The sequence below is a fragment of the Miscanthus floridulus genome, chromosome 18 (assembly GCF_019320115.1).
Source record: "Miscanthus floridulus cultivar M001 chromosome 18, ASM1932011v1, whole genome shotgun sequence".
In the NCBI taxonomy this organism is placed as follows: Eukaryota; Viridiplantae; Streptophyta; class Magnoliopsida; order Poales; family Poaceae; genus Miscanthus; species Miscanthus floridulus.
Window position 1 is genome coordinate 135882833 of NC_089597.1, and position 123196 is coordinate 136006028.

The 123196-nt window shown below is 45.0% G+C and overlaps 9 protein-coding genes, 1 long non-coding RNA gene, 1 other non-coding gene and 1 pseudogene across 20 annotated transcripts; 4 read left to right on the forward strand and 8 right to left on the reverse strand.

Annotated features, from left to right (window-relative positions):
• The first annotated feature begins 11489 nt into the window (after nt 1-11489).
• Nucleotides 11490-18454, forward strand: LOC136522416 (protein argonaute 1D-like). Its single transcript, XM_066516236.1, is given in 29 exon segments — nt 11490-11563; nt 11565-11684; nt 11686-12121; nt 12220-12428; nt 12580-12729; nt 12815-12948; nt 13787-13896; nt 14195-14301; nt 14437-14452; nt 14454-14537; nt 14539-14577; nt 14711-14725; nt 14727-14804; nt 14806-14829; nt 14932-15039; nt 15343-15414; nt 15823-15945; nt 16040-16048; nt 16050-16206; nt 16297-16418; nt 16505-16642; nt 16730-16872; nt 16951-17013; nt 17112-17175; nt 17264-17399; nt 17514-17545; nt 17548-17684; nt 17812-17843; nt 17952-18454. Coding segments are annotated over 29 exon segments (3150 nt in total). The 3' UTR covers nt 18170-18454.
• Nucleotides 18455-18633: 179 nt separating this feature from the next.
• Nucleotides 18634-23425, reverse strand: LOC136522415 (sucrose synthase 7-like). Its single transcript, XM_066516235.1, is given in 17 exon segments — nt 18634-18916; nt 19023-19046; nt 19146-19237; nt 19346-19484; nt 19574-19818; nt 19924-20245; nt 20337-20561; nt 20649-20815; nt 20909-21025; nt 21179-21355; nt 21466-21778; nt 21874-21974; nt 21976-21993; nt 22106-22301; nt 22410-22564; nt 22647-22779; nt 22872-23425. Coding segments are annotated over 17 exon segments (2850 nt in total). The 5' UTR covers nt 23252-23425; the 3' UTR covers nt 18634-18870.
• A 426-nt stretch (nt 23426-23851) lies between these two features.
• LOC136520283 (putative disease resistance protein RGA4) lies at nt 23852-27884 on the reverse strand (annotated as a pseudogene).
• A 2805-nt stretch (nt 27885-30689) lies between these two features.
• Nucleotides 30690-34403, reverse strand: LOC136520927 (uncharacterized protein At2g02148). Of its 3 annotated transcripts, XM_066514612.1 has the most exons (9): nt 34166-34403; nt 33689-33812; nt 33571-33595; nt 33257-33486; nt 33014-33176; nt 32269-32389; nt 32106-32168; nt 31612-31878; nt 30690-31272 (listed from the first exon to the last, which is right to left on the reverse strand). In XM_066514612.1, exons 2-9 carry the CDS (start codon nt 33804-33806, stop codon nt 31171-31173), a joined length of 1089 nt encoding a protein of 362 aa, XP_066370709.1. In that variant the 5' UTR covers nt 33807-33812; nt 34166-34403; the 3' UTR covers nt 30690-31170. The 3 variants fall into 3 exon arrangements, with proteins under 3 accessions (XP_066370709.1, XP_066370708.1, XP_066370707.1); XM_066514611.1 differs by having other exon boundaries at nt 30691-31272; nt 33257-33595; nt 34159-34403; XM_066514610.1 differs by having other exon boundaries at nt 30693-31272; nt 33257-33595; nt 34166-34402.
• Nucleotides 34404-35442: 1039 nt separating this feature from the next.
• On the reverse strand, nt 35443-42440 carry LOC136521160 (uncharacterized). 2 transcript variants are annotated; one of them, XM_066514858.1, is made up of 8 exons: nt 41867-42440; nt 41611-41740; nt 41439-41495; nt 40216-40308; nt 39569-39647; nt 38691-38815; nt 36506-36649; nt 35443-36100 (listed from the first exon to the last, which is right to left on the reverse strand). In XM_066514858.1, the coding sequence occupies exons 1-8, from the start codon at nt 41902-41904 to the stop codon at nt 35861-35863; spliced, it is 906 nt and encodes a 301-aa protein (XP_066370955.1). In that variant the 5' UTR covers nt 41905-42440; the 3' UTR covers nt 35443-35860. The 2 variants fall into 2 exon arrangements, with proteins under 2 accessions (XP_066370955.1, XP_066370956.1); XM_066514859.1 differs by having other exon boundaries at nt 41907-42202.
• A 221-nt stretch (nt 42441-42661) lies between these two features.
• On the reverse strand, nt 42662-44355 carry LOC136521161 (putative 4-hydroxy-4-methyl-2-oxoglutarate aldolase 2). 2 transcript variants are annotated; one of them, XM_066514861.1, is made up of 2 exons: nt 44158-44355; nt 42662-43367 (listed from the first exon to the last, which is right to left on the reverse strand). In XM_066514861.1, exon 2 carries the CDS (start codon nt 43347-43349, stop codon nt 42843-42845), a length of 507 nt encoding a protein of 168 aa, XP_066370958.1. In that variant the 5' UTR covers nt 43350-43367; nt 44158-44355; the 3' UTR covers nt 42662-42842. The 2 variants fall into 2 exon arrangements, with proteins under 2 accessions (XP_066370958.1, XP_066370957.1); XM_066514860.1 differs by having other exon boundaries at nt 42662-43370; nt 44158-44354.
• A 2185-nt stretch (nt 44356-46540) lies between these two features.
• Nucleotides 46541-64171, forward strand: LOC136519460 (uncharacterized). Of its 2 annotated transcripts, none has more exons than XR_010774925.1 (4): nt 46541-46647; nt 62658-62736; nt 63595-63670; nt 63753-64171. It is a non-coding gene; the product is annotated as an uncharacterized lncRNA (long non-coding RNA). The 2 variants fall into 2 exon arrangements; XR_010774926.1 differs by having other exon boundaries at nt 63767-64171.
• A 27022-nt stretch (nt 64172-91193) lies between these two features.
• Nucleotides 91194-93713, reverse strand: LOC136522589 (uncharacterized). 2 transcript variants are annotated; one of them, XM_066516395.1, is made up of 5 exons: nt 93268-93713; nt 92938-93060; nt 92117-92207; nt 91828-91991; nt 91194-91718 (listed from the first exon to the last, which is right to left on the reverse strand). In XM_066516395.1, exons 1-5 carry the CDS (start codon nt 93637-93639, stop codon nt 91491-91493), a joined length of 978 nt encoding a protein of 325 aa, XP_066372492.1. In that variant the 5' UTR covers nt 93640-93713; the 3' UTR covers nt 91194-91490. The 2 variants fall into 2 exon arrangements, with proteins under 2 accessions (XP_066372492.1, XP_066372491.1); XM_066516394.1 differs by having other exon boundaries at nt 92108-92207.
• A 110-nt stretch (nt 93714-93823) lies between these two features.
• On the reverse strand, nt 93824-93895 carry TRNAP-AGG (transfer RNA proline (anticodon AGG)). The gene has a single exon. It is a non-coding gene; the product is annotated as a tRNA-Pro (tRNA).
• An 11162-nt stretch (nt 93896-105057) lies between these two features.
• LOC136520386 (delta(24)-sterol reductase-like) lies at nt 105058-109114 on the forward strand. Its single transcript, XM_066513887.1, is given in 5 exon segments — nt 105058-105207; nt 106958-107234; nt 107236-108216; nt 108354-108761; nt 108763-109114. Coding segments are annotated over 4 exon segments (1686 nt in total). The 5' UTR covers nt 105058-105207; nt 106958-106973; the 3' UTR covers nt 108799-109114.
• A 1980-nt stretch (nt 109115-111094) lies between these two features.
• On the forward strand, nt 111095-112144 carry LOC136519845 (gibberellin-regulated protein 8-like). The gene is made up of 3 exons (XM_066513225.1): nt 111095-111461; nt 111606-111693; nt 111829-112144. Exons 1-3 carry the CDS (start codon nt 111360-111362, stop codon nt 112017-112019), a joined length of 381 nt encoding a protein of 126 aa, XP_066369322.1. The 5' UTR covers nt 111095-111359; the 3' UTR covers nt 112020-112144.
• Nucleotides 112145-112190: 46 nt separating this feature from the next.
• On the reverse strand, nt 112191-119456 carry LOC136519844 (uncharacterized). Of its 4 annotated transcripts, XM_066513220.1 has the most exons (8): nt 119271-119456; nt 119025-119124; nt 117597-117710; nt 117446-117489; nt 114019-116871; nt 113663-113764; nt 113383-113542; nt 112191-112769 (listed from the first exon to the last, which is right to left on the reverse strand). In XM_066513220.1, exons 3-8 carry the CDS (start codon nt 117696-117698, stop codon nt 112560-112562), a joined length of 3471 nt encoding a protein of 1156 aa, XP_066369317.1. In that variant the 5' UTR covers nt 117699-117710; nt 119025-119124; nt 119271-119456; the 3' UTR covers nt 112191-112559. The 4 variants fall into 4 exon arrangements, with proteins under 4 accessions (XP_066369317.1, XP_066369319.1, XP_066369318.1 ...); XM_066513222.1 differs by lacking the exon at nt 119025-119124; XM_066513221.1 differs by lacking the exon at nt 119271-119456 and having other exon boundaries at nt 119025-119244.
• Between the last annotated feature and the right edge of the window lie 3740 nt (nt 119457-123196).

Sequence of the window (123196 nt, forward strand, 5' to 3'; positions counted from 1 at the left end):
AATTAGAATATTTAAGGTTTTCTTAAAGAAGAACTTAAATCATGTGCTTACAAACTTGTTTTGTCTTTGGAATTACTATCCTGAAGTATTAGTGGTGGCGGTGCTTTAAGTTTTGATTCCCGTTGAATTAAGTGGATAGATTTTGTAAACTCGTAAAAGAGTTAATGGTTATTTTATTAGCTTGAAGATTAATATGAAGCATTTAATATTCTTAGTTGCAATTCTTACTTGCAGTAATATGTGTTAACTTTGTATGGAATAAATAAGATTATATGTTTCGCATATAAATAATTGCCTATTTTTTCCTATCTAATATGAGTTTTGCATTAATTTTATCCACAAAGAAGTCTCAGTTAACCATGAAGGTTATAGTTCTTCGTGCACTACTACCATGTAGGTAGAAGGGAAAATTGAATTTCTTAAAAGCACATGAATAATTGGACTATACTGGCATATGAATTGATCTTAGAAGTACCAGTTTAGCCAAGAGATAGTATAATCCATAAACTAATTATTTAATACTTCAACCCAGAAACTAGAAGTTTATGTCTTACCCTGAATTGTTGTACATTGAATAGTATGCTCGATATGTGAATTTCATGCCACAACCAATGAATACTAGAAGTATGATTGGATTCTATGGAACATTAGAAATGATTATTTATAGATGATGCATGAAGCACATTACTACTTGAAGTAATAATGGCATGGAAAGGGGAGGAATTTTGGGTAAAGGCATAAAAAATGTGGATAATATATATTTAATAGGCATAGCCTTTCTAAATCCATCTTTAAGTGCATGTATTAGGATTTGAAGTCCTAGCCGCGTCCCTTCCGGCCGAGTTAACTTTCTCTACATTGCACTAATTTCAAGCAAGCTTATAGCTTTGCATTTGTTGTTATCAATTATGTTGGATTGAATACCAACATTCTACATTACACATGAATGTGTATCACTATGTTATGCTCTCGTCGAGCTGCAACTACATATCTCCACTCCTACATCAATATTAACATAGAAGCTATATTCGTAGCTTGTAGCTACTACTTTTTCCCCTCGTAATCAAATTAGTTAACTAGCATGTTATGCCAAAATAGTTTCTATTGAAGTAATAAATATGTTGCTTTTTAATGCATTGTATACATAAGCAATATGATTGGTCTAAGGCCAAGCAGCCTACGATCAGAGGGAGTGAATTAATATGAAATTAGCTTAATGGAGACTAACCCAATTAATGGGATGAATAATTAGGGAACTAAGATGGTGGATAACACACTTATGATGATTTAGGATTTAAAAAGAAAAGACATTTAGGGATTTTTGCATTAATGGCAATTAGAAAATTCTAGAAGAAATTCTATGTGAGTTTGAATGTTGCGTATTTTATACATTTGAAGTATATGATCTATTTTTTTATTATGTATGAGTAATTGGATCAATTTTTTGGCTAAACTATAAAGAAGCTAGACAATGAAATAGTTCTCTAAACTATGATATGTGCAAATCAGGGGGAGAACATCTCTGAATTTATAGGAATGCTGAATATTCTTAAGTGCACTTTATGTATTCTAGCTCGCTGCATAATAACCTCCTATATTTAAATATATGTGTGGATATTTCCCATAAAATTTCATCATAGCATACATGAATAGGCCTCCGCTTGTAGTTGGAGATGCATGAATTTAATTATTTTAAGACCATGATAGGGGATATCTTTTGAAGTATGCTATAAAGATCTAATATTGGCATTAGGGGGAGAGAAAGTCTATTTTAAATGCCAAATATTATTTCCACAGAAGGAAAATAATCTAAAGAAAATATTCCTCGAAGCTTGAAGCAGGAATATTATCACGCACTAAATCAAACAATAGTTTGACAAATGCTATTATGAAGCATGAAGAGGAGCATATGCCAGATATTTTTGAAAAATAAGAGGAGTAACTTGAAGTTATAAACCAGAAATTTTTACTAGTAGTAAACTAAGTATTATATACTATTAAGCTAAAATCTACGGGGGCGCATGTGGATTCTAGTTTAGTGTATACTTGTCAAATGAAATAAGAACAAACTCCTTCATTCTCATGAAGAGAATACCTCATGAAGAAGGTTAAGCACCTCATGAAGAGGATCATCATGAAGATGAAATCCAACACACTAAGAGCACGCATCATTAGGTGTTGGGTATGCAGAACAACAAATCATCTCTTGTTTGAGAAATAACAAAGAGATAGAATAATCTCATATTGTGAGAATATTGGAAGAAAATAATAATTGTCGACAACGCTACCTCTATAATTACAAATGTTTCTCTTATGAGAAGCCGGATCCGGAAAATGAAGTCCATGGCAATGTCGCCTATAGCGATTATATCGGGTCAATGAAGAAAGCAATTGAGGTTGAATCTCCTACTAAGAAGAAATAAATGTTCTGCTATATCTCTGGCAAATGAAATGAATGAATATGAAATATGCAGTTAGTAAGTGGATTATGAAAATCCATATAGCTCCTGAAAAATACAAATCACAACATATGGAAATTAAATCTTATACTAAGTATTAAAGAAGTCTAAAGTATAATATATTCCTGAATGAATATCGAAGTCTCAAGAAGGGTATGTCCTCAAAGGAATAGAGTCATTGAATGACTTTGTAGTGAATAACACTATCATTGTGTATATCTCATAATAATCTGCCATGCAGTAGATAATATATCTCATAGAAGAGAAATATAACTCACCCAAAATGAGAACATCCTTGAAGGAATTAATCCATGAAGGATTTACCAGTTGATTCTTGAATAAACACCATTAATCCCTAAAGTGAATATAGACCCGAGTGAAAGAAAATGAGGAATCCTAAACACCGTGAAGATGTCATATGAACACTCAGAAAGTGCATATTGAAAGCTAGCAATGAAGTGTTGATATCCTCTAAATACCATAGAAGATATAAGAATAATGGTGATTTTGGCAATTGAATTATCCCCTCAATGCCAAATGCAAGACTGGATTTATTATTTAGTGATACAATCAAAGTCCTGAAGATTTGTAGAACATATAATTTAAAAATTCACTAAGAAAGAATTATCAGTATTCAAACTCTAGTATAAGTTTGAAACACTATCTAGAAGATATTGAATATTAACTTATTTACCCCCCATAATCCTCTGAAAGGATTTATTACCCTAAAGGATAAAATTTATTTGTTTTGCACAACTAATAAGTGGTTATTATGCATGAAGCATATTGCTCTTGTTTATACACATATAATTCATAGAAGAATTATGAGCCAACTTTTTGAAAGATACAGTACTGGGTGCTGCATACCATTAATTAAGCACACATTTGTGAAAAGTGTGGTTTGAACAATGAAGTTTAAATTTTGGCTTTTATGAGGGGGATCATATTTTTATTAAATCTACCTCGAAGGTAAACCACTAGAATTACAAAGATCAAGTAGATCATTTTTGCTAAAACATTGAAGTTTATGCATTGATCATGAAGATAAAAATCTATTCACGAAGAATAGAATATCCTGAAGTATACATGACCAAGAATGTTAAATGTTGTACTCTTTTTCCCTATTTGAGTTTTTACTTGAAGGTTTCTCACACAAGGTTTTTAACGAGACAAAATGTGCAATGCAATTAACGAATGCGATGTACTCTTTTCTTCGAGAACCGTTTTTCACTGGATTTTTGGATGGAGTTTTTAATGAGGCATGTGCATATCGTGGTAATCGCCCAAGGGGGAGTGTTGTAAAACATTCGAACTCTACCCTAGAAGAAAAGGAGAAGGAGGAATCATAATCCTAGTCCGTTTGTATGTGGGCTCTTACCAAACTCTTAGGCCTTGGCAGGACTATATATATACGTGGGAGATCCATGTTGTAATCACCAATTTTCAGAGGAATAAACAATAGTCTCCCTATCTTGTGTCTACTTGTTCTACTATTTTTATCTACTATGTTGATCATGAGAGACGGAGAGGAGAAGATCCTAACCGCTGGCAACATGTTTTATAACAAAATCAAATCAAACAAAAATATATGGTCCGGAGTAACATAAAACGTGTAGGATTTGGGTTTTGGTTTTTCATTATTGATTGACTTGGGGTGGACTCCGAGTACCGCTGCTAGTAAAATGCATGCATGTGTCATATGTGTTGTGTGATGACAAGTAAACAGTTTTTTTTAATGACAAGTAAACAGTCCTACCTCTGACTTTTCAAATATGCTTTGTCATGTAGTATGTATTGACTGATTTTTTTTTAGGAAAAACACTGGTTCAATCGCTTGCTCAGACTAACTTAGGTCTACTGGAGAAAAGTTTGCAATAAAGATGTCAATTATTTTTCGCGACCGTGTCCTGTGGGTAAAGATGTCGATTATCTAGACACTCACATGCATTGACACTATATTTGCTAGACAAGGCAAGATTGCCATCGGTGTTACTTAAGAAACCTTGCTGCTGACATCTAGTTTGGTATGTAACTTGCTCTTACACATATTCCTATCCATTGGCCAATAGTCTTGCATAACTACTTATTGGCTAACTTCTGTGTTGTACAATCTGATCAGTACATCACGTAGGGAACATTTAGTTGGATGTGATCAAATCAGTTTATTTTGGCAGCTCATGTGCTTGTGTTGCGCCCCCAAATTGGGAGCTGTATTGCTCGTGTGCCGGGGTCATGCATGCTGGTGTGGTGGACGTTGTATTGCTGTGGCATGTGGGAGAGACGCCATCGCCAAGGACACAGCGCAAGTCAATGCCTACCCGCCCATAAATGTTTGGGTCAAAAAGAAACACGGCAGGTGAGATAGGCATGGTAAGCCCCTTCCTCTCTTTGCTCTCTGTATCCCAATCCCATCACACACTGGAGAAAAAAGAGGGCCATAGTCTTCTTTAACTGCAAGCAACAACTTTCTAAAGAATCTGAAAAGACCAAAATTGAGCCCTCCTTATATAGTCAAAAAAGAGAGAGGAAGATTATACTCCATTCATTCTCTTTCTATTTAGAATAGCCATCTGAACAAAAGGGCCAAATGTTTTTGATTGGGCAAGGAAGTGCAGCCCACGTAGGCCCATGACCGTAGCTAGTGGCTTGGGCCTTTTCTCAAAACCTATACTAATCAAATATCATGTCAGTGTCTAATAATCTTTCCCTCCTGCTTCCTTGTGATGCAATATACATACACACAAAAAGGGATATGAGTTTGGGATTGCCTAGAATTCCTTAGAGAGCACCAAAGTACTATGCCAGCTCAGGTAGCACTGTGGCCTGGTCAGTAGTCACTAACAAACCGCTGGTGCGTTGTCTTATTGCCTTCATATACATCCTTAAAATTCTTGATTTATGGTGGTGGGGATGGCCTATTATGGTGCATGGGCTACAAATGACATACCAGAAACATGGCAACCGATTCATCAGCGTTCCATCCAGCTAGACGACCCTCGGTCGCATTTATATATTTTTCAAGACCGATGATATCAGGGTTGAATCACAGGAGATACCAAAATGAAAATAAAAGCTGCTCCAAATCAAGTGCGCAATGAAGTTTCATCAGTTAGTGGATCCCTCTCTTGTGGCAGTGATATATGCATCAAAAGTTTTGATCTCGTAATGAACACTAGGATAACACAAGCAGGTCGATCAATCCATGGCTAAAAAGGTACTTTTTCTCTCCCTACTGATACAATATCGGAATAAGTTAATTCGGCTGATCTCCTGACGAGGTAATGAGATATGCTCGCATATGTGTAGTCCAGGAATTCATCTGCTCCTGGCTCCTGTCACGTGCTACAAAAGATTGTAGACTTGAGTGATCTGATTCTGACTTCATGGCTTTGCATGAATTTGTTCAGAAGCTGCATGAAAGGTTGATTAGAGGAAAATAAATTCCTTTTTTTTTAGGCTGCGTAGGTATGGTTGTCTATTGCTTAAAAATCAAACAATGATTTTGACTGACATGCCATAGGAGACAAGAGACAACAACTATAATAAATTCTAAACGACAAAAGAAGGAAGCCCCTAGATTCAGGGTCTCTTTAGGGGTGTTTGGTTTTCTGAACTAAATTTTAGTCTATGTCACATCGGACGTTCGGATGCTATTTAGGAGAACTAAATATGAGTTAATTATAAAACTAATTACATAGATAGAGGCTAATTTACGAGACGAATTTATTAAGCCTAATTAATCCGCCATTAGCACATATTTACTGTAGCACAGCATTGTCAAATCATGGACTAATTAGGCTTAAAAAATTCGTCTCACAAATTAGCCACAATTTGTGCAATTAGTTATTTTTTCGTCTATATTTAATACTTCATGCATGTGTCCAAACATCCGATGGGACAGGGACTAAAATTTTCCTGTAGGAACCAAACACCCCCTTAGCCTGTTGGCTTGAGCGCGTGTTTAGTTTCTACCCCAAATTCCCAAAAAGTGCTACAGTATCCATCACATCGAATCTTGCGATACATGCATGGAGCATTAAATGTAGACGAAAATAAACTAATTGCACAGTTTGGTTGGAAATTACGAGACGAACGTTTTGAGCATAATTAGTCCATGATTGAACACTAATTGCCAAATAAAAACGAAAGTGCTACAGTAGCCCAAATTCCCAAATTCACCCAACTAAACGCACGCCGAGTGTTTTTCTCTCATAACAAACCAGCACCAGCTGGGCTTATCAGCCCAAAAACCAACCAGCGAATAGGCTCTTTTAGCATAGATCCTGGCTTCTTGCGGCTCTAAACATAGCGTACCAAACAAATGTCTAAAAATAGCTTCTTGCAAGGAGCTGGAGGAGCTGAAGCCTCAAAAACATGACTTCTCTAGGCTCCTCACAAATTTGATATAAGCCAAAAATGTTTTTTTGCTAATTTTTTTCTAAAATGGCTTCAAATTGACTGGTGAGATCTCATGTTCACAGTTTATACTTTTATATATAGTTATGCTGTTGGGACTGGGAGATGAAATTGAGCGGTGAGATCACCCTTTTATTTTTGCAGAAAAAATGTTGAGGCAGGCATGCAATGCAACGCAAATGGATAATAAAGTGAAGCAAAGATGAAAGGACGAAGAGGTGGAAAGAAAGGTGGGTGAGCACGTACCGGGCGTGAGATTGGCAGGAGGTGCGGTTGCGGCGCTCGCTTGCTCTCAGTAGTACTACTATCCACCTGCCTCGCCCGCCCGTGACTCGTGGATTGCACTGCGTGTACGTATACGCCGCCACGTGTTGTGTGAGGCTTGACCGGGTCGGGTGAAGGTGAATGATTCCCTTCCTTCAATTTTCCTTGCACAATTGCACTTGCACTGCATTTCTCTTTGTGCCAGGTGCCAGGTGCCAGGTGCCAGGTGCCAGCATTGCCAATTTGGGGCAAGTTTGGATGCCAAAATTCTTGGCAAATGTTACTGTAGCGTTTTGTTGTTATTTGATAATTAGTGTTCAATCATAGTCTAATTAGGCTTAAAAGATTCGTCTCGTGGATTTCGTCTAAACTGTGTAATTAGTTTTATTTTTTATTTATATTTAATGCTTCATGCATGCGTCCAAAGATTCGATGTGACGGAGAATCTTGAAAAATTTTACATTTTGGGGTGCAAAGCCTTGCATTCATTCGTTCCTTCCTCCCTCAGGCCGTCTTCTGCTGCATTCACTCAAGATTGTACTCCGGAGAACAAATCCAAGGAGATGGATGGTCGATCGCATTCATGTCATGAAGATGATGATGGAGCTGCTTCGTTAGACTGTCCACAGCGTGAGCGGTGCTGAAAAAATTCAGTCTGACATGAGCACCGATACTTCAGCTCTCCAATTCTTACAGCGTGGGCACCGATGCTTTACTGTGCTTGTGGACCTCATCGTAGCGGCTGCGGAGGCAGAGGCGAACGAGCAATAATATTTTTTAATGTTTAAAGCACTGATGAACGAACATGTATTGGTGCCCACTTTTTTTTCATCTCGATGCTTAAAATAGGAGAGAGAGTGCTTGAACACCGATAAAAAGCAACGCTGTGGCCAGTCTTACGATGCATGATTTCCTGCGTGGCTGCATGCACTGCCCATGCTTTCTCTCTCTTAATAAATGCCCGAGGTACGCAAGGCACCTCTAACATCGATTTCTTTTATTGGCAATGACTGCTTCTGGCTTGTGCTGGAAAGAAAATACAAATATATAATCTGGATGCACGCGTTGCTCCTAGACAGTGGTGATTTGGGGTGTGTTTAGTTTCTCCTAAATTTCCAATTTTAACATTATGTAAAAAGAAGATTTCTCGTCACATCAAACTTACGGTACATGCATGGAGTACTAAATGTTGACGAAATAAAAATTAATTGCACAGTTTAGTGGTACCTTACGAAACGAACATTTTGAGCCTAATTAGTCAACGATTGAACAATTATTACAAAATAAAAACAAAACGCTACTACAGCAACAGTGTAGCTACAGTGAATCTGCTGCCACCGAATCGGCCAAGTAAACGAGGGCTTGATTGGTGTTGAAACATAGGCCAACCTGCACCGCTAGGACTGGGACTCAGGGAGATGATTCCAAAAAGTTTTTTCAAAAAGTGCTACAGTAATCATCATATCGAATCTTGCGATGTGTACATAGAACATTAAATGTAGACGAAAAAAAACTAATTACACAGTTTGGTTGAAAATCGCGAGACGAACGTTTTGAGCCTAATTAGAATACTAATTATCAAATAAAAACGAAAATGCTACAGTAGTTAAATTTCTAAATTTCGTCCGACTAAACCCGGCGCAAATCACAATCACAGTGCGTGCTGCGACTGTGGTCTGGGCCAGCCGAAAACACTGTTTATTACTTAGCGCATTATAGCATTTTGTTTGTATTTGATAATAATTGTCCAATCGTTGATTAATTAGACTCAAAATGTTCGTCTCGCAAAGTACAACCAAACTGTGCAATTAGTTTTTGATTTCGTCAACATTTAGTACTCCATGCATGTACCGTAAATTTGATATGACGGGGAATCTTCTTTTTGCATAGTACTAAAATTTAGATTTGGGGTGAACGCCCTGTTTGAAGCAGCGGAGGAGACGACGGGTCTAGTCCTGTAGCTACTTTTTTAGGGGCCCACTCCCACTGCCTCTGCCTGTAAGGAACACTGGTGCACCACAGTCCACAGGACAGAGGACCCGGATCCGGAGTAGCCTTCCGGTCCAAGCTCCCTGTCTATCGAATCTAATCTAATCATTGAAGCCTGGTCTTCGGTTCTTGGGCCTTGTTTTGTTCAAAAAAAAAAAAAAACTTTTTCTAAAAAGTGTTATAGTAGTCATTATATTAAATCTTACGATATGTGTATGGAGCATTAAATATAGATAAAAAAAAATTAATTGCACAGTTTGGTTGGAAATCGTGAGACGAACATTTTGAGCCTAATTAGTCCATAATTGAATACTAATTGCTAAATAAAAACGAAAGTGCTACGGTAGCTAAATTCTTAAATTTCACCTAACTAAACACTACCTTGATTGCCATGAACCCGTCGAATCGTCCTGTCAGTGTTGCTTTGTCATTTAGGACGCTTGCCAGAGTCGATGGTAAAAAACACATGTACACTTGCAGTTGTTGCATAGGCAGGTGACAGAGCGCACCTGTTGTTAATGCTTGTGTTAAGTCCTTTGAGTAAGATTTACACCATTTTTTCTCAATTGTTACGTGATGTCCTTCAAAAAAAAAAAGATTTACACCATTTATTTAAGGAAATGAACTACAAGTTTTAGTTTTACAAATATTCTTTTTTCTTATATCCCCAAGGCAGATATTTCTGAGGTGTAGTGTAGGGAGATTTTTTTTTCCCCACGGTTCACACACACATCAATAGCACGTCATTACTCTGCTCTACTCCCTACTCTACCCATTCAAGGCAGAATGCATTTCATAGCAAAAAAAAAAAGGCAGAGTGCATTTCTGCACTATTGCGGCCTGTATATTACTCAATCAAAAGTAAACACTTGAAAATACCCAGAGTTAAGTATATATTATATTATTATATCTCCTGACCAAACAACATAATATTCCTCCAACCAACCCAAGTACCCAACCAAGACCACCAGAGAAGAAATTGAAGATAGCAACACAGCAGGCCCACACAAGAAGGGGAGCTCGTTGTCTCTGTGCACTCCCTGCTGCTTAAATAGATCCTCTTGGCGTTTCCCCCTGTTCTCTCCACATCAATCACTCGCATTCTGCTCCGCTCCGATCCACTGAAAGAAACAACAGGGAGGGAGGGTCCTGCTCTACTTCCCCTAGCTGCTGCATGTGTTCTTCCCCAAGGTGATCACAAGCGGCCTTCTGCTTCTTCCTCCACGAGCATGCTCCCTCTAGTTTCCTTGCCCTCTCCTTTCCCAGTTGCTTTCCTCCCCTCCGCTCTGTCGTCCTTCTCCCCGGAGAATCACTCATGTGTTCTTCCTCCCCTCTACTTCCTGCGTTTCACCCGTCTTTTCTTCTCGTCTTCTGTGTTTCTCCATGTGTTTTGGTGTTGATATACAACAGGATGCCCAATGCGTTTAGCCGTTTACTTCTCTTGTCTTTTCCCTTCGTTTCTACGTAGTTTCCCATAGTGTGTATGTTCTTGGTCCCATGGCTGCGCGTCGCAAATCTTTGCATTGTAATGTGGATCTGTAAGGTTTATGTTAGGGCCAGAAGCTGAGGCCTTCAGCTTACAACATTCAATCTTATCGGATATTTCACTGTGGAAGATGTCACACTTGATTCCTTCCTCTCCTGTGCATATTTTGTTGGGTAAGCATGCGGCAATGCTCTGTAGTTTTTGTCCTGTAGGAAAGGTACGATTTTTGACACAGTTTCTGGGTGGGTCAGGTGTAATGAAACTATTTTCTCTGATCTATGATAATTTTTGTTTGGTCTATTTAGCATGCATCTGGACTGTAAAATAGCGTGCTTCTTGATTAGTGGGCAGAGCGTGTTTGGCTCGATTTGTTTTAGCTTATTCTTTCTCATAGAACACTGTTGAGCCGGAACAAATTAGTAGTAGCCCTGTGTACCAGCCGAACGAGGTCGGCGCCTAGTGTTGTCTTCTTCCCTTCAGAGTTCAGTCTTCTCATGCCTAGCTTTGCTACTGTTTTCTAATACTGTAGTAATCTATCTTGTTTCAGTTGCTCTAGATGGTTTAGTAAGCTCATTAAGTTATTTTTTGTTTAGTTTTGTATAGCCTCGATCTATAAATCCTTGCAAGAAAAATCCTTTCTTGTCTAGGTTCATTGAATTGTTCATGATAGCTTAGCCACTTTATATCCTCATGTGCTACCCACAGGATAAAGCTGAGTGACTCTGTTAAACACTAACAAGCCAAGTTTTTATATGAACATCCTTAACTTGTTTAAGTGTGCATTTTTCACAGTGATGATCAAATCCTAAAAACTGGACTTTCCTCTCTTGGCAGCACATTGAGTTTGTCAGCCTCACTGTTTCACTGCCCACGGCATGGGATCTTGGAGACCGAAACTGCCTGGGTTTGGCGAGGGCTCACAGGCTGCTGAGCCCGGTGGTGGTGGGAAGAGGTCCTGGAAGAGGTTTCCGTGGCCGCGGTGGCTCCTACCATCAAAAACTCCCACAAGGTGGTCGTGGAACTGGCTACTACCAGCATGGACAGGGTTCCATGTCACAACCTCGCGGAGGCCATCATGTCGCAGAGGTGGCAGCCTGCTGGCCCTGCTGCAGGATATATGGGCCAAGGTCAGGCTTACAGAGAAGTGCAGCCACCACACTACTATGGTGGTGGTAGAGGTGGACGTGGGGCAGGCCCGTCCACCATAGCTCCCGAGCTGCGCCAAGCAATGGAAACTTCACATGAACCTGATAACATCTCACCAGAAGCAGGCTCTCCGGATCTGTCACCAAGAGCTTCTACTGTAGAAGTTACGGATCAGCTGAAAGATTTGTCTGTACAGGACGAATCAAGCATGTGCCAAGACATTGTGCAAGCATTTCCAGTGTCGAGCAATGCATATAAGTTTCCTCACCGCCCAGGAAGTGGAAGTATTGGCACCAGGTGTTTGGTGAAGGCAAATCACTTCTTTGCTGAATTACCTGACAAGGATCTTCATCAGTATGATGTACGTTGGTCTATCCCTTTCAACATTCTCTTGAATCTTTATAACCTTACCTAAATGTTTTTTACTTTGATTTTTAATCATGTGGTGTATCCTATCAGGTTTCAATCACCCCGGAAGTTACATCGCGAATTGTGAACCGTTCTGTCATGGAAGAGCTGGTGAAGCTGCACAAGATGTCATACTTGGGAGGGCGGCTTCCAGCCTATGATGGTAGAAAGAGCCTATACACGGCTGGTCCACTGCCATTCATTTCAAAAGAATTTCACATCACTCTAATTGAGGAAGATGGTGGTTCTGGAGTAGAGAGGTATCCTTGAGCCACTTTTGTCAATGTTTTCCCGACCTAGAAAATAGCATATTCTGTTTGACATTTCCTATCGTCTTTTGTATGTCTAGGCGTTAGCCTACCCCAACTTGCTTGGGACTGAAAGGCTATGTTGTTGTTTTTCTATGTCTAGGCGTAAGAAAACATACAAGGTAGTGATTAAATTTGCTGCAAGGGCTGATCTCCGTCGTCTGGAGCAATTTTTAGCTGGAAGGCAAGCAGAGGCTCCTCAAGAAGCCTTGCAAGTTCTTGATATTGTTCTGCGGGAGCTGCCAACAACAAGGTAATTAAAATTAGCCTCTAGGTTTCAGATAATAGGATACATTAGTGTGAATCTTACAATGATGATTGGACTCTCTTTTTTAAAGGTATGCACCATTTGGGCGATCATTTTTCTCTCCTGACCTGGGGAGGAGGCGATCCCTTGGTGAGGGAATAGAAAGCTGGCGTGGGTTTTACCAGAGCATTCGGCCTACTCAAATGGGCCTGTCATTGAATATTGGTAAAGCTCTGTCCCTCATGGATATATGTATGAGATACATGGTTAAACCAGGGTCCTCTTTGTTGAAGTGTATAAGTGGATTGCCTACCTCTTCCCAAAAGCTTGGGTTGAATTGGTTGGTGCGTGCAACTCCGCCCCCTTTATTTCCACGTTTGCGCCTTTGTCTCTGGCTGCACGCGGGCTCACGTTTGCGCCTTCTTCTCTGGTTGCACGTGAGTGGGGGTGTTGAAGTGTATAAGTGGATTGCCTACCTCTTCCCAAAAGCTTAAATCTTTTGGGTTGAACTGGTTGGTGCGTGCAACTTAACACTCTTGTTGTTACGCTTTACTATGTCCGTCCAATACCATATATAATTTGGGTGATGACAAGCAACTGCTTAATTCCATGAGCAAGCTCCCTGTTAGGATCACATCTCCGATGGCTGCAATACTGTCTATTAGGCACTTTTACTTACGACTAACTTAATATTCATGAATCATCAAGTGCCTCACAGCTAAATCATAGACTGGTAGGAATGGTCATTTTCTCTTGATGAAAAAGCCACAGCAAACATTCCATCGAATAAGATTGCAGATGATTTGGTAATGCATTTTCAAGTTGCAGGCAGTATCAGTCATGACTTAAGGTTCTTATATAACTTTTTTGCAAAGCATAAACTGAGGCATGTGCAGATGATATCTTATCATCCTTTGAGTTGGTCTTTCTTTGAAGTTCACAAGATGGGGTTCTGTTATGTTGAACTTTTCTTATTCAGTTCCTTTTTTTTGTGCTGCTAAATTAGCAGATTATTGAGTTGTTATCACTCAATTTACCTGTTAACCCTTTTCTGTCTTTTCAGATATGTCGGCAACAGCTTTCTTTGAGCCATTACCTGTGATAGATTTTGTTGCACAGCTTTTAAACACCGACATCCACTCAAGGCCTCTCTCAGACGCTGAACGTGTCAAGGTACAGTAGCAAACATTTCACATTCACATTTTATCAGTTGACTAGTTCTTAAATGGAACTTGGTACATTTCTTTCTGTTAGGCAGAGTGCTAAATTCATCAAACAACAAATGTCTAGCATACTGCTTCTTGGAAACAGACGATTATTTGCCACATATGTTCCCACTTTCCAGTTCTTCATATTGGCCTCAGCAGTTTCATTTTGTCTTACATATCTAAGCTGCTAGTTTTCGCTTTTTGTATGTCACTTTACTTAATATTTTGATGATTAATGTATGTGTTATTGTGCACAATTTCAGATAAAGAAGGCCTTAAGAGGAGTGAAGGTGGAAGTTACGCACCGTGGTAACATGCGACGGAAGTATCGAATTGCTAGTTTAACATCTCAGGCAACTCGGGAGCTAACGTATGGCCATTCCTTGTTTCTTCATGCACTCCTATGTTTACATTTTTCCTCTCTGGATCATTTGTTCAGAGAAAAAAAAATCCCTGGGATAATCCTTTCAGTTTCCTAAAAGAAGCTGATGTTATTTGCCAGCAGTTTTCCTGTTGATCAATGGTGGCGCAGTGAAGTCGGTTGTACAATATTTTCAAGAGACCTATGGCTTTACCATCCAGCACACCTACCTGCCCTGTCTGCAAGGTTGGCAATCAGCAGCACCCAAATTACCTTCCAATGGAGGTAAGCTTAGTGGCTATAGCTGCTGCCTCTTGCTCTTTTCTAGCAAAGCTCTACACCTTGACTTATCCCTGTCTAACCTTTGATAGCAAAACCTGTGTTTCTAATGTGTGCTTAAAAATCTGAGTTTATCCAGGTCTGCAAAATAGTAGGAGGGACAGAGGTACTCTAAGAGATTAAACCAGAGTCAGATAAGAGCTCTTTTAGAGGAGACATGCCAGCGCCCACATTGATCGGGAGCGTGACATTATTCAGGTAATATGTTTCTCCCCCTTGTTTCAGGTTCTACTTGGGTTCTCCTTTCCTTCGTGACTTCATATGCTTATGCAAATGACAACCTTTTTTTTGTGCCCACAGACGGTGAATCATAACTCTTACCATGAGGATCCTTATGCTAAAGAGTTTGGCATTAAGATCAGTGAGCGTTTGGCTTCAATTGAGGCACGGATTTTACCTGCTCCTCGGGTAGGCTGAAACCCACTCATATGTTTCTTTTAGCGAAAACAGCAGGGGAAGCCCCTGCTGGGTATATAGATAAAATATAGAGAAAAAGAACAATATAAAGGGCAAGAGGTCCAAGGTTGCTCCACTCTTATTGCAGCAGTGGCTTGTGAAATATTTTTTATTGTTCGTATCACCCTTCTGTGTCATAATTAATATAACTCCTGTTTTATAAATTGAGGCAACTTTGTTTGTGGGTTTGATAACTAACATCAGTCATATTTCCTCGCAACATATTCAACATTTTATATTTTACTTATGATGCAGCTCAAGTATAATGAAACTGGCAGAGAGAAGGACTGCTTGCCTAGAGTTGGGCAGTGGAATATGATGAACAAGGTACTAAACATTTTTCTGAATAGTATTTTGTATTTTGTAAAAATGTTTATAACCAAATAGTTAAAAATATTGGCTATATCTATATGAGTAAATGGTATGCATAAGTTGTTCTGTTCAGAAACATGAAATTTTTTAAGATGCCGTCCACTTGATCAATTTCTCTTCACAGCGCACTATGACTAGAGTTTTGCTGGGCATTCATGTTCAGATAATTGTTTTTCCAGCTATTGATCCTCCAGTCGAATTTTTGGCTTGTGTTAAAATGTCGTTCAATCAGTAAAACCACTGTATTAATTCCACTGTGTTTTTGCCTAACTATTAGTAGTAGCTTTATACTTTGCTAATAAGACACCTATGTATGTACTATGCCTCAAGATTTACCACTTAGTTTCGTTTTGCCTTATCTAGAAAATGGTAAATGGTGGTAGAGTGAGGAGCTGGATCTGTGTCAATTTTGCTCGAAACGTGCAAGAGAGCATTGCTGTTGGATTCTGTCGTGAACTTGCTCGCATGTGCCAAGCCTCGGGAATGGCAAGTATCTCTTAAAACAATTTCTGAAATGATAAGTATCCACTCCATCTACTGGTTTATGGAAGTAAACTAACAACATAAGGTGGCTCTGTAGGACTTTGCCCTTGGAGACTATTCTTCCGCCTATATATGCACATCCTGATAAAGTGGAGAGAGCTCTGAAAGCCAGGTTCCATGATGCAATGAACATGCTCGGACCACAGCGCAGAGAACTCGATTTGCTTATTGGAATACTTCCTGATAATAACGGTTCTCTTTATGGTACATGAACTTAAAACCCTGTGTAGTCTCTTATATTTATTCCTGCTGCCGTGCTCATGATTGGTGTTAATTGCTCTGTGTTGGTCTCAGGTGATTTGAAGCGTATCTGTGAAATTGACCTTGGATTAGTTTCACAGTGCTGCTGTGCAAAGCAAGTTTTTAAGATGAACAAACAGATACTGGCAAATCTCGCTCTGAAGATAAATGTCAAGGTTGGTTTTCTATCAACTATGCTTTTGTTGTGTTGCATTTTTTTCAGTTGTCGAGTCCAAAAAGAAAATTTTATTTGTTTTCAAAGGTTGGAGGAAGGAACACAGTGCTGGCTGATGCAGTGTCAAGACGCATTCCTTTGGTGACTGACAGGCCTACCATCATATTTGGTGCGGATGTGACCCATCCTCATCCTGGTGAAGATAGCAGCCCTTCCATTGCTGCTGTAAGTTGAACTATTGGACTCATGTTTTGTGACTGTTCATTCGCACATACACTGGCAATTTGTTTCATTGTTTGTATTACCCTGCAGGTTGTGGCTTCCCAAGATTGGCCTGAGGTGACAAAGTATGCTGGTTTAGTTTCTGCTCAATCTCATAGGCAAGAGTTAATAGAGGATCTGTATAAGGTCACACATGATCCTCAGAAAGGAACCATTTGTGGTGGCATGATCAGGTATGCCAGCAAGGCCCATCTCCTTTTGTCCTTTTTACCTAGAGCACAAGTAATACATGCTGAGCTCCACATTTGCAGGGAGCTTCTTATATCCTTCAAAAGATCAACTGGTCAAAAGCCTCAGAGGATACTATTCTACAGGTGTGTGTGCGTGATTTCTTACAAGACTTTGCATTTGAGCTGCTGCAACTGGTTAGTTACTCGAAGCCTTGGCCAATTAATGTGGTTACCTTTGACAGGGATGGTGTGAGTGAAGGGCAGTTCTACCAAGTTCTACTGCATGAATTGGATGCAATCCGAAAGGTAACTTTCTTCTTTCCTTTTCCTTTTGGAGACAATAGGGTTATTGCAACTTGCAAGTTATAGTTGATGATGTTAATGTGTGCCTTAGGCGTGTGCATCGCTGGAAGCAAATTACCAACCGCAGGTGACTTTCATCGTGGTCCAGAAACGGCACCACACGAGGTTGTTCGCACACAACCACAATGATAAGAATTCAGTCGACACGAGTGGGAACATACTTCCTGGTGGGTATTAATTATTGTTTTCGAAATGGAAATGATATACATACTGCTGCAGTCTTTTGGAAACTTAACTAGAGAACCCTTTGGGCATTTGTTTTGGTTTGGGTGAAATTGCAGGTACTGTTGTGGACTCGAAGATCTGCCATCCCTACAGAGTTTCGACTTCTTCCTGTGCAGCCATGCTGGCATCAAGGGCACGAGCCGTCCTGCTCACTACCATGTCTTGTGGGATGAAAACAACTTCACAGCTGATGCATTGCAGACCCTTACCAACAACCTTTGCTACACGTAAGCTTCTCTGCCTGGCCACTCTTATACTTCCTATACAGTTCATCTATCTCAACTGTCTCAGCTGCTTAAAGAGGTGTGAGTTCCCTGAACTGTGTACTAATAACTTGTCAAATTGCTGGTGCAGTTACGCGAGGTGCACACGTTCTGTATCCATTGGTAAGTTGTCTCGATTTTTCTGAAAGGGAGTTGAATTTAATCAGAGTTATGCATTACTGAATTGATGGGGGAGCAACAAATAAACCAAAATGCATATATGCCTTGCAGTCCCACCAGCCTACTACGCTCATCTGGCTGCATTCCGCGCCCGGTTCTACATGGAGCCTGACAGCTCAGACAGTGGATCACTGGCGAGTGGCGCCCGTGGAGGCGGAGCGCCGTCCAACTCGTCGACATCCCGCAGTACCCGTGCCGCCACCGGCGGAGTTGTTAGGCCCCTTCCCGCGCTCAAGGACAGTGTCAAGAACGTCATGTTCTACTGCTGATGAACCGGAGCCTGTGTCTACAAGCAGTAGAGGCGATGCTTTGATTGCATGACTCCTAACAAGATAAGCAGGCAGCCTGCCTGAAATTTGATTTGCTTGGTGTTGTAGTTTGTTTGGTCAGTAATAATCTGCTTGCTATTAGCAAACCGTGTTCAAAGACGCTGTGTTTCAGTGCATTTGCTTAGTGTTTGTTTGAAGAAGTCCGGCCAGAGCGGATCTGCCCTAGGCCCTGCTTGTACTGGAGGGATCCCATATGTTATTTTGAGACTATTATCTTTCGGATCATATCATTTTCTTCTTGTGAGGTGCTATTCACATATTTCTGAACGTCCTTTTCGAACTGTGGCTTCTGGGTTGTAGTTGTCAGTGTTTGTGACTTGCATTTGGATTTTCAAAAAAAATCTTGCTATCTGGGGTGCAGCACATTTGGATTTGCATCAGCTGCAGCACATTCTTTTGACACAGCATTCTCAATCCTTTTCATATATTATTATCAATTGTAACCATGTACACTTTCACTCTCTTTACAGCATCCATCTCTCCAATCAATAGTCAACAAATGAAAACTACACATGCATACACAACAATCACTTCACAATATACACTGATCTGGTCCGGTATCAGTGGAATGAATATGTGCAGCCACCAGGACCTTGGATTCAGGAGATCATGCATATTCATCATATCTCTGGCTCTATATATTATTCAGAAGTAGAAGACTTCTGCCCCATCAAGCTGGTCATGATCCTGACAACAACACAAGGAGCAGGCATTGAAGAATCAGTAAGCAACGTACACTCAGTCAATTTATCGCTAGGTTTTGCAGTTAAATCTGCAGGGCAAGAAGCCTCACCTCTGAATCCTAGTCTGTGGCTTTCTGCAGCAACCAGATTTGGAATTGTTAAACAACAAATTGGTCAGTCAGTTGCTTCCCCGGTCTCTCTTCAGTAGAGTTCTTAAGAGTGGGCACACTTGCCTTTCTTTCGGCCTCGTTACTGTCATTGTGCTAGGCCCTGCGCTTGCTGGGGCTTGCGGAGGATGTTCGAATACCCTTGGGACAGTCTTTGCCTGCATGGATGACATATAACATCATTCATCAGACATCGTTTTACTGCAACCTTGATGATTGCAGCATTGTCGCGTTCCATCAGATAACCAAATGAATTATCAGCTCACCAGATTCCTGAACTGAAGATTGTAGAACATCTGCAGGTAGCGCTGTTTGGCTACTCTCTCCTCCTTGTTCAGAGTCTTCCAGAAGCCATACGTTGAACCCATGTTCAGGACTTTAGTTGCATAAATCTTCCATGTGTAGCTGCCGAGCAAACAACATATGTTTAGCTTTCTTTTCTCATCAGATGTGTACAAGAGGTAAGGTCAATCATGTTATGGTATGGCACCTACCATTCGTAGATGCGCTGGAGCCCAGCAGTGGACACCTTGTTCCAATAGCTTGGGTCTTCCTTGCACTTTTGGAAGAAATCGGCAATCTTGTTGCTTGCCTCCCTGCCATTCATTGGGTTTATGTGGAAACCAGAGACACCGTCCACAATGATCTCTGCTGGCCCTCCCTGATTTGTCGCAAAGGTTGTCAATCCACAGTTCATCGCTTCAATGACCGTCAACCCGAATGCTTCATAAAGTGCAGGCTGAAACCACAGCAGGCATTAATTATTATACAGTTATAGTTGAGTTCCATTCTCTGCAAAAAATTTCTCATGATCAAACAGCATAGAAGCCGGTCCGTTGCATACCTGAACAAATGCACCCTTTGTATCTGCAATGCAACGGTACAGCTCACCGTTGCGGACACGGTCAGTCTGTGCCTTGATCCAGCGAATCTGTCCTTTCAGCTGATACTTGTCGATCAGGCTATGCATCTTGTTGATTTCTTCAATCTCTTCCCGGTCCTTGGACTGCGATGCTTCCAGCAGGCCCGCAACGACAACAAGGTTTACCAGGTCCCTCAGTCTCTTGTTCTGGCCATACCACTCCACTAGTCCAGTGATATTCTTCACCTTGTCCAGCCTTGCCATCGAGAAGATGATTGGCTTGTTTCTGTCTGCCAGATATCCTCTGATTTGATGGCATCAAAGCAGTTAGCAAACTTGTCCTATGAATAAGAGTCTGTGTGTGTCTTTCATCAGTTCATGAGAGGAAAACTTACATGTGTTCAGTGGTGTCCTGCTTGCTGTAGAGCAACTCCTCAATCTGTGGGTGCAAATCTGTCAGCCGCTTCTGCTTCTGTGTGAAGGGGAAGTAGATGGACTGGTCTGCACCGGGTGCAGCAATGTTGAACTTTGGATCAAAGACATTGATGCCTGTGGCGTAGCGACAGAGCCCGGGCATTGTGAATGCGTAGTGGTGCTCATATTGGCCAGGCTTCTCTTTGCTGCATCACATGTTCATGTTTCAGGCCTTCCAGGAGTCGAAGTAGTTGTTAGTGTACTGAAGTTACAGTTAGATACATTCTACGAACCTTCCAGCAATTTCTTGGTATGTGCTAGTGATGATAAAGTCACTAGTATTCATGGCAATCATATCTGCAGTGAATTGGCAGGAGAAATGGTACTTCTGGTCCAGATCTCTCCACTTGACATCTGAATCTTCATACTTTGTCTTCTCTAGAGCGTGTGCGATTGTCCCCTGTCAATAAGATCATTTTCTTGTCATACCAAATTTTTGTTGGTAGCAAAAAAGGTAATCTTTCAAGACTACTTGATGACCCCATTATTTCACCTGAGTGACCCCTAGCTTGCTTGACATGAGAGACGCCACTAAGTTGCCATCGGTATAGTTGCCGATGATCAGGTCTGGCTTGCCCTCCAAAATGTCAAGAATTTTGGCACACGAATCCTGAAATTACCATGGTGACATGGTGAGCAGAGCAAGCCACCTACTCAAATATTACATCCTACATATATATGAGTAAGAAGGTGATAGTTGGCAATTCAGTAGGGGTAGCTGACCCCTCCTGTTCCCTCAAAAAAAAAGTGATAGTTGGCAAACCTGGGCATATCTCTCTAGGTAAGGATAGATGTCAAACCGGGACACCCACTGGCGCAACTCCTTGCCGTCTTCAGTCTTGAATGGCACACGAAGTATGTGGGAATGTTTTGTATTTTCAACTGGCTCGAGCTCCACATTGCATTTTGTGCCCTTGGCATCTGGTATCAGCCTAGTCAGCTACATGAACAAAATTAACAGTCATTAGGGCATTTGATATACATATATAAAGTGAGCACTGAGCAGATATGAATCACGAATGGCCAAGATCATGACATAGTTAACTTTACCACAAGAATCTTTGGTGTCACGTTCAGACCCTGCAGCTTGATTCTTTGCAGCAACTCCTCTTCAAGGGCCCTGACTTGGTCCAGGATGTAGACCACCTGGCCACCGGTGTCTGGCAAGCCAAGAACCTTCTCTTGGCCAAAGTAGCCGTGGATGGAGAAGATGACTATGTTGAATATGGATGGAACTCTGCTGAAGAACTTCTCCATGTTGATAGGGTCCGGCGCTTGTAGCACTTCAGAGAGGCAATTCAGCGTCTCTTTGCACCTTTCAGCATTGTCACCCCACCCTTTCTCCAATCCCCACTCTTGAAATCTGAAAACAGCGTTGTGTTCAGAAACCTTAGGTATAATGCATATCTGGTATCTGCATAAACAGATTTTATCTCCTTGATATAGTAAGTGTATCACCTCTGTTCAAACTTCAGGAATGGCGTGTATCTTGGCAACCCACTAACAAATACCTCTGCAAGTAGCAGCGCTGTCTGAAGCTTGTTCACTGTATCGATGGTAGTCGTTAACCATCAGCTTCTGCATGTTCATCAGATGATCAGGGATATAGTTAGGTTCGCTCGGTTGCTTATTTTTAAACTTCTGTCAATATATGCAACATGGATAGGTGACTAGATTGTCATTGCCTTACCTCGCCACGGTAGTTTAGCGAACGCAAATAGTCCAGCAACGGTTTCATGCTAGTTTCAGGCTTGTCGCCCAGCTTCGAAGACATGAATTTGGACACAAACTGGAGCCCATTTCCTATGGACGATGGCAGTGTCAGATGGGGTGTTGAGAGGTCCAGAGCACCGAAATCTACTTCCAGTGAGTTGTCATCCTTGGCCCTGAAAGTGGTGAGATAAGAACACATACATTTTTTCAGTTGGCATCAACACATCTGTGATCAATGTGTAAAGGCTCCTAGTAGTATTAGATTGGTGAAGAATGCAGACCAGTTCTCATCATATAATGTCTCCTTGAACTTGAGGTACTCAGACGGTGTGATTCCTTCGACTGACAGATCATCAGAATGAACTTTGACATACTCCCAGATGCCAGGATTCATCCTGACAGCAAATGCAACATAAGGTGGTAGCACCACTGCTTCCTGCAGAGATAAGAGTTATGTGAGTTTTGTTAATACAGGTTTAATGTTTGCTGCAAAAGCTGTTAAGGTGAGATGAGATCACCTGCGTGGAACAAATAATGTAACCCAGGAAGCCTTCAACAAGCTTTTCCTTCTCGACTTTGTCATCCAGTGATTTCTCCAGCTCCTCTATGAGCTGCTGGTTCTTCAAGAGCCTCTTTCCCTTGGAAACATACCTGAAATATTATCACATCCGAAATTTTGTTTTAGAACTGCAAATGAGAACCCTTGAATTCATAGATGATGCCTTCTTCTAAGTTAGGTTTACCTCTGGAAGCATTTCTTCATCTGGTACCGGCTCTGCCTTAGTGCATCGGGCATGCTTTCCGCGATGCTGTCTGTCCTCTTGAAACTCAGCTTGGAGGCCATGGTGGCTTGGAAAGAAACAAGGTGAAGAAGAATGCTCTGGTTTCTGTATGGAGGAGGAAGAAGAAGAATGCTGTGAAGCTGTGACTGGCTGGGTGTCCATGGGCAACATTTTATAGAAGGAAGGGAGCATGATGAAACAAAACTTTGGCCTATTGGCAGAGTTTTCTTTGTGTGGACGCCAGCTGGAAAATGAAATGGGAGATGGCGCACAGGGAAGAAAGCACATTGATTTGCTTGGGAGAAGTTATGCTGAAGAAACATGCAAGGCAAGAAAGGCATGAATGAACACCAATGAACGGCGTATCCCTGCAAAGATTCCTTATTCCTTGGATGGATTTCTTACCATGACTTTTCCATTTGAATATATGATACTAAAAACGGAAAGGGACTTGAGTTGTTTAAGATTACAAGAAATTAGAGTGCAGATTAACCTCCTTGGAACACTAACAGTCAAAGATGTCAGATTTGTATAACTTACTACATATGGCAACGTACTCATCCTGATCACAACACATGTGGTCTCATGGTTAATACTTTCTGCCTGCAGCTGCAGGGCAACGCTCTGATTTGATTCCAGATTTTCAGTAGCTGGATTCAAGATTTGGTGGATTTCAATTGAACCTGACCTATAGGAGTGCATTTTGACGCACATTTGGCTAAAGTTCCAGTCGCAGCTGCCATGCTGTAACTTCAAGAATTTTAATCCAACTTTCTGCAGATTATGGGCACAATAATTTTGCTTCTGATTTTTCCACTGTAGCTTACAGAGATATCAAGTACGAAGCGTGTTGTCTTGTATATTCTGCTAGCAGCATTTACATTGACTAGTTAACAGTAAAACATAAGTATCATTTTTGAGCCAGGAAAAAAGGCTGTGTATTTAACTGCCAATACTTAGCACTCCAAAGTCAAAATCCATCAAACCCAATGTTTACAATTTACAGACCATCATAACCAGGAAACAGAAAAGAATCATACATATTGAGTCCTGGTGAAGGATACCCATATTCAGAGGTAACGAAAACGGAGCATCTGCATTGATCCACCGGAGAACGAGTGCATATATCGGTAGAGCTGATAAAAAGAGAAACCACGCAAAACAGAGGAAAACTCCGGAATCAATCGTGAACAGAATACAAGCTCTCAATATAAACACAAACTCCCGGAACAAAGGACAACGACAACTGAAACGCGTGGCTGACCCAAAACAAACCAGTGTCTGCAAGATAAACGAACACAAGCACGTGTAAGCTGTTGTTATTACCATAAACACATAATGTGATCATTTATACAGGATGAGCAATATTGTGAAGGGTGTAAGGAACATACCACGCCAAGATTTTCATGAATGGCTTCATTCTTCTGACTGTGCATTAGTTTCGTAAATGCGACGACTCTTGTTATACCGAAAATACCTCTTGCCATCACAGCTTATGATGCGCACCTCAGGGACCTGCTGCACGAGGGGCCAGTTCTTGCCACCGTCGAGGCAGCTCCTGAGTAATGACAGACCGCACTGCAACTCGAACCGTCTCAGGCCTTTGCACTTTTGAATCAGTAGCTCCAGCCACCGTGGGAAGGCAATGCTCCAGAAAATGATTAGCTCTTCGAAATAAAATGTCTCGGTGGACGGAGGAAACACAAGTCTGAGGCGCTGCAGCGCAGTCAAGACCTGCCACATGCTTCAGCTTTGAGCAGTCATCAATAATGATGGAACTGAAGCATGGGCAGGTTGGAGATCCTCTGGAGCACCTTGTTATCTTTGAGATGGAGCTCATCAGATAGTTTTGGCAGGTCCTTGATTTCAGTTAGGCTATGTGCACCCTCCACATGAAGTTCACACAGCGCTACATGCTTCAGGCCTTCTGGTAGAGCTTTCAGTTTAGGGCACCACTGTATCTGCAGTGACTTCAAACAAGGTAACAGTACCTGGTTCTCCTCCACAGTTAAAGACCACTCTTCAAGTTTCTTCATGTTTCTGAGCTTTAAAACCTCAAGCTTGGGAAATGAAGTGGCTGGTGAAAGTACAGTGGTCCCAAGGAATTCTGAACCAATGGTGATGACTGAGTCCGCATTTGAGATTTGCAGGGACTGGAGTTGACTCAGGAGGCCAAGTGAAGGCAGTTTAGTGCATGCCATGCAGTTTTCAAGATCCAAAAACACAAGGCTGGGGAAGGAGGCTCCTAGCTTGGGACCTCTTATCCAATTCGGAAACTTTACACCTTTGTAGTTCTTGATTACCAGCTTCTCGATGCTATGGGGTGGGGTGAGCTCATTCCATATCTTTTCACTAGCTTTGGCTGATTCATCTCCCCTGCATTGGTCATTGCTTCCTTCCTGCTCTTCCTTCTCTTCTTTTTCTGTTCCATCTTCTGTCCTCCAGACTCTCCTGGTTTTCTATTACTGGGGCTTGCTCAGAGAGGTACAGATCCTTTAGGAATGGCTTGTTTGCGAGTGCAGCAGCACCAGAAGTAGCCCTAGTCCAAACTCTCTACATGAAGGTGCCTTAGTTCTGACAAAGCTTTAAGGTCATCTAAGTCACAACCCTCAGGAGCATTGTTGTCATGACCGATGATTAGACCATCTAGATGATTGAGATGCTTCAACTTCACCAACACCCTTTGGTACATAGCTTAGGGAAGTTCCCTCGAGACAAAGGCATCTAAGCTCTAGCAATGCCCTGATGGACCAAGGAAGTCTCTGTAAGCTTTGGCAACCTTGAAGGCTCAAGGTCTGCAAGTTTATGAGAAATCCAATGGAAGAAGGTATGTCTCTGACCTGAGTTCCATCAAGATTGAGGTACCTTAAATGTACCAAGTTGCCAATGGATTTCGGGAGGGCCTCCACTGCTGTATTGCTCAAATCTAATACACGCAAGCATGAAGCTGACTCGATGAGAAGATCAACTGCTCTGACAGTTGGGCTTTTGAAGAGCATCAGTGACCTTAAGCTCATCTGCTGCTTCAGTGAAATCGGACCGTCCAAGCTGTTTTCCATGTTACACAATGTGAGATGTCCGGGGCTTTGACAATGAGGTGTTCAATTTCTGCTGACCTATAATTAAGATACTCTCATCTGCTATCAAAAGGCGGGCTAGTGAGCGGAGAAGATGGTGTGTTATCCAGCATCGCTCAACACTTTCAGGATCAGGCTGTAGTAGGTTTCTGCTTATCAATTCTACATAGTACTCTTCAGCTGATTCTTCGAGCAGTTTGTTGTCTCTGGCATTTACAATTCCTTCAGCAATCCAACGCCGCACAAGATCAAAGCGCTGAATGGGGTATTCTTCTGGATACAGAGAGCAATGGAGGAAACACTCCTTCAGCTGAGAAGGCAGGTCAACATAACTCACATACACAGCTTGTGGTACTTCTGGAAGGACCGGGCTCATGAACCAAGAATCATTATTCAGAACCATCTCCCATTCAGCCTTGCTGTTGCCTCTTGACCTTAGGACACCTGCAATGACCATTGATTGCTAGAGGATGGCCATCACATTTCTCTGCAATCTTAATCCCAACATCCTTTAATGTTGCAAGCTCTTCCAAATTGCATTCTGGATCAACTTGTTTGCACAATAATGCCCAGGCATTCTCAGGGTCCATTTTGTCAACACGGTGGATAGTTGCCTTCATGCTTGCCGCCACTTCCTCATTCCGAGTTGTGATCAGTATTCTTCCTCTCGGCGACACCATCTCCCAACAGGATCTTTGAGCAGATTGTCCCATATGCTCGGGCTGTCCAAGTCATCCAGGACAAGGAGGAAACCTTTTTGAAAGGGCAGAACCGAGGAGGATGAGGAGTTCCTCCTTGTTTTCTGTATCCCCAACATTGGCACCAGCACCCCTGATGATCATTTTGAGGAAATCTAGCTTCCGATAAATCCTTGGACATGTCGACCCACACACAAATGGGGAAATTTTCAGTCATCCTGTCATCATTGTAGATCTCCCTAGCAAGCAGTAGTCTTGCCAATCCCCACCGCACCAACTGATGGCGAAGACATCCACCTTCTTCTTGCCCTCTCTAAGCATCCTTGGCACAAGGCCACCCACAGCCTTCTGGACCTGCGACCCAACTGCTTGGGGCTTCATCGGCGTCATGAACAGTTCTTACAGACAGTTATGGCTGAACGAGTCCCTTTTTGCATCAGAGTGAACTGATCCAGCAGGAAGCCTAGGCATTTCCTCCTCTACCTCCCTGAGCCTGAGATCAATGTCCCTAATGGTGAAGCCGATCTCATGGCGGAACTTCCGAGGCCCTGAAGGCTTGAAGCAGGAGAAGCATCGGACCTTTGGCGTGGGTGGGCGGTCATCAGCGAGGATCTTTGCACCCTCGATCATGCAGACATCGATGACGTCGTCAATCTCATACATGGCGTCTTTCACCTGCACCACCCACGCATCAGCTTTGGCGCTAAGGACCCTCCTCCGCTCCTCATGGGAGATGATGGCGTCGATTTGCGACAGCGTGGCCAGGAGGCCCCTGACGTCGTCCCCGATGCCGAGGGCAGCGCAGGCCTCCTGGCCGGCGAAGTTTTCCAGTGACTCTGTGCATCGCTTGACGAAGGAGTCGAGCACCGCCGCCATGGAGGCCCCCCCTGCTTGCCCAGAGGTATCAGGCCCCTGAAAAAGTAAAAAATTTCATCAGCACATGGGCAGAAAGCTTGCAGATTTGAACGGAATCCATCATTTCAAGCAGACATTAGCAGAATCTGACGATCAAATCACTGATTCCTTTGCAGTATCGGTTTCCAAATAAGCAAGAGCTCAGAGGCTCTGCACGGATCAGCCAACATGAAAAGGTCGCTGGTTGGTTTCATTCATGGAATTTACTACTAGTAGTAATTAATCAATTATTGATTGGGGACGCTGATTTTGCAGAAAGAAATCGTTTTTTCCTCTTTGGAAGTTGACACCGTCAGGTACATACAGGAAATTAATGCAAGAATGCCTCATAAAAGAAATCCTTGGATCATTCATGGAAGCATAGCAGAATATATTGATCAAGTCCTAGTCCTGTAGAAAGAAAAAGAGGCGAGAAAAGATGGCAATCATCTATCCCAATCTAATCAGATCAAGGGGGAGGGGGAGAAGGGGCTTGCTTGAACAACAATCGACACGGAGTCGACATAGGAAAAGATGTAGAAACAGAAGAGAAAATCTGACAGAAAACAAAATTGGGAAAAGGGCGATGGATTGGCCGTACCTGTACTGTAGGTGGGAACGAAGGTTGGGGCGGCAAGCAGGAAGGAGGAAGAGGAAGAGAAAGGCGATTGAGCCTAAACGTGGCGGCGACAGCGAATGCCACCGCCTCGCCGGCCACCACCTTCCTCCCCTCCCCTCCTCTCCCTGTTGCTGTTGCTGTCAAAAGGGGACCTCGACCTTCCTTCCAAATGCAACAAGGAAAGGAAGGAAGGAAGAAGCTACAAAAGCCTAGCTTTTGGATCTGTCGCTGTCACGAACGGCTCAGCTTCGATGTGATGAGATCAATGATCCCTGATGCCGGCGGACCTGGTATGGTAGGTGCGTTATTTTTGGCAAGGAGCAGTGGAGAAACGGCGGGGATTGCCTTCCACAGGGCACGTCAGGTGGCGAATCGCCGAGCCAGAGCCAACTCAGCTCAATCGGCCGACGCCATGGAAGGCAAAGCTTCAGACGGGAAGTGAGTGCTTTGTTGGTGGCGGGACCGATTTGTAATAAATAAGAAAATTATTATAAGATTTGTGTATAAATAAAAAAAAACATACTAGTACATAAATAAATGAGCACTGTGGATTGATATGAATTGATGTACTGGTGAAGTGGTTTTGTCTTTGGAGTGAAAAGTTGCTCTTAGCTTATCAGGCTTGTACCAACAATAATTACAACCTTCTTCACATTCAAGAATCATGACCCTAGTGAATTGGGCCCCGTTCGCTTATCAGTCGTACCGTTTCAACGAAATAACAGTGTTTTTCTCTCACAACAAATCAGCATCAGCATCAGCCGTTTTTCAGCTAGCCGAACAGGATCATGTTTGTTTCTGATTAGTGATGTCGATCACCAGCAGGGATGTTAATGTTGTGTTATCACTTGGACTGCAGATTATGTTAAACAACTTTTGAGGTGGCATGACAACTGGATAAATTTTAGAAAGAGATAGTAGGGCTCAGTATACAGCTAACAAAGTTCTGGTGAAATGAACAATCTCTTAAAAAACAGACAAGTTCTGGTGTGCTACATGCTACATGGCCAGGACAAGGCGTGTACAGCTAACATGAGGAAGACAGAGGACAGCAGCAAAACCATGTATGGTGGGGGTGGGGACATGTTCACCAGCAAATTTTGATGAAAGAATATAACACAAGGGTCAAGGAATTTTGGTACACAAGGGAATGGATAGTCATTTGGTAAATCGATACTAATAAAGCAATGAGTAGGGTCAAGGTATTTAGTTAAAACAAAAAGACTCTTAGGCTAGGCTTATACGATCGTGGATTATAAGTTGGAATAGTATTTTTCTCTCACATCAAACCAGCCAAACCAGCCAGCAGTAAATAATCCACGATCGTATACGATGAAACGAACAGGCTGAAAACTTCCATACAAAATCAATGAATATCTAGATCCATCCATAGCTTGATGTTTGTACAGTACATAATGATATTCAACTACAAACAAGAATCTGCCCATCCATACAAAATCAATGCAAAATCAGGGAACAGCAGCCCAGAGAAAAAGAAAGTATGCATTATTAGGTACTCCTCCTGGTTGTTTAAGAGATGGAATGGAATGCGTAGTGGCAAGCCTCAACGCAACAGTTCAAAGTCAAGAATCTCTGCCGGCCTTTGTTTCTCTTGTCGGTGCCCCATCAATCAATCAATATTAAACGAGCTAAGAATTTTTTTATTACCGAAATACCAGTACATTACAAGTAGAAGCTGCCAGGGCGATTACGTTTATTTATTTATTAGTCCAAAGACAACATCTCCATCAACAATCCGGTCAGTCGAGTTCCACACGGCTCGAGCACGACTCTCTATAAATAAGGGGGTGTTTGGTTCCTCGGACCGGATTTTAGTTCCTGTCCTATTGAATGTTTGGACATATGCATGAAGTATTAAATATAGATAAAAAAATTAATTACACAGATTGCGACTAATTTGCGAGACGAATTTTTTAAGCCTAATTAGTCCATGATTTGACAATGTGGTGCTACAGTAAATATGTGCTAATGACGGGTTAATTAGGCTTAATAGATTCGTCTCGTAAATTAGTCTCCATATGTGTAATTAGTTTTTTAATTAACTCATATTTAGTCCTCCTAATTAGCATCCGAATATCCAATGTGATACGGACTAAACTTTAGTCTCTGAATCCCAACACCCCCTAAAAGCCTCCTGTCCACCTCCAACAAGACTCCTGATAGTTCGCCGTCCTATTTTGTATCTTTTGCCGTCCTATTTTTTCTCTTTATCAAGCAATTCTAGTCTAGAGAGAGAAGCTTTTTTTCCTTCTTGCTTTTAGCAAGCAATCTAGTCTAGAGAGAGAAGCTTGTGTCAACAGTATCTGCATGCTAGTAGTACTCTACAGAATTTTACAGTAATAAGGATTATATAAAGGTGGCAAACCAAACAGTCCACTGTTCAGCTCTTATACAAGGCAAATTTTAATTTGTTCTGCCAAAAACTAGCAAATCATTTCGGTAAACAAAGGAGCTTTGTGGCAAGTACAAAAAAAAATCTGTATAATAGTTTCTATTCTATACAAGTGAAAAGTAAACAAAGGAGCTTTGTGGCAGGCACTGAAACTGAAAGAGGCCGGCCTGCAGAATGAGGGATGATACATTCACACTCAACTGCAAACCTCAAAGGAGGATGCAAAACAGATCTACCATCTTCAAAAGGATTTGATGAAATTTATTCCTGACCTTGCGCACAAAAACCATCAGAAATTATCAAATTAAGATGAATGCAACCGCAAGACCCAAATACTACGTAAAACTCTTATGAAGAAATGGAGAATGATGGGAGCTCGAGTAAAGGTAAAAACTACAGATGCTAGAGGTTGCAATGCAAATGGTTAGTAAAGGTGGCTGCATACTATCTATTGAGTCATCTCAAGGATACACTTCCCACACAGCTTCAAGGTGCACTAACTATATCAAACATAAGACTACAACACTACTACATCAGACTTGTATACACATTGACCAAGTCACATCCCTAGCCTCTTGGTACCACACTCTGAGCAGAACTTCGATGTCGCCCTTAAATATGGGGAGCCACACTCATCGCAGAACTTCGCCGGGCTGGTTGGCTGAAATCGAAAAGATACCATCAAGGCAATGGATAAATAAGGTAAGCATTAGCTAGCACGGTAATACAGCTATGAATCTACTGCAACTCCTGCAACAGTGGGATGCAGCACAATGAGGATTGTGGACAGTGCAACTTATGCTCAATTGCTAATCTTTTGTTCAGTACTTGAGCCATAGCAGGTAAATACAAGATTCATCTCCAAGCACAAGCCAATATGACTCTTTGTGAGAAAAAATAAAGTTCGAGTGCAAATCATGATACTCAAAAAAAGGACGAAGGAATTGATAAATGTGGCACCATGCAGTTGTTGCCAATGCTAATGAAAAAGGTTACTCACAATAATATGCATGCGTCCTCCAAGATGACCTTGCCCAACTTGCAAGCAAGATATATGCTGAGATAAATAAGCCTGCTGCTGGTGTTGGGGATTATCTGATACTAACAGATGTGGAGTGCTCGTACATTGGTGAATGGGTGGGAACTGAGTACAATGTTGAACTTGCTGCATGCTCTCATCCTCTGCTTGATGGAAAAGGTGTAAAAAAGGTTGATTTTCTAGATGTTCGATAGGTCTCTTTGATGTTGACTGATGCTGATTTTGTATCTGGAACAGAGCAAGCTATGTATTAGTCAGTGAGTTGGATTGGATTAGTAGCTAAACAAGATCAAGGCACCTACTACCTGTCACTTATATAAGAATTTACTTGATGATGCCACAACAAGAATAAGCTAATAAGAGCTGAAGAACCAGGAGGGCAGCAGGCAAAATCATTTGCAAATGCATGTAGCTACTTGTTATTACCATGAGCGAATGCAAAAACATAAAGTTACCTCATTTGGTGAGCGGAATCCTGAAGAACAAACCAATGAAGAGTTCTCATCCTCCGCCAAAGCCTAGACAAATCATAGAGGGTTAATAACAATATATTGAAGCAAGTATATTACCTATTTTGGCTGCATTTTTACATTCTCTGAAGCCCAGTATGCAACTTACACTTGTATCAGGGATGTCAAATGCTGCCTGCGGGGAGCGCCTGATCTTATGCCGGGGTGAATAGAATTTATAATCTCTTGAGCAAATAGCAACTTCACTTCGACCAGTCAATCTTTTGAACCTTCACATTTTTTGTTGCAATATAAAAAAGGAAAACAAAGTCATTATTACATATCAGAGGGTTTATGCAACCAAAAGAACAAGCAATGGTATAAAAAATAAACACAGGTTTTTCTAGGAAACTGTAATCGAATTCACTGTACTTAAGGTTTCATTTTATTGACAGTTTTCTGAATTCTTATGGTAAATTCATCCTAAACTAAATTTCAAATATTACGGGTGCAGACGCCATGTCAATCTATTTTCAATGAATGGCCTTTAACAAAGAAATCGATTCTATAGATTGTCATAGTTATGCCCCTTCCCTTACCTTAGATTTTTTTTGTTGGGGGGGGGGGTTGCAGAATTTTGTACCGTCCAAGGTAACAATTGGTCTGTCAATATGGAATATTGACAGTGTAGCATGTGATACAAGAATATGCAATTTTGAGAATAATATGCAAACACTAGAAGAATTTGTTTGCTCGAACCACCCCCCACTATCACAAATTGAGCTAACACAAATACAATCATTGTAGAAAGGGTTAATACAGGAGTTTTCAGATACTGGCCCCAGACACCAGGCCAACCTTGCTACAAGCAAAGGAAGCTAAGCAGCTAACATTGTGTGAATTAGAAGTCTTACCATTCCGCATCTTCCATTCTCATATTTTCTGGCCTCTCTACGATCGCCAATCCATTAATTACAACAAAACGAACTCGTTTTTCTTCTTGTACCACAAGTTCAGGAAACTTTGTCCTAGTTGCATGAGAAGTTGCTAACTCCCTCCTCTTGAAGCTGCAGTGGCCTATATACATCGAATCAAATTTAAGAACATAACATCAGAAAATCATGTATGGGTTAAGTATTTATGTTTAGCCATCATACCTCTCTTTGGGAACCTCTGAGTCAGTTTCCTGTACAAGCCACCTGAAGCTTCAAGAGCTAGACCTATAGTTTTCTCATGGAACCCAATCAACGCCGCAAGACGCACATTGACATCACTCACCAAGGTTTCGTACAAGTTTGCTATATACATCAATGGCAAAGCAACCCTTGGGTCACCCTCATATCGAACCTCCTGCTGCTTTCTCTTGTTTGATTTACCATCCACCTGGCTGCAGTCGGAGCCAGAGCATTCCACCATCTCAATAACATGCTCACATATAAAATAATCAACAACGAGGTCCAAGAATCTAGACCTTGCCGTTTCAATAGGGATAACATCTGCAACGAGGGGGGACACCGTTACAGCACAACTGCACAATCGTGGGAGGGAGGATGAAAAAGAATACAACAAAACAGAGCACAGGGCTGTACCTTGAGGAGTCAGGATATCAAAAGGACTAGAAGCTCTGCTGCTGTTATCAAGAGCGGACTGTCCATCGTCGACACTGACATCATGGAGGCTTATCGAGCTAGTATATGATCCATTCATGTGGTCCTAGCAAGACAAAGGAACGGTTAAATACTCAAGCTGTGACGTACAGTACAGGATACAAGCTATCCGCGGGTACATAAAAGGAAAGAAGTTCCATTTCAAGAAAACAGCCGACGGTTTTACTACATACATAACTTAAAACAGATAAAGAACATGAGTGTACAGCCGATGTACACCCGATAACTTTTGCTAAGAGAAAACGAATGCATACACTTACACTTGTGATTAGATCAGATCTGAATACATAAAGATAGGCAAATAGGTTAAATTAGGGCTGGGGTGCTCAATTTCGCACAGGAGAAGAGAGAGGGGGGGGGGGGGGGGGGGGTGGGGGGGGCGGGGGGGATACCGGATACCTGGTGTAGTGGGTGCTCGCCGGCAAAGCGTCCGAGCTCCGAGGAGGACCTGAGCAGCTGGGAGTAGTAGGGCGGCCGGCGGCGGCGGTCGCCAAGGGCAGCTGGGAATGGGGCGGCGGCGTGTACAGCTCTCGCGAGTCGGGCCAGGCGAGGCCAACCGCCGCCAACGGGAACGGGAGAAGAAAGAGGTGTAAACGCAGGAGGTGGAGAGCAGTTATTCCATGGCTATTGGTAAGTCTGGACGAAAAACTCGAACGTGGTTAGCTCGCTCGGCTTGTGGCCGGTTCAACGAGTCGAGTTAAGATTTTAGGTCGTTAGCTATAACAAGTCATCTTAAGTCCCCGCTTATGAGCTAAACGAGCCAAGTTTTCAGAAAAAAGTATCAAAACTTATATTAGTTTTTGTATTACTTCATGTCTTGCACTTTACAATTGACTGGTAACTGGTCTAAATCCTATAAATTGACTGGTAACTGGCTTAGATGCATTTCTTTTATATTATTATTATTATTCTCAAACTTTAGATAAATACAAATATTATTTTTTGTATATTTTTTATATCTGGCTCGCGAGCTTAACGACTCAAGCTTTTAACGAGCCGAGCCGAGCTGGCTTTCTGGCTCGTCAGGATAACGAGCCGAGCCGAGCTAGCTCATTATCTTAATAAGCCAGAACGAGCCGAGCCGAGCCAGCTCGTTATCCAACCTTAGCTATTAAGCTCATTTCTCTTTTCTTTTTTTTTCTTTTGCTTTTCTCCTTTTTTTTGCCACTAACCGGCGTAGGGGTCGTTTTAAATTTGTGTTCTAATTAATTTTATTAATTTATTCACATAGATGAATATGTCATGAGAATTTTTCTCCCAAATCTGTAACATTTTTCTTTTCGTGTCTGAAATGGTCGTCGATGCTTAGAAGGGTGAATAGGCAACAACCTAAAAATAATGAGAACAACTCCCGGAGCCTTTTTATATTGTTCCCGATCGATAGAAATAGAGTTTTTGATAAAAAATTACTCTCTAACATCTCCTTTATTTGGATCTCCAAGTATGAAATATAGCTATTCTCTATTATAAGTTTCTCGCTAGCTAAAATGGAGTTGTTAGGGGAAAAAGATATAGAGGGTGGATTTTATTCAAATCACTTTCTAAATAATAATTTAGAGAGTGGATTTAAAAAAGAATCTTAAAGATGATCTAAGCATTAGCATGCACTCATAATGTTTCTTTATTCATGTTATACTCAGCTCAACCCATCGATGAAGTCATCAGCATTTCACATGTCGATGGAAGATTATTGCTATTCACTTATTCATGTCACACACAATGCAATAGTATGTGGAAATCGGATTAAAAAATTGCGTGTGAAATTGTTTGAAGACGGAGGAGATCCGTAGTATTTGGTACGGTGAGAGGCGCCAAATTCATCATCAGACTGGGGACACAAGGGGATCAGATCATCAGACCCAAGATCCAGCCTTGTGCATGTTCCTCTGAGCCCAACAAAAGCCAACACGACACTGTTCGTGAAGCTATTTTCCAGGATCCAAATCTTCAGTATTTACTAATAGCATAAAAATTGAACCAAATTCCTGAACATTTCTACAGCAAATCGTCTTCTCTTCTAAGCAGCTCCCAAGGTTGAAGTTAGAACATACGAGCATTTGCACAACCAGAGCCTCTTCCCCGGTCCTTTTCCTTTCAACACTCAGCCTCTTCAGCTTCGGCAGCAGCAATCTCTGAATCCAAGAGAGAGATGAACTGCTGGCTGACATGCTTGGCGACAGATATCATATCGAAGATGACGCTTGGGTCCAGCCCTGCACCTCCCCTCTTGGTAAGCCCGCATATCTGGCCATGCCTGTTGACTGATACCGACACTGCTGAACTCATCTGGGATTCTTCCTCTGAGTTGGCGTCAACGATGTAGTGCCGACCCACCTGACATATGATGATATGAAACATGTACAGGGCACTGAATTTTATGTGAAACATAGATACTGCAGGAGAAAAGCATAATAGGGCAATTTTTGTTGCTGGTGGTGCCCAATTGCTTGCTGGGTAGTGTCATATTCTTCACGTGTCAATGAAGGGGAATTCAACTGGTACACAAATTCATACTACGATGATACTATGAGGTGTCTAAGTCTAGTGTTACATGAATAGTATTGAAGCTACTCAATATTTTGTATCATAGTCTTAGATAGCTCAAAACTCTCAAGGTACATACCCTGGAGATTGGACCACGTTTAAACACTTTGAACACAACAATCATGCAATCAATAAAGTATATGTCTACTCATACTCAACACCAAAGAATAAAGAGTTGGGTAAGAAACACATTACCTTGGTTAATGTAATAATAACAGGCACACTGGAGGTGTCGAACTGCAGAAATTCCTCATCGCTTACATCAACTTCAGGCTCCTCGTCAGATGCAGCATTAACAGAAACATTAACTTTTGGTATACCTGTATCACTCAAAGCAACCTGCATGTACATGGAATGTCAGCGCCCTACAAATGTGCTAATTGCACTGTATTGTGTCAAACTGTCAACTAATGCACTGGCTATCAGGCAGTACAACTCATAACAAGGAAATTTTGTGTTTAACATTCAGAAAAAACACTTTAACTCAAACAGAATCATCTGAGGATATGCCGAGGTTTGTCATGTCACTTGACCAGACTCTTAAAACATAAAAGTGGGATTCACAGAAGAAGAAATGCATCAGTGAATTTTGGGGTAGTAAGGCTATCTCCAACAACAACACCCAAAATACAAGACTCATTCGTCCTTTGGGTAGCGCTATAGGCAAAAGGTTCAATACCTATTCGGCATCTTCTCCAACAACAAGACCCAAAAGATAATCCTTTCTGCAAATGGGTTTCCAGGAGAGAGGATGCCCATATTTAGGTTGTGCCTCTCAGGCAACCCAAAATAGGTCTCCCGTATAGGTACTTTGTTGGAGGCTGATTTTGGGTCTCTTGCTACCCATTTTGGGTTTGGGTGCCCATATGGGTTCCTTGTTGGAGACAGTCTAACTCAATCATCTACACCGCTCACTGGGTATTGTTAAGCTAGCACAGACTAAAAGGATCTTCTCACAGAAAGAAAGTAAAACAAAAGGAGGGGGCGTAAAGTGTCACTTTCACTCTTAACTAAAACTAGACACTGGTTCCTAACTTCAAAAGTCAGAAGGGATCACCAGATCAGAGAACCTATGTAAGAATTTAGAAATAATGTTGTGGACACATTTGTTGGCCATGTCTATCGGCTCCAGAAACCAGTGTGGCAAACTGAACAAGCATGGGCGCGGGAAGATCAGATTAGGAGGGAGGAGATTTAGTTTAGTTGGTTAAGTTGTTATGGTATGTTAGTAGATGCCTGGATACAAAGGCACCCGTATTCATCTTTGTAATCATCAAAGAAATAAACTCCCCCGTTGCAGGGCGAGTTGTCTTGGACCATATTGTCCCCGGCAATCACGACAGCTCCTCGCCGAGTCCACTTCGCTACACATCCCCCCCCCCCCCCCCCCCCCCCCCCCCACCCACCCACCCACACCCCACCGTGCACTCCTCACCGGTGGCATCATATCACATAACAAAATGGGAATTGGTAAACTATGATATGCCCTATTATGGAGTTCTTGAGGGGTGAGGGACTTTTGGATACCTGACAGCTGAGAGCATAAGGTGAAGTTATACGCTTATACCCAAAACGAAACATAAATTCAAGAAAATGAGATGGTGCATGCAGTCTCCATTTGAAGGAAACATCCTTTTTTCTGATAAGGGAAGGAAACATCATCTTAAACAGCTGCATGGCGTTCAATATGTCCGCAGACTATCCGCACAAAGTTTGTTCTTCACAGTTCACACTATACATATTTGGCCTGGTTCACTGGTTATAGGCTGACGATAATAACATTCAAGAAGTAAATCAACAGACAGAATTTTACCAAAGCTTGGTCCTCGGTGGCTGTTCAACACTGGGATGTATTCATGTATAGATCAGTTTGTGTTCCCTTGCTTGGAGACACTCTTTTGAGTTTGTCAGTCGTCGGATGAAATTATTTGAAGCTATGAACCTGGTGCAAGCGGTAGAGTCTACCGCCTGTGACCGGAAGGTCCCGGGTTCGAGTCACGGTCTCCTCGCATTGCACAGGCGAGGGTAAGGCTTGCCACCGACACCCTTCCCCAGACCCCACACAGAGCGGGAGCTCTCTGCACTGGGTACGCCCTTTATGAATGACATTTGTCTAATCATGTCAGCTAAGGTAATTAATGTGTATCATGGAAGAACCTCCATCTAATGACAGAGAAAAGAAAATTATGGCATTACTTCCATTATTGAATTTCTAATCTTTTCCACATCAGATGCACCGATAACTGTCTATAGGGACACAGATGACACTTTTCTACCAATTCATTTGCAAAGTGGAAATTCTTGGCTCCATTCAAACAGTTGCAAGAAAAATATGAAATTTAAAACTGCAAGTAACAAGCAATACAAGTCAAAAAGTCACCTTTATCGCAGCAGCTAGCGCATCTAGCAAATTACCATCAGAACTGACCACAAGCCCATCAATGTACAGATCCCAGCAGACCTTTCCCTCAACAACAATTAGGGACGACAGATCAATTGCAGCACCTGAAATGAGAATGTTGTTACTTGACACTGACAGATGTGTTATCAATTCAGTGCAGTGTAGTCAATTAAATGGCAACAAAATATTGTTGGCATAAGTTTGAACTGAAAGAAAACTGTACAAGCAAACAGATGGATAACAACATGAGGAATCAATTTCTCATTAAAGATTTCTTGACTATAACAGACAATGGGATCAGAGAGGAAGAGCTGCAGCTGGTTAACACACTAATCTCTGAATGAAATCTCCCCAATAACCTGGAAATTTGAAGAACAGTCACAGATATGAAAGTTCAGCAACTACAGCGCACTAAAATCACCTTTATATGAAATGTAGGATGACTAGCAAAAACAATGGAATGGATTTTTTTTTGTCTACGTCATCCATAATAACACTTACAACATTATTATGTACTACACCTGCAACTAAATAGGCATGCAATGGCAATCAACGGTACTGATATGTGAGGCCGCTCTAGTTGGTGTATCTAAGCAAACGTGCTTAATAACATATATCCAAATTGCTAGGTATAATTCACTAGTTAGCAAAAGCTTAACCTAAGGAAGGTACATCTAATTAAATGTACTACAATCATAACGACACAAATAATGATGTCACCCATGTCCAAGTAGTAGTTATAACTGATGATAGAGAGAAACAATGAAGATATTAGGAGCATCAAACTAAAGGAGATCAGTGTACACTGACCATGTCAAATACAAGGATTTTAGGGAGGCAATAGAGTTATATCTTACCAGCACCACTTTTACCACCCAGCAAGCATCTTTGCAGGGAAACAGAGAGCTCAGCAGACAATTCTTCAGAACCTCTACCCTAGAAAACTCCAAATAAAGGAAATAAGATGTATACGAAAGTAAAACAATAGGATTTTCAATTTTCATATAGAATGAAATCTGAAAAGGAACAAAATAAAGTTTTCCTTTCTATATATATTCCTCTCTAGCAGCATCGTTTTACCAGGCAATTGGTAACCAATGTACAAAGGAAAATACTGTTTTTCTACTAACTGGAATCAAATGAGCACATCTACAAAAGGAACATATATGCAGAAGCACCTGTAAATAATAAAGGCCACTAGTAATAAAATATAAAATAACTATTATCAGAAAAACAATATGCTTCTTCAAATGCATCCCAGTGACTTCTTTATTTTTCATAGTCAAGAAGCTTTTTGCTTCTTCGTATTCAACGTCACATCATTAGCATTCAAACATAAAATTTCAGCAAAGTCTATATGCATAGTTCCATAGAAGATCTAAAAGAGTTTGAATAAAGTCCAGGGTCCAGACCACAGTGCCAAACATTGGGTATATGATGAACACAAGTAATGTATCAGACTGTTGGTTATTTTCATTTGATCCAGTCACAGCAAATCACCAACCTCAAACATAGGCTCAGCGGTTGGACTACAGTCAACAAAAATGGAAACTTTTCCTTTGTCAGGGTGAAGAATGCTTGGTTTTCCAAGTTCAGCCTGCAGATGCCAACCCATCAGAATCAAAGAAAGTCAGATAAAATGACACGGTGGAGGAGGTACAGCACACTATTTGTAACGACTTTATTTTATCGAGTTTATCTAAGTAGTAACAATATCAACAGACAGATAGACACCAACTTGTTGACTCTCTAGCGTGATGTTTATTGTCACTCAAAACGGCCCAAACAAAACTAGCATTGTGATTTCAGAGTTCACAGCTTAACATAACAAAATCGAATTAAAGCATTAGCTTTGCAACATAGGTGCCTAATGCTTAGTAACAATCAATAACTGACAGCCTCACTGTCTTGGGAACATCAGAGTTGCTTGGAAGCTGGCTGTGGGAAAAAGCTGCTGTGGGCTGTGAACTGTAGAAAAGCTGCTGTGGGCTGTGAGCTGTAGAAAAGCTTAAAGCTGTTTGGCTAAACAAGTATAAAATATACCTTTTATCTTTATCTCTCTTGAAACAACTATGGAAGAGCTTTTTATTCCACCAATTTCGAAAAGCAGAAAGCCAAAAGCCAAAAGCAAGGTCAAACCAGCTTTCAAAAATGAACTACGGAAAAGCAGCTGCTTCTGAAAAAGCATCCTCCAAAAACAGCCCCTTTGGTTGGGCTTTTGGCTTTTGGGGCCAAAAGCCAAAGCCAAAAGCCCAACCAAACAGGGCCTAAGGGGGTGTTTGGTTGAGCTGTGGCTGTGGGAAAAAACTGCTGTGGGCTGTGAGCTATGAGAAAGCTGCTGTGGGCTGTGAGCTGTAGAAAAGCTGAAAGCTGTTTGGTTAAACAAGTATAAAATATATCATCTATCTTTATCTCTCTTGAAACAACTATGAAAGAGCTTTTTATTCCATCAATTTCGAAAAGCAGAAAGCCAAAAGCCAAAAGCAGGGTCAAACCAGCTTTCAAAAATGAACTACGGAAAAGCAGCTGCTTCTGAAAAAGCAGCATCCAAAAGCAGCCCCTTTGGTTGAGCTTTTAGCTTTTGGGGCCAAAAGCCAAAGCCAAAAGCTCAACCAAACACCCCCTAAGTCGAGAATAGAAGATGGCGTACAGAGGATTGAACGAGACATAGAAAAACATTCGCCTTGCCATATTTGCAGCAAAATGCTAGTGAGGACAGACTCTTACCTTGACGCTAGCAATTATTTCAGTGGCCCCCAATCTAACACGCGCTGAGCCATTCGCCTGTAACAACCACCAATCCGAAGTAACATAAAACCGCAGGCGCAGGGGCATTCCAGAAAAGAAGGAAAAGTGAAAGGCATGCGGATGCCTGCCCCAAACAAGTTGTGAAACCTACCTGTGGAATGACTCCAGTTTGGACGGAGAGGGCCCGGAACTGTAGTCGCTTACGTCCATCAGTGCGAAGGTCCTGCGCAATGCCGCCGCGGATGAAGTGCTTCTCCCCTTCAGAGAGACCCACCATCGTCCTGGACACAGCGGGACAGAAACGAACACAACCGGTGTCAGAGGCATTTCGTCGAACACCTAGACTGCTACGCAGTTAGGCCTCGTAGCTGGATCACATCCCAATACCAATAGCCAGATAGCTTAACAAGTTAGGTCTCGAGAACTCGTGAGAAGAGGAGCGCATACGTAGTGGATGCTCGTCGCCGGCGAAGGGACTGTCGAACGGTGCACCTGACACTGACCTGGCCTGCCCACAAGAGACGAGAGAGGGCAGGGGTGAAAGGCTGAAAGCAGAGGACCTGTTTTTGTTGGGAAGTTTTGGCCACCCTACCGAAAAGAAACAGTCATGGCCCAATTGCCATCCTTCTAAAATTAAGTTCACAGAATTGCAAACCGGTGCCCTAAATTTCTTCTAAATTTGCCACTGTGTACTACTTTAAATAAGTGCCAAGTCACCACTTTGCCCATTGTATTCACAACTTCTTTTTCTTTTAAAAAGAAAGAAAAAACTTCATATGTTAATTAATGGTATGCGTCACAGCTTCTTTTCAAAAGACGAAATGCATCGCTTAATCAGGTATTCATCATTTGTTAATCACGTATCCATCATTTGTTGATTGGTGACGAAGACAAAAGAAACAAGTGCAGTTCTAAACTAATTACAAGTGTAGACCTATAATCCGTGTCAAATGTCATATATAATAAGGTAATTTTTCACAGATACTCTTTTCTTTTTCTTTTCTTTTTTTTTGGCAAAAAGAGGCATCATCATAGTCCAAGCTATACATACTTCAACAAAGGCACTAGCACCAGCCTGCCACAAGGCCAAGACACAGAACACGTACAGCTTCAGAACTACACCAACATGGTGATCTAATTTAATCATGTTGAAGAAACTTCATCACCATTCACCAGAATAGAAAGTTCACAAAGAACAAAACTTTGTCCAAGAACATCTTGTAACCATGGAAGCATTAGATTATTCTAAGTATAAATGTGTGATCCAGCAAGAATCCATTATTGCAAGCCCAGGCTTAACAGCAAGAGCGCAAGGTCAGGAGTAGCCCTGCTTTTATGCGCCCTGATTCTTATACACGCATACAGATAGGCTCCAGAACCAGTCTACACGATCAGTTCCGTCCTTGAGACAAGAATGCCATCCGTATCGGCGTAGAGCCACTCGCCGTCACAAATCCTGGTTCCAGCAATGTTGACGGGGACATGCTTCTCCCCCATTCCCTTCTTGTTTGCCTTCATAGGGTGCGAGCTCAGAGCTCGGACACCAATGTCGCAGCCATTGATCTCATCGACATCCCTGATGCAGCCGTTGACCAGAATACCAGCCCACCCATTGTTCTGTGCCTGCTGGACGGGGTTGCCACCAAGAATGGCACAGCGCATGCTCCCACCACCATCAACCACAAGGACCCTCCCCTGGCCTTTCTCCTCAAGGAACTCGCGGATCAGAACATTGTCCTCGTACACCTTCAGTGTGACAATAGGGCCGGCAAAAACCTGGCGCCTTCCGTAGATTTGGAAGATGGGCTGGAGAGCACGGAGCTCGCCGTTCATAATCAGATGAGGATTAGCATCGCATACTTCAGCGGTGGCCAACGGCAAGGCAGCCATATTTTAGTTTTACTACTCCTGCTGTCAAAAGAAGACAGGAAAATAAAACGCTGAGCAAAATGAATCAACAGAAGCAAACCATTGCATGGAAAGCAATAGCAGACATTCTCCAAAGGAGAGAAAAAAAAAACCTTTTGAATTGAACATTTAAAACCAGTAGAAGTAGGACAGCAATACGACGGTGTCCTAAATCTGAATAGCAGCAGTATAATGAACACCACGAGATAGATTCCTCGTCACTCAGCTATTAAAATGATGTGTAGTTTGAGAACCATTTTCCTATTATTACTGCATCGATTCGGTCAGGGAGCATCAACCCAGATGAAACATAAGACAATCAGTCTTGGATGAAAACAAGCCTTCTGTAACGGAAATGTCCATCCAGACATGTCTGTGTGACTATTTTACAGTACACTCTATGTATCCGTCTACCTTTGGCTCTCATTTACATACAGAGCTGAGCTGCTGGGTTCCATGAAGCTTGAGCCCCCAAAGGCCAAAGTGGAAAGAAAACACAAGATGTGTGCCTCAGCCCAAAAGCTGAGAGCGAGCTCTGAAACAGGTAATCTGCTGGATCGTGATTTTGCGAATCCGAGATTATAACTATGGGGGGCGGGATAATTATGTAGGACTGGAGTGGATAGGAAAAGGAATAGGTCTGTTTACATTCATAAACTCTTGCATTAGTTAGCGGAAATCTGTCTGATTAGATAATACAGTTCGTACTAGAATCAAAGGGCGCGTCTAATATAAACTCTAAACAAGAAGGGACAGTGATAGCGATAGGATAGGGATCAGGATGACTCACCACCAGCACGAGCACAAACGGATCGGATCGGATCTCCCCGGAGGAGAGGGGAGGGGAGGGGAGGGGAGTGGGGACGTGGGGTGGAGGATCGGCCGGATCCGGCAGGCGGCGGCAGGGAGAGCAGAGCAGAGCACGCCACACGCCAGGGAGAGTCCTCGCTTGGGATTTGGGAACTGAGGTGAGGGGGCGTGGGGTCAGGTCGTCAGGCGTCAGTGGGTGTGGGTGTGGGAGTGGGAAGCCAGACCTTCCCTTCCAACAAGTCAAGTCGACATCCACTGGTGCGACAGCCACAGCCACAGCCACAGCCACAGCCACAGCGGACGTTGTGTTCTAGCGATCCTTCACAGTGCAGTCATGCTCGCACGATCTGACATGGAATCCATGCCCCCACGATGATTTGGCGTGCCAACTCAATTAAAAAATAGTAACAGTGTAGTGTTTATTCTCTCTCCCGATGATAACAATGCAGATTTCCATGTAAAAAATGACAATCGGAGAGTTGGGATCGAGTGGCAAAGAGTTTAAGGGTTAATTGAAACCATACGCCATTACAAATGTCACTTACACAAAATCTACCATTACTATTCAGCGGTATTCGTAAACATGGCATTACAGCTGTCATCACATCTGAAACTTGCAAATTTTGTACGCGTGACTTCCCCTTGGACCCATTTGCATTTGTGGGCACCTCTATGTTGGCGTCAATTGTTCGGGCTTCACTTGAATGTTGCCTTAGTTTCTTACTTGTTTTCAGGGTTTTCAAAGGACCTTCTTTGATCTTCCTTTGAGGCGTTGATTGCTTGATCTCTGCCCTGGCCTAGCTCAAGTCCATCCTTTGCACCCTTGGAACTACCTTCTATACTATCAAACATTGATAGTTCCATTAGTTATATTATTATCACTCAATCACCAAATCACTAGGACCTTATTAGGGTCCATTTTTCTTACATTTTTTTTTCTGAACCTCACCTCTTTCTAAAACCGGACTTTACTCAAAACACTAATATATCGGTTAATGCATTCTCTTCCAAAATAAATAAATAAAACTTCAATAATAAGAAGTACTATAAATATATTTTTGAATACGTAAAATGTATGTAATTGACTAGCGATCCATGAGTAGGGAAAAAAATTCTAATTATGTTTATAATATTTGTTTTCATCGTATCTCTGTCTCTGTCTCTACCGCTAAACAGATCCAGATGTTATCGTCTCCGTCTAACCCCTCTGTAATTAGAAAAGGTACCGCAGCCCCCGCCTCGCTCCAGAGAACCGCCACACGAGCGGCACGACGCCCAGCTCCTAGGTCGTCTCGCTCCGAGGAAACGCCGCTGGAGGACCTCGCCAAGCAGCCTCGACCAGCGGGGACCAGCGCACGATTTCTGCTAAACAAACTCTGTTTTTGTTGCTTTGTCCTTGAAATAAATCTCCTCCAAAATTATACTCCACATGCTAAACGATTTCTGCGAAAACGCAATTTTCTGCATTTTACCAAACAATTTCAGGGGATACTTGCAGTGTATCCAATTTTGAAAACAGATCCATCATCTCATAATATGAATGTTGAATATCAATGCTAAAAAATCTATTGCACACTATAGGGAATATACTAATCCTCATCCTATTTAGATATCAATTTTCAAGCTCCATGGTAACTACCCCTCCGAAGTATCTGAAGATGTGTGAATGTTAATATCTTCATCCCAATTTTTATTATGCAATGGATGAAATTTTACTCAAAAACATCAGGCGAGATCAGCTACTAATTCATGTTAAATGCTTTTATGGACCCGTAAGTAAGGAAATAGCATGACAAGTAAGATCACAAAATTTGTAGAAGGTCCTCTCACTCGCTGTTGAACTGTACCTACTGAAACTGGACTCTTGATTCTTTGGTTTTTTTTTCTGCCTCTATTTTCTCCTCTTTTATGCTGCTGCAGACAAAAAGTCAGTGTGGAAGATGTTTGACAAAAAGTCAGTGTGGAAGATGTTTGAACTTAAGCATCTTATATATTGGAATCCAACCACTCAACAAATAGGAGATTCTGGTAGTGGTAGGAGTCTTTCAGGTTACCTTTTTTTTACAGAGTCTTTCAGGTTTCAGGCTGCATAGTCAAGTAAGATCCATCTGTCTGAGATTGTGTTAGTATAGTATAGATAACGACACATTCTGATCATGCTCAATCTTGGGAGTTTGAATGTGATGACACTGTCATGATTATCGATTTGGAATCAACCTTAGTGTATGTTCTGTGTGTATACATGTCCATGTGGTATTGAATCACTAACTAAATGTCTTCATTACAAGAATTGCTTTACCTGTGCATTGGTTGGTACATCAATTAACCAATTTTATGAATACAAAATCTGCTTTGTTTGAAGGAACTACGATCCACCATCGGCAACCACGTCCCACTTATCAACCCTTGTTGCGTATTAATCATCTGAAGCAAAAACTAAAGCACGGTCCACCCAACACCAAGTAGACAGGTATATGAACTACTATCAGCATTACAATGTTGTCTTTCTGCTAATTGTTCAGCCTAAGGATATTCGCTCTTCGATTTCTTATATGAAGTCATCCTCCTATGAGGAATAATCCATTTCTTTATCTACAAGTTTACTTCATATTTACACTTCTGAGTCATTCAGAATTTGTTGTTTTCATTCAGTCAAGGAACTTTAGGGAGTTTTATTTTGAGGACATGCTATTTGATTCAATCATGACGTAGACACTTTGCTTTCATTTGCTTTGTATCCTGGTTATTCCTTCTGCATTTTGTACTGTCAGTGGCAAAAACAATCTGAAAGCCAAAAAACTTCATGAATGTTGTACTGTGCATATCTGCACTAAGACATATCCACGCTTTTCTGATTTAGGCACACCCAGTACTCTACTATTGTTTGTTCCGAGTCGTGAGTTATCATTTGGATGAATTACATGATGTGCTCCTTATTACGTCATATGTATCTCTTTGAATTTTTGGAGTGTGCACATGATTGCAAACTTAAATGCAATGCTTGGCGTGATTTGGCACTCGGCTATATCAGCCAAAATCCAGTAGAATAAAGGTACCTGCCAATTTATTCCTTGCTTTCTATTGATCTTTCAAGAAAGCCTAGGCACATGTTCTCTGTAGGCACACACTTATGTCACTATGCACTCCAATGACTTACTCAGGATGTTTCTGGAAGCCATCAGTAACCTGTGTGGCTGCATGTGTTTCTGTGTAAAGTGTTGACACCGTTTTTTGTACGTGATAATGATCGGGGTGGACTAATCGGCAAGGGGAAAGTTACTGTGTACTTTGATAGCCGATAAAAGCCAGCTTGTAAAGATGGTTGCCGATAGCTGATGATGGTCAATGGAAAGGTTGGTTTAGACTCGGGCGTTGCCGATGAGGTTGGAGGTGTTATTGTCGATGCCGATGAAGGAAGGCTTGAAGGTTACTGCCGATGCAGCAGTGAGTATGCCGATGAAGGAAGACTTGAAGACTACTGCCGATGAAACAGGGGATATGCCGATGGGAAGGAAGATGGCGAGATTTTCATCGTAATTGAGGCGGACAGGGAAATAGATAGGAGTTGATTTCCTTTTCTATATTTGTTAGAGTATGGTTCATGTAAGAGTCACGTGTTTCCTTAGATATGGGCTTGGTGTCCTAGTTGTGTTCGGTTGTGTCTCTTTAGATCAGGGTATAAATATGGAGTGAGGGACAATGTAAGAACATATCAATCAATATCAAAACCAATTCTTACTCCTATTTGCATCTACTTACTTTTCGGCGACTTCGTCAATTTGCATATTTTTCCCTTTTTTTTACGAGTTCTCATTGATTCGGCGAAGCTGCATCGTTTCAGTGCGACCTTCGGCGATTCTCGAGTTCCGCGTGAGCACCTCTTGGCCGTGACTTCCGGGCGTATCGCTGTTGTCAGGACCAAAGTGCTCGTATCTTCATCCTTGTCGATTAGCAGGTCAAATCGACTGGCACGCTTTGGATATCGATTCGGGTATTAGCCCTTTGTGTTTGCAGATCCACTTTTGCATCAACACATCTTTTGGCACGCTCGGTGGGACCAATCAATCAATATGTTCAATCCCGAGATCGATTCAGGGAACATTATCGCAGTGTCAGAAGAAGATCTCAAGGAAGAACAGAGGCAGGCTATGGAAAAGGCTGTAGAAGAATACAAGCAGCTTTGTCTGAGATCGTTTAGCTTGAACAAGAGTGGACAAGTCATCCAGAAGCAAGATTTGCCGTTGCCTCGGCAGGTTACCTTTGACTCCAATCCTGGTAAACTTCAAGAGATGGTTAATTCTGCAGTAAATCATGCTTTGATTAATCATTCCAATGTGCTGTCCAATACTGTTCATAATGCTGTGGTTCGAACTCTCAAAGAAGGACAAGCGGCACCACATTACGTTGGGCCTGCCTATCATCAACCAGAGCCGGCATCTGTCAAAACTCTATCGGCTCCCTCGGCCGTTGTGGGTACAGAAGTTACTTCCCCTCCAGTATTGGCAGGCTTACCTAATATTCAATCTACACCGATACGATCAGATCAGGTACTACCAGGAGGGCGAGTTCAGCTTAATACAGATCTATCGGCATCAGCTATGTCAGGCCCTGTGTCTCAGAATAGCCAGATTCCTACTAATTGGTGGGGATATGGTATGCCTCCGGAGTCATCTGCTGTCAATCCTAGATTACCTCAAGTGTTTGATGCAGTAGGAAAAGCTCCTATACCATCGGCCGTTTCGCCGATGGCTCAAGTGCCTCAATATGCCGCAACTACTTCTGTGCAACCAACTCCAGGAGGTTTCCAGATGCCTATGGTTCAAACACTCAATTCAAGTCCATCGGCGAGCTTACTGCCGATGCAGCAGAAAGCCCCTGCTATGAGCCAAACTGGGGTTCAGTTCATGCCTCAAACCGGTTATAATTATCCAACAATATCAGCAAATTACCAGCCATCGGTAAGTTTTGTACCGATGAGTTCTAATAATGATTGGTCAGGACAGTTACCTGTTCAACATACAATTCAGCAAAATCAGCAGGGTCATATGCAAGCTGGTTTCCAGAATCAAGCATCGGCAGCTCAACCGATGAATCCTTTCCAACAGGCTAATGGACCACAAGTAACGGCAAATATGCCGATTGCTGGAGATCGTGGGCCACAAAGATATGTGGAGGGATATCAGCAGGCACCTCCTGTAGAAATTCAACCAGTTCGTCAGCAGGAGGCTGATGCTTTTTGGGCCGATAAGATAGCAGAAATTATGAAGGATCAGTTTGGGATAAAGCCCAAGGTCAATACTTATTCTTATCGGACTCCATACCCTCCTGCGTATGATTTAATTCCTCTCCCAAATCGGTACAAGGTACCAGATTTCACTAAATTCTCTGGGCAAGATGATACATCAACAATGGAACATGTCAATCGCTTCATTATTCAATGTGGAGAGGCAGCTAACAGAGATGAATTAAGAGTTCGATTATTTTCATCATCTTTGTCTGGATCAGCATTTACATGGTTCATTTCATTACCACCAAATTCTATTATTACTTGGGTTGATCTAGAAAAACAATTTCATAAGTATTTCTTTGCTGGAATCCATGAAAAGAAGCTTACCGATTTAGTAAAATTGAGACAGCGTAATGATGAATCGGTAGAAAGCTTTGTGCAAAGGCTACGAGATGTAAAAAATAAGTGCTACAGCCTGGTGCTGGATGATCGGCAGCTTGCCGATCTGGCTTTCCAAGGGTTATTGCCACATCTTAAAGACAGATATGCTTCTCAGGAGTTTGAAAGCCTCAGTCATCTTGTGCAAAGGATCTCTGATCAAGATACTAGGGTTTTTGAACCTAAAAAGAATTGGAGTAAAAAGGTATCATTTGTTGAAGAAGTAGGAGATTCTGACTCTGATGAAGAACCAGTTATCGGCTTAGCTGAGTGGGTTAAGAATAAAAAGCCGATATCATGTCCCTTTGGTCAAAAAGAGCCAGAAAAGTTTACCTTTGATATCACCAAGGCTGATAAAATATTTGATCTTCTGCTTCAAGAGGGCCAAATTAAGCTGTCACCTAATCATGTGATCCCATCGGCAGAAGAGTTGAAGAAGATCTTGTACTGCAAATGGCACAATGCAACTTCACACAGTACAAATGAGTGCAAGGTGTTCAGGCAACAGTTACAATCGGCTATTGAATCTGGGAGAATTAAGTTTGGTACTTCCAAGGCCCAGAAGCCAATGAAAATTGATCAACACCCTTTTCCAGCAAATATGTTGGATACCAAAGGAAAGACCAAGGTATTGACGTCAGAGGCTGCTGAGAAAAACGCGTCAGTGGACCCCCAACATCGGATAACTACCGATGATGCAAAAAGTAAGGGTTTGCTAGGAGAAAGCAGTAGTTCCAAAAATCCTCCTCGACCTGGCATTGTGATTACTCATCGAAGGCAGCAGGAGGGTTGGCGTCAACGTAATGACCGATATCGACAACAGCAAGAAGTGAGACGTCAGGAAGAATGGAATCGACATAAAGATCATTGGAGGTGTCCGTTTTTCATCCATTGCTGGGAAGAAGGTATTAAATTGCCAACTGTTGAAAATTGCCCTGAGTGTAATGGTTATTACGGGGTCAATCGCTCAGAAAGGAGGTTTCAACTTGGTAATCAGGGTTTGTCTATCAATGAGCCGATCAGAGGCAGAGCATCAGTGCATGATCGGCTGGGGGGCAGACTTAGTGTACATGAGAGGCTTGGTAAACGCGCTGGATATTTTCCAAGGAATCAAGAGGAGCTTGAGGAGATGGCAAACGCAAGAGTTCCCGATGAGGAAATATTCTACAGGGACCCTAATATACGTCGTGTAGAACCAACTAGGACTTGTTATCAGCCGGTTTGGAAAACCAAGTTTCCTCGATGGTGCCCAGAGGGTCTGACAAAGACGCAGAGAAGGAGGATGCAACGTGAGCGTCAGGAGGATTTATACCAAGAGGAAAATTCCTCCAATGAAAGGCCCGGTCATCAGCAGTGGCAGGTAAAACACAAAAATAAGGGTCCATCGGCAGATGTTAATATGGTATTCATGTTGCCGATGGAGTTTTTAGCACTATCTGATAATGAGGAAGAAATTGTTCTCTCTGATCAAGTAGCTCAGTTAACACTAGATCCAATGATGGCTGTTTTTGAGAAACCTACCGATGACGAGAGACAGCATCTTAAGGCTTTATTTGTGAAGGGCAGAGTTGGTGGGCAGCCTGTGTCTAAGGTACTTATTGATGGAGGGGCTGCGATTAATATTATGCCTTACGTAATGTATCAGAAACTTGGTAAGGGAGATCAAGACTTGACCAAAACCGATATGATGTTGAAAGATTTTGAAGGCAATGTGTCACCGGCTAAAGGGGCAGTGTGCGTTGAATTGACCATCGGCAGCAAAACCTTGCCAACGACGTTCTTTGTTATCAACGGCAAGGGTGCATATAATCTGCTTCTAGGGAGGGATTGGATTCATGCTAATTGTTGTGTTCCTTCTACAATGCATCAATGTCTCGTACAGTGGATTGGGGATAAGATTGAGGTCGTCCCTGGTGATTCTTCTTATATCATCGCATCGGCAGAATCAGATACTTATGAGCGAACTAAATGCATATCAGGAGAAGCTTGGGAAAAAGAGTTCCTTAGAGTTGCTGATTATGAAATCCCACCGATCCAAGCAGTCGGTTCTGAAGAAGAGTTTTAATGGATAGGTTTGCCGATGATGGAAAATTAGGTCAAGGGTTCACATCGGCAGATGATTTAGTAGAAGTAGATATTGGTGATGGCGATAGGTCAAGACCTACTTTTATTAGTGCTAAGTTAGATTCCAAGTGTAAGCAGCGAGTAACTGATTTGTTAAAAGAGTATAAAGATTGTTTTGCTTGGGATTATACTGAGATGCCTGGATTAGACCGATCAATAGTTGAACATCGGTTACCTATCAAATCTGGATTTCGGCCACATCAGCAGCCAGCGCGCCGATGCAACCCTAATGTACTTCCTGACATTAAGGCCGAAATAACTAAATTAATTGAAGCAAAGTTTATTCGGCAATATCGATACGCAGAGTGGATCTCTAATGTGGTTCCTGTTTATAAGAAAAATGGAAAACTTCGTGTCTGTATTGATTTCAGGAATCTCAACAAAGCCACACCGATGGATGGCTATCCAATGCCGATTGCTGATTTGTTGATTGATGCTGCGGCTGGACATCAAATTATCAGCTTCATGGATGGTAATGCAGGTTACAATCAAATATTCATGGCTGAAGAAGATATTCCCAAGACTGCTTTCAGATGTCCAGGTCATGTGGGGTTGTTCGAGTGGATAGTCATGACGTTTGGTTTGAAAAATGCCGGTGCTACTTATCAAAGAGCTATGAACTTTATTTTTCATGAATACATCGGCACATTAGTGGAGATCTACATTGATGATGTAGTGATTAAGTCTGGAGATATCACAACACATTTAGCTGATCTGCGAAAGATACTGGATTGCACAAGGAAGCATGGATTGAAGATGAATCCTAATAAATGTGCATTTGGTGTATCGGCAGGACAATTCTTGGGTTTTATGGTGCATCAGCGGGGCATTGAAATCAGTAGGAAGTCTATTGATGCAATTAACAAGGTGATTGCTCCTGCCAATAAGACTGAATTGCAATCTTTGATCGGTAAGATTAATTTCATTAGAAGATTCATATCTAATCTGTCGGGTAAGATCAAGGCTTTCAGCCCACTACTTAAATTGAAAGCTGATCAGGAATTTGTATGGGGAGCTGAACAGCAATTAGCCCTTGATGAAATTAAGAAATATTTATCAAATCCTCCAGTGCTAGTTCCACCTCAACATGGGAAGCCTTTCAGGTTATATTTGTCAACTGATGATACAGTTATCGGTTCAGCTCTTATTCAAGAATTTGAAGGGAAAGAACGTGTTATTTATTATTTGAGCAGAAGATTAGTGGATGCTGAGACGAGGTATTCGGCCATCGAAAAATTGTGTCTGTGTTTATACTTTTCTTGTGTCAAATTAAGGCATTATTTGTTATCTGCCGAATGTACGGTCATATGCAAAGACGATGTGGTCAAGTATATGCTGTCGATGCCGATATTAAGTGGTAGAATCGGCAAATGGATTTTAGCATTATCAGAATTTGAACTACGTTACAAATCAACTAAGGCAGTTAAAGGGCAAGTGATGGCTGATTTTGTCACTCAGCATTGTAATACAGTGGACTCTCTGGAGGTTGCTCCCTGGACACTTTTCTTCGACGGGTCCACATGTGGTGAAGGAGCAGGTATCGGCATTGTGTTAATTTCACCTCAAGGAAGGAAGTATGAGTTTTCATTGCCGATTGTTGTTACAGCGACAAACAATCAAGCTGAATACCAAGCCTTGATAAAAGGGTTAGAATTACTGAAGGAGATACGTGCCGATGTTGTTGAAATCTTTGGTGATTCTATGCTAGTTATAAATCAATTGGCTGGAATTTATGAATGCCGAAGTGAAGCTTTGATTTCGTATTATGAAAGATGTTTGCAATTGTTGAAAGGATTTAGAGGTTTTCGTCTTGAACATATCTCTCGATTGCATAATGAGGAAGCTAATCGACTAGCTCAGCATGCTTCAGGGTATCAGCCTATTCAGGAAGTGCTAACATCGGCAGTTGATACCGATGACTGGAGGAAAGAGATTGTCGATTATTTAAAGGATCCATATAGAAAGGTTGAGAGACGTATAAGGTTCCAAGCTACCAAGTATGTGCTCCTCGATGATGAATTATATTATCGAACTATAGATGGAGTTTTACTTAGATGTGTTAGCGATGATGAATCGAAAAGCTTGATGGGTGAGATTCATGAAGGAGTATGTGGGGCGCATCAATCAGCTTTCAAGATGAAATGGATGATCAGAAGGAATGGGTACTATTGGCCGACTATTCTTGAAGATTGTTTTAAATATTTTAAAGGATGCCATGGGTGTCAAAAGTTTGGTAATATTCAAAGAGCGCCTGCATCGGCTATGAACCCTATAATCAAACCGTGGCCGTTCCGGGGATGAGCTATTGATCTCATTGGTCAGATTTATCCGCCATCGAGTAAAGGACATAAATTTATTCTGGTTGCTACCGATTATTTCACAAAGTGGGTTGAGGCAATTCCTTTAAAAAAGGTGACATCGGTCAATATGATTGATTTTGTGAAAGAGCATATTGTTTACCGATTTGGTATTCCTCAGACTATCACTACCGATCAGGGCACTATGTTTACATCAGGAGAATTTGATGAGTTTGCTGTAGGTATGGGAATTAAAATTTTAAATTCTTCTCCATATTATGCTCAAGCTAATGGTCAAGCTGAGGCTTCTAACAAAGGGATCATCAAACTCATTAAGCGCAAAATTGAAGAAAATCCTAGGAGGTGGCATACAGTATTAAATGAAGCCTTGTGGTCATATCGGATGTCATGTCATGGTGCAACCAAAGTAACGCCTTATCAGTTAGTATATGGACACGATGCAGTATTGCCTTGGGAAACTAAAGTTGGCTCTAGACGAATACGTTCTCAAAATCAGCTGACAACCGATGATTATAATACTCTTATGAAGGATGAGTTGGAAGATGTGGCGGGTCATCGGTTAAGGGCTTTAGTTAGTATCGAAGAAAATAAGAAAAGAGTAGCTAGATGGTATGACAAGAAGGTGAAAGTAAAGGAGTTTGCCGATGGAGATCTGGTCTGGAAATTGATTTTACCGATTGGGACTAAAAGTTCAAAGTTTGGAAAGTGGTCTCCTAATTGGGAAGGTCCATATCGGATAAATCAGGCTGTTCCTGGTAATGCATATATTTTAGAAACCCTCGAAGGGGTTGTGTTTCCCAGAGCGTTAAATGGAAAATATTTAAAGAAATATTACCCTAGTATCTGGATAGATGCATAAAAGTATAAGTGCCGATAACAGTACTATCGGCTAGAATTATGCAAGGATGTCAATGTCTCATAAAGTGCCGATACAATAAATAAGATTACAAGTTCAACAAGGATTGGATAGCTAATATCGCACGCAGGCGAATCTGGTCGGCTTCCTCCATTTCTTTGATATCGTCATCGGCAGCACCCTCCACAGGCTTGAGTTTTTTCTTCATGGCTAAAGCTTTGCGAGCCTGGATATCTCTTTCTTGCTGAAGGGCTTTGACGGCATTGGGTAGTTGGCTTTCTTCTTGTTGAGCATGAGTTAAGGCTGCATCAACTTCTTTCAATTCAGCCAATAGAGCCATCTTCCTTGCTGATAAATCCAAGATTTTCTGCTTAAGTTCAGCACCCGAAGTCTGCAAGTTGCCGATGCCCTTGTGCTTCTCATCAGCAATTTGTTTCAGTTGTAGCATCTCTTCTTTGAGTTGAGCTTGAGTTGCTCTATCGGCAATGCGCTGAGCAGCCCGTTGATATTGCAGTTGGCGGCTTTCTAAATGAGCTGCTGGGAAGAGTACTTCTTCAACATCGGCAGGGACCTGGCCACGAATTGTTTTGAAAATTGCCTTTGCGGGGTCCGAGTCATCTACCAGTTGGGCGGTACCCTGCTGTAGCAAGTTCAGGAGGGCTTCCAACTTGGATTTAGTCTCTGCCGATATTGTTCCCAGTGCAAGGGAAGAACTTGTCTCCTCTCCATCGTCGTCAGAAATGTCAATGGCAAAGGAAAATAGGCTGTTCGGGGAATCTTGTTCCTGAGAGAGAGAAAAGGAGATCAGTTAAGGGTAAGTATGAGTATTGTAAATCAGCTAGGTTGATCAGTTTACCTGTTTCAAGGCAATTTCCTGTGCTTGACTGGAGGAAGCAACCTGGAGTATGTCGTGTGGGGGATCGGCTGAGCTTGCCGATGGGATATCCTCTGTGACTTCATCGGTGGTGGGCTCTTGAGGTATGATGACCAATGACATTGGGGCAGATGTAGGGATCGGCATAGACCTTTGTTGTTTTGGCTGTGCTTCAGTATCTGTTAAAGCTTTGCGCTTTGCTTGGGCATCGGCAACGATTGGCTGGGGGCATCGACACTTGTTGGTTGTGAAGCTTGGACATCTGGTACGTTTGCCGATGTACCCAATTGTTGCTGCAAAACAAGTGTAAGATATGATATTTAACAGATAAAATGTAAAGTCAAGAAGCTACCTCTGAAGGTTCATCGAAAGAAGTGGTGCTTGATATCGGCGGAATTGCCGATGACGATCCAGTAGCAGCTCTTACCCCCTGATGATTAAGGTTAATACAGTTTGTGATCGGCATAAGTAAAAATAAACAAGGTTGTTACCTTGAATGCTTTGACCAAGGTTGTAGCAGCAGCCGATGGAGTAGCCCTGGATGTAGCCAATTTGGACTTGGAAGTGATGGTCTTGGTACGAATCTTCTGGTGGGTCAAAGCGGCTAAGGTGGGAGCGTTGTAGCCGATCGGCGATGTTGGGGAAATAGGCCGAAGATTGAAGGGTTTCCCACTTTTGCTCACCGATGGTGCTGGATTGTTAACCTGTTACAAGAGAATCAGTTACTGATATATGAAGGGAAAAGCAGAAGGGAGTTAAAAGAAACTTACCGCGTCGTCAGGGATGGCATATTCAGGGTCGATCATGTGCCGATATGTGTGAGCAGAGGTTGCGAACAGTTGTTCTTTCCACTCTCGCCACCATTGCTTATATGACTCGGTGATGAAAGATATTGGTGTCCAGGTGGATATATCAACATCTGTAGTATCGGCATCGGGGGAGAGTTGTACTACCTTGTTCCAATCTGTTCCGCAGGTGATTATTTCCCTGGGTTTGATCACATCGGCAAAGCAGAGTTTGATTGGCAGTTGCCCAAAAGCCAATTGGCGGGATACTGCCGATGGGTTGTAAAATTCATACGTAATGTTGGTGTTTTTTCCGCTGCCGAATGTGTTTACTGGAATTGCCCTGGGAGTGATGATAGCCATCATGAGCTCATTATCTTGATTCAGAGTGTCATCGGCAAAGTTGAAAAGAAGGGGGAATCTGTTTTCTTCGTCAATATAAGGCACCCAGGCCCTATGATCACGAGAAAGACCATTGTAGAAGCTTTGAAAGAATCTGCCGATTTGGTCTTCGTTGGCTTCTGTTCTAGGAAGGACAATTATGGCTTCACCAAAATTGAGGGGTGAGCGTGTTGCCGATTCATCATCCCCAAGCACATGGTCTTCAGCAATTTCTCGTGGGAATTGTTGAGCAAAAAAGTCCCATTGCAAACGTTTGTGCATATGGGCATTCAGCCACATGTTGATAAACCACCACGGGCCTCCCAGGTTGCCGATGGGTTCGCCAAGCAAAAGTTTCTGAGACACTTGATGAAGAAGATGATAAGTGGAGCTCATAAGGTATCGGCCAAGAGGAAACCTTACGCCATTAGCCAAAAGTTCAGCTGCAGGGAGGAAGGCGTTGGTTGGTCCTACTGATCGACCACAGAAGATAAATTTTTCTAACCACATATTCAGGAATGTGGCATGTTCCCTCTGGTTAAGTGTCCTGGTCTTCTGGTATTCTTGAATGTATCCCGTCCAACCGCCGATGTTGCGGGTATTCACCCTATATTCAGACTTTCTACCATAGATGGAGCCTTCATCGGCAGTTGAGATGTCCAAGCCAGTAAGCATGTGGATATCGGCAAGGGTAGGAGTAGCTGGGCCATGTCCAAACATAAAAGTATTGGTCGTGTCTGACCAGAAATAAGCAGCTGCAATTATCATTGATTCATTTTTCTGCATATCGGCAATAGATAGCCTAATGCATTGGTCTAACTTTCGTTCTGCCCAGTATACTTGCATCGATCTATTAACCCTCAAGTACCAATCTTTCCACCCTTTGGTGGTTTTGGGCCAAGATCGGAATGTGTCTTTCCACAAATTCAGAGAGAAATTTTGGGCTCTAAAGGGGATTCTGTTAACCTCTGCATTGATCAGATCGGTTGGATCTGGGTTGCCCATTGGTCCAAGGCATTGGACGTGCGGCTGATCGGTTGGGATAACTAATTTGTTGCGCAGTTCCTAAGGTTATAGAATCCAGAGAACAGAAGAAAGGAAAAATCACCAACTGAATGAATTTGCAAAAAGATCAAAGTAAAAGGTAATGGAAGTGGAGCGAACCACGGGGACGTCGAAGTTGATGGCCATTGTCTTGAGGAAGATGGAGGTACGAGCCGGAGACTTGAAGTTAGCGCCGGAGAAGAGTTCTTGTTGGTTGAGGTCGCGCAGTTGTTCGTCGGAGTCGCCGCCGGAGAGAGAGAATGCCAAGGATTGGAGGCTGAAGGTAGAAAATGAGGGTTCCGGAGAAATCTATTTATAAGCCGCCCAGAATAAGGGTATTTTGGACTTATCTCTATGTCGTGCGCATATAGGTCAAGGCGGTTCAGATGGATATGGTAACTGTTCGCGCGATAATCAGGGGATTGTACAGATGAGTTGATGACAAGTAATCATGACTTGGAAGAGATATCGATACAGGATATTTTAATTCTGAAAATGGCAGCATTATCATGTTAAGATCTTGCCGATGGGTTATTGTTTTGGTATCTTAACCATAATCAAGGCAAGAGTGGTTGGCGATTGTGCGATATTTACTGAAGTGCGTGAATCAAGATTAGATTTGATTGGATTTGATAACAAATCAAGTTTTGGCTTGGAGAATGAGTTACGGTAATCGGGCAAAGGCAAGCGTTATCTGGAGTAAATTTCGGAGCGTTAATGGTTTTATACTCCGAAATTGGGGGGCATGTGTTGACACCGTTTTTTGTACGTGATAATGATCGGGGTGGACTAATCGGCAAGGGGAAAGTTACTGTGTACTTTGATAGCCGATAAAAGCCAGCTTGTAAAGATGGTTGCCGATAGCTGATGATGGTCAATGGAAAGGTTGGTTTAGACTCGGGCGTTGCCGATGAGGTTGGAGGTGTTATTGTCGATGCCGATGAAGGAAGGCTTGAAGGTTACTGCCGATGCAGCAGTGAGTATGCCGATGAAGGAAGACTTGAAGACTACTGCCGATGAAACAGGGGATATGCCGATGGGAAGGAAGATGGCGAGATTTTCATCGTAATTGAGGCGGACAGGGAAATAGATAGGAGTTGATTTCCTTTTCTATATTTGTTAGAGTATGGTTCATGTAAGAGTCACGTGTTTCCTTAGATATGGGCTTGGTGTCCTAGTTGTGTTCGGTTGTGTCTCTTTAGATCAGGGTATAAATATGGAGTGAGGGGCAATGTAAGAACATATCAATCAATATCAAAACCAATTCTTACTCCTATTTGCATCTACTTACTTTTCGGCGACTTCGTCAATTTGCATATTTTTCCCTTTTTTTTACGAGTTCTCATTGATTCGGCGAAGCTGCATCGTTTCAGTGCGACCTTCGGCGATTCTCGAGTTCCGCGTGAGCACCTCTTGGCCGTGACTTCCGGGCGTATCGCTGTTGTCAGGACCAAAGTGCTCGTATCTTCATCCTTGTCGATTAGCAGGTCAAATCGACTGGCACGCTTTGGATATCGATTCGGGTATTAGCCCTTTGTGTTTGCAGATCCACTTTTGCATCAACATAAAGTCAAACCATATTTCAATTTGTCACTATTATATACTTTATCTCAATAACTGATATCAAACCGTGCTGCAGCTCATTCGAATCGGACACCATGGTACAACATCGACAGATCATTATTGTGACTCTAAAGGCGATCTCTGGTTATCCATCCTCCTACGTACACCCACCTCCACACCCATGCTGAACGGGCGACTGGGGGCCACTTTTAGCCATGCCAAAGGCGTCCGCCAGGGGGATCCGCTTTCACCCATGCTATTCATCCTAGCCATGGACCCGCTTCAACGTTTGCTTGACCTGGCAACCCAACAGGGGATACTCACCCCATTACCAATCACGGCGGCAAAATGGAGAACCTCAATGTATGCAGATGATGCGTCCATTTTCGTCAGCCCCACAAAAGACGATGTAGAAGCCGTCAAAATCATCCTGCAGGCTTTTGGCACATTCTTGGGACTCCATATTAATCTACAAAAGAGCTCAATACATCCAATCGGTTGTGCAGACATCAACCTAGACCAAGTCCTGGCACCTTTCACCGGTACTAGAGGGGGCTTCCCATGCAAATACTTGGGCCTGCAACTACACATTAGAACACTGCAAAGGATCCATGTGCAACCTCTCATAGACCGTATTGGGCATAGGCTACCCAAATGGAAAGGAAGATGGCTAAACAGAGCGGGACGCCTCACTCTTGTAACCTCTGTCCTCTCCTCCATGCCAACCTACCACCTAACAGTGTTTCCTCTGGCCGCTTGGGCTAAGAAAAAGATCGACAAAATAAGGAGATCTTTCTTCTGGAAGGGGGAGAGAATGCTAATGGCGGCCACTGTCTAGTTAACTGGCGAACGGTTACCAGACCAAAAGACCTGGGCGGTTTAGGCGTCCCTGACCTGGAGAGATTTGGGCGAGCCCTCCGGTTACGATGGCTATGGCAAGAATGGGTGGACGAGTCCAAGTCTTGGAGTGGCTCGGAGCTTCCATGTTCTGATGATGACCGCCTCCTCTTCAACTCCTCAATCATTATATCCTTGGGGGATGGTGCAAAGACAAAGTTTTGGCACCATAGTTGGCTCGATGGTCAAGCTCCTCGGTACCTATCTCCGAACTTGTTCCGCCTAGTCTCAAGGACAAACCGAACGGTGCAACAAGAGCTCCGGAACAACAATTGGATGCATAAACTAGGAAGGAAAATCACCTCGGCTATCCACATAGAGGAGTTTGTGTCCCTCTGGATACGGATACGGGATGTGCACCTACAACAGGGCGTCCAGGACACCATCACCTAGCGTTGGACCAACGATGGGAATTACTCCACCCGATCGTCCTACAGAATCCAATTCAGAGGTTCGCTCCCCTCCTTCCGTACGGACTTGATTTGGAAAACGCATGTGGATAACAGATGCAAGATCTTCGTCTGGATCTTAGTGCAAGATAAAATTCTAATGGCACAAAACCTACAAAAGAGAGGGTGGCCACACCAACAACAATGCGTGCTGTGCAACGGTCACTGGCGGAGCCAAGGGGGGCTGGCAGGGGCCATGCCCCCCCCAATATTTCACAACAAAAAAAATTAGTAGTATGACTTAATATTTTTTATTTATATTAAGAGAGAGATTATATAAAATTCTTGTCATATATACCTATTAATATCTTCTAGATAATATAATCATACAAAACACAACTAGATAATAAAATTATCGCAATGAAAAAGACCGAGTCGGTACTCAAGATTTACAAAGTCATCCTATACGTCTTGCTGTTAACGGGCATATCACTTACCACTGAAAAAATAGCGTCTTAGATCCTAGAATACATATAAGAAATTGCGAGCACCCATTCTAAGTCAGTGAATTAATTCCGATAGTCATCACAAGGAACCTAACGAGTTGAGTTACACTTAGTTTTTATATGTTGACTCTTTTGGCCAGCCCCCCCTAAGTATAATTCCTGGCGGCCGGCCCCCCCTAAGGATAATTCCTGGCTCCGCCACTGGCAACGGTCCCTTAGAGATAGGCCTCCACCTATGCCTTTGTTGCCCTTTTGCTAAGGCGGTTTGGGATCAAATCCTCTCGTGGGAAAACCTCACTCAAATCCAACAACACCACCAGGCAAAGCCCACCCATATCAAGTCATGGTGGGAAGACGCGGCAGCAAAAGTGCCAAGATCTGAGCGTAGGAGGCTTAACGGGGTAGTAATCTACACCTTCTGGAATATATGAAAAGAGAGAAATAGAAGAATTTTCGACAACATGATTGAAACGGTGCCGCAAGTAGCCGCAAGGATAAAGGAAGACATAGAGCAAAGGAAGAGAGCATTTGATTACGTTTAACTCACATGCTTATGGTGGGGGGGTTGAAACCATAATCTCGTTTGTCTTTGCTTGTACATAAACTTTCTTTCCCTGTCTTAATTGAAAGGCAGAACTCCTGCCAGTACGTTCAAAAAAAAGGCGATCTCTGGTTTCAAATTCAAAATCACATATATCTTATCCTCTAATTTAATTACTTTTTGAGAAACAAATGGATTTGGAAATGATGGCTTCACACCAAGTGCATGACAAAATGCCTTGATAGAATTTGGAAATTTTGGTTTCACACCAAGTGCATGAGAAAATACAATGATGGAACATATGAACTTGAAGCCTTAACTGATTCATAGAACTGAGAAGTAGACTTTCTTATGTATTTAATTTTTAAGGGATTCACAGGAACACATTGTACCATTTGTTGATTTTGGCACCCCTTATGGGTTGTTAGGAACTTGTGGAAGTTTGCAGAATCTATATCGTCACTTAGCTTTTACAGCTGCAACTTGGTTCCAAATATTTCAATAATGATTTTTCGGCTGCTACCTTACTGAACTCAGGTTCTGCCGTTGGACCAGGTGCGCTGAAAGCAGGGCAGGGGTCCTAATCTGCCATCATCGACGCCGTTGCCACTCCCAGGTTAGCTGAACCATCCATACACGTTTTGTCAACTTTACTTTCCTGCTGCATAGGAGTAGTTTAAATTTTGTAGCATATAAATAGCAGTCATGTCTGGCCTTCTCGTACTCAGCTTCCTCCATGGTATGGACATAAAGTGACTTATGCTATTCTGAATTTCTGATCATGCGACTACTACTGCGGCTGTGCATTGGTTGATTCCATCCCATCACAAAAATAGTGTATGGCTGCATTTGTAATTTTGGATTGGACCAGTGTTTTACTATATGTGTTTTTTTGCTTAGGAACCCCCCATTTTCCTTCCTAAGTAAAAACACACATATAGTAAAACACTGGTCCAATCCAAAATTAAGGTCCTCTCTGATTTGCATAGTAGCAGAAGCTCTGAATTTTCAGCATTAGTTACTTATGGAGGGAGAGGTCATGCTGCTTAAGTATGTAGTATTCAGAAGTATGTTCAATTGCATTTGTGAACTATTTAGCTATCTCCTTCTTACCTGTCTGGTTGGATGCACAATATATCTGCATGCATATTGCTTTAGGGGTTTTAGTATCTGAGACTCATGCATTTTTCTAAAATAATGTGACTGTGATATGATTCATGTTCAGTTGATAAGGAAATATATAGAATCAGTGTTTTGCTAAACTCCACCTTAATGTATACAAATTTGCATTTCCATCTCTTGGCCATTTTTCCTCCTTATGGGAAATTATGAACTCCTTTACGAAAACAAGCTGTAGTTTGTAGCACCAATCAAGACTGCATTTCACTGTTTGCAAACTCACAGGCGTCTAAACTAATTCAGCTATTGATTCCGTGTCTTTACTTTCTAATAATTCAGTTATTGACTAATTCAGCTATTGTGGATAGTGACAATGCAAAATAGTGCCTCTCCTGCACCATTGGGTGACAAGACTAACACTACTAATGGAGGTAACCAAAATAAAAGGGCAATTATTATATTCAATTCAACTGTATTGTTTCTATTATATAAATGATAATCAATAGTATATAGATGTAACACTACAGGAAGCGATGTTGAACAACGCAGGAGAGAAAGAGACAAGGCTCGATGGCACGCAATGTCTCAAGAGAAAAGGGACGAAAAAAATAAAAAACATTGAGAAGCATATAAAAGAAAAAGAGAGCAACAACTACGTATCGAAACTACCAATGGTTGTATAGTAGAAACGTTGGTGAATAATGATATAGATATTACTATTGATGTTACTCATACGTGCTGTGTCACAATTGGTAGATGGTCAGGATGCATCAGACAAGGAAAATATGGATCCTGCTGAAACAGATGATTGGTTGCATAGGAATGATTCACCCCATGCAATTAATATTGATGATATATCCAATTGGTTATCAGGTAATTCAACTGTTGTTAATATGGCATCAACGCCTACATTATCTTCAACGATATGTTAGTCTCACAAACCAAAAACAACGAATTGTTGCTTATTTTTCCTCTGTCTGGGTGAAGTTATTAACATCGTACTAGTTTCTTTATTTCAAATAAATTAGTTTGAATTATGTGTTTTAATGTTAATTATTTGTGACGACATGAGATTTGTCGGATACCATAGAAAGGGATACCCTAAGCAAGAACCGAAAAAATTGCTTAGACCTTGTAAATACCGAAGCCAAGAGACAACCACGCGGGCCTCGGCCGATTCTCCGATTCGCCCGAGGCCAACGCCGCAAGGCCTCGGCAGATTCTCCGATTCGCCCAAGGCCCACGCCACAAGGCCTCGGACAAGGTACCAACTCTCTGCCTCGCCCGAGGCCCCACCCGAAAGGCCTCGGACGAGGTACCGATTCTCCGTCTCGCTCGAGGCCGGCTCGACATCAGCCCCGCCGCAGCTTTGACCGACCGCCCTGACAGAGCGTCACACCCAACCAATGCGTCCAACCACTCCCGCAACGTCAGCCACATGGCGGCGCAGTACAGCAGAGTGGCCGACGGGACGGGAGTCACATCGGCGCCATGCAGTCCGGGATAGGACGGGGCAGGGGTTACCAGCCGCTGTACTCGGCGCTGTGCCCACGACTGACACCCATGCGGCACTGTGCTACCTAACCCCACCTGCTCCGACGACAGTGTGGCGTGGAGAGTCATGTCTGGGCCCCTGTAGCCTCGAGATCAGCATAAAAAACCAACTGCTCCCTCTAAGCCTCGGCAATTCGCTTTTCGGGCTCCTGTAGCCTCGGGACTCGCGCCCGCCGAGCCCCCCACGACGGCCTAGCTTCTGCATCGACTGGGCCTCGGCTCTCTATGTTGTCAACACTCTGGCACCAGCACGTCGCCCGCAGAACGCGCCATACCCTGCGTCCGGCTGCAGGAGCTCCCACGTCGTGCACAGGGCTAAGCTCCTGTATCCTCGGAGTCAGCACACCCGCGCCATCGCATCAACCCGGCCTCGGCACTCCGTGCTGGTCAAACATATAGCTACCAGTAACGAGCTACCAGTAACTCCACACCGGTCAAACATACAGCTACCAGCATGCTTCCAACGCGCCTGCCACCACAGGAGCTCCCACGTCGCACAGAACCAGGCGTGACCGGCGTGTCGCTCCAGAGTACCAAGGACAAGACCGCTCCATCAACCATACCGCCACAGTAACGAGATGTAGTGCTCGGACATACCGCCTCCTCTCACAAAACACCACGTAGCAAATGCATGTATCGCCTCTGTCCTCTCCTTCTACTATAAAAGAGGGTGGCCGAGGCCGTTTCTGAAAAAACAAGGACACACCCGACGAACAGACACACACTCACGGAGACATCGCTCAGATAGACACACGCGCAAGCAACGAGTAACACTCGGTAATACGCATGCTCCTCACTACAAGAGATCAACATCTCGAGCAACCCACGCCGCTCCACGTAGAGACCTGGGACAAACTCCCTCTCTCGCCCTGCTTGTAAACCCCTACTACGAGCACCTCGGTGCAAGGAATACAAGATCGCATTCCCAGACTGAACGTAGGGCACCTATTGCCTAAACCAGTATAAACCTTGTATCTCTTTGCATCACCATCCGGGATAGGGACACGCAGTACGTTTTCACTCGTTGGTTGAGGACCCGTCGGTCCAAAACACCGACAGTTGGCGCGCCAGGTAGGGGTACACTGTGTGTTAGCTTAATCATCCCAACAAGTCTCGGATGGCAGACCCCGTACGACCACTGCGTGTCGGCACGGTGATCTGGTTCGGGAGCCTAGAGTTCATGTCTCTAGGATACGAGTACGACCTAGTACTCCTCCCATCCAGAGCCCCGTTGGCCGACGACGGCAACACGCACCAGCAGCCCAGGCGTAGGCGGCACCCGAGCCGCCGCTCTCGTCGCGCTCGCCAGGCACGACGCGAGCAGAACCACCCCAACACCGTGCAAGTTTAGGGCAACGCTCTGCGCCCCACCAGTTTCCCACACCCGGCGGTTGGCACAGAGTCCCTGGCTGGGGACCTGTCTAGCTTAAGCCTAGGCAAGGGAAAGACGTCGGTGGCGCACAGCGACGCCCTGCCATCAAGCTCTGCCCCGCCACGTCCTGAGGAATCAACTTCGGTGGAGCAGAACCTGGCGATGGCACCATCCCCGTACCCCTTCGGGTTGAGCAATGCCGCTTCTGCCTACGCTTCCATCCACGTGGAGCCCTCAGGACACCACCAATGGTTCGCCCTCGACCTCTTCGCCACAACCTCGACCCACACCCACGCTGACTCCTCGGAGGAGGACGAGGCGTGGGCCAGAGTGGACTTCTTCGGGTTTCGTGACCCTGAAGCCATGCGCTGCTTCATGGTCGTGAGCGACTACTGTCTCAGCTACTCTGACTCCGATGACGAAGGCACTTACGATCCCACTCGTGAGTGCTTCGTCGTCGAGCTCGGGATGCCGAGAACGGGCGATGAAGACGAAGGGGTAGACAATCGCTCCCCGCCCCGCGTGGGGGCAGGCGATGCCACACCTCCGCGTGTCGAACCCTCGGCAACACGGAACGAGAACCCCGCCCACGAGGGACTTCAATGCCTTGACTTGGAGCAGCTCTGTGAGCTCTAGGCCAAGGTCGAACAAGACCGACTCCTTCTGTAGCAGCTCCGAGACACTCTCGAGTGAGAGCAGCGGGGTCACGGTGATGGGGGAGCAGCCTAGCGGAGGGCTCGCGACGTCTACCACCACATCAACAACGATGAAGGGAGCGAGCAACCCCCTATCTTCAATCGCGCTAGCTAGAACATTGTGGCAGCGGCGATGCTAGTCCGAAAGATGCCCGAGCCATCTACCTTGGAGGGGCGACGGGTCCACGGTGAACTCCGAGACCTTCTCGAGACCGCCGTGGTACAGCAGGTCGAAAGCTCCATGTCTCGACGGTGCGGGGACACCTCGAAATAGCCCTCGGTGCATGACCGCCTCAAGGCCCCCTCAGTGCACGACTGCCTCAGTGACCGACGCAAGGCGCAAGACAACCACGATGTGGTCAGTAGGCGATGGCGCCACGACAATGATGGGCCCGCCTGAGGCTACCACCCGCACCGAGGTGGTCACTATGATAGTGGGGAGGACTGCAGTCCTTCCCCTGGGCCGCCTGGCCCTCGAGTCTTCAGCAAGGCCATCCACAGCGCTCCATTCCTTGCCTGGTTTCGGCAACCGGCCAACCTCGCAAAGTACAGCGGCGAGACCAACCCCGAGCTATGGCTGGCCGATTACCGCTTGGCTTGTCAGCTAGGCGGCGCGAACGATGACCTACTCATCATCCGCAACCTCCCCTTGTTCCTGTTAGACTCGGCGTGAGCCTGGCTCGAACACCTCCCTCCCTTGCAGATCCACAACTGGCACGACTTGGTAAAGGTCTTCGTCAGGAATTTCTAGGGCACATACGTGCGCCCCGGGAACTCCTGGGACCTCAAGAGTTGTTGCCAGAAGCCGGACGAGTCTCTCCGAGACTTCATTCGATGCTTCTCTAAGCAATGCACCGAGTTGCCCTATGTCGGCGATTCAGAAATTGTCCAAGCATTCCTCTCTGGCACCTCCTGCCGAGACCTGGTCCAAGAGTGAGGCCGGAACGTACCGACCTCAGCGGCCGCGCTCCTCGACATCGCCACCAACTTCACCTCGGGCGAAGAGGCTGTCGGGGCCATCTTCCCCGACAAAGACGCCAAGGGGAAGCGGAGGGACGAGGCCCCCGGGGCCTCGGCCTCCCGTTTCTCCAAGAAAAAGAAAAAGGGGCGCCAGGGGAAGCAAGAGGCCCTCGAGGCCGATCTAGTCGCAGCCGTAGATTGCAAGAATCCCCGAGGCCCCGCCAGGGGGCCCGGACTCTTCGACGATATGCTCAAGAAGCCATGCCCTTACCACCAAGGCCCGGTGAAGCATACCCTCGAAGAATGCACCATGCTCCGACGTTACTACTGTAACACCCTAGGTGTTTGGCTTCCACATTTGCACTGCATTTCATGAACATGAGCATCATGCATCCATTCGTGAACCTATATCACATGAAACATGATTTTGAAACATTGCAACATGTTGTATATTTCATGTGTGTTGTTTCTTTTATGAAATGTAAAGTGTGCAACACTCAAGTGCAACATGTGTAACTCACTTTAGTGAAACATGGTTAGTAGTACTATGCAACACACTCATGAAACATATGAAACATGGCCTTGAAACAAAAGTAACACTTCACTTGTTCGTCCTTGTTTCAATGCCTGTGATGCTTGATTTTGGTGTGACCAATGTGTGGTGTGGCTAATAATGCTCTTAAGCAACTTAGTTATACTTAGAATGTCATTTGGGACATTGTTCATGTTGATCACTTTGACTAATTAGGTTCCCAAGTCATGGTTTGACCCATTTTGACCCCTAAACACTTTGGTTTGACTGTTTAAAAAGTGTAGCTTAGGATGTTTGTATGTCTGAGCAACCTAAAGTAAAGTTGTAGCAAATTTTATAAGGAACAAACTTTGTTTAGAAGTCAATTCATGAAAATGTGCACAACATGTTCAAAAGGGACCCACAAGTCAGAATTTAAAGCTGATTCAACACATGAAAATTTTGCTAAGTCCTAAATGCCATTTCAGTTTGAATGGGCCAACTTTGGCTTGATATAACTCGTGATCCGTTGAGAGTTAGCTGTTGATTTCTAAATCAAAGTTATAGCCCTACTATAGCTCTACAACTTTCATGTTCATTATTTCCACTAATACGTCACGGTTTAGGAGCTAATCACTGTCAAACATCGCCTGTCAGTCGGGTGATGGATCACTGAATCAGAGTTTAGGTTAGCTACAGTGATCACCGTTTCAGAAAACGTCCGACGCATGGGTGACACTCATCGCCGGTCGCCTGACGCGCAGGCCACGCGCCGCGGGCGTCCTGGCATGGCCGGCCACGATGTGCACACCCCCGCGCGCCTGCCCAACCAGCTCGTCAGCCCATTTCTCATTTCTTCGCCTCCACCGCGCGCAGCAAGCGAGCTCAAGCCGCTCCGCCATTGCCGCTCCAACTGTGCCGTCGTAGAGCTTGCTCACCACCGCAAAAACGCGCACTACACCTTCACCGTAGCTCCGCCGTGTTCGCCTCTACGTCCTCCACCACTTAGCCGAGCCATTCGAGTTTAGGTAAGGTCGCTGTGACCATTCCAGCCACCGCCGCCATGGCTGAGCTTCGCCGGAGTTGGCGCTCACCGTGGCCGGCCCATCTCCGACCACCACGGGTCCTTCTAGAGGGTGCGTTAGAGTCACGTTGGGTTGGGGAAGCTCAGTGTAACCAGCAATTGCGCTATTTCGGTCGCCGTCGACGCCTCGCCGTCGGGCCGAACCACCGCACCGGCATGGCCGCCGCCACCGTTTTGGTCGTCGGCAATAGGCCAAGCCAAGTAGGTCTATAGACTCGGGATTCGAGGTGAACGTGTTGGTACCACTACCGTCGGTGAGTTCCACTGCCGTCGCGCCGTCGCGTGTGCCTCCCCTATTTTCGTCTCGCTGACGGGTGGGGTCGGCTGACACCCGGGTCCCACGCATCAGTGGCTATTTATTCAATAGGATAGCTCATTTATGTAGATTTTGAATGCTGTTTGTGAATTTTGTAATTCCTAAAGTATAGATCCAAATGATATGATTCAAATTTTGTTAGACTCACAGTGAGATCTAGTATTTAAGAAAAATATGTCTTGAGCACTTTATGTAGAAATTTTGGATGAATTAAATAGGAACTTGAAATGTGTTTTTGAATGCATGCAAACTTGTTTAAACCATATCTTGAGTTTCTTTGATCCAAAAATTATGAAATTTTGTGGGTAAGCTAGTATTGCTTAGTAGAAGCTTTGGTTAAAATTTGAGAGTCATTGCATGTGTAGTTTTTGAGTTATAGATTTTCCTTTTATCATTGGTGGATACTTGTGTGAATTTTTGTAAATTATCTAGGAATCATATGGCCATGAAACTTGGTAGGTAGTATCTTAGTACCTTAAGGATGTTAGAAAAAATATGAAATCTGTTGCTTAACACTTTTCACTAAGGTTTCCTAATTATGCTATTTTAAACCATTCTGCCTTACCATTTTTGTGTAGGTTGTTATACTTACTCAAATGGTGTGAAATTTTTATGATAGTCTACTTAGGGAATGTAGTGTATACTGTAATTTTTGTAGATTTAATGGTGTAGTTTTCATATATGTTTACTATTTCCTCTAATTAATTAAATAAATTAGGAAATGTATTAAAAGAAATGTTTTGGGGATGAACACCCTACTTTCTGGTGTTCTTGTGATATGAGTGATATGTGAGTAGAGTTAGTTTTGTCCAATTATGTGTTTATATCATAAGTTAATAATTATTTGTTTGCATTATGTCCTTCTGGACAGATCTGGGGACTTTGGAAAGTTCCCCATGATATTTTGATTTTCTGTGAATGTGATGAATACAAAAGTTGTAGATAATTTATGTATCTAGCTCCTGTCAAAATTTGAGGGCATTTGGCCTAGTAGTTTAGAAACTACAGCTGTTTAAAGTTAGGTTCCAGTTTTGCTTACTCTCTGCCTTGTGAGGACAGAGTTCTGTTGATTTATGAATTCAACCTAGTAAAGGTTTGAATCATGCTTTGAGGTCTAAAAATGAATTGTATACAATTTCATAAGCTTTCCAGATTGTCTTGTTGTATGTCATTTGAATTTATAAATCTCCAGTTATGGCTAGTTTACTGCACCGCTACATAGTCTTCATTTTACTGAAATACAAATGCTTGAGTGTATGCTTGATGCAATGTTTCCGTTGTTTGTTAGGGGTTAGCCTAACTTGAGAATATGCTTAGGTGCAGGTGCTAGGTCATTAACTGAAGATGAGCAATTATACATTGGGTTGTATAAACTTGGTAAGTAAAGTGATTTGAATAGGGCTTAAGTTGGAATATGCAGACTACAGCGAACGTGTGCATTCCCCGAGCATCCCTGACATTCGTTCATGTGCATCCATGATATTTATCTTGCGCATTTATGCAATAGGTGTGCCGGAGGGAGTGACGTTGCTGGAGTTCGAGGGAGCCAACCAGGAGGAGGAACCCGAGGTGCAGGAAGCCGACGAAGCAGTCGCCGCGGAGGAATTGCCCGAGTGCCCTGACCACCAGCCTTCCTCGTTCCTGAAAGGCAAGCCCCGGAGCATATTAAGCCTCCCATGTTTTTACAAATACATTGAGTATCTTTTATTGTTGATGATGCATTAAGTATAGGAATTAGTTGGAACCAATTGCTGCATTATATATCCTTCCTTATCTAGATATCGCACTGGAATCCTATTTAAGTTCAGGAACGGGTTAAATGCTTAGCCATGCTTAGTGCGGTAGAAGTCAGGTGATTTCCTATCACCTGCGAGCTTTAGGATGAGGTGGATCATGGTTGGCTATATTTGCTATCGTGGAAAAGAACCATGTGAATAATGAATTAAGACCGGGCGGGGTCTTGTGTAGGTTTGAACATAGTGACTCCGTCTGAGTCGTTTAAGGACCGATACGCTGTACGTCCTCATGTCATATTGAACGTAGCCTAACACTTAGCTGGCCGGATAAGTCGTTCCGACCGCGAAGCCTAGTAGCTCGACTCAGGCCGGGGACGCGAGCAGTGGCGGCATTCTGGAGGTAGTAAGGATGTGCGGAGAGCATTGGCATAAGTCCAAGGCGGGTTAGAGTCCCGAACAACCTTGGCAGAGTGGTTCTCTGAGAATATCGATCTGTTCGGACTCGTGACTCCTGAATCATACCAAAGGTGACTTGTTTGCGACTCCGACAGGGGAAGCAGGGTTTGTGTTTAGGAATACCCCCTCCAACTGGATAGGAATCGATTCGAATCGCCGTCTCTCCCGGATAGTGAGAACTTGACTGAGCAGCGGCAACGTAGATTCAATTAATTTAACGATATGGTTAAATGGATGATGATGATAAGGTTGCCACAATGAATACCTGATATGGTTATTAATGTTTGCACCCTAATAAAATGATTGTTTAGTACAGGTGCTAATATAGATGACAGGTTAATGGCTAAAAAGTCACTGCTAGTCAGGCTAAGAGTTGATCATTATTACTTATGTTTTTTATGCAAAAAGAAAGTGTCAGCCAGATCCACTACATTAAGCTATGCATAATCCTTGGTGTCATTTATTTTGGTTTTTGACGGGTAAGTCTAGCTGAGTATATTCCCGTACTCAGGGTTTATTCCCTCTTGTTGCAGATGACCTTCTATATCAGGGATTCTGTAAGTATTGTCTCCACCCGACGGGTGATGAAGACTAGATCATGGGCATGATCTCTGTTCTCTTATTTGAATGCTTTTGCGGGCTGTGATCAGTGAACCAGTATGTGTATTTGAACTCGGGTGTGTAAGTTAAACTATTTGCTTCCTCATGTTTTACAAGACTTGTTTTGTAATAACGATGACTCTGTGATGATGTAATCTATTTGCGAATGTCTGTGAAATGTTGTAACGTACGATATGTTATGTTGAATTACTGTGATCTTGGTTGTATGCAAGTTGGTTTGAAATCCTTCGAGATTTCAGTTGACTACCGGGTTTATATGGGCTCAAGTTCGAGAATTTGATCGTTTCGGCGATTGTTTTTGTACTTGTGCTCTTATAAATTGGTCGGTTCTGTGACAACTACGCCAAGCTCGGGCTCCCCAACGACGATGCCAAGAAGAAGGGCGCCGGCGACGGAGACAACGACAAGGATGATGGGTTCCCCGAGGTGCACAATGCCTTCATGATCTTCGGTGGGCCTTCAGCGTGCCTCACGGTGCGCCAACGAAAGAGGGAACGCCGGGAGGTCTTCTCGGTTGAGGTAGCCACTCCCCAGTACCTCGACTGGTCTTAGGAGGCGATCACCTTTGATCGGGAAGACCACCCCAATTATGTCCCAAACCCCGGGCAATACCCGCTCGTCGTCGACCCGATCATCGGCAACACCCGGCTCACCAAGGTACTAATGGACGGAGGCAGCGGCCTCAACATCCTCTATGCCAACACCCTGGAGCTCGACCAGTCATGACTCCGAGGCGGTGTCGCACCCTTCCACGGTGTCGTGCCGGGGAAGCGCACGCGACCCCTCGGGTGCATCGACTTACCTGTCTGCTTAGGCACTCCCTCCAACTACCACAAGGAGACCCTTACCTTCGAGGTGGTTGGGTTCAAGGGGACTTATCACGCTATCCTGGGGCGCCCGTGCTACGCCAAGTTCATGGCGATCCCGAACTACACCTACCTCAAGCTCAAGATGCCGGGCCCCAACGGCGTCATCACTATCGAGTCCACGTACGAGCATGCATAGGACTGCGACGTCGAATGCATCGAGTACGCCGAGGCTATCGTAGAGGCCGAGGCCCTCATCGTCAACCTCGACCGACTCGGTAGTGAAGCGCCTGACTCCAAGCGTCGTGCTGGGACTTTCGAACCCATAGAGGCTGTCAAGCTCGTCCCGGTCGACCCCACCTGCTCCAACGACCGAGCGCTGAGAGTCAGCGCCACCCTCGACAGCAAATAGGAAGACGTGCTCGTCAACTTTCTCCGCGCGAATGCCGATATATTCCCATGGAGTCCCTCGAACATGCTGGGCATACCGAGGGAGGTCGCCGAGCATGCCTTGGACATTTGGGCTGGCTCTAGACCGGTGAAGCAGCGCCTGCACTGATTCGATGAGGAGAAGCACAGGGCCATCGGCGAGGAGGTGCAGAAGCTTTTGGCGGCCAGATTCATTAAAGAAGTGTCCCATCCAGAGTGGTTAGCTAATCCTGTCTTAGTTAAGAAGAAAAATGGAAAGTGGAGGATGTGTGTGGACTACACCAGTTTAAATAAAGCATGTCCAAAGGTTCCATTTCCATTGCCTCGAATCGACCAAATCGTTGACTCCACTGCAGGATGTGAGACCCTATCTTTCCTTGATGCATATTCCGGTTACCATCATATCAAGATGAAAGAGTCTGACCAGCTCGCGACTTCTTTCATCACCCCATTCGGCATGTACTGCTACGTGACTATGCCATTCGGTCTTAGAAATGCAGGGGCCACGTACCAGCGGTGCATGACCCAGGTCTTTGGCGAGCACATCAGGCGAACCATCAAGGCCTACGTGGATGACATCGTGGTCAAGTCCAGAAAGGCCAATGATCTCGTCGACGACTTGGAAGTAGCCTTCAAATGCCTCAGAGAGAAGGGCATCAAGCTCAACCCCAAGAAGTGTGTCTTCGGGGTCCCCCGAGGAATGCTCTTGGGGTTCATAGTCTCAGAACGCGGCATCGAGGCCAACCCAGAGAAGGTCTCGGCCATGACCAACATGGGGCCAATCTGAGACCTCAAGGGAGTGCAAAGGGTTATGGGATGCCTTGCGGCCCTGAGCCGCTTCATCTCGTGCCTTGGCGAAAAAGGTTTGCCTCTCTACCGTCTCTTGAGAAAATCTGAACGCTTTTCTTGGACCCCCGAGGCTGAAGAAGCCCTCACCAAGCTCAAGGCACTGCTCACCAACCCTCCCGTCTTGGTACCGCCAACCAAGGGCGAGGCCCTCTTACTCTACGTCGCCGCAATGACCCAAGTGGTCAGCGTGGCCATAGTAGTCGAGAGGCAGGAAGAGGGGCATGCTCTACCCGTCCAATGACCTGTTTACTTCATCAGCGAGGTACTCTTCGAAACTAAGACATGCTACCCCCACATCCAGAAGCTAATCTATGCCATAGTCTTGGCTCGGTGCAAGCTGCGTCACTACTTCGAATCCCACCCGGTGACCGTGGTGTCATCTTTCCCTCTGGGAGAGATAATCCAGAACTAGGAGGCCTCGGGTAGAACAGCCAAGTGGGCCGTCGAACTCATGAGGGAAGCCCTGTTTTTTGCACCTCGGAAAGCAATCAAATCTTAGGTCTTAGCTAATTTTGTAGCTGAGTGGACCGACACCTAACTGCCACCTGCTCAAATCCAAGCGGAATGCTGGACCATGTACTTTGACGGGTCCTTGATGAAGACTGGGGCAGGTGTGGGTTTGCTCTTCATCTCTCCCCTCGGAGTGCATATGCACTACATGATTTGGCTCCACTTTGCCGCCTCCAACAACGCAGCCGAGTACGAAGCCCTCATCAACGGCTTGCAGATCGCCATTGAGCTTGGAGTACGGTGTCTCGACGTACGGGGCGATTCACAGCTCGTCATCGATCAAGTCATGAAGGAGTCAAACTGCCATGACCCCAAAATGGAGGCGTACTGCAAGTTGGTACGTCGCCTAGAAGATAAGTTCGACGGTCTCGAACTCAACTATATTGCACGAAAATTCAACGAGGCCGCGGACGAACTGGCGAAGATGGCGTTGGCATGGGCCCCGGTCCCCCCGAACATATTCACCAGAGACCTCCACAAGCCCTCGGTCGGCTACGCCTCAGCGGCAGAAGAGGGCCCACCGGTCGAGCCCACCACAGGGCCCATGGCCCCCTCTGCCACCGAGACCCTGGCGGCCGAGCCCGAGGCCATGGAAATCGACGCAGGGCCTCCCGAGGCTGACCAGTGTAAGGACTGGCGAGTCTCGCTCCTTGATCGCCTCGTTCGAGGAGTGCTTCCTGCGGACAGGACCGGGGCCCGATGGCTTGCGCGACGAGCCAAAACTTACGTCCCCACCAACGATGAGTTGTACAGGCGAAGCCCATCTGGCGTCCTCCAATGATGCATCACCACCGAGGAAGGCCAAGCCCTACTTTGGGACTTACACGTGGGAGCCTGCGGGCACCATGCTGCGCCTTGGACGCTCGTCAGAAACGCCTTCCGCCAAGGATTCTACTGGCCAACGATGGTCGCTGACGCCACAAAGCCGGTACGCTCCTGCGAGGGATGCCAGTACTATGCATGGCAGACGCACCTCCCGGCCCAAGCCCTCCAAACCATCCCCATCACGTGGTCGTTCACTGTGTGGGGGCTGGACATGGTTGGGCCTCTACAGAAAGCCCCCGGGGGCTACACCCACTTGTTGGTAGCTATTGACAAGTTCTCCAAGTGGATCGAGGCTTGTCTGATCACCCAAATCAAATCTGAGCAAGCAGTACTGTTCTTCACTGATATCATCCATAGGTTCGGGGTTCCAAACACCATCATCACCAACAATGGGACACAATTCACCGGCCACCCTGACGTTCTACGATGACCACCACATCCGGGTGGTCTGGTCGGCCATAGGACAACCTAGGACAAACGACCAAGTAGAACGTGCCAATGGCATGATCCTACAGGGCCTCAAGCCAAGGATATACAACCGGTTGAAGAAATTCGGCAAGAAATGGCTGGCCGAACTCCCGTCGGTCATCTGGAGCCTGAGGAACACCCCGAGCCAAGCCACGGGGTTCACGCCGTTCTTCCTGGTCTATGGAGCCGAGGCCATCCTCCCCACTGACTTGGAGTACGGTTCCCCGAGGCTACAAGCCTACAACGAGCAAAGCAACCGCACTGCCCGCGAGGACACACTCGACCAACTAGAGGAAGCCCAGGACGTTGCGCTGCTACATTCGGCCAAGTACCAGCAAGCCCTACGATGCTATCAAGCCCGGCACATTCGAAGCCGAGACCTGAAGGTGGGCGACCTGGTGCTGAGACTGAGGCAGAGCAACAAGGGCCGCCACAAGCTAACCCCGCCATGGGAAGGGCCATACATCGTCACCCAAGTGCTAAACCCCGAGACCTATAAGCTAGCCAACGAGAATGGTGAAATCCTTACCAACGCTTGGAACATAGAACAGCTACGTCGTTTCTACCCTTAAATTTCCAAGCATTGTATACATTGTTTCTTGAAATATATTAAAGAAGCGTTCTTTAGTTGTTCCTATTTTTTGAGAAACCCCCCGAGCCCATCGATGGGGGATCGGTGTTATGATAACGCTATAAGGGAGACTCGGCTCTGCCTCTACAGAGGTGCCCACCGCGGGGCTCGAACAAGACTCGGCTCTGCCTCTGTAGAACCGAGCCTCCCTCGAGGGCTAAAAGGGGGGGACCCCTAAGTCACAGACACCATTTTTAGTCATTTTTTGAAAAATTTCTACGCCAAACTCTCTCGCGTACTCTGACAAGTTGATTGTAAAAAACCTAAGGACTGAAAGTGTGCCTTGAGGCCAAAAGGCCGGCCGAGCTGCAAGACTGCCTACGCCTCTAGGCTACGGCAACACCCTCACCACCTTTTGCCGGAGGGGCAGCTTAGGCTCCGACAAAGTTTTTTGCAAGTGACATGTTCAGAAACGGGGCAGAGGGCAGAGGCTCGGAAATACAATAAAAAACGATTAAAAAGGCGTATGCACACGAGTACTTTAAAAGGCCTCGACGGCCACAAACATTATGATACGATAACTTAAGTCCTAATCTGTTTACATGACCCCCTTTGGCCCAGGTCAAAACTCAGGATTGCCAGCGTCGGCGGACGGCATGGGAGGAACCACCTCCACTTTGAACAAACTGGCCAGCGCCGTGCCAGGGGCCTCAGTCGCCTCCTCCAGCTTCACGACCTCCTTCTCGGCCTCCTCGTCATCCTTAGCCAAGACGTAACCGTCGCTGACAGCCACGAGGTCGATGCCGGTGTAGTGCGAGGAGACGATGGCCAGGGCACGCTTGACACCCATATGCAGCACCCCCCAAAGCCGCTCACAAACTCGGCTGCTCAACGCGGTCAGGCAGCTCCTGAGGGAGCTACCCGGATCGACCCCCTCGACCTCCAGGGCCTCGCAGGCGGTAAGGGCGGCGCTCCGCAGCGCGTCGTGCTTCCGGATCTCAGCCTCGAGCACCGACTGCACTTCAATAGAGGCCTCAGCTGCCCGGGAGACCTCCATCTCTAGCCCTGTGCCCACATAGGCGGGACGGGGTTAAGAACGCAAGAAAAATAAATAAAATAAGGGGTGCGGTTTAATAGGACTCACCCTCGCACTTCTTTTTCTAGGCTAAGACCTCGACCCAGGAGGCCTCGGCCACCTTGAGAGCCTCTGCCAGGGCACCTTTCATCAGCAGATGCGCGCCCTGCTCCTCACCCAGCTGCCCAGCGATGGCCTTGGTGGAGATCGTCGCTTCTTCAGCCCGAGACCTGAAGGCGTCCCGTTCGCCGGCCACCCGGGTCAGCTCCTCCTCCAGCTCCTTGATCCGCGCCGCCAAAGGGGTGGCCTGCTCCCGAGCCATGGTCGCCTCGGCCTTCATATCAGCATAGCGAAGGCGAAGGTCCTCCACCTCCGTGCTCCACGCTGACAGAAGCTCATTAGCATTGGCGAGCAGGTCCTTCTACTGCCGCAGCTAGTCCCAGACGTCCCACTCCTGCCGTAGGAACATCGACTTCCCGAGGGACCGGGCCTCGAGCTCCTAGATAGGCAAAACAGGGGTCAAGTACTACGAGAAAACTCGGAAAAAGACGACACAACACCAGGAAAGAAAGCGCGCACCTAGGCAACCCCAGGTAGATCGTCAGCCACGACGGACAGCACTGTCCGCAGCGACCGCTCTGCCAGCTGGCGAAATTGCTCGAAGGAGCCCCAGCGCCCCCCTCGGCCACGTCCTCAAGGGTGAACAGAGGCTCCCCCTTACGATCATCTCGGCTCCACCATAAGACACGCGGGTGATCCCACCCACGGGATTCGGGTTGTACCCGCACAAGGGCCGAACTCCCCTCGGTAGGAGTCGAGACTGGCCGCTCCGTGGTGCTGGCCGCCTCGGCGTCTGCCACCTCCTTCCCTCAGGAAGTATCGTCGGAGGAGATTGCCTGAACCTCCACCTCCCGGGCGCTCTCCTGCGACGGCGGCAGGTCTTGGACCGAGGGCGGTACCGAAGCTTGCCCCGCTTCCATCTCCGCATCCTAGGCCACCATCTCCGCCGTGCCCGCCTCCACCGCCTCGGCCTCGGTGGTCCTAGGAGCCCTGGCTGTAACAGAACCGCCCAATTTATACAAGATCAAGTACGGCTGTCCCCGCTAACACGTTGACACACACATACTTTCACTTATATAAACCCGGTAGTCCACCGAGTGTCCCAAAAGACCTCGGTAAATCAACATCACAACCAAGATCGCGAGATTAAGCAAATACACATCACATACACAGGGTTGCAGCGGAAATAATATTACATAAGGGTTCACAAATAAAAGTACAAGTTTGGGTTTCAAAACTGCTTAGTGAAAACAACATAGCTTTCAAATGATTACATTAATATAAGTTCCAAATATATTGCTAGCATAAGTGACATCATCCGACAAAAGCATATAGATGAGAAGTAACTATAGAATCATCGAGCCCACCGGCGGTTAGTCACCATCTTCAACAGGCCGAGAACTCCACCTGCAACATGGTGGGATAAACCCTGAGTACTCGAATGTACTCAGCCAGACTTACCCGTCAGAAACCAAAACAAATGACACCAAGGATCATGCATAGCTTAATTTAGTGGATCTGGCTGGATAACCTTTTTGCATAAAAGCTTGAGTAACCATTAGCATTATTCACCTGTACTAGCAGTGACTTTTAGCCATTACCTACCATCTATATTAGCACCTGTACTAATCAATCACTTGATTAAGTTGCAAACAATAATAACCATATCAGGTATTTCATGGCTCATTGTCATTATCATCATCATCATCATCATCATCATTATTTAACCATATCTTTAAATTTAGTGAATCTACATTGCCGCTGCTCAGTCAAGTTCTCACTATCCGGGAGAGATGGCGATTCGAATCGATTCCTATCCAGCTGGAGGGGTATTCCTAAACACAAACCCTACTTCCCCTGTCAGGGTCACAAACGAGTCACCTTTGGTATGATTCAGGAGTCACGAGTCCGAACAAATCGACATTCTCAGAGAACCACTCTGCCAAGGTTGTTCGGGACTCTAACTCGCCTTGGACTTATGCCAATGGCTCTTCGCACATCCTTACTACCTCCAGAATGCATGCCACTGCTCGCGTCCCTGGCCTGAGTCGAGCTACTAGGCTTCGCGGTCGGAACGACTTATCCGGCCAGCTAAGTGTTAGGCTACGTTCAACATGACATGAGGACGTACAGTGTATAGGTCCTTAAACGACACAGATGGGGATAGATTCACACCCAAGACCTCCATGCCTTGTTGCTACACTACCATCATCCTGTCTGGTCTCATTTCATTATTAACACATGGTTCTTTTTCATGATAGCAAATATAGCCAACCGTGACCAGAGCTCATCCTACATCTCGTAGGTCACAGGAAATCACCCGACTTCTACCGGTCTATGCATAGCTAAGCATCATTCAATCCTACACTTAATTAGGATTCATAGGATTTTATCTGGACAAGGTAGGGATATAATGCAACAATTGGTTCCAACCAATTCCTATACTTAATGCATCATCAACAATAAGAGATACTCAATATATTTGTAAAAACATAGGAGGCTTATAATGCTCCGAGGCTTACCTGGGATCCGACACAAGTCAGTTCAGTTAGCTTGCACCGTCTTGGTGACACCTTCGGTCCTAGCACTTGCTTAGTTCTTCCATCTTCGGGATATATCCACCAAACCAAATCTTCGGGTTTGGCTCCAACATCGCATCCTTCACATGGCGCATCTAGCGTACCTAGATGAGATGCAACATACAAGTGCATAAATATGAAGAATAGTACCATGAGACGCATCACAAAATAGCAAGCAAGACAAGCATAGTTTACACTAACACACTTAAGTACTTTGCGATGCTTAACTTAAACATCACACAATCTATCATGCTAAGATGGCAAAGAAGACAACAACACCAAGCATGACACAAGTTTCCCAAGATCTCAGGTGCTCTAACTCAGTCATCATTCAAGGCATAAGTCACACTTAACAATATACAAGCAAACACTATAATTGGAATCTACCAATTTCTGGACATGCAAACAGCAGCTACAAGATTTAACTATAACTGGAGTTACACAAATCCAAATGACTTAAAAGAAGACATTTTGGAAATCTTATGAAATTATCTAAAATTAATATTTAATCATCTTAGCATGATTCTCAAGTTAACTAAGTCAAATATACCCATTTATAGAAACTGGTCCACAATTGACAGAGAGCAGCTATTTCTGAAACCCAACTTTAAACAGGCATAACTCACAAACCACAAGGCCAAATACCACCAAATTTTTAATATCAGCTAGATAAATGAATTATCTACAACTTTGTTATTATCACCAAAAGCTCATTCAAATCCTAACTAGATCAAACATTAGCATCTTTCAGATCTGCTCAGAATACAATCAAAACCTGACAGAAGACTTAAAAGTCATGTAACTCCTACACTATCAGGCCTATGGCCTTACAATTTAAACACAAGCAATATCATGAAATTTGATACAACTTTTGTATTCACTACAACCATAGCAAACATCATTTACACCACGAAAACAATTGCACAAGCAAAACTGCAAATGCAACCCAACAGCAGTGGTACAGAAAACTGATAGGAACTTCAGAGAAGCATAACTAGAGTTCTAGACCTCCAACAAACATGAACCGTAACTTTTTGAAAAGCTTAGGAAGTTACCTACAACTTTATTATTCTTATATTAAGATGATTCTACAGTTAGGATAGTCAATTAATCCAATAATTGCATCTCTATCCAAAATATAGATAGAAACTGGCATGCCACTTTAAACAGCTATAACTGGAGTTATACATGTCCAATAAATGTGGTTCTAGACTTTTTAGAAATCTTATCAAATTCTAAACAACTTTGTTGTAAACACCTAAAGCTAATTCTACTATTAAGAAGGCCCCATAATACCAACAAGGTAACCTATCAGAGTTTGGGCAGAAACAACCACTGATATATAAGCAAATATAACTCCAAAAATCATGATATTTAGCTTTTTGAAAAGCTTAATAAAAGTACTACAACTCATGTATTATCACAAAGTCATGATTCATAACCTAACTAAGCCAATTAATTTAATCTTGCAGGCCTATTCAGAATAGGGGTAAGGCAATGCAGGTAATTTGTTATTTTCATAGATCTTAAACTATCAAGCCTAAAATACTGAAATTTTTACCAGACATCACTAATCACATCAGTAACACTCCATAAAAATTTCACATTTATTTGAGTAAAATAACTACAGTTATAAAAAGGACAAGACATGACTAGCATTAAGAACCTAACTGCCTAAATCTATTTTTACAGCAAACTATTTAAACTTAAACATGTAATATTATAGATCTAGTCAATATAGAATTTTACAAGGATTCCAAAAAGTCCTCATTTACTATTTTACGAGTTTTCTACAAATTACTACAAATTTTCAAAGTGGAGCATTCAAATCTGTAAAAACCAGAGAAAAAGGGATTGAAATCTTGCATCGGGGTCCCTACAGAAAAGATAAATCAAACATCAGCGAAGAGGTCCTCCTGAGCACTATTCACATGTGTCACAACTTCACAAAAAGAACCCTCCCTTTTCACGAATTCGAGCGCGAAGTCCCTGGTCGGAAACCAGAGCAGAGGATGGCCGGACTCGCGGCTTCGGTCGACAGGAACAACACCGGTGCCGGCGGAGAAGGGCTGCGAGAATCATGGGAACCATGCGCACCCGTGGGACAGCTCAGCTTGGCCCGAGGCGGCCCGAGTTGGCTCGACCACGCGAGCAGGCGGAGCGCCGGTGGCTGCTCCGGCGGCGACGGCGCTACGACGGCGAAGAAGGGCCGGGGAGGGGCTCGAAAGGCTAAGGAGAGGGCGGTGGACGGTAACGAGTGTGTAGTTGGGCATCGCGAGGCCAAGGGACTGCAACAGCGCTGGCGGCAGCGAGCTCGGTGGCGGCATCCATGGCGGCCGCGCTCTGGCGTGCGTGCGCGCGGAGGAAGAGCGCTAGGGTGGGCGGAAGCGAGTGAGGGAGGCAAGGAGACACACAGGCGCTCGGTTTTGGAGCAGCAGGGCGCGAGGCGGCACGTGGCATGCAGGTTGGATGCGCGTCGGCCATGTCAGGCGCGCTCCGGTGCATGGCTGCCACGATGCCATTTCGTCGAACACGTGGCGCGCGCGATGGAGCCCGACTTGGAGTCCGTTTTCGGCATATTCCGTGCACATTCGGACCTTAGCGCCAGTAGCAAAGTTGCTCTACTCTGGATGCTCTACAAACTTGATTAAGGCTGTATGGTCGTTAGAGATCTTCATCAGTAGGTAATTAAGCCACAAAATGACAGTGTCAGTGCCTTGATAGCGGTTAAGAAAACACAAAATTGAGGACCAAAACGGAGTCAAACTTAGCCCAACTTTTTATATGCTCTTCTCCTTAATATAACCTTCAACTTTTATTTTTGGACTAACTCAAGTTGCTTAGCAAAATTTGGAGAACGCGGAATGCCAACGTCGTTGCTTAGCGAAACTGACTTAGGATAATTCTAAGTGTTGCAAACTGCAGCAGAATCAATCTTGTGACCTTTGATTGTCAAGCTTAGAGATAGATTTAGACTTGGGTCCTTAAATAAAGTTTGTAGTACACATACTATGCTACAACTTTTGTTTAAGGTCAAACCTTGTATCTTGAATATAAACCATTCTTTTACTTTGGTCAAAGCAGCATCTCGTTAACCCTAGAATTAGAGTTTTCGACCAATTGAGGCCTTTTCTTGACATGTGCTCAACACAAACCCTTCATGACTTTTGTTGTAGAGTTCAATTGGAGTCATTTAGGTAAGGTAGCAAGGTTTGGTTGACTTCATAGGTTTCCATCCACTTGATAAAGCAATTCATGCAAAGATATGACTTATCATTTCATGTGACTTTTTGATTTCAAACTTCATGAAACTTTTCCACGGGTCTAGATGGATGCATGGGGATGTAATGTACATGGAATAAGCATGTTTAACATTACTCTTGCATAATCTTAACAAGGGTCCATATGTAAGCAAATCTGTGTGGCCCAAGTTTAGGTTGGAGCTCCGTCATGTAGATTTGATCTTGACACCTTCATTACCACTTGATATGTCATGTTTGAGCTCAAACCCATTGCTTAACTGGTGACAAACACCAGGGGTGTTACACTGGCGCTCGCCACCTCGACTTCAGGAGCCCTGGCCTCGACCACCTCGGCCTCGGAGGTCCTGGGCGCCTCCTCCCCCGCGTGCTCCATGGCCGCCCCGACAGCCTCTTCTTGGACGACCACCTCAACTGCATGGCGGCCTGCGCCTCCACCACCCATTGAGCGGTGGAGCTAGTGCTCACCTTGAGCGCCTTACGCGGTGCCAGGGCAGGCACCTCCGCCTGACACTTCCGACTGAAAGCAAAAACACTCACAAGGTCAGCATACGACCAAGGGGTGAGCGGGAGATACTACAAACTCCACAGATAAAACACTCACCTTGAACAGGGACACAACCGCTTCGGCACTGCACCCCTCATCCTCTGTAATGGCGGTGGCGGCGGCGGTGGTACGACCTCCGTGTCCGCCGGTGTTGGCCGGCCCTGACCTGACTCCGACGCTCCCTCGTCCCTCTGCGAATGTGGTTGAATCGCACCCGCCGTCGCCCGCTCCATCTCCACCATCGAGTCCCTCGGGCTGACGGTGCGCTTCCCCAATGCCCGTGCCTCGGGCGTGTCAGCCTCGGCCCTAGGGCGGGCGATCGCCAGCCCCGAGGCGTCCCCTCCTCCTAGAGGCGCCGAGCCACTCGCTGACACCCCGGGAGCCATCCCCTAACGTTAGGGAGATGGTCCAGGGGACCCTGCCCCGCCTCGCTCTCGTCATCATCGCTCGAAGGGTCCGTCGACGACGATGACGGGGATGACTCCACCGGGAGACCATCGTGCCTCTGTTGCCAGCGGCATTTCTCTAGCTCCTCGCGCTCGAGCATCTTCCTGTTGCACCTTGCCTCCTTGGCGTCCTTCCGCTTCTTGTACACCTCGGCATATGCCCTGTTCTTGGCTCGCCGCCCAGCGTCCTCGGGAACGGGCGGCGGGGAGGCTCGCACATCCCTCATCCCCTGCAGGGACAGCAAACGCAATAAGGGAACAGGAAAATGCAAGGAGCAAGAAGGCCTCGGAGGCCGCAGCAGCGCGTGACTCACTAGAGAGATGTACCCCCACGACAGGCGCATCGGGAACAGGGACAGACCGCTGCTCTTCATCCACCCATCCACCGTCCCTTTCACCCGACGTAGAATCTCCTCATCGGAGAGGGCGATGGTGGACAACCGGATGCCATCGATCGGCTCGTCCGGTGTCATCTCGAACAGGCGTCACCGCCGAGCCATCAGCGACAGCACCCTCCGGCGATGGAAGGCCGCCACAACCACAGCCGCCGTAAGGCCATGGCCGCGCAACCTCTCCAACGCCTCCAGAAGCGGCCGCAGCTTGGGCTGATCATCCCTCGCGACGCCATACCTCCACATCTCCGGCTGGCTCTCCAGAATTCGCCCGGTATAGGGGGGAAACCCGCCGTCATCATTGCGGAGGTAGAACCAGCTGTTGTACCAGCCGCGGTTGGACGACGTGAGCTGAGCCGGGATGTAGAGGAGCTGCCGGTCTTGGTGCACTTGGAGAGTGCAGCCGCCGGCCCTCATCGCCTTTCTCGTGCCCGCCGTACCCATCGTCTTGGTGGTGAGCCCCGCCCAGAAGAGGTGGAGCCACAGCTCCCAGTGGGGGGCAATGCCCAGGTATCCCTCACAGACGGCGACGAAGATGGCTGCCTACGCAATGGAGTTGGGGTTGAAGTAGTGAAGCTCCACGCCGTAGTAATGCGGGAGCGCCCGCATGAACCGGTCCGCCGGCACACCAAGGCCACGCTCGTGGAAAGACATGAAGCTCATGATGTAGCCATCATGTGGCCTTGGCTCTGGCTCGCTCCCCGGAGCAATCCACTCCGGCCTGTTGGGGTCGGTGACCGGGCGGAGGAGGCCATCGTCGACGAGCGACTGCAGCGTCTCCTCTGACACGTCAGACGGACCCCAAGGATCCGCCTAGAGGACAACAGCACCGAAAGCCATGAGTGCAGTGGAGAACGCGGCTACAGCGGTAAGGTGTGCTCTCGCTATCTCTCTCTCTCTCTCTCTCTCGCCTTTCCTCCCCCTTCTCCCTTCTTCTCTCCGGCGCTCTGTTCCTCTGTTCTTAGCAACCGCTCGAGGGCAGAAAGGGCGAACGTAGGCTGGCAAGGTAAGGAGGGACGGGACGAGGCTCATCACATATTTATGAGGGAGGGAAGGGGGTGAAACGGTCGGGCGACGAAACCAGGGAAATTTCCCTCAGATATAGCGCAGTTAATCCGGATCCGGCTAACCCGCCCACGCGTCCACCCTTTCCTCATTAACCACGCGCGCACAGTAACGTCCCATCCGCAGACATCGTGTCACATCCAACCACAGTGACAGCAGGCGTCGTTCCGTCTCCCCTAGAAACCACCTCAAAAGGCGCGCCCGTAGTTGTCAGCCGATGGGAGGGGAATATCCCCCAGCCGATTCCTTTCAGGCTAAGGAACCGGGCACCGAGCCCGTTACGGTCTAGGGGTTCGAAGGCTAGGCCCCTGTAAGGAAAATGGACCCTTGGCCCATTTACTTTGGATTTTGGTGTTTGATAACCAACACAACCAAATTGGACTAATGAATTTGCAAGTGTTTGTTTTGTAGTCCAATAGGGTGCAAGACGTGACTTGGACAAAGGCGACGTGATGATCCGATGATCAACACCTCAAGCAAGACCTTAGAAGCACAAGTGAAGACCCAAGATATCAAGCAAAGTCCAAGCATGAAGATTGGAACCAAGCCGTACGCAAGATCGTGAAGAAACAAGCTCGCAGAGGCGACCGGACTCTGGACCAGACGCTGGCAGCGTCCGATCGGTAGTTCGCGGCTGCAACCGGACGCTAGACCGGACGCTGGAGGCAACCGACCGGACGTAGGGCATCAGCGTCCGATCGGTAGTTCACGGCTGCAACGGTCGGGACGACCAGACGTGTCCGGTCAGGACGATCTCAGCGTCCGGTCAGTAGCAGAATTGCGGGAGTTCGACCCCAACGGCTACTTTCTTAGTGGGGCTTATAAATACAACCCTCAACTGGCCATTTGAGTGGAGAGGAGCTGAGGAAACATACCAAGGGTGTTGATACACCATTTTAGTGATCTCCACTTGCATAGTGCTTAGTGTTTCATCAGGTGATTAGCGTAGGTGCTTTTGCGAAGTGCTTAGGTTGATTAGACCACCGCTTATGCGCTTGCTCTAGGTGTATGCCTAGTGTTTAGTGAGGTTTGCATACCTCTTGCCACCCCGTGCTTGCGAGCACAAGAGTTGTACATCGGAGGGGCTTGAAGTCTTGCGAGATCGCACCAACCGCGTTTGTGGTGCGGCCACCACCGTGTACCGAAGGGAACAAGGCCCGCGGCGTTTCAGCCGAAAGCTTGATAGTGAAGATGGTGGGGAGCGTCCGGGAGAGGCTTGCTGGAAGGCACATCGGAGACCCACTTGCGCGTGGGGAAGGCCCGAGGCTATCCACGGAGTTACCCGACCGAGATCTTGGCCCTTGCGAGGGATTCCTTGCGAGGGGCTCTAACAAGGACTAGGGGGAAGCTTGCGCGCTTCTTGATACCTCGGTAAAAATACCGGAGTCGTCGATGGGAGTTTGCATATCTCTACCTTGCACTTTAAGCTTCCGCATTTACATTGATCATATTATTATCATTTGCGGTAGAGATAGCCCCACACTAGCAAAACCATTGTTGCACATCTAGATAGATTATCTTTTGCATAGGTTTTGTTAGAAGTAGAAAAAGAGGCCATAGTTTAGAGTTAGATTTTTAAGTTGCCTAATTCACCCCCCCCCCCTCTTAGGCGTCCACGTGTCCTATAGCCCCCGAGGGTCTTGACAGCCGCCCCAGGATGAACAAAGTCAGGGATGACTATGGGCGAGCCTGTACATGGCCGAGGCCCAAGCAAGTGATAGCTTGGGATGCCCTAAGTCGTGTCCGAGACCGGCAGGGAGGTCTCTGAATGGGATCCCACCGTAGGGAGGCGTCGAGCCCCCGAGGCCAATCGAACGGCCCTAGGACCCACTAGAGAAGCCCTCTGGTACTTTTGAAGTGCGTCTCTGGACCACAAGCCGACCCCTATCGAATGGGGCACGGGCCTCCACTTGGACTTACCCGATAACAGCTCACCGGAGGTGTCACTGCTCACGCCCACTGAGGGTAGCCTGGCATACTCCACCCCTCCTTCCGAACAAAAAGGATGCGCGAGGGCCGCCCAAAAAAGACAGGGAAACTCCTGATCGCCCTCTTGCTCCGCGCAGAGGCTTGGGGGCTCCTCCTGCAACCAAAACTGATTCCTTTCAGGCTAAGGAACCGGGCACCGAGCCCGTTACGGTACAGGGGTTTGAAGGCTAGGCCCCTGAGGGTCTCGACAGCCGCCCTAGGACGAACAGAGTCAGGGATGATTATGGGCGAGCCTGTACATGGCCGAGGCCCAAGCAAGCGATAGCTTGGGATGCCCTAAGTCGTGTCCAAGACCGACAAGGAGGTCTCTGAATGGGATCCCACCGTAGAGAGGCGTCGAGCCCCTAGGGCCAATCGAACGGCCCTGGGACCCACTAGAGAAGCCCTCTGGTACTTTTGGAGTGCGTCTCTGGACCACAAGCCGACCCCTATCGAATGGGGCACGGGCCTCCACTTGGACTTACCCGATAACAGCTCACCGGAGGTGTCACTGCTCGTGCCCACCGAGGGTAGCCTGGTATACTCCACCCCTCCTTCCGAACGAAAAGGATACGTGAGGGCCACCCAAAAAAGACAGGGAAACTCCTGATCGCCCTCTTGCTCCGTGCAGAGGCTTAGGGGCTCTTCCTGCAACCAAGCCAAGACCCAGCGACCCGAACTCACACTCAGGGGCTCGGCAAACGCGATAAAACCCCTCACTCAACACGGAAAAGCCCTGGAGGAGTAAATTCCACTCCTCCAGGGCCTCGGGGGCTACACCCGGCGGGTGCGCTCGCGCGCACCCACCGAGGCCTCAAACACAAAACACAATCCCGACGGGAGCCACCACGAGCCAAGTCTCATCAAAACCTCGGGGAGAGTGCCTGCACTCCCCCTGAGGCTCGGGGGCTACTGTCGGATACCATAGAAAGGGGTACCCTAAGCAAGAACCGAAAAATTTGCTTAGACCTTGTAAATACCGAAGCCAAGAGACAACCACGCGGGCCTCGGCCGATTCTCCAATTCGCCCGAGGCCCACGCCACAAGGCCTCGGACGAGGTACCAACTCTCCGCCTCGCCCGAGGCCCCTTGCCCGAGGCCCCACCCGAAAGGCCTCGGACGAGGTACCGATTCTCCGTCTCGCTCGAGGCTGGCTCGGCATCAGCCCCGCCGCAGCTTTGACCGACCACCCTGACAGAGCGTCACACCCAACCAATGCGTCCAACCACTCCCGCAACGTCAGCCACACGCCGGCGCAGTACAGCAGAGGGGCCGACGGGACGGGAGTCACATCGGCGCCATGCAGTCTGGGACAGGACGGGGCAGGGGTTACCAGCCGCTGTACTCGGCGCTGTGCCCACAACTGACACCCATGCGACACTGTGCTACCTAACCCCACCTACTCCGACGACAGTGCGGCGTGGAGAGTCATGTCCGGGCCCCTGTAGCATCGGGATCAGCATAAAAAACCAACGGCTCCCTCCGAGCCTCGGCAATTCGCTTCCGGGCTCCTGTAGCCTCGGGACTCACGCCCGCCGAGCCCCCCACGATGGCCCAGCTTTTGCATCGACTGGGCCTCGGCTCTCTACGTTATCAACACTCTGGGGCCGGCACGTCGCCCGCAGAACGCGCCATACCCTGCGTCAGGCTGCAGGAGCTCCCACATCGCGCACAGGGCTAAGCTCCTGTATCCTCGGAGTCAGCACACCCGCGCCATCACATCAACCCGGCCTCGGCACTCCGCGCCGGTCAAACATACAGCTACCAGCACGCTTCCAACGCGCCTGCCACCACAGGAGCTCCCACGTCGCACAGAACCAGGCGTGACTGGCGCGTCGCTCCAGAGTACCAAGGACAAGACCGCTCCATCTACCATACCGCCACAGTAACGAGCTGTAGGGCTCGGACATACCGCCTCCGCTCACAAAACACCACGTAGCAAACGCATGTATCGCCCCTGTCCTCTCCTTCTACTATAAAAGGGGGTGACCGGGGCCGTTTCTGAAAAAACAAGGACACACCCGATGAACAGACACACTCACGGAGACATCGCTCAGATAGACACACGCGCAAGCAACGAGTAACACTCGGTAATACGCACGCTCCTCACCGCAAGAGATCAACATCTCGAGCAACCCATGCCGCTCCACGCAGAGACCTGGGACAAACTCCCTCTCTCGCCCTGCTTGTAAACCCCTACTACGAGTACCTCGGTGCAAGGAATACAAGATCGCATTCTCAGACTGGACGTAGGACACCTATTGCCTGAACCAGTATAAACCTTGTATCTCTTTGCATCACCATCCGGGATAGGGACACGCAGTACGTTTTCACTCGTTGGTTGAGGACCCGCCGGTCCAAAACACCGACAAGATTCTACATATATTTTACTCGTGTGGTTATATGTCATGAGATGTTTTACCCATAGCAACGCACGGACACTCAACTAGTATTATGTGGTAAATAAGGCTACTAGACCAAAATGGACAAACCTGTGGAAGAAACACACTACTAAAATTAGGTTCTGCATTTTTTTTTCTGGATGAAGTTAATCTTCAACTACACAGGGTCAAGCACACCCCAGATATTCAATTTATTTATGGCCAAGTTCAATTAACTAGCTTGTGTGCCTCACATGTACAGATTTGTCTTCCTTTCCTTTAACTCTCTTCCACTTTTTTTTAATTAATAAAAATAAATAGCACAGTAGAGGCCCGCCTACTGTATTTCCCCTAAAAAAAGGTTCTGCAAACAGCGCAGTCAAACAGTGAATGAGATGATCATCTTAAATGACACGAAATTTAACTTTAGAAAAGTGAAATGGCCAAGGGCGGGAAAAAAACAGAAGCTAGCTAACATGATCTTTCATGTGCAGTCCACAGCCCTGCTCACGTTCCACACACATTCTACCTTCTCCTGTTACAACAAATCAAGGCGACTACAGCAGACCCAAGTTCAATCGGACACCAGCAAACTACATGACGTTCTAGCAAAGCCGGCCAAAGTCCAAGCCTCCCATGTCCTGACACCACAGAATGATGCATCTCAACCAACTATTCATTGAACTATAGACAGCAACTCAGCATCTTGCACATCTTAGGTGGGCTGCGAGGCTCGAGCCCGTGCCGCCGCTCTCTCCAAGGCCTTGAGCCTGTTGGCCTCCATGCGCGCCTTCTGCTCCTCAGTGAGCTCAATCTTCGCCGGCTTGGGGCCATCGCTGGCTGCTCCGTCCTGTGGTTTCTGCACCATCGAGTTAACTTCTTTTGGAGCCGACGGCTGTGGAATCTCTTTATTGGTTCCCTCACCAGCCGGGATCCAGGGTTCCTATTGTACATCAACAGCAGTTCACAAGTTCAGGCAAGTCCGAGTGCATTGTATAGTAGCTTATGGCTTGTCAAGGATGAAATAATTAGAGTAGAGGGAATACACTTACATCAGCTGCTTTTTCATAGATTTCATTAAGCAAATCTTCTTCCATGGGATCCACATCGTTGCTCTCCATCGGTGGATCTGCATCTCCTTGCACTGGGTCAGTGACATGGTTGTCTGACAGCGGAGCTTCAGTGCCGAAAATTGGGTCTTCAGGTGCAGTTCCATCTGCAACAGGGGTTACACAATCACTATAGTGGGCGCAAACATTGAAGGAAATGCAGTTCTGGTGGAAGTTTACCACTTATCCATGCACGTTGCTAACAAAAACAAAGAGCTCGTACCAGGTTCACCTTCTGGCATGTCTTCATAAATTGGTGGTTCGTGCAGAAGTGTAGGATCACCCCCTCTGGCAACCCTGTCCCTCAGTTCAGAAACACATCTCTAATGAACAATGCAAAAGAACACACATGTCAGAAATAACAAGGTCACGGCAATGTCCAACGAGAAAGAAAATGTTGACCTTACATTCAAAAAAAAGAAAGAAAATGTTGACTTTCTGGTGAGAATGGTGATCATGCGTGCAAACAGAAGAACATATGGCTTTGCAAACCAGTTTTGGCTAGCAAATCAATGGCGCGTGAGTTGAAATCTTCCTTGGGCCCAAAGTCTAGCCATCAACAGGTCACACTTGAAATAACAGATTTTACGCTTGAAATTTTCATTTCATTAATTAAAGAACGGCTCAGTGGCATGTTTACCACAAGCATAGTCTTCTTTTAACAAGGGCAAAAAAGATTGATCCCTCACAAAATAAAAGGAAAAGGAAAGAACAAAAAGACTGATGGGAATGGATCTTTCTAAACAGTCATGGCATGAGCATAACAGGTTGTCTTGTTTAACTATTTATTAAGGTGTTTTCCTCAACAGTTTGAGACCTCGATGTCAATGTGTTGCTAAGCTCTGGAATTTGGCTCTGTTGTCTTTCTTGTGACAGTCCTCTAAATTCATCCTTGAGATTTATAATTGGTTGACAACAAAGTGCAGGTAGGAGAAATTAAATTAAGTACCTGAGCTAACACTACACCAACTTTAGGTCTTAATTCACTCTAGTCTGTTAATTTTATTTGCAAGCACAGGGAATCAATGGCTCAAAACAAAGCAGATAGCTTACCCTGACGCGGTTGCCGGCACCCAATTTCTCAACTTTGCGCACAAACTGTTCAAAGGAGTAGTAAGGGATCAAATGAGAGTGCCAGTCCGCGTAGAGCTTGATGAGATTGCCAAGGTCCTCCACCTGAGACCAAGTCATTCATGAGATAAGGAACTAGGAGGTCAGAGGAGAACAGAATAGACACAGATATCGTGGTTGTGAGATGAATCGAGTCAAACTGCCTCCTAATGTCCGTTGTTGTTATTCATGGATGGATTCGATTGAAATTGATGGTCCCCGAAGCTGAACAGATGCGTTTGAAAGGAAACGGAAAAGAATGAGTAGTAGTACCTCATGGCCTGGGCGGGCGTGGGGCTTGAACGCCTTTGGGAAGTAGCGGAGCACGAAGCCGATGCCGCCGTCGGAGAGGAGCAGGTCCGGCGTGAGCTTGGGGCGCGTGGCCCTCTCCTTCTTCTTCTTCTTGCCCTTGCCGTCCTGCGGCTGCGGCGGTGCCCCACCGTCGGTCCTGTCCCCGTCCGGCGCCGACGCCGACGCGGAAGGCCTGGGCTTGGCATTGAGGCGGGAGGGGGCGGAGGGATGACTGGGGTTGGTGGGTGCGTCGGCGTCGGAGGCGGCGGCAGGTGCGGAGGAGGAGGGGCAGTCGCGGGACCAGTGGCCCGGGCGGCCGCACTTGAAGCAGCCCGTGGGCGCCGCCGCGGCCATGGCTGGGGCTGGGGAATCGGGAACTGGGGATGGATGGGTGGGTGGATCTTGCTCCTGGCCCTGGGCAAGGGGAAAGGAAATAATGGAGGGGTTTTGGCGGGAGTCCAGAGGCGAGATGGCGCCAAGAGGAGGAAAACCCTAGTGAGGAGGAGGCAGCAAAAAAAAAAATACAAAAATTTAAAAAGGGGCATTCCGAGAATTGAACTCGGGACCTCTCGCACCCTAAGCGAGAATCATACCACTAGACCAAATGCCCTTGCGTGTCCTTTCCTTCTAAGTTCTCTATTTCATGATAGTGGCACTGTGCTACATCAGACCTCAATGTAAAATTCGACCAAAGTATCATCGTGTGCCGGCTTGTTCCCTTCTACTATACTATAATATACTCACGAATGCATCTCAATTAGCTTTTGGCTTCTTCTAAAGGACACACTTAGCACTAAAGAACCTACATGATTATAACTGTGCATTATGCATTATTGATCTTTTGGAAGAGTCTCTCTCGCATCTCTTCATTCAATGCTCGTTTGCATTAGAATGTTGGGCATGGCTACCAATTCAGGTGAATCCTTACTCCCATCCTTACCTATGAGAAGTCATAAGTCCTTTTCTTCATGAAAATAACAATTCTCATGTGTCGGACAGTATGGAAAACAAGAAATGATCTCCCCTTCCACCAAATCCAACCGTCGACACTGGCATCTAGGAGAACTTTCAAGTTAGAAATTGTGGTGTTACTTTCACGCACCAAGAGAAGCTGCTTCCCCTTATTTGACCAATGGCTAAACAAACTAGCTTAATTTCTCTAGTTTGGTTAATATTTTTTGTTTCCTGAATGTTTTCTCTATATAACACTTTTCCGCAAACTACTTGTTTTATTTTTAATATGTCTTAACCAGTAGGGGCTTGCCCCTCTTGATTTCCTCAAATACTAGCACAAAACAACATCGCCTAGCATGTCGATACCTAGGGCGCATCAACAATACAATAGGGGAGGAAAGGTAAAGGATTCAGATCTGTCCCTTAAATGTCATTCAGCAAGATTTATTGACCAAATTAAATAGCTATGTCGTTTACAAGCATATTCATAATGAAACAAGGGGGTTTATCAACATGCCCTTTTAAGAAAAAGGCTTATCTAGCTAGCTCATGGGCTACACGTGAAATTGTCAATTGTCATAATGCTCAAATGTCCCCACTATCAAACCCATCCCAAAAGATGCTACAATCATCATAGATAGCAGTTGGTTTGAATTGTTTTTTTTCAACAAATGGGTTCAACAATCCACCAATTAACACTAAGTCTTATACTCTTATTATAAGCTCTATCGTCCATCAACCGGGGTTATAAGTTCATAAATTTGAAATTTGAGTGTCAAGATTGCTATTTTCTTATTTCTATGTATTTTTTTTTTTTAAAGCTCAAGCAGTATTGAATCAGTGATAAAAGAAAATGTTAACAAATCTGTGTAAGGGGAGCTTGTGGCCATATCTCGTGCCCAACAAAAAGAAAAGAAAATGCGTGTAGCCAGCAGGCCGGCAAGCTTTGATTGTTTTTTTTTTTTTGTTTTGTTTGGCTGTATCGATAATATCCATGGCAGGCTGGGTGCAAGCAGATGCAAGTTTTTGTTGGTTGGAGCCGTGCATCGCGCGCTATGCACGTGATGCCTCGTGTCACTACCGTCGTACGTGTCCTTGTTTAATGAATTGATTAAACGAAACGATCGCTGAAATAACCTTGCTTTGCTGTCTACCGATGATGGGATACATATACAGCAGCTTGAGATGAATGGATGGCAGTATTATTACATATGTTTACATATACGACAGATGGTGAGATGCAAAGACGATAGCATGTTGACATAAACGACAAATGCAGATTGGGAAACTATACATTTGATTGATTGCATAGGAGTGCATGGCCTATATGACAGAGCTCCACTCCCTTATTCTTGATTTAGTTTTTTGGTTCCCGATTTTTTGATGAAGTGATTCTGACGGAGAGATAGAACGAGGAGCATGTGAGAATTGATACCGATGAACATTAAATTAAATAATGAACAGTGAAAAATAGCTTCCTATTCTTACTGTAATGCGATGTTACAAGGAGAAGTAATTCTTATATATATAGAAACTTCATAGAAAAAATGTTAGTTTGATCTTCACCATGGGCCCTTGGATTCGCGCCGTGATTGGGGATGCCCTTGGACTTCACCGTTGCCTCTGCAGTGCCACCACCGAGCCGCTGTACTTCGCCACGTCGTCGCGCACCGTCACTAAACTGCTACTACGACTCCAGTGGCCACATCGTTGTGGCGCCGTGGCCGTGGCTACGTACGATGAAGTACATCACCAAGTCTCCCTCTCCCGATTCATGCATTAAGCTAAGTTCTACTCACTGATCTACACCTAGAAGAGTTTTCGATTCCTACAATGGTACCAGAGCCAGGCTTTCTAGGGTGTAGATCTAGTTTGGGGTAGAAAACTGAAAAGAAATAGAAAAGACAGAGAAGTAGAGGGTCCGATCCAGTTCGGATTGGAACCCTAACCCCAGTCGGGGTGAAGAAATCAGAAGAAAGAGGGTTCAATTCGGTCGATTTGGATCAACCCAAACATGAACCCTAACCCTAACCCGCAAATAGGAGGCGGGGAAGATGAACAGTGGGTTCGGCCAAACCCTTCACCCTTCACCCTAACCCTAATCTAGAAGAAACAAAGAAAAGAGAACCTACCGGCCAAATCTGCGACCGGGAAAGGGGAAGAAGAAAAGAGACAGAGGGTTTGAACCCTAACTCAAACCCCAAGCACTAACCTGAACTCTAATCCATCGGGGAAGAAAAACAGTAACCGATCTCTAACCCTAACCCTAAATCGGATCAGCTTCGAGAAGAAGGGAAACAAGATGCAAACAGAGAGAAGAAAGAAGGGGAAAGGGGGAAAGGCATGGGAGGCGGCTCGCCGGCCTCCACTCACTGGGTCACCCGGGAAGGACCTCAGCGCCGGTACAGACCGTCGCGCTAGGGCACCGCTGCCAGGCCGCTCGATGGCGGCGTGCTCACCCGTTGGGGAGCGCGCACGCCAGCGATGGGGCCAGCGACGGTGCCATCATCCTCTTCTTCTCCGGTCTCTCTCTAGTGGACGATGCGCTCTACTCTCCGTCGTGGCGGTCAGAGAGGAAAGGGAGGGAGTGAGACTGAGCTAGGGTTAGGGGACCGGGGCCGCGTGGAGTCAGGAGCACCGTCGCCCTCACCGGCGAGGGGGCCGGTGGCGGAGCCTCTTTGCCTCTCGTCTCTCTGCCACGACGCTGAGGAAAGAAGAAAGAGAAAGCGAAGAGAGAAATGGGTTTAGGGTTTCAGCGGAGCGGCGCGGTGCGGCGTGGGTTTTGTTCGTGCGAGACGCGCGGACGACCGTCAAATCGGATCCAACGGCGTAGAGGCGACGGGCCGGAGGCTGGCCTAGGCGGGCGCGAGCGGGCAAGCTGCTTTCCTGGCCGGCCCAGGTTGCGGCCTAGGAGGGAGCCGCGCGCGCGCTCAAGGCAGGCCGGGCGGCTTTCTTGGTCGGGCTGAAGAAACAGTATTGATTCGAGTCCATTTTTCTTTTTTCTTTTCCAGTAAATCGTTATTTCCTGGAAAATGATTAACGGCTCAAATAAAATTAGTAAAGAGAATTTCTCTATGGGTAAAATTCACAAATTATGTTTAAATTTTCGCTGTAAAGTTTAATGTTTATTATCTTCTAATTAAATTTGAACCAATGGAAAAATTTAATTCGAAGATTAGCTATATTTAGTAAATTATGATCATGTTTATCCTCTAATTTAATTGGAACCAACGGAAAAATTTAAATTAGAGGAGTAGTTCCTTCTTTGTTTAAGTAAGATTATGGTATTGTCATTTTATGACCAACGTTGATGATGAAAAATATTATAATGAATTTAAGTTTGAAGTTTAAATGTCTGATAAATTTTACACCAACGTGGTCAAAATTTCAGAGAGCATATAAGGACCAAGAAATACTCCTGAACTAATAGAATGTATTTTATTAACATATTTCTGCTACAATGAAGTTGATTATCTTCCAATTAAATTCGAACGAACGGGAGAATTTAATTCTAAAGAGTAGTTTTATGGATTTCAAGTTAATTTCTGAGTTTTATGCATTAATTCTATTTTCTGTCCAACGGTGATGTAGAATTGATGCAGAAGTACCTTGCTTATTTAACCGATGAGATCAATCGGCTGCATGCCAACGGGCTGCAATGCTGGGGTATGTGAATGAAAAGGCTTGAGTCAAGCCAGTTTAGGACAGTTTTTGCTAGTTTAGTAATTTTTTAATTAAATTAGAACCAATGGGAAAATTTAATTGAAAAATAAAGTATAAGTGAATGTTTTAGTTGTCATGACTAAGTTTTAATATAGATGTATCCCGCATGGGGAGAAGTTTTGGCATAGTAATTATGCTAGTCCATCCAGCATGGCGGGAGAAGTTTTGTGATGAATCATATGTTTTTGTATCCCGCATAGCGATAGAAGTTTGGGTAGCTGAAAGCTCTAGTTTAGTTTTGGTGAATTGATGAAACCCTAAGTGCTAACCTAGTTTATCAAGTGATCATGAGATAGGTAGCACACTTCAAGTGAAGAAGCTAATGAAGATTATAACATGACAATGGTGATGGTATGGCGATGATCAAGGGCTTAAACTTGAAAAGAAGAAAGAGAAAAACAAAAAGGTCAAGGCAAAGGTATAACTTGTAGGAGCTATTTTATTTTGGTGATCAAGACACTTAGAGAGTGTGATCACATTTAGGTTTGATAGCCGTACTATTAAGAGGGGTGAAACTTGTATCGGAATACGGTTATCAAAGTGCCACTAGATGCTCTAACTCATTGCATATGCATTTAGGATCTAGTGAAATGCTAACACCCTTGAAAATATTTGTGAAAATATGCTAACACATGTGCATAAGGTGATACACTTGGTGGTTAGCACATTTGAGCAAGGGTGGAGAAGTTAGAAGTGAAAAGGAGTTGGTCACGAAGACGCTGGCGTCGGTCAACTGACCGGACGCTGGGTTTGAAAGCACCGGACGCTGGCTGCTTGCGTCCGATCGAACTGGAAAGACGGTACAGTGCCTAGGGTTAACCACCGGACGCTGGACTGTGTCCGGTCAAGGTGGACCGAACGCGTCCGGTCGAAGAAATACGCCTCGAGGAGCTTACTAGAAACGACCGGACGCTGAGGCTCCAGCGTCCGGTCAACTCAGGCGCAGTGTCCGATCAAGGCAGATGACCGTTGAAGTCGGGACATGTGGCCGCCATCGGGCGACCGGATGCTGAGGAGCAGCGTCCGGTCAGTTGGACCGGAGCGTCCGGTCAGCCCGCATTATGCCCAATGAAGGGGTATAACGGCTCTATTTCGTGGGGGCTTCTATTTAAGCCCCATGGCCGGCTATGGCTCATATCTTTGGCCATTTTCATTGACATAGCAACCTTGTGAGCCTAGCCAGAGACCTCCCACTCATCTCCATCATTGATTCATCATCATAGTGAGATTGGGAGTGATCCAAGTGCATTGCTTGAGTGATTGCATCTAGAGGCGCTTGGTGTTCGTGTTTCGCTGCGGATTTCGCTTGTTACTCTTGGTGGTTGCCGCCACCTAGACGGCTTAGAGCAGCGAGGATCGTTGAGCGGAGGTGGTGATTGTCTCCGGCTCCGATCATGGTGATTGTGAGGGGTTCTTGATCTTTTCCCGGCGGAGCGCCAAAAGGTACTCTAGTGGATTGCTCGTGGCTTGTGTGATCCTCATCTTGTGTTGGTTGTGCGGCACCCTATTGAGGGTTTGGCGTGTGAGGCGTGAACCTCCAAGTGAGTGAATCGCCACAACGAGAACTAGCTTACCGATAAGCAAGTGAACCTCGGTAAAAATCATTGTGTTCATCATTGATTCTGATGTGATTGATCTTCATTGTTATTCATTCTTGTGATTGATTGGTTTCTTCCTCTACACGACGGTATAACCTTCTTGATCACTCTCGTTACTTTACCGCAAACTAGTTATCAAGCTCTTTAGTGTAACTAGTTGTGAGAGCTTGTTTGTTTGGTTGGTGTGGCTCTTTAGTTAGTCTTTGAGAGCACACTAACATAGGGTAGTGTCTTTGCTATTGTGTGGATAAACCATTATCAAAACTAGAATTGTGGTAGGTGGCTTGCATTTTGAGTAGACTAGCGCAACACTCGTTTCGTCTCATAATCGTCTAACCTTTTGTTAAGTGTTGTTGTAGAATTTTTATTAGGCTATTTACCCCCCCTCTAGCAAATAGGACCTTTCAGTAGCTCTTAGGCTATCCTAGTATTGACCATGGCACTATAGAAATGCATCGTCATGGTCAATACCAGCCAAAGGATAAGAAAAAGATGCAAGCATGACTTGCAAAAGTACTGCTAATGAAAGACCTCGTTGAGTTCTTAAATTGAATTAAGGAAAGTGTACTCTTAAACGGATCAAGAAATAACTTTGTTTATATGACACAATCATGTGAATAAAGTAAGTTATAAGTGTCTCCTCGTTTATAGGCTTTCTGAATAGTTATCAAAATTATGGCAGTAAAGTTCATGCCATATTTCGAGGGGGAGAATATTAAGATCAATTAAGTAAATGTAAATACTCTTCATTAAGAGTGAGATAAAGATTCATTAAGATGAATGCGACCATTGGAGGAGTACAACTGTCACAACGATGATACCCCTAAGTAGAGAAATAGCTAAATTTCTAGACCTTTTAAAGTTCTGATAGAAAGATAGCGTAGTCAGCCTCCAACATGTTAAGGTGGTGCTTAAAGCGTCATATGAGATTTTAACGGATTAAGCCCAAAATAAGAAATTTGAAGATATACTATGGGAAGATCTGGGGGAGTATGGTATGTAGAGACCTAAGACTTGAAGAGAAACGAGACTGCATGCCCACTTCAGTGATTCAAAAATAATAAATCTCTCAATATCTATTGATGTTGTATGACTTATACAACACTTGTTGCTACCTTTTCGAAGAAGATGAATGATGTAAACAAGGATCTTATCATACAGGAGCCTGTAGAATCAATTGACTCTTGGCAATGAAGAGCAACAATAGCCCATATAAAAGTGCCAGTAACTGAGGCCCCAGAAGGTCTTAAAGAATTAATAAACCAATTTTTCCAATGACTATGAAGTCTATGTTAGTAAAGAAATTCAAATGGAGGGTGATCCCACCTCATTTGAAGAAGCCATGAGAAGTGTTTACTCGTTTAAATGGCAAGAAGCTATGAAAGTTGAAATGAATTAGGTCAATACCAACGATGCTTGAGACTTAGAAGTAATTCACAATGGAGCCAAAATAGTAGGCTGTTAATGGGTCTACAAGACAATGTGACTTCAAAGAGAATGTAGAAAGATATAAAGCATGACTTGTGGCAATATGCTTTAAGCAAAGAGGAAGAATAGATTATAATGAATGTTTTTCTTTCCAGTCTTATGTAAGGATTCTTTTAGAATTATAATAGTGTTAATGGCACATTACGATTTATAGTTACATCAGATGGATATAAAGACGTCATTCCTCAACGGGGATTCATATGAAAACGATTACATGGCACAACCCAAAAAGGTTTTGTCGTGGAAGAAAAGAATATGTAGGATGCCGCCTATAGAAATCCATTTATGGGTTAAAAGTAAGTCTCTATACAGTAGTATCTAAAGTTGATGAAACGATAAGAAAGTTTGAGTTTTTTAAGAAAATGAGAAGGACAATAGCGTTTATGCGAAGTTCAAGAATGAAAAATTCATTTTCTACATCCCTGTGAAGATGACATTCTACTCACTAGTAGTGATGTTGATCTGTCATTGGAGAAGAAGTTTTATCCTCAAGTTTCAATGTAAATGATCTTAGTGAAGCGTCGTTGGTTCTAGGAATCGAAATTCACCGAGATAGAAGAAAATGGGGTATTAGGACTATCGCAAAGGCATACTTAGAAAATATTCTAAAGAAATAAAGTATGTATGCGAATAAACCTACGCCTGCTCCTATAGTAAAGGGTAATAGATTTAGGAACTTTAAGTGTTTCAGGAACCGATATGAGATTAATCAAAAGAATATGGTTTCATATGCTTCAGCTGCTGGAAGCTTGATATGTGTATAGGTACAAGTAAGAACTTATCCTGACGTAGTTTATGTATCTGGGATATCTTGGCAGAAGCCCAGTTCAGATATAGATCACTGGAATTGAGTTGAGAATGTCTTGCAATTTTGCAAAGTATAATAGGGCTCATGCTGAATAAGAAAGAATAAGTACTCTCAAATAGTTAATGGTATAAAAAGTTAAGTGTTGGCGAGATGTGTAGTGAAATCCACAGCAGTTGCTAACACTCGCAGTTGGAGTATTATTGTGGAAAAGCTCTAAAGAAACAGTTGTGGTGTCATCAGTGATGCATACCATAGTATAGCTTGTCATGAGGCTTAAGGAACAGACAAAAGATGGCTAAGGGAATCTGTACCCGGATTTAACAATGGTAGATAACAACAATAACCATTTAAAGTAAGTTAACTCCTAAGACAACATGTCAAGTGTGCTGCCAAACACATTGACACTTAGTTATATGTCGTAAAGGAGAAAATCCAGAATCATTTTGAAAGCATTAAGCACATAAGTATCGAGTAAGTACTTGCGGATCCACTTATCAAAGGCTAACCACCCACCGCGTTCAGATAACACACAGTCGACATGTGTTTATGGGAAAGCCTATGATTTTTTAATACAAAGGGCCTAATTGAGTATCTGTTTCAAAACAAAGAGGTGCGTTGTAGCTGTTTAATCTAATGGCAACAGACCATGACGATGAGTCACGCTCTATGCACTGATCTAGATAAAGTAAGTTAAGTTTAAGCAATAAGGTGAGATCAAGGGAGAGAATGTTACTTTGATCTCCGCCAGGCCCTTGGATCCGCGCCCTGATCGGGGGCGTCCAACCGCTCTATGGTTGGTGGGCCTCCGTCGCATAGCACCATAAAAGGAGAGGTGGGTGTCGGGGCACACTAGTACGAGATTTTTCTTGAGCCGCCAGACGCCCCACCTCTATCTCAACTCTAACCCGATCTAAAGAGAGGGTGCTGCCAGCGACGAAAAGCAGCCTACCGACTTCACCGTTGCCTCTGCAGTGCCACCACCGGGCCGCTGCACTTCGCCACAGTCGTCGCGCACCATCACTACACTGCTACTACGACTCCAGTGGTCACGTCGCTGTGGCGCCGTGGCCGTGGCTACATATGATGAAGTACATCACCAAGTCTCCCTCTCCCGATTCATGCATTAAGCTAAGTTCTACTCACAGAGTTTTCCATTCCTAAAAAAAAAAACACTGCCAAACGGCCTCATCATACATGTATAGTACTGGTAAACGACGTTACCGGGAGGGCATGCAGTGGGCACTTGGCAGGCATGTGCTGCATCTGCTGGCATACACGTGTTTTCATTCATATAATAATGGTCATGTTCGCTTACGTACTTTTCAACTGTTTTTTTTATTTCTCGTGCAACGAATCAGCCGGTAGTGAAATAATACAGCTAATATAGTGTTTGATTCCTTGGTGGAGTACGTATCTGGAGTAAGATCAGATGGTGGCCTCGCTCGTGGCGTGGGGTCACTGCATGTCCGCATCGCATGGTCAGATGAATGAGATTCAGATCAGATCATATCAGATCAGGTCAGGTCACTGGGTCACCTAAGCGTAATGCTGCATCCATCATCATCCAGATCCGATCTCGTCCTCTCCTCTCCTCTTTTTTTTTCTCTGGGCCAGCACAAAACACACGCACACTCTTCTCTGTCTGTCTCACAAACTACTAAAATAAAATGCTGTTGACAGAGAATGGAATGGACGAGGTTGCCCCTTCATCCTTCCATGTCCTGCTGCTGTCCATGGCTGCCCCTGCCAAGTACGGTCGTCCTGCCTGGACAAGTGGAGGCGTGGCCTTTTTTGGGACCGGTCCATTCTCTACTCCAACACTGAATATACTGAATGAACGGGCCGTTCCATTTGACATGGCTTAGGAGGATAGAGCTCCTCTTAATAGACCATTTGATATTAAGGCTCCTTCCAAAGAGTTGGAACCGGAGCCGAAGAAAAGCCTTACCAAACATGCTCTTACTTCGGCTCTAGCTCTACCTGCAAACGACACTGTACCAAAATTGAGATCCTAAAACCAACTACTTGGTGACTTGTGGTACGTGGTGGTGACACTAGCTTTTGGATTTTATATCAGCTAACCACTTAGTCTTAGATGATTGTACTTGAAGCCGAAAGAGCTAGGAGCAGGAGATTGAGATTAGAAATTAGTATTTGGCATTGTACCCGGTGCTATTTCTGCAAGACGCCGGGCTTCTTTAACTGTGATTTCTTTGGATCATTATTATGTGAAGTCTTGCCATATGCTAACTCGAGGAACGACTTTTGCGAGAGATGTTTCAAGCCATTTTTTATACTAAAAAGGTAAAGCCACATAAACATTTCTTCTCCATCCTATTTTCAAACTCGTTGAGTAAAGATGGATGCAAAGAAACCTTATGAAAAAGGGGACATAATGTCCTAGTTACAGTAAGCCTGCTCGCTGTAACTTCTTAGGCTGTGGTTGTGGCTGTACAAAAACAAGCACGATTACTGTGCCTACTGCTACAAAACAGCTGCAGCCGCAGCTCGAGTAGCTGCAGCGAGCAGGACCATTATTTCACTCTACTCCCATGTGTGGTGATGTCAGGAAGAGAAAAGCCTTAGATTCAAAACAATTCGGGCCAATTTGCTTCTTCCTGCTGCCTAGTAGCAGGTAACTTTTTTTCTTCTTAATTACGTAAAAGATTTACATATTATTATAAATAAGAAAAAGAGTTTAACCATACAAACGATACGCTTCTGCTGAGCGTCTTTGGTGGTCTTACAGCTGGCAAGTAGCAGGTAACTTTGCATCCTGGCAATGCTATGTTCGTTTGGGCTTGTTTGGCTTATAAGCCATGGCTGAAAGTATTTTTGCTGGTTTGGTGTGAGGGAAAAATACTGTTCGTTGACTGATAAGCTATGACTTATAAGACAAATACGACCAAGCGAACCATGCTGAAGACCTCATGCTAACAAAATCGTACGCATGGTAATCTTTGCTTAGCCGATTCAGTTTTTTCGGCCCTTCGAGCAAACAAAAACAATTTTTAAAAAAGAAACAGAGAGATAGGAGTAGGTGACAACGGACAAAAAGAAAAGGCAAAAAAAAAAAAAAAAAAAAGAGAGCTGTCACAACCAGCCAAGAGAGTATAGAGAGGAGGGGTGAGAGAAATATGGATCGTAACAGGGACTAAACCGAAAAGTGGCAAAACCCCCTCTTGTTTACCTTCGCTTCCGGATGAGCGTGGAGTGTCGCCGCTTTAAAACCCCCCACCGCTGTCCCTGCGGAGATCGGGGGCAACAGCTGCAGCAGCATCTGCATCGCTCGCCCACCTCCCGCTCCGCCTGCTGAGGAGGAGGAGCGCCGGCCGGCCGGATCCACAGCTGGTAAGATTAGGACGACCTCCTGGACTCTCATCTCCTCCTCGCTGGTTGCTTCCCAATCCAGAACACCACCGGCGTCCCCCGTCCGTGTGCTTCCGTCCGGACTGTCTGGCCCCGTCGCTGCCTAGATCTGCTGCTATGTTCTTGCGTGCATGCCGTCAGGAACCAAATCCCCCCGTCCCCCGTGTATACTAGGAGTAGGAGTAGTTTCTTTTCTCCATGGATTGGATTGCGCCAGTCCCTTCTAGAGGTACAGTACCGTACCCCAGGCGCACGGCTGAAGGCTGAAGCTTCCCTCCCTTCCCTTCCCTTCCCATCCTTTCCTTCGTTAGAAAAAGGGCTAGTCATTTTTGGTATTACATTCTTTTCCTTTCTTTTTTTTACAGTTACCACTTACCACATGGCTGTGCCTCTGTTTTTGTTACTAGTGACTGACTGACAGCCTTTCAGCTTCTTTCTCTTGGGTGGGTGGGTGAGTGGGGGGACGCAAAAAGAGGAGCGATTTGCTGTGGAAAGAATTGGAAAAGGGATTACGTTCAAAGAATTAGAAAGGGGAATACCTAGTACTCCAGCATCAACTTGTGTGCACAAGGCCCAGCTTTACTTTCTCTTGGGGCAAGTGTAATCATCCCACCCCACCCAAAAAAACATAAAAGGAGATCCTTTTCACTTTGTTTAATCTTCATAATTAAGAGAGTCACAAAGGCCATGACATGTTATGCCCATCCTTTCCTCTCAGTTTCGTATGAATGTTGAATTTACTTGGGGCCATCAATGATTGCTGGATCTGACTGGTAGGCATGTCAACCCCATCGAATGCATGCCTGCATGCCACAGATCTGTAGTAGTATATGTGTAAGGTTCATAACATGCTTCAGCATTCTAAGGGAGCTCAGAATTGGTGCCTGCATGCATGGCTCCTATGCCCAAACCAAAAGGATCTACCTTGCCCATATCCGTATGGTCTTTTCAGATTTGGTTAAGCGGGCAATGATTGCATTGCGGGTCAGAAACAAATTGTAGGAGGTAGGTGTGCACTGGTCCTTATGGGGTTCTACTGTTTTAGGACTATTAAAAATAGCAAACCACGTGGTCTATTTTCTGGGATCTGAATTTTTTTTTTGTCTGAATATGTATGCCGTCGAGGTTCAGGTTCCTCCATTCTTAGCAAAGTTTTATGAAGCTTCTTTTTGACTACTGGTTGCTGCCTGCACAATCTTATCAAACTATCCCACATACTATGTACTGCTTTCTTTTGATTCTAGGAATTACTAGATAAACACTGCTGGGCGTGCATCGTCTCTGTTTTAATGATAATCCAAAGCTGGGGTCTTAGGAATTGCTTCTAGTTATGCAAGAGATGCTTACTTGACATACTACTATTGGCGCTCCAAATTTTGACAATTGCATGTGAATGTCCTGCCGCCCCTGACCTGATAGGTTCTTGATCTGGACCTTATGTGGTTAATTCATTCATTTATTCAGTGTTAATGCACCGTCTCTATATGTTTCCTGGAACATTAGTAGATAGTGGGATGGTACTGTGATGGTGTAGCTGTATCATTACAGCTAGCTGTTGGTGAGATATCTCCTCACAGTTCAGATAACAATGTGCTTGCTTCAGTTGTTTCTTCCATCTAGTGTAGAAGCTATTCCATGATATGATATATGTGGTTTGCTGTTTTTTTTTTGGTTGACTTAACTGTTTAGCTAACTCTGTTGTGGCGTGCTCTTTCAACTGTGTTCTTTTCAGAAGCATCCTCCACCCAATGGCGGACGTGCATGAACCTTTGGTGCGCCGCAAGAGGAAGAAGGTTTTGGTGGACTACTTGGTGCAGTTCCGATGGATCCTTGTGATCTTCGTGGTCCTTCCTATTTCATCTCTGATCTACTTCAATATCTTTCTGGGCGACATGTGGTCTGCCATGAAGTCAGAGAAGAAGCGCCAGAAGCAACACGATGAGAATGTGCAGAAGGTTGTGAAGCGGCTCAAGCAGAGGAACCCAAAGAAGGATGGTCTTGTTTGCACATGCCAGGAAGCCCTGGATTGCTGTTGGCATGCGCAATGTGGACTACAAGCGTGCGAGGCATTTTGAGATTGACCTTTCTTCCTTCAGGAACATCCTTGAGATTGACAAAGAGAGGATGGTTGCCAAGGTTGAGCCCCTTGTAAACATGGGTCAGATAAGCAGAGCTACCTGCCCAATGAACCTCGCCCTTGCAGTCATCGCTGAGCTTGACGACCTCACTGTTGGTGGGCTCATCAATGGCTATGGAATTGAGGGGAGCTCTCACCTCTATGGCCTTTTCTCTGACACGGTTGTTGCAATGGAAGTTGTTCTTGCAGATGGCCGGGTTGTTAGGGCCACCAAGGATAATGAGTACTCTGACCTTTTCTATGGCATTCCCTGGTCCCAGGGAACACTTGGGTTCCTTGTCTCTGCTGAGATCAAGCTGATTCCCATCAAGGAGTACATGAAGCTCACCTACATTCCAGTGAAAGGGAGTCTGAAGGAAATCGCGCAGGCCTATGCTGATTCTTTCGCGCCAAGAGATGGTGACCCAGCAAAGGTCCCTGACTTTGTTGAAGGAATGGTGTACACAGAAAGCGAGGGTGTCATGATGACTGGTGTGTATGCTTCGAAAGAAGAGGCGAAGAAGAAGGGCAACAAGATCAACTGCGTGGGGTGGTGGTTTAAGCCCTGGTTCTACCAGCATGCTCAGACAGCGCTCAAGAGGGGCGAGTTTGTGGAGTACATCCCAACAAGAGAGTACTACCACCGCCACACCCGGTGCCTGTACTGGGAGGGAAAGCTGATCCTGCCATTCGGTGATCAGTTCTGGTTCAGGTTCCTGCTGGGTTGGCTCATGCCACCAAAGGTGTCTCTTCTGAAGGCGACTCAGGGTGAGGCTATCAGGAACTACTACCATGACAACCATGTGATCCAGGACATGCTGGTGCCGCTGTACAAGGTTGGAGATGCTCTCGAGTTCGTGCACCGCGAGATGGAGGTGTGTTTCTTGTTAATAGTAATGTGTCATATATATCTTTATTGACTGTCATTGTTGCTTGCACACCTGCTGCTGCTGTTTATGAGCAGTCCACTGCATAATAATAATGAGCATTTCTTGGAATTGATTGTTGCTAGGTGTATCCTCTGTGGCTGTGCCCTCACCGCCTGTACAAGCTGCCCGTGAAGACGATGGTGTACCCTGAGCCTGGGTTCGAGCACCAGCACAGGCAGGGCGACACAAGCTACGCACAGATGTTCACGGACGTGGGCGTGTACTACGCTCCTGCTGCGGTCCTAAGGGGAGAGGAGTTCAATGGCGCGGAGGCGGTGCACAGGCTGGAGCAGTGGCTGATCGAGAACCACAGCTACCAGCCACAGTACGCGGTGTCGGAGCTGAATGAGAAGGACTTCTGGCGCATGTTCGACGCGTCCCACTATGAGCACTGCCGGCGCAAGTATGGGGCGGTGGGCACGTTCATGAGCGTGTACTACAAGTCGAAGAAGGGGCGCAAGACGGAGAAGGAGGTGCAGGAGGCGGAGGCAGGCCATCCTGGAGCCGGCCTACGCGGACGAGGCCTAAGCGGCTAAGCCGAGCTGGGCTGGCGACCAACCATTTGGGTTTGGTTTTTCTCTGGTGCGATTGATGGTTTAGCATGAACCCGTAATGGGGGGCAGCAGCGGCAGAGTTTGTTTACATAAGACTTTGAGATGATGCGATCCGGACGAGATGAGATGTCTCTCGTTTTGCTTAATTAATTAGAACTTGATGTAGTGTGTGTCTGTCCGTAGTACTCTTAAGCTCGTGGTCAGTCAGTGAGTTGTCGTTGATGCCCAGTGTTGGGGTTTATTTATCTTTTTGTCTAATGGAATTTCTCAGATTGATTCGGGACTTGCTACATGGCTCTGCTCTTGTATGTGTGTACATGTGATTGCTAGCTTTAGCTATGATGTTTTTTTTAATGTTTTCGAGGCGCTGTTGCTGCGTCTTGGATGCAGGAGCAGCGGTGAATTGGAGCTGCTGTTTTATTGAATGTTCTTTGCTGTATTAACACAACTGGGAGTGGGTAGATAACTGATGGAGCTGTTGCAGTTGCAGAATGAGGTAGCACTAGCAGATTGGAATGGGGAAGAGCCAGGCAGCCAGAAACCATGACGAGGGAGGCAGAGCATGTGATGTGGGCAGAAGCACGAGCACGGCACCATGGGGTTGGGCTGACACCTGACAGGCACAGTGAGAAAAGAAAGCACGCAGACAGCACCAGCCACCAGTCCCCACAAGAGCAAAAAGCAAAGAAAGATGAATCCATATGCTTGTGCAGTGCAGGCGTGCAGCAACTCTGCACTGCTCTCTGGGCTCGGTTAAGGTTCAGTCACTGGCTTTACCAGTGGGAATTTGGTACTGGGATGAAAACGATAATAACGGATATCATTGATATTATATTTGTTTTTATATTTTTGTTCGGATTCGGATTCGAATACGGATAGTGTCAACCATAGGTCTGTTCGCTTGAACTTATCAGCCGGCTTATCAGCTTAAATCTACAGTATTTTTCTCTCACAACAAAACAGCTTCAACCGGATTATCAGCCGGCTTTAATACTAGCCGAACAGGCCCATGTCAGATAGGATACAACTGGATATCGACATCATAAATATGCGATTTGAGTTTGGGATACTGATAAGGTATCGAACGTTGAATATCTGGACTCGGATACGGATAGATTTAAATCCCTCTAAACGAATTCGATCTCGAATACGGTCGGAAATTATCCGTACCATTTTCACCCATAGTGCTTGAGCAAGATGAGACTTTTTTAAGGATCAGCTAGATGAAAGAGATCACTTTTAAGGAACACTTGGTAGGAATTCAGATGCTCAGCCCAATAAGAGGTTAGCCTTCTGTGTTTGTTAAACTGTAAAAAAATTTAAAACCAGCTTGATTGTTTTGTTCCTCTGATCTGCAAGATTGTATATACAAGTGCGTGCAAGGCATCCGATTCCCATCCGTCCGTCGTCTACTGCTATATGATATCAGTAAGTTTATCACGGACTGCCGGCCGGGCTGACTGACTCTTCTCCACCACGCATCAACTGAATTTTGTACAGCATAGCATAGGTTTTGTTTGGATCCATTAACTGCTAATAACTAACTATTAGTGCTGTTAGCTGGTTTGATTCAACCAGTAAGATAGTTGTTAGTTGGATATTAGCTAACAATTAGCTTGACCCGTTTGAATTCAAAGAAGCTAATTATTAGCAGCTAACTATTAGCTCCATGGATCTAAACAGGATCATAGTACAGCATGGCATGCTATAAACATCCGTACATGTAACATGATAGTAATACATGCATAATACTTACATACAGTAATTCATATTCTAGAAGCTGGTTGATGTGCCGTGATGCATCTTGACTCGTTGGCTTGGCTACCCTTTCTTCTTCTTCATACTGCTGCTTGCTCAGCTCTACTCCCATAGGCCATTGCCATGGCTATCAAGCAACTTTTATTGGGGGAAAAGTTACAATATAGTGTAGCAAATGCAAATGAAAAGCTCTCCAATCCTTTGCTTTGCTGTCATTGGGTGGGGACGCCACGGGCAGTCGGCACCAGTGGCGGATCCAAAGGGGGGGCTGGGGGGGGCTCCAGCCCCCCCTAATTTCTTGATTTCAATGCTAATTACTGTAGCAAAAACTTGATTTCACCGTTAAATCTTCGTGCAAATCAACATCTCTGTTGTTTTAGCCCCCCCTTATCCCGCATCCCACATCCGCCACTGGTCGGCACCAACTGCACCGCACCGCACCGCACCTGCACCGCCCAGTTATTATTTACTGCTACTGCAGTCTGCAGTGTTGGCTGCTGCTGCTTCTTTCTCCACTCCACTCAACTCCTTGTATATTTGCATCACTGCCTAGATCGTTTCGTTTCATTTCATCAGCTTGCTCGTCTCTGCCCCTGCACTGCCGATTATAAATAATAAAGAAAGCCAGCCAAGGAGCCAGACAGACTCGGCCTGCTTCAGGAAGGAAGGAAAGGAGATCTCCACCCCACTTCACTCAACAAGAACCCAGCCAGCCAGACCTCCCTTGCCAATCCATCCCATCCATAGGCGACTCCTTCCTTCCCTTCATTCCTTGAGATGATGAAGCAGCATCAGCAGCTCCTCCTCCTTTCTCTAATGTTTCTCGTTGCTGTCGCAGCAGCCGCTGTTGCTGCCGATCCACAGCCAAGGCCACAACAGGTATGTCTACTCCTCTTCTCTTCTGCATCATCACTGAATCAGCTCTGGTATTCCTTCCTCTCATGAAGATTGAAGCATCAGCAGCATCAGGTCATCTGATTTCTGAATAATGAGCACATCAACATGGTCCGTGTGTCCATGCAGGTGCAGCACCAGCAGCAGCAACCACAGATGAGGATGAGGATGAGGATGAGCAGCAGGGCCAGATCCCTGCTTCAGGCGCCAAAACCAGGTACTGTATTGTACTGTACTGTACATAACACGCAAGCGTGGCGCCTCGTACATACAGCATCATGATAGCTACACAGACAGGCTGCAGCAGTCTCATTCATGCCTGTTTCTGTTTCTGTCCTTGCATTGCATGCAGACTGCCCGTCCAGCTGCTCCGTTCGCTGCGGCAACAACTGGAACAACGAGATGTGCAACAAGATGTGCAACGTCTGCTGCAACAAGTGCGGCTGCGTGCCACCGGGGACCGGGCAGGAAACCCGCCACCTTTGCCCCTGCTACGACACCATGGTCAATCCACACAATCCACACAAGCTCAAGTGCCCGTGATCTGGAGAGCTTCTTCATGCCATGCATGCGTGCTCTTTGTAATGCAACCAGTCCATGAATGAAATCCATATATATGCGGAGTCACTTGAATAAAACCAACAAGCATTATATATGCCAGATTGCAGAGTACTCATATATGCATGGTCTCTACTCATCATGTTCCTTCAGCTATTGATAAGCAAACAGCTACTCTTTTTCCATTTCGTAATTCTCCACAAACATCAGTGTCACGGTTGCAGCATAAGCTAAGGTAGCCAACAGTGTCACACACACATATATATATACATAAGAACACTGAAACTAAATCCGATAAACCTCGCTCACTCTGCTGCTATCGCTCCAGCATTTCAATGGAGAATTGATATTATGATAATATACAAGGTAAGCAGGTTACACATGGTAGACCAGCACTTCCAAAAGCTAGCGCTTCCAAAACCTAGTCAACGTAGGTACACATCAGTTCTAGTGGTTGCTACTGTCATTTTCATCGGCGCCAGGAACCTCAGGACACCATGATATGATATCGACCTCCAGCATCCATCAGCTCCGGGAGAGGAAGAACTCGAAGTCTGGGTGCCTGTTTCTACTCATCTGCCCATTCTTCAGCACGCTGGCCCTGGACATCACCGCCGCAGACTCATTCAGCGTGTGCAATCTCTCCTTCAGAATCTGGGATGCTTCACTGGACTGCGGCTCTGCTGACTCGGCACCTTCAGAATCGGATTTCCTCATCTCAAACCACCACTCTGCCTGCATTACCAGAGGAGAGTTAAACGCATTGATCTACTAGAGAACTAACCAACAATCCACAATAAATATGAAGCAGCCTACTGCTACTTTGCCACTTTAAGCATACCCACATGGCCAGGACTACTTTCGTAACATTGGCCTGGGACCCAAAAACCCAACAATCCACATGGCCATGACCCAGAAAGTCCAGAACCACAGTCCAACATTTGACCTGGTGCCAAAAGACCTGCAGCTTTCACTAACCCCAGAAGCCTTTTGATTTTCTTGGTCCTTTCGGAACACTAATTGAGCAGGCAAAATAGCATTTATAAAGCAGTAAAGGTTCAAGATGTCTAGCAGACTTTCTGGGAAAACATACTGATTTTGGAATGGCCAAGTAGGTACCACATTTAGTTTTTCAAAACCACCAACCATTTTCAATATGGCCATCTGGTAAGAGGTATGTTATGCAACACAAATCAAACCGTATTCATATCAGGAAACAGAAACATAAAACTTGGAAAACGTCAAATCATGTACGAACAAATATTTTGTTTCAGGCCTAAAGTTGTACCACCAATTTGTGCCATTTTCAGTTACCATCTATGTATCATGTGGTATGTTAGTCCTTTACCTTGGCATTGTAAGACTGCAGGCCTATGACTGGCAAAACAACAGCCCCGTCTGCTGAGCTGCTCTGATGAATCCAGTGCCCAAGAGAATGATATGTCAAGAATGCGGCCTGAAATTTTCCATCAGGTATCCGGTATATGGGATACCATGCAACACAATACCTGAAATTCAAGAGAGATCTGTTTTCAACACAAGACACCCCACAAGCTTTTACAAATCCAGATACAAGTATATTGCTGAATGATAATGTCACCAATAAAAGAGGAGAGCATAGAACAGACCAAGAGGCTGGATGGAGATCATGCAGGCTGACCTCCAAATTCTTTGGGTCTCCAGATATTTGGCATTTCGATGGTTTCACACCAGCAATCAGCTCATTTACCCTAGTACGAGAGCAACGAGTATTCTATAAGAACATTTCAAAGAACAAGTACCTGTTTCTCTCAATGTACAAGAATGAACCACAGCTTCAAAATCAGAAACCATTACAAGGAATGTCAAGTCCAAAAACATGGGGGCAAAGTGAAAATGGCATTGGGTATGAGTCACCATGTTTACAAAACAAGACTACGGCCATCATAACATGTAAAAGACTAAGAATAAGCACACAGGCACCCTGTTATGTAATTAGACTCACTTGTCAAATAACTGTTGCCGCGAGTATGGTTGTTCAGATTCAAAAAATTCAAATATCAGCTCCCCATCTGCTGTCTGCTGATCATCTTCAGTATGCAGAGTAGATGATTTGTTTACTGGATTAGATTGTTTTGGAAAAAGCTTTGCAAATATTGGGGGCAGGTTCAGGTCTGGAGATGTTTCACATGTCACATTCCTATGGATTGACTCCTTATCAATGCTTCCACCACTGGTTCTTTTAGGTTGACTGAAGAGTTGAACAGCAGATAGATATGGTACAAAATACGTTGTAAACTGACAATGACTATTCCACAAGCCTTTTGGCCTCCGGAGATCTTGTGCCTTTACATCCAAACCATAGCAGCTAGGCTCTTCGTACCACTGCCAGACAGTTCTTAGAGTGATATCTGGAGTCTGATGTAAACATAAGCCATCCTTCACACATTCTTGCAGGTAAGATTTACAGCCAGCAGGGCAAGGGCTGCAGTGCACAATTGGAGAAGCAGAGTAAACAAAATTTTCCAAATCAGCAATAGGCCTACCACCAATGCGAAGTTGGATATCTTCGACTTGCTGCTGTGCTGTGTAAACATAACTAATAGCCTCTTTCATCTTGCTGTATTCAGTCTCAGTTGCATTATCTGCTTGGAATTTCAAATCAACATGTTCAGACGAGTTCAGTTTATAAGTCCTTTCACTAGGTAAGTTGCTGTCCTCACCATTAGCTGAGACATCCAAATAGATCCCATTGCAAGTTTCCTTCTTACCAACAGGAATCCACTTATGTGACAAGTGTCCAGCACCAGAATACCACTTACAGCATTCTTGAGAATTATTCTCTGTTAGTAACTTCACACATTGAGCTTCCTTTGTTTCTGCAACAAAAGGATCAGTGCACAGGTTCTTGGAGCTCCGACTAGTGGATACACCCTTGTTTTCAGGACATAAAGAGTGAGGATCTGATACGTGGGAATCATCAGAAGCAGCTTGTGGGGCCAAATCTGGAACCAAGTTGCAAGATACTGATGCTGCTATCTCAATACCAGGTTGTGAACCCTCATTTCCCTCAGTTGGGTAGTTGCTGCCAACTCCAGTTAGACCAACTTCATCAGCTGAACTTGAATACGAGGTTGATCTATCACTGGTGTTCTTGGCATGAACTAGCACCAACATAGGCAATTCTTCTTGCTGCAAGTAATCCTTTGGCACCTTGGGGATACCAATCCTAGGAGCATAGTAGTTTTTCGATGACTGAGAACCTTGTTTCGAAGAAGAGCTTCTTTGCTGGCGTAGAAAGGGTGCCTGCTTCTTGTAGACAGGTACAGAAAATGTATGGCAGGAGTTCAATGCATCTTCTTCTTTGGTAGGCTCCAGTTCAACTGTCCCATTTGAGGAATCCTGTTTGCACATTTTCCTATTCTGATTACATTTTGCCCGAATTCTTGTTGGATCTTCCTGTACACCCTTCTTACCAACTTCATGTGCACCCTTATCATGAATAGATGAATTGCTCAAATGTCCTGCTTTAGATATCATCTTGTCATTTCTTTCTACCTTCTGCCACACTGCTGAACTATCTTTTCCATTGTTCTTGTGCCTATTGGAACCTCTCACTCTGTTAGACACAGTCAAATCAATGTAGCTTGGTGTTTTACTTGATTTTATGTTCCTCCTCCCTGAACTAAATTGAAGAGAGGCCTTGCTGCTGCATGCCTGACTGCTGCACTGAACCCTTTCAGTATTGCTACAACTATCAGTAACATCCTTAGAGTATGATCTGATTCCTAGATGATCATTTGTATCTTCAGCATGAGTAGCACTAAGATGTGACCCTATCAACTGGCATTCCACCCTCATATTGCTCAGCCCTGTGGAGGCCCCTGGTTTTGAATGGTCATGTCCATTTTCATCTTTGATGGTAGCCTCAACATCGACACTGTAGTTCCCACTGTTGTCATTGTTCCACCTACTAAAGATGGAATCCGTGGTTGCATGACTGGGGTTATAAACATGGGCACATGTTAACTTCTGGTAGCTATTGCTTTCTTCTCCCAAGCCATGTTCAGTGAAAGTGGATCCATCAAATTCTAAAGAATCGATCGTATTTGATTCATCATTCAAGTAAGGAGCACAGCTGGAGCTTAATCTCCCTCCTGCGATATTATAAGATGAACCAGCACATCCAGAACCATCCATCTCATCAGTTCCCAATGTAGCTAAATTCAACATAATACCACATTCCACATAGTCCTTGTTGTACTGACCATCATTTTTAACCAACGAGCTAGCAGAGGGTGTGGTCTCTGACAACTTATCAACCAGTAAATTGGTCGGAACTACCTCCACAGGAGAAGCGCCATAAGTACTCTCTTCAAAAGTGGTTTCTGATGCCAAATTCAGCCTTTTGCGGATTGTTCGCTTGCACTGTTTTCCTCTCTTTCTAGAACTCCTTTGTGAAAGCTTGTCATCATTGTGCAAAATATCAGAATCAGATCTCAGACTCAGAGTAGTAGCGACAGGCCTGGAGTACTTTGCAGCTACATGGCAGGGAGGGACTGCCGTCGATGAATTACAAACGTTTTTCCTTTGCCGAGATTGCCTTAAGGTGCTTCCTCCATGTGTGTTTCCATTGGAAACTGGTTTAGATGAATCAACCTGATCATGCATGTTCCTTTCATTCGGCTGGCCTAAGCAACACAGTATTCTTGGCTGTGCAGATAATAGCTCAAGGCACTCTGTACCAAGAGCTCCTGATGACGAGATTACCTTGTTGACCTCTTGAGTGTCAGACAAAAATGGTGCCTGTTTCCAATCTGAATCGTGCCCAAGCGGAAGTGTAGCTGATGAGGTGTCACTGCCACACAAAAACACATTAAACTGGTAGCTTTCCCAAAAAAAATGGAAGAACAGATGAGATTCAAGGTGTCTGGCTATGCTGGCTGGTGATATTGTACTGTGAAAATGCTACATAATGAAAATGGTGGTAGACTAATCGACAAGTATAATAAGGCAACAAACAAGAGATACAGAGGATTAGGTGACATTAGATTGGACCTTTCAGTGACAAAAATTCAGTACAAATGTGTTTTAGTTATTCCACCCCTTTCTGTTGCGCAACCAAGTGCAAGAAACTTATTAGCAAATCAAGATTTAACCTCCACAATTGTCAAACAATGGCAGCAAACTTCAAGGCAGGTTGGATTGTGTGGATGGGTAGCTTAAGCATGTTTTATATATGCCAGCAACAGTAAGATCGACTAGATCTTTCCTGTTGACCAACCCTTTGTCTCTTCATTTTTATGATCCAATTAAGGTGTTCACTTTGTCTACAATTTCTTGTTACATATTATACACATCAGCAGCAGACCACATACACAAAGTCCACCAGTGATTGTTGGTAATGAAAGCAAGTGGCAATAGTCAATTACCTGTTCTCAGGACAAACAGCAACAGGTTTTTGTATCAGATGGCCCTGATGACAATATAAAACGCCAAATGAGTACGGGCAAAGCCAGGGAATAAATGGCATGAAAGCACAAGAGAACGCTCACTCATATTCATATAGTGCATAATACATACCTTTGAAAAGCGTCTTCCAATATTTTGGTCGAATGATCTGCTGCACTGAATATGTGACGTGGTCTGTAACCTTGTGTCGATTACTTCAAGTGCACACGACATTTCTTGGAGAGCCTGTAATCACATGAGGATTTAATGCCATATGCTTATCTTATTCCAAGATGATCTAACATTGCAGGTGGATTCACCATGCATTTAAATTTATTAAATCAATAAATAAGCAAAAACACAGCACTCAGGAAGTAAATGCATTCCACAAAAACCAAACCTGAGAGGCTGTAGGGTATGTTATTTAGTTGGTGGATGAGACTGGCAGGCTATATAACGCCTGTGAGGTGGAGGCATTGACACATAGTGAAACTAGAACATGACGTTGGTATGTTGGCGTAGCCTTTAGCATGATGTTTCTATTGCAATTTAAAAGTTTCCGTCAGGTAGCAGGAGGGATATTTGAGGGTAGTGACTCATGGAGAAAACCATCCTCATAGTTATAAATAATACACATTTATACAGGAACAAACATCATCATGTGTGCTGGAAAGCTAGGAACAAATTGGCATGCTCCTATAAGGCTATGAGAGCATAGCATCGAATCATAAGTGAGTGCAAGCAAACAGGTCCATCATGCAATGCCTAGTCCATACTTAAACAGAGTCTAACAAAGCAAGTCAGATCGCAATAAGCTGGAGCATGAAGAAGCACCATAATACTAGTATAGAGTTTAATCTGAAAACACCCCACGTGAAATCAAACTAGACAGGACACCTGTGGATGTGGATGCATCTGTCTGCTCCTGAACGGAGCTTAGGTCCTCAGTATAGTACTAATAAGCAGGAAATAAGCAGGCAATCATATCCTATATGTCCTATAAAAGTGAAGAAGGTACACCGTACACAAGATTGTAGGGGCAGTGTGAGGGCGGCGTATCACGGAGATTGCGTATAATCTGAAACGCCCCACACCCCAGCCCCCACCCCCACCCTACAGGACGCAAAGGGGAAAAGAAAAACGATGGAAATAATTTTGTGACGAAAGCTACCTCAGCGATTCATCGCGATCGCCGGAATCGGTTGCGGAATCGAGGCGGAAGGGGGACAAAAACGGCGGAAATCCCTAGAGAGGGTTAGGATTTACAGTCCTAGCATGCAATCTAATCTAAGAGCGGAAAAAAAATTAGGGGACTCTTTTTTTATCGGTAGTACAGAAAGAAAATGATGAAGAATCCGGTGGAGAGCGGACAGCGAAACGCGGCAGCGAATTTGGGGTGGGGGGCCGAAAAAAGCCGGCGTCTCGCTAAAAACAGGGGTCACACAGCGCACGCTCTCCTCTCACAAAATGAATTAGAAAAGAAAAAAAAAGAGCCACGCTTATAGTTAAGAAGACTAAGAGTGGTGATGAGTTGGTGGGGAGGATGGTCGGTTTGCTTACTCCAAATAGTGCGGGGCGGCGGGCGCGGGGGTCTCCTCCTGCGCCGGCCCCCGATCCTCCTACTCCACCGAACCGAATCGAATGGAATCCCCGTCTAGAACTGCAAGGGGAGGGAATCGGAAGTTGGAGAGATGATTGATGAGAGGAATGTGATGGGGGGTGGCTTCCCTCCCAAGTCCCAACCACGAGACGAGATGCGATGCAGAGGAAGGATCGATCGACGATGATGGGAGTGGAGTGACTGACCTTTTGGCTCCCGAGACGACGACGACGAAAGCAAATGCCGAACGAGGAAGGAAGCCCCCAATGGAATGGGATTGCTTGCTGGATCGCGAGCGAACGAGCGCGTGCCTTGTTTGGAACTTTGGATCTGGGGCGTCCTCTCCTCTGTTGTGTCTCGTCTCTTGTACTGCCGCTGCCGCTGCTCTCTAGTCGTCTCTACACGAGGGAGGGAGGGAGAGGGGACGCCTAGCGGAATTCCTTTTTTCCGCCTCCCTCCCCGCCGTAAGCAGAGAGAGAGTATCCCATCCATCCTCCTCCGTCCCTGCGCTTGCTTTCCTTTTTTCCCCCTTTCCGGTTTTCCGGACGCCAGCCTTGTTTTCCACGCGGCCATTTGTGCAAATCAAGATAATTTTTATATACTTATAACTATTATTACTACTACTAGTAGGAGTATGTATCTCTTATTTAATAAAAATTATTATTTAAAATTTTGCAAATCATTTAAGATTTTATATTTCCCCGTCCGTCCCTCAGAAATAGGTCAACTTTTAGGCCCTCACCACCCACGAGACCCATTTATTTTCTCTGAGTTTTCAACAGTCAACGTACTCATTTATTCCTACCGGACCTTATCCTCCAATTGTTAACATAGTGGATGCTACAACATTTACTCATGTACTTAATATTGGAAACACGAAAACTTATTGCTCTAGTTCTCAGTAAGTGAGGAGCGCAGTCAAAGTTAAAAAGCTTAGTACTCCCTCCGTGTTCCTAAAGAAAATTGTTTTGAGGTTGTCTTAAGCCAAATATTTTAAATTTTAATTATCAATAAATTCTTTGGTTGAGTTTGAGAATATGAAAGTGATGTAGGTAGATTCATTTCAAAATGTAGTTTTATAAAAGTATATATAGACTATATTTTATAAATATTTTATAGCAAAAAGTAGTGATCAAAGTTATTTTTAGAGACCGTGTCAATGTTCAAAACGACTTTCTTTAGAGAGTAAGGTGTAGTAAGGTCTTAATTTTCTATTATTGTTTGTTGATTTGTTCTAAATTTGCTAGGAACCCATTCTTTTAAGGACGAGAGTGTAACTGGTTCTCTAACTACGCGGTGCGGCGTGTATGGGTGTATGATAGCCAGACAAGTGAGAAAAAGCTAGTACATATGCCCTTAGAGTTTGTGGTGTTTCATACAACAATTCATCAAATAAACTAAGAAATTCTCTATAAAGGTTCATATTTATAATTAGTAGTACTCTATTTCAAAGTATAATTTATTTTGTTTTTTCTAGGTGCATAATTTTTCCTATGTATCTTAGATATAGATTATGGCTAGATACGTAACAAATAAACTTATGTATCTAGAAAAGTTAAAATGAATTGGCAACGAATAGAGAAAGCTTTATAAGAATACCAGAAGAACTACGCAGCAGACGTGATTACGCATGGAATGAATCCTAATAATACACCACCACTGTGGATATGAAAGCCTTTCTAGCCATCATGTGGTTCAGAAACTGCAGTAGGTTTGCTCTGCTCCTAATGGCGCAACGCGCATCAGTCCATCAGATTATCTGTGTGGTGTACAAATATGATTAGATGTGTCATGGTAAGTTTTTTTTTACCACAAACAACTTTATTTCAACAGCAAGCAGTTGATAGAAGCCTTACAGAGTTTAATGCTACAGAGAGAAGTGCCTCTTGAATCGGACACTGGGTTACATGAGCACCATTTGTGCAAGTACAAGCCATGTTGGAAGATGTAGGCTGAGATTCTAGAAATGGTTGCCTAGGTAGTACATCAGTCGGCTGAGATTCTAGAAATGCTTGCCTAGCTACCACATCAGTCGTCTGGTTTTGAGTTCTTTGTATCCTGAGAGTTCTTGCATGTCTTTGACCTGTGAAGTTTATGAACATCTGAGTAAAGTGTTTGATCCTCCATTCCGGTGGATTTGTTTGATCGGGTGCATTTAGGAAATGCACAAGCTGCTGATTGTCAGGAGAGAAATATGATTAGCTGCAAATTGAGGCGGCGAGTGATAATAGCAGCAAGTGCCATTGCCGTCGCCTCAGCCATTTAGCACCGATGTGGCTCCGGTCATCCTGGCCTTGATGTAGATGGTTTGCGCACCGGCACGTTATGCAATCGAGTCCCTGCGTTTAGGGATAATCAGCGTCGCCACGAAACACTATTGCAGCAGACTCGAACTTCGCATCAAGCACCCTGGATTAAATCGCCTTCTCAACTAAGGGGTCCCTGGCGCCACCGCGCACGCCGGCACGACCCCGGCCGGCACTGCACACCTACGCCGGTCAGCAGAGCGAGGCACCGGCTACCCGAGCGAGCCAACGAGCGCCGCGGGGCCAAGTCGGACTCCTAGACGGCGGTTGGGAGATAGACAATGACCCTAGCGCTCTGTCCGTGCTGCCGGACCACCCCCCATGGCGGCGCGAGCATTCCAGCGACCTAGGATACTAACGGAGAGATAAAGACGGAGGGGAAGCAGCAGTGGATCACCGCGGTCCGCGTTGCGGTGGCGGTGGAGGCAGAGGAGGGCCGAGGTGACCTAGCCACGTGCGCGTGAGCACGGTGGCGGCGCTCCGAGACAGACACAGCGCGTCACCACGCCATCGACAAGCGCCCTGGCCAAAAGAAGACGAGCACCAGCCCAAAGGGGGTCAAGGCAAGCTCCGAAACGCCGTCAATTGAACCTTTATCGATGGGTTTGGGCTTACCCCCAAATCATGCTCTGTTCGGGGCGAGATGACCGTCGGCTCGAAAAGTTCTCGAACCTGGCCGACCAGAGCGAATTGAGGAGCTTGAGCGAGTCAACTGGCTAGCCTACCTCCCATCCTAGCTACGAGAACACTGAATCGAAGTGGGATATCACGAATCGCGTGCGCAGGCTTACGCCACGGTGCGCTCCGTCGGCGGCAAGGCGGACGAGGCAGCGGGCTCACGGCTCGGACAACCACGACCAAGGTTGAGTTAAATGAGCAGAAACACCCACCCGGTGAGGCTCCGAGGGAGCGTGCCATGAGGTGCCGAGATGGGACCGATTGGCCCTGGCCGAGAGCGGGCGGCGGTAGCGGAACGGCGAGCGCGCAGGAAGAGCATTGACACCACGACAAGGTAGTAGCTCGATGAGACAGTGTTGGGTGGCAGTTACTTCGGGGTAAGTGGCTCGTGCGGTGAGAAAAGCGCCACGTCGCCCTGACGGCGGCTATCGCGGCGTCAGCCCGGCCTGGCGTGCAGCCAATCGCAACAGGGTCGCCCAACGGCAGTGACCTCGGCCAGGGCAGCCAACGGCAACGGCGCGTCCGTGTGGCGACTACAGGGCAACGGAAAAAAGGCGGGCGCGGCACACGCGTGCAGTGCGCCTGAATGCGACGGCGTGACGTTGAGGACGCGGTGACCGCAGCCACAGGGCTGAACGGCCGAAACCAGTGTTGTGCACGATTTTTAAAGCTAAACAAAAACAGTAATCGTCTCGTCTAAGGTTCAACCACTTATGCTAGTTCAAGGCCAACCCTACCTGGTCCCTAACAAGACAATCATTATGCTCAAAGAGCAGCTAGAGAAAAAGATGAACGAGTGCCAAGGTAAGTTCATCACTGAAATGCCGGTTCACGATCAGAGAGCCAAAGACATGCTTCCAACGCATTCCAGCGAAGTTTGGCCAATTTTTGAGTGAGCATCGTAACCCTTAACGCAACTATGCCCTGCTCCGTACTCAAGCACTCGCCTCGATGCAACCCACTATGTAAAAACATGAGGTTAGAGTTTAAATATTTTAGTTATAATCTAAACGTCAAAATGACGCTGCCTACTACCTTTCCCAACTTAGAAAGGCTAAGGATGCCAATTAGGACTTAACAGTCACTAACACTTTTGTCATGATTTTTAAATGGTCCAAACCCCTTTAACTTTGCCCAACAAGTATATC

What these genes read in the sequence shown, in the direction of transcription:
- LOC136520927 (XM_066514611.1), bottom strand. Translation starts at nt 33,806, where the DNA reads ATGAATGGATCATATACTAGCTCGATAAGCCTCCATGATGTCAGTGTC. An exon ending in TGATATCCTGACTCCTCAAG is followed by an intron (nt 33,596 to 33,688) that starts GTACAGCCCTGT and finishes CCCTCGTTGCAG; the next exon opens with ATGTTATCCCTATTGAAACG. An exon ending in GATTCCGCTCACCAAATGAG is followed by an intron (nt 31,879 to 32,105) that starts GTAACTTTATGT and finishes GCTCTGTTCCAG; the next exon opens with ATACAAAATCAGCATCAGTC.
- LOC136521160 (XM_066514858.1), bottom strand. Translation starts at nt 41,904, where the DNA reads ATGCGCTCCTCTTCTCACGAGTTCTCGAGACCTAACTT. An exon ending in GAGTTCTCGAGACCTAACTT is followed by an intron (nt 41,741 to 41,866) that starts GTTAAGCTATCT and finishes CGCTGTGTCCAG; the next exon opens with GACGATGGTGGGTCTCTCTG. An exon ending in CGCTAGCTGCTGCGATAAAG is followed by an intron (nt 36,650 to 38,690) that starts GTGACTTTTTGA and finishes ATGTACATGCAG; the next exon opens with GTTGCTTTGAGTGATACAGG.
- LOC136521161 (XM_066514861.1), bottom strand. Translation starts at nt 43,349, where the DNA reads ATGGCTGCCTTGCCGTTGGCCACCGCTGAAGTATGCGATGCTAATCCT.
- LOC136522589 (XM_066516394.1), bottom strand. Translation starts at nt 93,639, where the DNA reads ATGGCCGCGGCGGCGCCCACGGGCTGCTTCAAGTGCGGCCGCCCGGGC. An exon ending in GTGCCGGCAACCGCGTCAGG is followed by an intron (nt 92,208 to 92,937) that starts GTAAGCTATCTG and finishes ATTGTTCATTAG; the next exon opens with AGATGTGTTTCTGAACTGAG. An exon ending in CATGCCAGAAGGTGAACCTG is followed by an intron (nt 91,992 to 92,107) that starts GTACGAGCTCTT and finishes CCCCTGTTGCAG; the next exon opens with ATGGAACTGCACCTGAAGAC.
- LOC136519845 (XM_066513225.1), top strand. Translation starts at nt 111,360, where the DNA reads ATGATGAAGCAGCATCAGCAGCTCCTCCTCCTTTCTCTAATGTTTCTC. An exon ending in CACAGCCAAGGCCACAACAG is followed by an intron (nt 111,462 to 111,605) that starts GTATGTCTACTC and finishes GTGTCCATGCAG; the next exon opens with GTGCAGCACCAGCAGCAGCA. An exon ending in GCTTCAGGCGCCAAAACCAG is followed by an intron (nt 111,694 to 111,828) that starts GTACTGTATTGT and finishes CATTGCATGCAG; the next exon opens with ACTGCCCGTCCAGCTGCTCC.
- LOC136519844 (XM_066513222.1), bottom strand. Translation starts at nt 117,698, where the DNA reads ATGTCGTGTGCACTTGAAGTAATCGACACAAGGTTACAGACCACGTCA. An exon ending in GCTGTTTGTCCTGAGAACAG is followed by an intron (nt 116,872 to 117,445) that starts GTAATTGACTAT and finishes TTTGTGTGGCAG; the next exon opens with TGACACCTCATCAGCTACAC. An exon ending in TGCAGTCTTACAATGCCAAG is followed by an intron (nt 112,770 to 113,382) that starts GTAAAGGACTAA and finishes CTGGTAATGCAG; the next exon opens with GCAGAGTGGTGGTTTGAGAT.